Source organism: Hypanus sabinus, chromosome 9 (assembly GCF_030144855.1).
Source record: "Hypanus sabinus isolate sHypSab1 chromosome 9, sHypSab1.hap1, whole genome shotgun sequence".
Classification (NCBI taxonomy): domain Eukaryota; kingdom Metazoa; phylum Chordata; class Chondrichthyes; order Myliobatiformes; family Dasyatidae; genus Hypanus; species Hypanus sabinus.
The window spans coordinates 47,587,636-47,725,912 of record NC_082714.1 but is presented as its reverse complement, the minus strand read 5'-3'; the positions used below and the strand labels follow the sequence as shown (position 1 = coordinate 47,725,912).

General features: G+C 41.4%; 1 long non-coding RNA gene across 4 annotated transcripts; it reads right to left on the bottom strand.

Annotated features, from left to right (window-relative positions):
- Positions 1–21,016: 21,016 nt before the first annotated feature.
- LOC132399360 (uncharacterized) lies at positions 21,017–101,702 on the bottom strand. Of its 4 annotated transcripts, XR_009513975.1 has the most exons (4): positions 101,584–101,683; positions 44,999–45,180; positions 24,282–27,891; positions 21,017–23,362 (listed from the first exon to the last, which is right to left on the bottom strand). It is a non-coding gene; the product is annotated as an uncharacterized LOC132399360 (long non-coding RNA). The 4 variants fall into 4 exon arrangements; XR_009513973.1 differs by having other exon boundaries at positions 21,017–27,891; positions 101,621–101,702; XR_009513972.1 differs by having other exon boundaries at positions 21,017–27,891.
- Between the last annotated feature and the right edge of the window lie 36,575 nt (positions 101,703–138,277).

Genomic DNA, 138,277 nt, shown 5'->3' with positions numbered 1-138,277 from the left:
CCTTTATTCCCACTCTCTGCTCTCAGTCCCAATCCCAGTTAGCAATCCTTTCCATTAGGGACAATCAAAATGGAGAAAGGAGAGGTAGTAAACCAGAAGGGAGGGAATTAGAGCAACATGTCTTCCACAGGATGGGAATTGCAGCTAATGTTCAACTGAATGAATTTAAAAATATAAATCTTTGTTTGGACATCGGTTTTGTATGATATACTACAAACCAAGAGAGAAAGGTATTGAAAACATAAGAACATAAGAGAGTGAGTGGGCAATGCCAGCTTTGAGCCTCCTCCATCTTCGTTAAGATCACAACCTCAACTCCATACTCTTGCTCACTTTCCAAACCTTGATTGATCTGGTCTAAAAATCTTCCCCTCCAGTCCTAAGTATATTGCAATGTCTCAGCACTCTCCAGGAATTTAATTCTGGGACATGAATTTCAATTCTGATTAATAAAAAGTGTATTCTGATAGCTGCGTATTTTGATGGAATTTCAAAGATTCACAATCCTGTCAGAAGAAGAAATGTCTTCCTGATCTTAGAGCAGGAGTTCAACCCTTTTTCTCATGCCATTGACCAGTACCATTAAACGAGAGGTTTGTGGACCACAGGCGGGGAACCCCTGTCTTAGTCAGAAGGGTATGATTTGTTATTTTGAGTCTCAGTTCTAGATCCCTCTGTCATTGAGAGCTTTCTGATTACAGGCTCTGTTCTATCAAAACTCCTCAAAATCAGATATGTAATGTAAAATTATCTTTAGTAAAAACTCAGGAAAGGTCAGTCCTTGGTGAAAAAGCATTTGATTGGATGACAGAATAAAATATTTGTGACATTTACATTTTAAAGATTCTAAGATCTTCATCGGAAGGGTTTATAATATATTAAACATTCTCTTTTCAAGATATTAATTCAGGTTTCCTTGAAGCAAATGTCAGTCATGATCCCTGGAAAGAATTCAACTTTCATTTATGTCTACTGTCTCTTCAGAATGACTGGCGTCCATCCATCAACTTAAGGTACTCATTCCCTCTGTCTCTACGTGCTGTATGTGTTGTGTGTGCCACCTACACCTGCACAGTAGTCATGCAACTGCCTTATTTTCACCACACCTCCAAACCCAACATCTATTGTCACCAAGAAGGAAAAGAACAGCAGGTTCATGGGAATATGTAGCATATTTATGGACACCTAATCTACTACTTCTAGATGTGAATGGGGAATTCTGAAACTGAAGGCATTTCATTTAATGGGTCACCCTGATCATTACAGCTGTTAGACAGTTAGAATATACTTAAGGAGGCTAATGCTCTTAACACTGTTTTAGCATGGGACCAAGCATGACATTCTCATACTGAATCTCCAAGCCTCAAAACCCTTCAGAATATTGCCAGTCACCACAACTGTGGACCCAGTTCTAGGAGCACAATGAAATAATGGAATAAAAATAATGCCAATTTTCTAGTGTTGGGAGATACACACCACCAGATAATTAGCTATAGAACTCAGATGAAAGTCTTCTCCAATGTGTTTTAAATTTAAAATTTGTTGGTATATATTATCTATCCATATATAGCATCAATTTTTCTTCTTTAGCACACCTTTGGTGCTGGGTGGAATGTATACTTCCTGAAAAATATTCTTAGAGTAATATGTGAAACCATCAAAATTTGTCAGATTTTAGCCTCAATTTTGAAAATGGGGTTTTCACAACTTTACCCTTATTTCAGAAGTTTCTAAGTAGATTTACTCCAAATGTGAAAATAACTAATAATTAGGTGTAATGAAAACCTTTAATGCAAACAGAAGTGTTCATTCCAATTTACTTTGCATTGTGTTTTTTATTCAATCTAGAATCTAATTAATTCTCTAATGAAAATTCCAGAATAAATGTGTGTTCTGATGAATGGGTCAGCAATTAGAGAAATGATTATGTCGCTTTAACATATAACAGTCTGCTATTATTCTGAAAACTTGTGCAGGGTGAATGAACAGCTTTGTGCTGGCTATGTCTTATAGCATGTAATAAACAGAGTTTATGGTCAGTTTATTTGTCAGGGTTAAAGGTTGGGTTAATGGCTCAAGTCTAATCTGAGCATTGATTTTCTGTTTTCCAGTTATTGCCTTTTGCCAATGTCCGACCTTGGGGATTTTAAGATGCATATAGTAACAAGTCATCTAACTCATGAGTAGTCAGTGGGAAAGTAGTTACTGGAATAAAGTTAATTTTGTTTTTATTGTACAGGAATGTTCCATGGCACTGAAGGACTGGATATATTTATGTTCAGGAAAATGAAATGATAACCTGCAGTGAGGTTCTTGGACTCGGGCAGCAGTAAACACTGGAGCAGTCCTGTGCCCAGTGTACATCTTGGTACTCATAATGTTTCTTCAGATATCATTCAAAATGGAGGAGCGTTGAGAGATGGCAGTGATAGAGATTTCCTTGGCTATGTTTCATCGTATACAAAGAAAGGGGGCTTGGAGTCATTGTTGAGGATTCCTGGATTCATTCAATTCTGCCTGTGTAACACTAAACAAACCATTGATGTGCCTGAAGGACAAGGCATACCCAGTGATTTTCATTAAGGTGTCTGTTCTTAAGTTGATGCCATAAGAATGACAACGTAAGGATGCTGAGGCTTGTCTGTGGGAGAGTTCTGCAATATAGGCACTAGTCTCCATTTGTACCATTCTAACTATATCACCATCATCATCTGGTAAGGGGGGTGGTGGGGGGGGCACTGCTCAGGATCGAAATAAGTTGTTAATTCAGTCAGATCCATCATGAGCATTAGCCTCCTCGGCATCCTGGACATCTTCAAGGAGCAATGCCTCAAAAAGGTGGTGTTCATCATTAATGACCTGCATCACCCAGGACCTGCTCTCTTTTCATTGCAACCATCAGGGAGGAGGTATAGGAGCCTGAAGGCACACACTCAACAATTCTGCAATAGCTTTTCCTCTCTGCCAACAGATCTCTGGTGATATTAGACCTGATGCTGATTCAGGTTCTCATCTCCAGATGTTTGTGAGGACTTTGCAAGGTTATCTGGTCTAGGACCAATTTTACCACTTCCAGGATCAAAGGCTGAATCAATATTCACCAAGAAAACATGAGGAAATCTGCAGATGGTGGAAATTCAAGCAACACACACAAAATGCTGGTGGAACACAGCAGGCCAGGCAGCATTTATAGGAAGAAGCACTGCCGACGTTTCGGGCCGAGACCCTTCGTCAGGACAAACTGAAAGGAAAGATAGCAAGAGATTTGATACTAGTCCATTCAATTCTAATACATAATTCTATTTCGTATCATGGTTATGAAGCAACACTGTGGTTTGTGGGTGGGGGCATTTATGAATTAACTGCATTGATGTGGAATAAGATCACATACAAACTAGCTTTTATTCAATTCCAGATTACTTATTGCCATTTTCGGATTGTCCACCACAGTAATTTATCTATTCCATCAGCAATAAGGCCTAACTGAGAGAGTCCCATGCTGCTTTTGAAAGGTCCTGACTCATGTAACAGTCTCCTAATCACCAAATGAGTGCAGTGGTGGCTATCACTGAGTCCCTATGACTCTCCTCAGCCCCCTTTGCACGTCAGCTATTTTTCACCATGAAGTTCAGTGAGTCCCAATTAGTCTGGTTCTGTCAAACCTGTGAGCAGGATAAGCTTACTTGCTATTGTAATGTGAACTAAGACACCAGAGAGAGAGGCAGAGGCTAGTGGATACAGAAGCAGTTTATTCAACAGGAGGCATCATATTGAGATCTTTTCGGAGGAAGAGGCCTGTTACTTCCAAAATTTCATATTATTTTATATGCTAAAGTTCAAAGGACAATTCTATATTTACAATTTATCTACAATGCTTCCTTTGAATTGCATATAATTTTCATGCCTTCTTTTTCACAGCCACTCCCAGACAACCAAAATGAATGTTTATCAGTATCGTCTGATTTATATGTATATAGCTCTGGGAATCCACGATCCAGAGCTGCATTTAAAATTTAATCTACAATCTACATTCAGGTCTAAAGATTTGTTGCTGAAGTTAATATTTTGCTGTGTAATCTAAGTCCAGAATACGCTCAAGTACATGGGCATATCCCCATTTTTTTGTAATGGTGTTAGAGGACCTGCTTCAATTCTAGGATGCAATGTCATTAAACCTGTTCTTCCACTGCCAGCCTACTTGCTACGTTCCCATCCACCTCTCCTTCATTCTCTTTTCCTGTAAGTTATAGAATATATTCTAGCAAACTTTCCATCACTCAATGAAGAACCTCAGGAAGGATGTCCACCAGCTTTGTTTGCAGGTGTTTCCCCCTATTAAATCATGAATGCTGATTCTGATTTTTATCATGACCTCATTCAGCCTCTCTGTGCCACTTCCATTTTAGCCATTAAATATCTCACTACATGCTGTTAGCCAAACATCTGGTGCACCAGAGAGCTCAGACCTGCCTAATCTAAGGACTGGGGTGACAGACCTGAGTTGGTGATAATTTTTCCATCCATTGTGGATCACCTTTTTCATTAGACAGAGTGAATCATAATTCATAATTCATAATTGTTCTTTTCACAGCTGTTCTGTTACATCATATTTGTGGCATCAAGGCAGAATCACTTCAAAACGGTGTCAGGTTTGGCAGTAGCTCAAATTAAAGATCTGAACTAAAACTGCTTTAAAGCGGTTTTTTATTGGAAGGCTGTAAATTTTAAATATGATGCTGATTTTTTTCTAGTACATCTGAGAGATAATTTATTTTAGGACATGTTTTATGTCTAAAATTGTTTTTGAGGTGAGTTTCTTTCATCTGCTCAGGTGCTCATGGAACAATCAGTGTCTTGTTGAGCCACATTGCTGCTCTGGTTTCAGGTATGTGGTAACATTCTGTCTTTAGTAACTTCCTCCCTAAGAGTTATGCCTGTGAATCTAAAGGGTTGAAATAAAAGCAAAGCTTTGATTGCTCAGTTCAGCCTGGTTTGGGAACACCAATGCCTTCGAACAGAAAATCCTACAAAAGGTAGGATTACCACTGTATCACGGGTAAAAGCCCTCCCAACCATTGAGCACATCTACATGAAACATGTTCATAAGAAAGCAGCATCCATCATCAGAGATCCCCACCATCCAGGTCATGCTCTCTTCTTGCTGCTGCCATCTGCTAGAAGGTACAAGGGCCTCAGGACTTGCACCACCACGTTCAAGAACAGTTACCTCAACCATCCAGCTTTTGAATAAAAGGAAACAACTACATTCACTTGTCCCATCATTGAAATATTTCTACAACCAAAGATTTCAATTTAAGGACCCTTTATCTCATTATCTCATGTTCTCATTTTTATTGCCATTTATTTATATTTGCATTTGCACATTTTGATGTCTTCTGCACTCTGGGTTGATTTTTCATTGATCCTGTTATAGTTACTATTCTATAGATTTGCTGAGTATGCCCTCAAGAAAATGAATCTCAGGGTAATATACCGTATATGTATTTTGATAATAAAATATATGTTGAACTTTGAACTTTATGTTAAAAAATTTTGCTCCATTTACATTGTAAAGGTCAAAAGAAGATTCTTTTTAGAAATGTAATAAAATTTTCAAGCTATGTTATTGTCATTGTCATTATTGTCATTATACACTTGGTACTTTATTGTCACCAAACAACTGATACTAGAGCGTACAGTCATCACAGTGATATTTGTTTCTGCGCTTCACAGAGTGTGTTAGGACATATACTCAAGATGGATATTTCAATTCTTGTCAGGACACATTTGCATTATTCTAGTACTGTATATTTAGAAACACTGCTTTTGTGTATTCAATATATAAATAAAGCTGATTTGGTTTTAGCCTGCATTCATTTTGCTAATGATGTAGTGCATTCCCTATATCAAAGAGAGTAAGAAAATCAAGTCTAGCAGGACTCAGTGACTAGGCACAAACTGTAAGGCAGTTTTGACATGCAGGAGATATGAGCTATCAATGGAAACTGTTAGTTTCAAAAGCTCGGAGAAAGTTTGATCAAAACCATGACAATAAAGCAAGAAAGGCACACTGGATGCAGTCTTCTATTCAACAATAATTAAAGAACAAGTAAAAATCATTAATAAAAGGCCTGATCAGTCAGGTAGAAAACATACAAGTCAAAGTGAAACAATTAACTTAAGTGGTAGGTTAATGTATCTGAGGGGCTATTAAATTAACCATAGGGTTTGAGTAAGAAAAGGTCGCTGACACTGTGATTGAAGTAAGTGAGGAGCTGCTTTTATAGCCTTGTCACAACTGTTTTCCCATGCATTGTGGATAGACGATTTCAAGAACCGAGCAGATAATTGGCAATGCTCCCTCCTACCAACACATTTGGAAAATGACCTCCTTGGATTCCTCCTAAGAGCCAATAACAATACTGGGGGTGATGGCTAAAGACTTACAAAGTCAAATAATAAGAACCAGTTGAAAGTACCCAGAAGTTAGGTTACCCCTGCCCCCCCATATGAAAATTCTAAGATAAATTTGAATTACACAACATACATTGTTAACAAGTCAGCCAAGTTAACTTGTTCAACACAACATACTGATGTGAACTCTAACTAGTCAGTGTGCTGGTAATAGGGTGAGTTTGCTTTGAATATGAGAATGATACCATTGTCCAGAAAAATATTCCCACACAGTAGCTCTAAACTAGCTACAAAGTAGTGTCACCACTTTGTGAGCTGTCTCTGAAATTCATACTCATTTCATTAATTGCACTGGAGATGAGGTGAATTTTTGGCGAGTACTCTTTTAGGGATTGCATGGAAATTGCAGCATAGAAGCAGGCCGTTTGGCCCAAATTATCTTTGTCAGTGTTTATGATTCTCTTCCCACTTGAATTTATCTAATCCTGTCAGCAAAACCTTACATTCCTTCCCCCCCCCCCCCACCCCTGCACTTTCCCTCTTCTGCTTAACTGTGTTTATTCTACACAAAGATTGGGGACATTGCAGACAGTGTAAAAGATGGCCAAAGGATACAGCAGGATATAAATCTGTTGCAGATTTATTTGTTGAAGCTTAATCCGACAAAGTGTGAAGTGTTGCAGTTTGAGAGCTCAAACGTAATACAACAGTTCATGGTCGATGGCAAGACCCTTAATAGTAATGATGTGCAATGGGATTGTAGAAGCCAATATACACTGTATTGCGCATTTATTATGGTAACTAGTCACATTAGTGGGGGGGGGGGGCATGGCAGAAATGAAGGGAATAAGTTAAATATTCTTGCTTATTTCATGGCAGTTTGTGACTTGGGACTGGTGGAGATTATATCTTTACTGACTGTTTAATATCACTTCAAGATTGTGTGTTTACTAATGGCTACTAAAGGACCGAAATAAAGAATTCGACTCTTTGGAACAATGATTTCTTTGGATTTGAGGATGTATCATGCAAGTATAACAACCCCATGACAGTTGAGAGCTAGTGACACTTGTTTTGAATTTGGAAGAGTTTTTACCGCTACAGGGATCTTGGGATTCAAGTATATATTCCCTGAAAGTGGCTGCACAGTTTGATCATTTGGTGAAAAAGGCATAGAGCATGTTTGACTTTATTAGTCAAGGCACTAAGAATAAGAGTCAGAAAGTTATGTTGTATCATCTTAAAACTCAAGTACAGCCACATTTGGAGTCTTTCATTCAATTCCAGTCACCCCATTATTGGAAGTATGTGAAGGACTTGGAGAGGATGCATAAGAGGTTTACCAGGATACTGTCTGGATTACAAGGAGTGGTGGGACTGCTTTGGGTTGTTGCCACTGAAGTGGCAGAGACTGAGGAGGGAGAGCGGACAGAGGCTTATAAGACTATGAAAGCCCTAGGCAGAGTAGATGGCTGTTTTTTTTTCCCCCATGGCTGAAAAGTCTAATCCTACAGAGCACTGCATCTAAGGTGAGAAGGGTAACTTCAACGGCGACGTCCAAGGCAAGTGGTTTACACAGAGAGTGCTGTGTCTCTGGAATACGCTGCTGGAGTGGTAGTGAGGCAAATAAAATAAAGGTATTTGTGAGGTTCTAAGAGAGACACATGAATATGCAGAGGGGCAGGATCATTGTGCTTTCAGAAGGGATGTGTTTAGTGACATGTTTAATTACTAGTTTTATTAGGTGAGCACTTTTTCCTGTGCTGTACTGTTCCATGTTCTGTGCTCTGTCTCAGTTACTCCATCTGTCCATGTTCATTCAACATTTTAACTATTCTTTCATTTGAATTCATTTTTGGATTATAGTGATTAGCTTATGTCACTGGACAACAAAAATCTTGCTTCATGAATTCTTTTGGGTGTATCTTATGGATTTTGGGCTGATCATGAAATTCATCATGAAATTTACCAATTATGCACCATTTTTTGAAATTGCCTATATTTGTTATTTCAATTCATAATTCAAATTGGGATAACTGATGCCAAGATTAAGGAAGGAATTTTTGGTGGTCCTCAAATCAAACAGATCAACAATGACAGGCAATTCGAAGAACTTCCAGTGGGACTGGAGAAAATAACATGGAAGGCATTCAGGATGTTGTTGAAAATTTTCTTGGCAACTACAGAGCACCAAACTACATGCAACTGGTTGACAACATGCTTCAAACATATAAAACCATGAAGTGCAACATGTCAGTAAGATTCATTTTTGAATTCCCATTTAGACTTCTTCCCTGCAAATCTTGGCACTGTCAGTGACGAGCATGGTGAAAGGTTTCACCAGGACATTGCAGTCATGGAGAAACGGTATCAGGGCAACTGGAATTCATCAATGCTGGCTGATTATTGTTGGACACATAAGCGAGAAGCCTCAGACACTGAGTAAAAATGAAAATCATCAACAAAACATTTTTAGCTTAAATGAACTATTACAAAGTGTCAGCATTGTTATGCAATTAAATGCATGATATTCAGTAAAAGTTAATTTCTAGTTTCTTCAAATTCCTACATGATGCAACAGGTCTGAAATTATATTTGTGTTCAGCTTCAAGCTGTCTATCATAAACAAAAAAAGATTCTGAGGAAGCAATACTTATGAAAAAAAATTGCTGTCCAGTGTATTTATTTGTCCTAGTTTTGCATTCTCTCACACAGAATAATGTGGAAAAATTCCTTTTTAGCTTCAAAGAGCTCTGCTAGGCAATTGCACAGCCTTCACTTTGTTGGTCAAAAGAGATCTAGGTGGAAGAAGATCTAGGTGTAGCAGCATTCAAGGTAGTTCAAAAGAAATTTGCTACGCTAATTCCTGAGATGAAGCAATTTTCCTATCAAGAGAAGCTAAATAGGTTGCTTTGTATTCTTCAGAGCTTAGAAGAATGATCCTTATTGAAATTTATCAGATCTTAAGAAGGCATGAGAGAGTTGACGTCACGATGACTTCACTAGATGAGCAATGGAATATAATTTAAAGATAAGGGGCCAGCTATTTAAAACAAAGATTTGTAGACATTACGAGTGAATCTGCAGATGCTGGAAATAAATAAAAAAACAAAATGCTGGCAGAACTCAGCAGGCCAGACAGCATCTATGGGAGGAGGTAGTGATGACGTTTCGGGCCAAAACCCATCATTATTCACCCTCCTGATGAAGGGTTTAAGCCCGAAACGTTGTCACTACCTCCTCCCATAGATGCTGTCTGGCCTGCTGAGTTCTGCCAGCATTTTGTGTTTTTATATGTAGACATTACTTATTTCAGAAGCTGGTGCCTGCGTTTGCTTGGTCTCTCTCTTGCATTTGCTCGCTGGTCCCGGAGGAAGGTGCCTGCATTTGAATGGTCCCTCTTGTCCTCCCACTCGATGCTGCTGGTCAATGGTGCCAGAATCTTAGTTCTTGGGCAAGGTTTAATCGATATGGTTTGTGGTCGGACTCTATAGCTCATATTATGATGTGTTTCTGATCTCTGCTTACTCCTTTTTTTTATTGTTATTTTGTGTAATTTTGATCTGGGCAGACTGGCTGGAATTAACCTGGTGAACCTCCTCTGCCCCGCCTCCAAAGCCACTATACCCTTCCTCAAGTAAGGAGACCAGAACCGCTCGCAGTACTCCACATGTGACCTCACCAGTACCCTGTACAGTTACAACATAACCTGCCAGCTCTTAAATTCAATCCCTCTACAATGAAAGGGAATATTTCATTTGTCTTCTTTATAGCCTGTCACATCTACAAACCAACCTTTTGCGATTCATGCACAAGCACTCCCAAGTCCCTCTGCACAACAGTATGCTGGAATATTTTATCATTTAAATAATAATCTGATCTTCCATTCTTCCTTCCAAAGTGAATGACCTCGCATTTACCAACATTGTACTCCATCTGCCAGACCCTTGCCCACTCACTTAACCTACCTATATCTCCCTGCAGATTCTCCATAGCCTCTGCACAATTTGCTATTCCTCTCAATTTAGTATCATCAGCAAACTTAGATACACCACACTCGGTCCCCTCTTCCAGATTGTTAATGTACATCATGAACAGCACGATCTTGGTGACACACCACTCACCACCAATTGCCAACCACAGAAACACCCCTGTATCCCAACTCTCTGCTTTCTTTTGGTTAACCAATTCTCTATCCATTCTAATACATTACTCCAGCTCCATGCATCCTTCTCTTATGGGTAAGTCTTTTATGTGGCACCTCATCGACCACCTTCTGGAAATCCAAGTAAATAACTTCCATGTGTTCCCCTTTATCCACTGTGCTTATTATATCCCCAAAGAACACGTTTTTCAGGGCTCCAAGGGTCTGGGCTATCTGAGAGCACAGTTCGAAGTCCTGCTGGAGCCCAGGAGGTGTCGGACATGCAACATAGACTCCATCCAAGACTGGTGACAATTCCAGCAGCTAGCTTGGGCAAGGAAGCTTCAGTCTCGAAGGACCAGGACTGTTGTCTGACCAAGGTTATTTATAATTTCATTACAACCTCTCGCCTTCTAAGTTCTATTCCTTTACAAATGTCCCTATATAACAAGGCACTTCATGTGATAACTTCTCAATGTACGTGTATACTTTTACAACTACATCACACTTATTTTCCAGAACTACAGGGCCATGTTACCATCTGCGTCTGACTGCTGCACTGAACTGGATTTGAGGATTCAGCATACATTCTCCAAGGGTGAGAGGCCTCTCAAAATTATCTTGTGGAGCAGGTAAGTGACCAGAGAACCACAGGGGAGTGGACGTCATTGAGAGAGAGAATATATGTAGGCCTCCGTTAGTCTCGATAGACCATGGATTTGCACCTTGGAAAGTTTCCAGGGCGCAAGCCTGGGCAAGGTTTTTTTTTATGGAAGACTGGCAGTTGCCCAAGCTGCAAGTCTCCCCTCTCCACGCCACTAATGTTATCCAAGGGAAGGGCATTAGGACCCATACAACTTGGCACCGGTGTCGTCGCAGAGCAATGTGTGGTTAAGTGCCTTGCTCAAGGACACACATGTAGCCTCAGCCAAGGCTCGAACTAGCGACCTTCAGATAACTAGAAGAATGCCTTAACCACTTGGCCACATGCCAGAGAGAGAGAATAGATTGAAGGCTTACAATGATAAAAGAGGGGAAGTGACGCTGCTCAACCTCCTGTGCTGGAAGCCATTGTAGACCTGATGAGACAAAAGGCCGCCTTCAGTGTCATTATAAATGAATGAGTCAGTGTTAGCCACGGGCTTTGAACTTATTTTTTTTGACCCCTAACATTTTCATGTATCAAAATAAGAATGACAATGGTTGCAGCATCAATCTCATGATACAGCTTTCCCACTCTCCATCAGGCTGACTTCAGTTCCCACAATGCGGTTCTTTTCTGTAGCCAGCTAGCTATCCACTCTCCTACTTCTCCTATGTGTGTATTAATAGTCAAGTAAGGTGGTGAAGATCTTTTGAAATTTTGTTTAATTCCTAATATACTTATAACAGTTCAATAAATTTAGGATGTTTGTGCAAAGCATTTGCTTCCATCTTAATATTATTTTTTTTACTATGCTCTGGCTTCTAGTGATTATTATATCTTAGAGTAAAGATTTTATTATCATGTGTATATTCTACAGTAAACTGGTCTAAAATCATTTGTAATTATATGAATCCCATTTGCTGTCAGTCAGTCCTCAAACAACAGACTCTTTTCTGATAGGTTATAAACACACAATGCATTGTGGATAAGTTACCGTGCAGTCAGTGATATGGGTTTAAATTCCACCATGGCAACTGGGAGATTTACAGTAAGTTCAAAAATTACTTATAATTTAAGAGATAAATATGAAACATTTTTGAAAATTTGGAGCCCTTATTTACAAAAGACAGGATTAAATATATAGATGCTCTGAAGATGAAACAATTGGTTATTAGGGGAAAGAAATAAATATACATATTAAAGTTATTACGAATTCCATGGAGCATGTGGAGATCTTCCAACAACCAGGCATTCTTTCTTTCTTTCTTTTTTTTCTATAGGGTAGTTAGGGGGGAGGGGTTAAGGGGAGGGGGTATGGGTTATATACATTGTTTTTTCATACTTTGTAACCATTTAAAAATGCAATAAAAAAAAGTTTAAAAAAAAAAGTAATTTAATAAATGTGAAACTTAAAAATAAATATATTATTTATGATGCTGAATCATTGTTTGAATGCCCATGAACTTCCCTACCACTAATGCAGTGCAGAAAGTGAAGTCTGCATTATTAATTGTCCTACCTATATATATAACTCCAGATCCAACAAAATGATTGGTGTTTAACTACCTCATGAGTAAGTATAAATAATCAACAAATTTTGACTTTGACAGTGATCTGAATAGTCTTTAAATCATGAAACAAAAACATAGAATTATTGCAACAGAGATAATTGTAATTTGGTCCATGAAGTCTGTTTTGGTTCCTACTACTTATTGGTTTATTAGGATTAACATTGTTGTTATTATTTATTTTTCTCATCTCAAACTGGGATCCAGACAGGACACTACATGTGTACAGAAGTTGCTGTACCAAGCCATTGTGCACCCAGATAGGACATTTCCTACGTGTATTGATCAAAATTGGTGAGGGTCAAGTACATGCCATATTTCTATAGATGTCTGAGGAAATTAGAGCCACCAGTGAGCTTTCTTGGCCATGACATCAACATGGTTCGACCAGGAAAGGCTATTGATAATGTTAACTCCTCAGAGATTGAAACTTTCAAGCAACCTCAGCATCATTGATATAAACAGGGACATATGCCCTGTCCTCCTTCCTGAAGTCGATAGCCAGCTCATTTGTTTTTCTGACATTGAAGGAGGTAATGTTGTCATGCCATAATGCTCCCTGTCTTCTTCCAGTACACTGACACATCATTATTCAAGATACATCCCACTATGGAGGTGTCACCTGAAACTTTGTAGATGGAGTTCGAGCACAATCTGGCTATGCATTAGTGAGTATACAGTGATTAGAGGAGCGGGTTAAGAGCACAACATTGTGGGGCAGCAGTGTGGAGAATAGTCATGGTGGAGATGTCGCTGTCCATCTTTAATGATCATGGTTTATGGTTGGGAAGTCAAAGATTCAGTTGCAAAGCGTATTGTTGATCCCCAGGTTCTGCGAGTGTCTATCTAATTCCCTTTTGAAGACACTGATTTATCTTGATTCAGGATATGAATCCTAGCTCATAAAAACAGTTTAAAAAACTTACTGCTAAGATCCTACTTGGTAAATTTAACCCAGACTATTAACCATGCAGCCCCTGGTCCATGAACCATACACTAACGGCAACCTCTATACACTCGCTCTAAAGTAGTCATGACTTTGTATCTACGGTGATATCAAATCGGATCTCTGATTTTCGTTTGTTCGGAGAACACCTTCAGTTGCTCCAGTCTAAACTTGCAGCTGAAATCCCTCATTCCTAGAGCTATTGCAGTAAATTACATTATTAAATTAAATAAATTACAGTACTCCTCCTAGCTCTCCCCTAATTACATTTAATGTGCTTAGATGCAAACTATCTGGATGAAGGTTTTATTCTCCATGTTTCAGTGTACTGATTATCTGTCTCTTCTCTAGCTTAAATTTCAGAACAACAATCTTGTTTCCATATCCCAATATCATTTACATTACAGTATTTCCTTTTTAATGTTGCAATTTTGTTATTCAGAAGTGAATTTTACTCAAAACAATATTAAATAAATCCAGCGTTTCCTTTAGACTTAATGTCCAAACTGAGGTAAAGTTCTCTTGGACATTTCTTGTTGAAAAGTAACCAATATAGTTAAAATATTGTACATGCACAATAACATAAATTGCTGAATGAAGTAAATTTCAAAATAATATAATAAAGATGCTAGCAATATAAATTTAAGTAAGTGAACATTGACCTGAGATGGTTGTGGAACTTTTTAGTAGAGTTGGAGTGAAAGATCAAGCAGTGAAATTGATAGATCAAAGGGGAAGGTTTGTGCACTTTTGGATTCTCAAAGACCAACAATTCAAAGCACATTTATTAACCAAGTCTGTATGCAGTATACATCTCTGAAATTTATCTTTCTCTCAGACAGCCACAAAACAAAGAAAAGCTTGGAACCCATCCAACGAAAAACATCAATCCTCCCCACATGCCAAAAAAAACACAAATTGTGCAAACAGTGAAAAATGAGCGAAAGACACAGAAAGAAAATCACGAAATCAAAGAAAGAGCTCAGGTATATTCAGTCCAGCTCAGCGTGCGTTACCAGGCTGCTCCAGTTCAAAATCACCCAAAATAGCAAAAAAAAAGGAGCAACCGAAAACATATCTTAATATGAACCACAGAGCTCAAACCACAAGCTGCGTCGATTAAACCTTGCCCAAGACTCAGTTCCTCCAACAGCTTCGAGGGAGACATTGTTTGAATGCAGACTCCTTCCTTTGGAGCAGCAAGAGAGAGGGAAAGAGAGACCATCACACACAGACACTTTCCTCCGGCAGCAGCAAGCAAGGGCTGGTAGGCGAGACTGAATGCTCAATTACCTTCCGTACTCGCCTCAGTAAGTTCAATCTTCCTCGGCGCTTTAATCCGTGAGATTGGTGAGAATTGCAGTCGATCATGGGCTCACACCCCGTCTCCAGGCTCCTTGGCCCCCTGCTCTTGGCAAAGCACCAAATCACTCAATCAGCCCAAAAACACACCATCAAACTGTAGGTCACCGGCTCCAACAGCAGCTGAACCATATTGGAAAGAAAAAGATGTGAAGGAAGTAGCTCATGAACCACCTGGAGGATATCACCCTTGGTTGTTTTGTTTGCTGGCCCCATCTTCTTCCAGAATTAATCTGCCTGCCTCTCTCAAAACATTACTCAAGAACTTTTTGCTTTTTTTTAAACTTTTGTTCTTAAAATCCTTCTAACAGTGAACGTCATCAATGATTACTGTATTCGCTTTGGAAATGTGTTCCCTGTTTGGATCATCCTTCGTGCAATTTGAACAATCCCACCACAATAGCTTCCTATATCATTTCAACTTGCCTGGTTCCCTTGACAAGTTGACATTGAGTTTCATGGGCAACATAATAGACAATAGACAATAGGTGCAGAAGTAGACCATTCGGCCCTTCGAGCCTGCACTGCCATTCTGAGATCATGGCTGATCATCTACTATCAATACCCGGTTCCTGCCTTGTCCCCATATTCCTTGATTCCCCTATCCATAAGATACCTATCTAGCTCCTTCTTGAAAGATTCCAGAGAATTGGCCTCCACTGCCTTCTGAGGCAGTGCATTCCAGACCCCCACAACTCTCTGGGAGAAGAAGTTTTTCCTTAACTCTGTCCTAAATGACCTACCCCTTATTCTCAAACCATGCCCTCAGGTACTGGACTCTCCCAGCATCTGGAACATAATTCCTGCCTCTATCTTGTCCAATCCCTTAATAATCTTATATGTTGTAATCAGATCCCCTCTCAATCTCCTTAATTCCAGTCCAAGTACAAGTCCAGTCTCTCTAACCTCTCTGCATAAGACAGTCCAGACTTCCCAGGAATTAACCTCGTGAATCTACGCTGCACTTCCTCTACAGCCAGGATGTCCTTCCTTAACCCTGGAGAACAAAACTGTACACAATACTCCAGGTGTGGTCTCACCAGGGCTCTGTACAAATGCAAGAGGATTTCCTTGCTCTTGTACTCAATTCCCTTTGTAATAAAGGTCAACATTCCATTAGCCTTCTTCACTGCCTGCTGCACTTGCTCATTCACCTTCAGTGACTGATGAACAAGGACTCCTAGATCTCTTTGTATTTCTCCCTTACCTAACTCTACACCATTCAGATAATAATCTGCCTTCCTGTTCTTACTCCCAAAGTGGATAACCTCACACTTATTTACATTAAACGTCATCTGCCAAGAATCTGCCCACTCACCCAGCCTATCCAAGTCACCCTGAATTCTCCTAACATCCTCATCACATGTCACACTGCCACCCAGCTTAGTATCATCAGCAAACTTGCTGATGTTATTCTCAATGCCTTCATCTAAATCGTTGATGTAAATGTAAATCTAATGGTTTGAAACCATTCACACACTCAGTTCGTGAATTTTGCTGCATGTCTTTCATCCTTGCTATCTTTACTTTATTCAATGCATTGTGTACATTTTCATTGAGAATACTGTACCACACCTAAATTTCCCAATTTTTGTTTTATCTTCACCATCTGTCTACTTGATGAGCTGAGAGAGGTCCAATGTAAACAATAAGCATTGAGTCTTGCTACTAAATTTGATCTATGTGCTGTAGTCAGCGGCAAATATACAGCCTTCATTTTTTTAGGATAATTTATGAAAGTTGCTAAGGGGATTATAGCATTACCTAAAGTATGGATCTTGAAGTCAAGATTCTCTTTAGCATGATATTCTTTTCAAGCAGGGCCAGTACAAAAAAAAATCATTGTTGAGAAATTGTTCCAGTTATCCAAGCTTTCTTATTCAGTTACCAAGTAGTATTCTCCCAAACTTTTTGATGGCCGTTTAAGTCCTTGTTAACTCTGAACGTTCCAATGTTAAGGACTTGTATACTGTCCCCTCAATGTTTCTATCAAGCAGGAAAGCTAAGGTTCTTTTGGTGGGATCAGATTCTGGCGCCATCATTTCATCTTTGAAAATATTTTTTCCTAATAGAAATAAAACTTCCCTAAAAGTCCTGGAAAGACTTGCTTCAGGAAGTAGCTACCTTCCTTGATGATTTTCTTCAGACAGCTAGTTGAGAATCAATACTGCTGTCTTGTTGGTCACTTAGATGTGATACAATTTGCAAAGCTCTTACAATGTTGAATCTACTGTCTGTTAGCACTGAATCTTTCCATCTGCGAGGCTTCTTCAAGGTATTATACAAGCTTGTAGCTTTTGCACATATGAACATCACATTAAGAGACTGATAGGTCGGATTTTAGTGTTTGATCTCGATAGCCTGAAGACTTTCCATATTTTCCATAATTGTGCTTCAGATACGAATGATCTTGGTAGCACTTATGAGTGTCAAACTCCCAGCACTTACTTTGATTTTGTCAGTATTATCATGAATTATTCTTATCATTATGGGAAGTTGTCCAAGTACCTTCCAATAACAACACTCATTCTCTAGCATCAAGATACCTCAACAATATTCATAATTTCCTTACTGCTATATTCACTACCATTATTTACTGGGTATCTTGACCATATTTAGAAAGTTCTGAAGAACTAACTAGCAATAACATGTTTTTGATTATATGCTTTAAACTAGATCAAGATGATGGTGATACTAGGTGAGGAGGGTTGTTGGGGGTGGTATGTCACATCATAGCATCTACACCTTGCACCTCACATTTTTGAATTTTCTCCCCATTTCTTCTCACTTTTATTCCTTCTGTCAAAGCGCATAACCTTGCATTTCCCTACACTATATTCCATCTGCCACTTCTTTTCCCATTTCCCCAATCTTTCTGAGTCCTCCTGCAGACACCTTGCTTCCTCAGCAGTACCTGCCCCTCCACTTGTCTTCATATTGCCTGCAAATGTGGCTAAAAAGTCATTAATTCCTACATCCAAATCAAAAGTTTGGTTGTTTTTCCTTCAAATTTCAAATGAAAGGTACAAAATGTTGTGTATTTAATATTTCAGTAATATTTGAGTAATATTGTAAATACGTTAAGTATTTTTAAAAATAATTCATTAAGGGTTATATGTAAAAATATGTAAATTGCACACGTGGTGACACCTCCACTTGATACATGCACACCTCGATTAAAGTAAAACTAAGTTAGACTCACATTTCAAACTCCCATGACTTTCTTCTAATTAGTTTGTTTTGGAGTTACAAAACATAACAAGCGTGAAACTTAGTCCTTTACATATTTGCTAAGTTTTGCTAAGCTCCCTGAATAATGTCTCTTGAATTTGTGTCTCCTGGACAAGATTTGGCTCTTGCTGAGCAGTTCTGCTAGTTACCCTTCTGGAAAACATGCTTCCATGAACATAGTCTTGAAGCACGACTGATCCTCACTGTGATGCTTTTCAATGTTGAATAGCCTAAAAAAACACACTAATTAGAGACTTTTATGATGCAGAATCACAAGAAACAAGATATGGAAGGACGATCAGCATTGCTGGAGCTAGACTCCAACAAAACACAGACATGAGTAAAGAAGAACATAGAACTATACAGCACCGGAAAAGGCCCTTCATCCCACATGTCAGCACCAAACTCGATAGCAAGTGAAAACTAAGTAACTTCTGCTTGAACATAGATCATCACAGCACAGTACAGACTCTTCAGCCCACAATGTTGTGCCGACCTTTTAACCTACTCTAAAATCAATCCAAACCTTACTTCATACTTAACCACCTCTACAGACCAAACAATAATCACTGAACAGTAATATTGGCTTGAATTGAGACAGATTATACCACACCCCATTGCATTGTTCTCAGTCTGGCTGAAACCATGCTTATGGACGGAGGTACATTTGTTCGAACACCCGTTTGGTCTATTCTAAGACAATTCTAATGGATGATTAGATAATGTATTGCAGGACAGATTAAACATCCTGCCAAGTTTCTTGCCAGATCTGCTAAATAATTCAGGTAGTGTCCACGGTTGGTTGGTATCATCCTGCTCAGGGCAGTTGCTTGATTGTGTTTCATTACCATGAACACGGTTTTGCCTGTTATTCCCATTCACAGTATTGCCCTCTCCTTACACTGCAAAGCGAACTGTGTGAGGCAGTAGAGATCAGAAAAAGCACCCCAGACTGTTTCGGGGGCAAAGAGGCTGAGGGTGATCTTCACACGAACCTCCACGGGCAAAGCTGCAAACAACACATGAAGTTGAGGTGACACGCACCCAGAGACCTCGTGGATGACAAAGAATGTAGCTGTACCTTTAAATACCACCGTTATTAGGATTTTCTCTGTTTCCTGCTCCTATTTCCTTAATAGCAAATTCAGGCATTTCCTAAATGACAGATGTGAGATAGACTATCTTACTCTGACCTCGAATATAATGTTACATTCAGCACTTTCCAGTTTGTTAGACAAACGAATCTAGGGAATTTTGGAAGATCATATCTACTGTATGCACTATCTTTACGTTGATTTCCATTAAACTGTAGAATGTAAGTCATTGGGCTCTGGAAGCTCATCCACTTTTGGTTCCACTTATTTGCCTGGTACCTTATCTTTACTGATAACTATCTGCACATCCTGGCTTGTGCATCTTGGCGCCATTGCCTGTCTTCTCTGGGCTCCACGTCCTGTTTTACTAAATCCTGTCCCGCATCCACCCTGCCTAAGCATGCTCAGGCATGCCTGGACAACATAGAAAACTCTTTGGCCTACATTATTGGCAACATTTTAATTGATTTGAATTATGAATTGAAATAACAAATAAGTTTAAAACAATGGTGCGTGATGGGGATATTTCATTGTGATTTTCATGACCCGCAATCCATAAGATACACACAAAATTATTCAGGAAGTAAAATCTTTGTTGTCCAGTGTAATGATTACTTGAAGGTCCCTTTCCCTCTTATATGCTGATTTTCAACAATTATTGAAATTGTTTTAGTATATCCTAACAAAGACGTATGAAATATTTGCTGATTTCTCTCCTGTTCCCATATTTCTGATTATTAATTCCCCAGCACATTTTTCAAAGGGATCAGCATTAATTTAGTTGCTTTCTTTCTTGGTAATTGGTCATTTGTTTCTTACTTTTACATGTACAGTGAGAAGCTTTTGTTTGTCCACCAAGAGAGGAAAATATATAGTGTTAAAGTTACAGAGCAAGGCCATAGTGCAAGGCCCTTGGTGAGGAGGATGGAGAGATCAAAAGATTCTCTTTATCATACAAAAGATCTGTTATACAATCTTATAACAAGAGTATAGACCAGGGTTTCTCAACTGGGCTTCCATGAAAGATTGCTAGAGGTTCCACGGGAGATCATGATTTAAAAAAATTAAACATTGTTTTTTGAAATTTGCGCATGCTAGCACTCGCAGTGGTAGGTCTCAGCTTGTGGCAGTGTGCAGTAGGACTGTGTTTATTTGCTTGAGACCATTTTCAATTTTTGATGAAAGATAGGGGAGGCTGTTGATAATTGGTGAGCGCTGTGTTGCACAGAGGGGAGGATGGTAGGCTGTTGAGGAGAATGAGTTGCATTTCCTAAGCACTGAATAGACTCACCCAACTCAGGCAGCGACCTCATCCTCTTCCTCCAAATTACCTCCCAGTGTAGTAGAAAATTAGAGGAAAATTTTCATTCTAAAGAAGGAATTTTTACGTGCTGTGACTCAGCTGCTGGCTTGCCACTTTGCTGTTGTTGTAAACATTGCAAAAGGTGGATTGTGTAGGTTAGAAGTGATTTGTATCATGAAGTTTTCATATTTTTTGCAGTTTTCTCATTTAGTTATTTATTATGTCATTTGTATTATGCAAAAATGAACACAAAAAAGTCCATCTTTCCAATGAAATCAATGTGTTTTCCATGGACTGGTGATCTGGGTTGTCCAATTCCATTGTGTCTAGTCTGTGGCAAACAATTTACAATTGTAACAATGGCTCCAGCAAAACTGAAAAGACACTTAACTACAAATCACAACCATATGACCTATAAAAGTGCTGATTATTTTAAACGGCTATTGGAATCACAAAACAAACAGAGTAAGGCTTTCATTAATAAAGTCACTGTCAGTAAAAGGGTCCAGGAGCCATTTATTTAATAGCAGAACTTATTACTAAGAAAAGGAAAAGTCACACGGTTGGTGAGAACCTAATAATACCAGAATGCAAAATTATAGTGGGTAAAATACAACAAGATGCAGTACAAGAAATTGAAAAGGTTTCACTCTTGAACAGTACAATAAGTCAATGTATTGATGACCTGTCAGAAGATGCTGAAGACGTATTGTGTGATAAACTGAAAAACTACAGCTTCTCTAACCAGGTTGACGAGTCAATAGATTTCACCAATAAATGTCATGTTGTCACATTCCTAAGACTTGTAAATGATGGTGAAATTCAAGAAGATGTTTTCTATTGCAAAGGGCTTCCCAAAATATGCAAAGGCCAAGACATATTTAATATTTGGTCTTCATGTCTGGAAACAAATGTCTGTCTTAGAGGGACTGTGTTGGCATCTGTACTGATGGTGTCCCGTCAATAGTTGGCTCCATGACAGGTTTTGTTTCTCTTGTAATAAAAGAAAATCCTGACATTGTCGCAACACACAGTTTCAACAATGCAAATAAATTTTCATGTTGTGAATAGCATTAATTAACATCAATTTATAACCTTTATTTAAATTAAATCTGCCAAGCCTACCTTTAGAAAAATTAAATTCCATTTTAGCTTAAGACAGTTATTTAACAGTAGTTTATTATGTTTGCCTTATGAGTTTTTAAAATATATGAAACTTGAAGTATAGATGGAGTCAATGGAGAGGAGGCTGGTTTACCTGATGGACAGATCTGTGTTCACAACTCCTTACAATCTCATGAAGAACTTTCTCTCCATCACCAGCACCAGTCGGGATCTCATAATGACCAGCTGTTTTAATTCCATTTTCTGTTCCTGTACCAAAATATCTGTCATCTGCTGATTCAAGGCCTGAACATTGAATTCTCTAACTTCCTATAATCACTCTCCTCTATCCCTTCCTCTCCTTTTATTATTCTTCCTCCTGATCCTACTGGCCCCAATCCGTCAATATCTTTCCCCTCCCCACGCTCTCCATCTGCTCATCACCCATACATTCCTCCCACTGATTTCGCTCCCCGTCACCTTCACTTTCTTCCTTGGTTCGTTGTCCTCCTCCATCAGATTCCATCTCCTTCAGCCACAAGTCACTCATAATTATCATCTCCTATGTTCTTACATCATTCCTCCCTCTGCAGCTGCCTGTTCTCCATTACCTCGATCCACGTAACATCTGGCAGCTCTTGCTGCACCACTTCCCTTCATCTTTTGATCCATGCTCTCTGCCTCTCTTTCCAGTTGAGATGAAGGGTCTTAACCTGAAATGTAAACCATCTGTCTTCCTCCATAGATACCACTGAGTTCCTCCGGCTCCTTTTGGGTGTTGTTCCAGATTTCCGGCATCTGCAGCCTCTTCTGTCACCATGACTTCGGGTACTCTCATTCTCTTTAAGTACTTGTATAAAGCCTTTTGCCATCAGTCCGTGTTAGCCTGTGGGAAAAAAATAAGATTTGAAAATATCCCTGGGGTGAATTTTGTGTGTTGAATTTCTGTAGGTGATGCTGGGGCATGTTTTCCACCAACAAGTTTCATGAACACTTGGACAAAAATTCCACTCATAGGGCAGGAATTAACCTGCCAGACGGGTGTCAAGTTCACAGAAATGGATGTAATGTTGTTCAGCGCCAATTGGTTTTCTGTTGCACGGCAGTTCTTTTTCAATTTTTGGGCGGATATTACTCGGCCCAAGCCTTGTAATTATAGAAATTAGGAACATTCAAATATTCAAAGTATATTTATTAACAAAGTACATATGCAGTATACAACTGTGAGATTCTTCTTCCTGCAGACAGCCACAAAAGAAAGAAAATCATGGAACCCATTTAAAAAAACATCAAAAACACACAAAAAAAGAACAAATTGTGCAAATGGCAAAAAAGAGTGAAAAAAGACAGAGTATAAAACATCAAACCATCTAGTCAACATCCCAAGTATTATCCCCATTTTCAGTGAACAAATCTCCTTAGGCTGAAACAAGGATGGAGTCTAACATGTTGCTTGGTGAGAGAGGACCAGTGTTCTTTGATTGCATTCCAATTACTTCTGCTGCACGTGCATTCACATAAATCATCCCCGTAGTCAAATTGCTAAATATCTAAATCAAACATGAAGAATGGTCATGAGGCATAATGAACGCATAAAATAAAGTTTATATTTCAGCATTTCAGGTGGACCTGCTAAACGAAGTTGTAATCCTCCATTCAAATGTCCAAATATTTGCTCGTAGTGAACCCAGTTCAATCCCAGGAATATTTGAGTGTAAAGTAATGCTAGTGTATGACCCTTGGTTTTCCAGCATGGAAAACTGACATCTGCATACCTGCAATTGTCTAATCAGCACTCATTACCAAGCATGACTGGGGAATAGATAATTGGGTAGGTAAGCTACCAGTTTACTGCCCAAGAGGTAAAATTAAACCTCCCTCAATCATGCATTCCTAATTAACATGTTCTTATTCCAAATTCTTGCTTTATCCTAATTGCCTTTTCATTGCAGTAGCTTCTGCATGGAGAAATGTTACTCTCCATTACCCCCTCCCTGATCCTTGTCAATGGAGTTAATTGTAGATGTATCTCCATCAAAGTTGTGTACAACTGTTACGATTTATTTATTCTGTTGCATCCTTTCCTATTTTTAACATTATTCCCTATTGGTACGCTTGAGTGTGATGTATTAGCACCGCTGATATATGATTCCCCTGACTGTGTGTTCTTGTTGTGTATAAGTGCAGCTGAGATGTCAATAGATTGTCTAGGTGAAATGATGGGGTTGCCTCTGCACAGATGGCAGATTCTAAGGCTGAGGAAGATTAAAAAGTAACCCATTCATCTGCTGACAAGTTATATACCAAGATACATGTTTATAACTTCAAACTATCCCAGTGTCTTTTGCAATCAGTGGAGTAATTAGAAAAAATATTCACTGCTTTTATGCTAAGCAAAAGTGTTTTCTACTTGTTCCAATAAGGCACCACACGCAGCGTCTAAAATGACATTTGAAGGGCAACACTCACAAAATGCTGGTAGAACACAGCAGGCCAGGCAGCATCTATAGGGAGAAGCACTGTCAACTTTTCGGGCCAAGACCCTTCGTCAGGACTAACTGAAAGGAAAGATAGTAAGAGATTTGAAAGTAGGAGGTGGAGGAGAAAATGCAAAATGATAGGAGAAGACCGGGGGGGGGGGGGTGGTGAAGCTGAGGGGTGATTGGCAAAAGTGATACAGAGCTAGAGAAGGGAAAGGATCATTTGACAGGAGGCCTAGGGGGAAAGAAAGGGGGAGGGGAGCACCAGAGGGAGATGGAGAACAGGCAAAGTGATGGGCAGAGAGAGAACAAAAAAAACTAAATATATCAGGGATGGGGTAAGAAGGGGAGGGGCATTAACGGAAGTTAGAGAAGTCAATGTTCATGTCATCAGGTTGGAGGCCACCCAGCCGGTATATAAGGTGTTGTTCCTCCAACCTGAGTGTGGCTTCATCTCAACAGTAGAGGACGCCATGGATAAACATAGCAGAATGGGAATAGGACGCAGAATTAAAATGTGTGGCCACTGGGAGATCCTGCTTTCTCTGGTGGACCGAGCATAGGTGTTCAGCGAAACGGTTTCCCAGTCTGCGTCGGGTCTCACCAATATATAAAAGGCCACACTGGGAGCACTGGATGCAGTATACCACACCAGCCGATTCACAGGTGAAGTGTCGAGGAGCACCCATATTTTGTCTCCTGAACAAGAGTAAACGATGTCAAATGGAGAAATGTGGTTATGCTTTTTTCCAAATTAATCAGTAATGGGAAAGATCCCCCAAGAAAGATTATTTCATATGTAACTAGAATGGGGTTTCATTGCCACTATGGCCAAGAAAGACAATCTTCACATTTTAGAAGAGGCACCCACATCAGTAAAACACCATAATGTGAAATTCATACCAAGTGAGCTAGAAACAGGAAATGTAATTCAGGTAGCATGTTTGGAGATTTACCAGAGTTAACATTGTAGAGCAATGATCTTTCATCAAAACTCACAGATATTCACTGACGTTGTGATTTTCCAACTTTTTTTTACTAGAGTGTAGTACCTCAGAAGTAGTTTGGTTTTGGTTCTTCCGTACAGTCAGATGTCATCTATCTGGAATTCAAAGGGTGTCAACGTTTACAAAATTGTCAAGGACAAGGTAAAAGTCTGGAAACTTTGTTGCTTTCAAGATATATTGGATGAGAATGTAGGGGATAAGTTTGTTGATGACACAGAAATTGGCAAAGCTGTAGAAAGAAAAGAAAGTGGTCAAAAGGTACAGCAAGAAATTTGGGCAGAGTAGTGGCAGATGGAACTTAATCCTGACAAGCATGAGGTAATTAAAAGCAATTAAAAGTCTGGTAGATAATGCTGAAGAGATTCACCAAGATATTGTATGCTGTAGTTAGAAAGAAAGATTGGATAATTTGGGGTTATTAGCACTGGAACATAGGAGGCTGAAGGGGTGACCTTTGGAAATTCATAAAATTATACGGGACATAGGTAGGATAGATAGAGTCTTTCTCCCAGACCATAAGAGTTTGAAACTACAGGGTTCTATTTTACAGTAAGTGGGGAAAAATTTAAAGGAAATCCTGGGTATGTTTTTCAAACAGAGGATGGTCGTTATCTGGAACAAGCTGCTAAAGGCATTTGACATTTAAGGGACATTTGGACTGGTACTTGGCTATGAAAGGTACACAGGCCTATGAAGCCAAAGGGGATTAGTGTAGATAGACAACACTGGATGGGCCGGAAGGGCCTGTTCCTCGGCAGCACGATTCTTTAATTCATTTTTGCGACATAAACATATGTCCTGGATGTTGTGGCCTTTGTATGGTAGCTCATTGCAGTTTTAAGGTTTTACCAATTTAAGGATTATATCATGCAATAAACAGTTGTTGCGACATCATTTAATGTATGAAACATCTCAGAGTTTGTCTGCCACTCCAAAAATAAAAAAAGCAGATTAAGTGATGTTGTCTAGTGCTATAATTTACAAAAATATACTTGTTATCAATTTGAATTGCTATTTTCCAGTATCTTTGAGAAGTCGAATTTATTGTTATTTAACTATATACGTATATAATGTATATAACCATACAACGTATACAGAAACAGGACATCGTTTTTTCGAACCAGGGTGCAAAACACAGTAGTACACAGAAAGATACTGAATAATGATGTTGGTTGATGAAGCTCTGAAATTTTAAGCTAGCAGTTATTAGAATTCTAAATCCTGTTGTAATTCTTCAGTTAAAATGAGATGTGGACTTTTACAATCGGGGCGATTCAAGACAGAAGATGGTAGGTCAAACAATTAAGGATACACAACCACTAGTTTTCCAAGCAAGCACCTTGTTTAAAAGATAAAGCCATTGAAGGAAGAATATATTTTGTGTATTGAGTTGTTTTGGCACCTAAACCTAATCAGATGAAAGAAAAAAAACATGATTGTATCTCATTGGTCACAGGGGAAGAGGTTAGTGCTGCAGTATAAAGCCCTTAAATGAGACCCTAGAGAATGTATTACAAGCATTTTGCAACTTGGCTAGAAATGAGAAAAAAATGCTTCTGTGGTTCTTTACACGCAACCAGAAGCAGGGAGAAGTCTTTGATGGTTTCCTAATTGCTGCTAGATAATTTCACAGATTTAAAGGACTCACCCATCAGAGATCAAGCAAAGTGTAGAAATCAGGAATCCAGCCCAAAGTAAGAGGTCCTATATGAAAAGCGTGCAGAGACTTACAAAGCTACAAAGCTATCCAAACCAAAGCTGGAAATGTTGACTAGCCAACAACAGATGTACATGTGCTGAGCAAAAGACAAAACAGGGAAGTATAGTCAAGCTGGCTTAGATATTGCAAATATTGTAAATGACAACATGATCAATTGGAAAATGAAATGCATTTGGTATGAGGTAAAGTGCACATAAGAATATTTTTTAAACAATGCACCATGAAGAGGACATCAGCTATCCAAGAGAGGATAAGACAAGATATGCTGTGATACATGAGGACTGTATTAATATAACAAACCCCTTCTGTCATGTAATTCATCAGTGAATATATAGAAGATTTAATCGATATGAGCAATGTGAAAAAATGAAGGAGGATGACCAGAGTTGGCCTGAAGGCAGACATAATGCTACCCAGTCATTATCATCATTATGTGCCATGTCGATATGTTGTAGGTGATCATGGTCCTGTGACCATGGTTGTTCTTAGTAAATTTTTCTATAGATGTAGTGTGCTATTGCCTTCTACTAGACGGTGTCTTTACAAGACACGTGACCCCAGATATTGTCAATACTCTTCAGAGATTGTTTGCATACTGGTGGATGCATAACTAGGACTTGTGTTATGCACCGGCTGCTCATACGACCGTCCATCACCTGCTCCCATGGCTTCACATGAACCCAGGTCTACACCTTGCATAAGAGTGCTGACCTGCAGGCCAGCGGTGGGAAGGAGTGTTTTACACCTCCTTTGGCAGAGACATATCTCCACCCTGCCATCCAAATTGACCTAATACCCCTCAGTGTGCCAGGTCCAATTCCACCAACCAGTGAGCCATGGGGCTCCTCCAGCTTCTATCAGTCCCTCATCACCTGGAAAGATGAAGAAATAGCTGAATGAATTATGTACAACCATAACATTTAGTGCAAACAAAACATGATTTACGTTAAGCTAAAGATAATTCAATTCAAATAGAAAAGATACCAACTAAATGTGAGCTAATTCTCCGTAAACATAGTTCTGAAATGTTGCCCACAAATTCATTTATCAATAAAAGTAACTTTTCAGAATATTTGCTACTTCGAAGTATTTCATGTCCTTAATACTTCTAATATTGAGTTCAGTTTAACCTTAAGTTTTCTGTTTAAAAAGTTTTTTCTTCCATTGACTTCAATTTATTTAACAAGTCATACAATTTAGATGAGTATTTTTAGAATGAAACTTGACCCCTTGAGGATTATTTCCTCAACCTCTTCTCAAGGATTACTTTAACTTAAGTAAAAGTTATAGTATCTCATTTGTCATCCACTATGAATGTTGATTTAAATATGGGCATTTTGATTACTGGAATATGAAGTATAATATGGAAGTTCTGCAATTCTGTTCTAGAAAACACAAACATATTGGAATAAGGGTTCCTTAATCACAGAACCTGTTCTTACCAATTTTTATTGATGCATCACAGAAAGCATTAAATTAGATGCATAAAGTCTTGGTTTGGCAACTGCTCTGTACAGGACGACAAGAAACTGAAGAGAGTTGTGGACACAGCTTAGCACATCACAAAAACCAGGTTTCCCTCTGTACTGTCTATGCTTCTCACTGCATCGGTACAGCATCCAGCAAAATCAAAGACCCCATTCACACTGATCATTCTCTCTTCTCTTCCCTGCCATTGGAGAGTTAAAAAGTTAAAGTCTGTCCTGAGCCTTATAGGCTCATCAGGCCAGTGCCTCTGCCAGTTTCTATGGCATGAAGCGACTGAGAGTACAAGACTCCCCCCGCCCCCAGATAGGATGCCAGTCTATCGCGAGGTTAAACCCCAGCCTTTTGCCAGTGCCCATTTTCAGCTGGATGGACTGGAGCAATGTCTGGTTAAGTGCCTTGCTCAAGGACACCACACGCTGGCTCGAACTCATGACCTTCAGATCGCTAGTCCAACACGTAGACCACTTGGCCACGCGCCATTGGAGAGAAGACAAAAAATCTGAAAGCACCTACCACCAAGCTCAAAGACAGCCTCTATCCCACTGTTATCACACTCTTGCATCAATGTCTTGTACAATAAGATAGGCTCTTGAACTCACAATCAATGATCTTGAACTTTGTTGTTTACTTGGACTGTACTTTCCACTTTATTCTGCATTGTTATTGTACTACCTCAATGCACTGTGTCATGATCTGATTGCATGAAGAGTACACTAGACAAACTTTTCACTGCAGCTTGCTGAAGTTGTCAGTAATAAACCCATACCAATGCCATGCATTTTAAGAGTTTTAATCTCTTTCTGAAAATATGTAACTATTATTCTTATTTATCATCATTAAGACTTTAAATTTTGCTGATTAATCTTATATTTTGTTGTATTTCTATTGCTTCATCACCTCTAGAGAAAGTATTTAAATTTCTTTGGTAGAAGTTTGTTTAAAGAACAGCGGCTACTCATTTGTTTGAAAATGTGAAGAATGTGGGATTGGAGACAATATTTTGGTAAACCTGTGGATTGATTAGAAAATAAAAGGCGGAGAGTTAAAATGACAGGTGAGCTGTTGAAATTCAAAATTAAGTGCATCGTGACCAGTGGTACTGGGGATTTTACAGTGAGTGAAACTGATCTTGGCCAGGGGGCTTCAGAGATTTGGAGGCCAGACTGGTGATCATAGTTGTGGAAATGGGAAGAAAGAGACATGATTCAGATTTGCAGAAAACCAGAGAGACCAGATACAATACCTTATTCATTTATAGGTAAATCATTTCTATCAAGGTCAGGCATTTATTGCCCATTCCTATCTACACATATGAAGGTAATGATAAACTAAACCTCTGTAGTCCTTCTGATGAAGGTGCTCTTGAAATCTGTTTGGGGCGGGGTGGGGGGGGGGTTCCAGGTTTAAGTGACCAACAATAAAAAAACAGCAATGTATTTACAAATCAGTATAGCTTATGGTATAGAGACCAACCTGAAGTTAATTGTATGTGTCTACTGCCTTTGTCTTGCATAGTGGTAAAGGTGGGATACTAGGCTGTGGTCAGAGCAACCTTGACAAGTAAATCTGGTCTATATTTTTATATATGGTACAAACTATATGAACAATGCACCTGTGATGAAGAGTGTGATATAGAGGTTGGTAGACTGGGTACCAATCAAGAGGATTTCTTTGATGATGTGAGTTTCTTGAGTGTTGTTGCATCTACACTCAACCGCGTTGCAGCTATTTTGTTAACAATGCTGTTTCCATGGGAATATCTGGCTGATGAGCAAAACAATCTCTAACGCCATTAGCAGACTGTTCCGCCACACAGGACTTCGAGGAAGGTGGTCCTGGTTTTGAATCTGACCGCCTCTTTGCACACTTTCCATCCATGCTTTGTTGAGCCTTGAGCTAGCAACTCGACCTCGTAAAAACAGACAAAATAATGCTAAAGAAACAACCAGGAATACCGCCCGATGTACCACAAGGTGCGGAAAGGAACAACAACAATTATCACCAGAATGTTGTTCAATGCATTTTATCCCATATTCGTGCAGGGTTTTAGGGCTTCAAAGATAAATCAAACTCTGGGTGCCAGCAATCATATTTGCTCAATATTAATCCCAAGTAGGATTATGTTGGAATTTCTTTAGCCTGCCCACCTTAAGTACCACAACTAGTTTAGGGCCCTGTGCTTTGTTGAGGTATATCACACACCCATTAGAATGACACAAAGGATCACCATTTTCATTAACTTGTACTTTCTTTAAGCTTTAAACTAACCAATCCAGTAAAGATGAACAGAACCTACAGTTGGAGTTGGAGTCCTGAAGCAGATGTCACCTTTCATACATTATGCTTTTCAAACCAGTGCCCAGTCTTTCTCAGCTGAGAGGAAGTGGGAGCTGTGAGAGTGAGCATGGGGGGAGCAGTTTGAGTTTTGTCCCAGCCAAAGCTAGTTTTTCTACTCTCATATTGTGGTGAACTACATATACCTGTCTGGACACGCTCCCTGCTGACTGCTCCTGTGGCTACTCCCACAGACCCCTGTATAAAGGCGATCAAGGCCTGAGCACGGCCTCTCAGTCTCCAGGATGTAGTATGGTGGTCACTCACTGCTTGTTCCTTCTTCCAGTCAATAAAAGCCGATATCTCGCCTTTACATCTCAGAGTGAGTTATTGATGGTGCATCACATATCTAGTTCATAACTACAATGGACAAATGTGGAGTCTGGTGATGAGGCAGCCTGTGGAGGATGAGTCTGAACTTTTCACATCCTGTAACTGACAGCAGTTCCAATAAGCTAGGCATCTTACAGCAACACTTCACTTGTGTATCTGCTGGGGTCATCTATCCTGTCCCATGCTCCCAAAGCGACCTCCTCTACGTTGGAGAGACCCGTTGTCAGTTGGAGGATGTTTTGTCAAGCACCTCTGCTCCATCTGCCAAAAGTGAAACCTCCTGATGACAAATCAATTTAATTCCCATTCCCATTCTCATTATGACATGTTGGTCCATGGCCTCCTCTTGTGCCAAGAGGAGGCCATGCTCAGGGTGGGGGGGCTATACCTCATATTCCATCTGGTCAGCCTCCAACCTGATGGCATGAATATCGATTTCTCCTTCTGGTAAAAAAAAATCCCCTCCTTCCCCACCCTCCCTCAATCCCCACTCTGACCTTTTATCTCTTCCCACTTGCCTATCACTTCCCCAGGGATCCCTCCCCCTTCCCTTTCTCCTGTGGTCCACTCTCCTCTCCTATCAGATTCCTTTTCCTCCAGCCCTTGACTTTCCCCACCCACCTGACTTCACATATCACCTTCCAGCTAGACTCCTCCCCTCCCCTCCACCATTTTATTCTGTCATCTTCCCCCTTCATTCTCAGTCCTGAAAAAAGGGTCAAGGGCTGAAACGTCGACTATTTGTTCATTTCCATAGATGCTGCCTGACCTGCTGAGATCCTTCAGCATTTTCTGGTTTGCTTTGGATTTCCATTATCTGCAGATTTACTCATCTTTTTGGCTTACAGTACATATTAATAGTTGTTGGCCTAAAAATCAACAAAGGGAGAAGGTTGAACACACAAACCGTTTATTCCCTAGAGCGTAAAAGCACTATCAACCTATTTGTGCTTCAGGGAAATAACTTATAGTGTGCGGTGCAATTTGGTAACCTTTGGAAGCAAAAAGAAAACCTAATCAGATAGCTGAATTGCATCCTGTTGTGCAAGAAAGAGCCGTCTCAAAAAAGGTTATCAGCATAGACTGTATGGAACAATAAAGCAGATAACAGATGAAATACTGGATTTCAGAGATTGTTTAGCATTACAAAGAGCTTACAGAACCGAACCAACCACAGTGGCCTGTGTTTACACATCACAGGAGCCTTCTTCTGTCTGGTTATCTCTCTCTGTTTGTCTTCCTCCCTTAAATATGAACCGAGCTTCCCCTGAAATGTGGACTGTTCAACCTGTCTATCCCTTTAATTGTTCTGCCATCCCTTTTCCATAATTTGCCTCCTCCTTGAATAATGGAAACTAAATTGTACATACTAAGGTGCCAATATATCTGTAAAAATACTGCTTTTTATTCTTTAGCTCCAGAAAGGTGCATTTTATGTCCCTTTCAATTATGACATCACTTTTAGTGGGTTCTGTTCACTCCATTTCCGCCTCATTTAGTGACCTTCCTATTCCTGCCAGTTAAAAATCGTTTCACACACTGGGGATGGAAGATAATCATTCTCCCAGTTGAAATCTTTTGCTGATATAGCCAAACACAAATACTGATTTACTTAAACAGAGAGGAAATCTAACTTCTAACCAGATCTCCGCAAGTTCTCAATTCTATTAAGCAACACAGATTGCATGAAGGTTCAGTGAGCATCTGCAATTAGTTCATAGGGACTAATGGTCTCCCACCTTACCTTCCCACCACACTCCCACCTAGCCTTTATCTCCGTGGCCTCTTGCAGTGTAATGAGCCCAATGCAAGCTGAAGAAACATCAGTCATTTTCCATCTGAGCATGTTGCCTCTTTCAGGGTTCAATTCTAAATCCTCCAACTTAAGTAACAGGCCGAAGTCGCTTGGAGGTAATTCGATGCCCGGCTCTGCGGTGGAGCTGAGGTGAGGCAAAGTCGAGGAAAGATCCGAGGTTTGCTTGATTTAGGAGCTGAGCCAAATTAGAATGATCAAATACAGACCAAACTGAAGTGGTGGGACCTGAGCCCAAGCCTGAGGCTGTATCGACGCGGCAGAGAGCAAGGAACGACCCAGAGTCTGAATGACTTAAGCACTGGGCCAAATTGAAATGGTCAGGGTGTCAGAGTCAGAGAAAAGGGGCCGTCTGGTTCAGCTCACTGCTTTGCGGAGTTTGCTTTTCCCTGTGCTGGACTGAGGCTGCGGCCTGAGACTAGTGGACGTCTGGGTCGACTGCAGTGATGCCTGGCGATGTCAACTTCAGTTCTGAACACAGTTTGCTTGCTTCTATTGTTTGCACAATATACTTTGTTCTCTCTCTACACACTGGGTGCTTTAGATGGTCTGCTTTTGTTTTTAATGAGTAATATTGGGGTTCTTTGTTTTGTGGCTGCCTGTAAGGAGACAAATCTCAAGGTTGTATAAAGTGCGTGATAATAAAGGTAGTTTGAACTTTGAACTTTCTTTCTGTCTCTATCAGAATCAACCACTTCTACTTGTCATCAGTTGTGCTCAGTTGTTCTCTTTCTTGCATTTTGTTTGGACGGCTGGGCATGTACCATAGCCTTACCGTGACAAGAAGCAAAACTCGCTGCTGACTGTTGCCCTACTTGCCTCCATTAATCCAATGGGTCTGTCTCTGTCAGAGAAATTCCCTTTGTTCCAAGCAGCCTTTTCCTCACTTTCTCTGCGTCTGAAAACCAAATTGTTTTGTTCTGTTTCCTAGTTCTGGTGAAGAATCTCGGATCTGAAATGCCATTTGTTTCTCCTTCCACAATGCTGACCAGCTGAGTATTCCTTTCATTTTCTGTTGTTATTTCAGATATTTGACATCTACAGTTATTTTAAAACTTCTATTCAATTGTACGTTATGTATTCTAGATTAATTTAAGTTTAAGGTAACTTATGTTTGTCATGTTTGTAAAGTACCATGCAGCTGCAATACACTGTATATGTACTGCCTATAGCAATAAAGTTGAATTTATTGCTGGGTGCAGTGGCAGTGAGCTAGGCAGTTTACAGTTCTGGAAATGTATGCAGCAATCCATGAGTGTCCAGAACTGGAATGAAACTACAGTGGAAATATGGTTGTAGGTGAAAACTGAAACTGAATCAGACAATGCCTTTTAATGAGAAGGAAAAGTTCATAAAAACTTTAACGAACAGAAAAACAAAATGGAAAGAGCAGCAAAAAAGAAGTTTAATTGTACATTTTTAATCAGACTATGCTCAGCTTTTGGATGGTAATAAGTGTCCACTATGTTTAGTTAATGTTAAATGGTTATTCCCAAACTTAGTTGGTTGCATCTTTTATCACTGATTTTTTTTTATTTACTCAGAAATCACTGAATCAGATTCCAAACTAGATAGTCATATAACTCCAGACAGTTCACAAAATTACTTCTTTCACATCTTTTAAAACTTCCCTTTCTTGCAAACGTGGTTCTGCTACTGTTGGAGCCTCAGATCTACATTTTGGTGGTGCGTCTTCAGGCCAATTGAGTGACCTGGGGCTTTGCTGTCTCCGAGGATGTTTTATGAGGTTTCGAGCAGAGTGTGCAACCTCAAGAACAAGAAGCCTGGAGGCCGTGCGAAAGCTCATTATCGATTCCATTTCTTGCCGACCTTGCCGATTAAAGCATCAAGGAAGATTGAAAGCATTGAGGCGAAAGTGGAAGACGAGCCTCTCGCTCGTGCTGCCAGAGGAAACTGCTTGCCTGTGATGGTTTCTCTCTCACTCACTGCTCCGGGAGAAAGATCCCTGCGTTCGAATGGTTTCTTTCTCCCTTGATGCTGTCAGAGGATTGGGCCAGAATCCTGGGTCTTAGACAAGGTTTAATCAACATGGTTTGTCGATTGGACGCTGTGGTTCACGTTATGATGTGTTTCTTTTCCGGTCAGTCCTTTATTTTGTTGCGATTTTGATCGGGGTGGCCTACAGATCATGAACGACACTGTCCGAGATTGAACTGAACTGTATTCTACTGAGTATGCCTGGAGTCTTTTGATTTTAGTGCTTTATATTCTGAGTTTTTCACTCTTTTTTTGCCATTTGTGCAATATGTATTTTTGCACGTGGGGGGGCTTCATGTTTTTCTTTAAACAAATTCTGTGCTTTGCTTTGTTTCGTGGCTGTCTCTGAGAAGACAAATCTCAGGGTTGTACACTGCATAGATAGTTTGATAATACATGTACTTTGAATTATAATGGTTTGGGTCAATGAGTTTCCTGAATCCAGAATATCTATGTGTATCCTTATCTTCTGACAAGATGGTCTGACTGAATCCACAGCAGAATCGGCCATGCTTTTGATTTGTTCTTTGTTCCTGTAAAATGTTGATCTCAGCTGATGGAGACAGGCAGACAATTATTACCCAGTACATTCCTGTCCCTAAATGCATGATCCTAAGCATGCATCCACATTTGAACTTTAATTCCAGGAAATTTGATAGAATCTCTGCCAAATTGTCAATGGCCAATTAGGAATTTCCAGCAGAAATTCCCTAATAAACAATACAAATGACATGAGGACAAATGAAGTGCAGATCTACAGGACCATATCTACCAAATCACCACCTATCTAACTCGGACAACAAAATTTTCCAACAGCGGCTGCAGAGCAGATGAGGTTGCCTCAATTGACATGCTGAGGATGTTCTTTCTGGGCCTTTCGCCTGACCCCCTCATCCCAACCTGTGGTGTACCACAACACCCCTACACGGGTATCCTCCCACCTGTGTTCCAATAACAAGAAAATTTGTGAAGATTACACTGCAGACATGTTTCTCCAATCAATGCCAGGGTTAAAAATTCTCACCCCTTTCCTACAAATTTAAAGTTAGCTCAGAATCAAGAAATTAGCATCAAATGCAAATGAAATCAAATCTCCTGCTTTTGTTCTGCCACACATCAAAATGCAGTATATGTGGTGCATTGGTAATTACATAGAACAGACCCCAAGGACAGTAAATCCTGAGTGAAAGCATAAAACACCCTGACCTGGAGTAAATTCATTCCACAATGGTAATATAGTTTAAGGTTCAAAAGGATTCAAGCTAACACCTGACTAGATGTGACAAGCTGATATATTAATATTCATGTGAAGAGACCCTGGAAAGATATGATTAGATAAATAGAAGCAAGTGTGCGACTGGGTGAGTGACATGGGAGCTGTCCTTTCTGATTTGGAGGCAGCTTCATGGTAATTACAATGTAGATCTGTCAGGGTGATAAATGAGTTTTTTCCCCCCACTTTAATATCCCCAATTTACAGCTCATTTAGATTTAATGTCAACACTGAGCACCAGACAACACATTTGCAGGCAGCGAGTTTTCTCTATGTGGTCGATGAATACCGAATTATTGTTTTGCATTTATGCAGCTCCAGGATCAGTGTCAGCAAAATATGGATTGTTCGGTGTTGCAAAATACATATCTCAGGAATTCTCCCCAGTACTTTCGTCAGAGTTAAAAAGCTAGGAAAAGTAAGCTTCAGAGATGATTCTGTTTGATAATTAGTGAATAATTATAGAACATAGAACAGTATGAGCTGGAACATGTCCTTCAGCCCACAATATCTGCACTAAACACCATGCCAAATTAAACTAAATCTCTTTTGCGTGCAGGTAATCCATACTCCCTGCATATTTGTGTGTTCATCTAAAGATCCTCTTAAATGCCGTTACTGTTTCTGCTTCCACCACTAACTCGACAGCTCATTGCAGGCACCTACCAGTCGGTGTAAAATAGAGTCACCTAAGCAGGACTTTTGGCCCATCTAGTCCATGCCAAACCATTTAAACCACCTATTCCTATCGAGTGGCACTGGCTCCATACCCCTACCATCCATGTACCCACCTATCTTCTCTTCAACATTGAAATTGAGCTTGCATGCACCACTTTGACTAGCAGTGTGTTCCACACGCTCATGACCTTCAGAATGAAGAAGTTTCCCCTCATGTTCCCCTTAAGCTTTTCATCTTTCACTGTTAACCCATGAACTCTCGTTGTAGTCCCACCCAACTTCAGTGGAAAAAGTCTGCTTGCATTTACCCTATCCATACCCCTCATAATTTTGTATACCTCTATCAAATCTCCCCTCGGTCTTTATGTTCCAAGGAATAAAGTCCTAACCTATTCAATCTTTCCTTATAACTCAGGTCCTCCATTCCCGGCAAAATCGCGATAAATTTTCCTTGTACTCTTTCAATCTTATTTACATCTTGCTCTGCAACTTTCCCTTCTCTCCATAAAAGCAAGTCCTCTAATATTTGATGTTTCTACCCTGGGCAAAAGATTCTATCTACTCTACTCCCAGAGTTTTCTACGAGGTCTTTCCTCACTCATGACACTCCAGAGAAAACAGCCTAAATTTGTCTAACCTCTCTTCTCCTGCTCATACCCTTTAATCTGGGAAATATCATGGTGGAACCTCTTCTGTATCTTTTACAAAGCTTCCACATCCTTCCTGTAATAGGGCAAAAAGATCTGAACACCAAGTTGGAATGGAAAACTACTAGGTTTTAATGCACTGAGTTACCTTAAAGTATTTCCTTACAAAGTAAAGAAGAGCCATCTCCAGTCATCAAGGATATGGTAGTTTACAGAGCAATCCCATTTCCCAGCCATGCCCAGAGCAATCATACTTTTTCCCAAAATTCCTATCAATTCTCCCAGGTTCTACCACTGACCCACACTCTGGAGGCAATTAGTCTACACACCTGTACATCTTTGGGTTGTGGGAGGAAACCAGATCATCTGTCGGAAACAGATCCACAGGGTCCACACATGTAGCACTGGACGTCAGTCTTGAAACTACGTCGCTGGAGATATAAGGCACCACCTTTACTAGGTGTGTCAATGTGTTTCCCAGAATAGAATCATTGAAGAACCATTCTCCTCATCACAGTTATTCCAGGTCTTTAAAAGCACTATCCCATCATTCCCATTCCCTGTTCTTTATTCATTGCCTTATAAACTTTTCCTTATTAAGTATGCCAAGAAGGTCAGCGCCATGAAACATGTTCTGTTCTGTTCTCTCTCTCTCTCTCTCTCTCTCTCTCTCTCTCTCTCTCTCTCTCTCTCTCTCTCTCTCTCTCTCTCTCTCTCTCTCTCTCTCTCTCTCACCCTCTCACCCTCTCACCCTCTCACTCTCACCCTCTCACCTGGGCTGCAAGCAAAGTCCCCTTGGAAATCAATTTTCATTTCCAAGTGAGTCCTGAACAGTGAAAGCATGTTGGACAACCTTGGTTTGCCTTGTTATCTTGGAATTTCCAGATGTCAATTGTTTTTGAAGTATGAGGTCAAAATCTGTGTCCCACAATTTAGTTAATTAATAAGTTTTGCCCTAAACGTCAGAGTTGCACACGGGACAGCTACATCAGTTCCTTTCATTTGCTTGATTTGAAGCTGTGTTAAAGAATGTTTGCATTCATCTTGAGAGAACTGGAATATAAAAGCAAGAATGTAATGCTGAGGCTTTATAAGGATTTGCCCAACCACACTTGGAATATTGAGAGCATTTTTGGGCCCCTTATCAAAGAAAGAATGTGATGGAATTGGAGAGGATACTGAGGACTTTCATGAGAAAGATCCCAGGAATTGAAAGGGTTGACTAGTGTATGAGCAGTGTTTGATGGCTCTGGACCTGTACTCACTGGAGTTTAGAAAGACGATGGGCAATATAATGAAGGGATGTGTATAGTCATGCACTTTGGTAAAGGTGTGGCCTATTTTCTAAAAGTGAAGAAAATTCAAAAATCAGAGGTGCAAGAGGACTTGGGAGTCCTTGTACAGGATTCCCTAATAGTTAACTTGCAGGTTGAATCAGTGGTGAGGAAGGCAAATGTAATGTTAGTGTTCATTTCAAGAGGACTGGAATACAAAAGCAAAGATTTAATGATGAGGCTTTATGAGGCACTGGACAGACCGTACATGGAGTACTGTGACCAGTTTTGGGCCCTTTATCAAAGAAAAGAAGCGGTGGCATTGGACAGGGTCCAGGGGAGGTTCAGGAGAATGATCCCAGGAATGAAAGAGTTAACATATAAGAAGCATTTGATGGCTCTGGTCCTGTACCTGCTGGAGCTTAGAAAAATGAGGAGGGATCTCATTAAAACCTATCAAATTTTGAAAGGCCTAGACAGGGTGGATGTGGAGAGGATGTCAAACAGAGATGAGGAAAAAATTCTTTAGCCAAAGGATGGTGAATCTGTAGAATTTATTGCCACTGGTGGCTGTGGGGGCTAATTCATTAGGTCTATTTAAAACAGAGGGGACAGGTTCTTGATTAGTACAGGTGTAAAAGGTTACGGGGAAAAGGCAAAAGAGTGGGGTTAAAGAGGGATAATAAATGGCAGAAGGAAGGAGCAGACTTGATAGGCCAAATAACATTTGTCTTATAGTCTTAAGGAAAGTGTGACATAGAGCAACAAACTCATCTGAAATAAAAATAACTCATTCTTGATGGCCAAAAGCTCACATTTTGGCGGTAATGTAGAAAAAGGGAGAGGAAAATGGAAACCTCAGAAAAATAAATTAAAACACAGAATGCATTTTCATTATTTAAAATTACACAAAATAATGACTTTCTGATGGGGTGTCATGTTTCACAAAGGGGAACAGCTGAAAGATGGGACTTGAAATGGAAGCTATCCTGGAGACTGGGTTTTTATTGATATTTATCAATCAATCTGGGAGAGACAGATACAGTATGCTTGTGTCTAACTCCAGTGATAAGCTTTTATTCATGCTATTTGTTTTACTGATTTTTCTAATAAATCTAATAAGTCATCGATATAATTTATAAGTATAGCAATTTTACATCAGCTGACGTGACATTCTTAAATCCTTTGATTATTAATGACTTCAATAACTTCGACAGAGAAAGAAAAATAATTATTTTAGAAGCCATGGAAATAGACTTTGCTGTCAAATTGATATCCCTTCTTGAAATAGTATAGCATGGAATCTAGAACAAAGGTATTATCTTCTGGGATTTCTGAAGAATTGTAACCAAATAGCAGTTGATTTACCGGACGCCATTGTGAAGTACCCAGAGCAAAGTCTTGGTTAATCTTATATATGACATTTGGCCCACGGGGCAGTATTGTAATTGGAAAATGTGAACTTTATGCAAATTGTACAAGTCTGCAATCTGATATGTTAACACATAGGGAGTCTGGACATACATAGATGCACTCATTGACAGAGTTAGATGATTTTCACCCAGGTGGACTGTGATTTAATGGATTGCTGAGCTGCCTGTGCCTTAAAGGAGACGTACATGTGGTGAACTACGTGTGCCTGTCTGGACACGCCCCCTGCTGACTGCTCCTGTGGCTCCTCCCACAGGCCCCGGTATAAAGGCGATCGAGGCCTGATGCTCGGCCTCAGTCTCCAGGATGTAGTATGATGGTCACTCACTGCTGGTTCCTTCTTCCAGTCAATAAAAGCCAAAATCTCGCCTTTACGTCTCAGAGTGAGTTATTGATGGTGCATCAGTACATGAGCAGATCCCAGGCTGAGGCTGGCATTCCAAATCAGGTGAGTCTCTTTCAGGTAGGTTTTTTTGCAACTTCCTATAGGGTCCACATCATGCAACAGAATGAGATGTGCTCACGTTTCTTCTTCCAAAAGGTTCACAGGGGGAGCTTTGTTATCCGCAGCCCTAAGGAGGCGGGTGGCTCAGTAGCATCCTCACAGACAGACGTATTGAAGATCTGTTGATCCTTCCATGCCAACCTGTATGACAAAAAGGCCACAGACACCACGAGCCTCCCATCGTCTGTCACAGAGGTGGTAGATGACAGCAAGCGGGAAACCAGCCTCTGACCCTGGAGGAATTGACTGGCTCCATTGGTTCCTTTAACTTATTAAAAAAAGCTATTGGAAATGATGTCTTACCAGCTGAGATGTACTGAGACTTGATGGGCCCAGTCCTGCTAGAAGTGCACAATGCTATGCTTCTAGCTGTCAGCATGTCGGACTCCACAAGGAAGGGCATCATTACCAAAATAGCCTCCAACACCACCACCAACCTCATCAACTCTGGAGATCTCCATCTACAGCCACTGAACTCATAGTTCCTTACACCACACTGCTGATTTCTACTTCCTACCCAAGATCCTTATACACTTCTATTCCCCATCAAAAAGGCCTTAAAGCTCTCTGCTTCTTTCTTGACAAAAGGCCCCGTTAGTTCCCTTCCACCAACAACCTCTTCCATCTGGTGGAACTGGGCCTTGCCTTCAACAACTTCTTTTTCAGTTCCCACTTTCTCCAAATTCAAAGTGCAGCCATGGGCACCTGCATGGTCCCAGCTATGCTTGCCTTCTCAATGACTACGTGGAATAGTCAATAATCCATGCCTCCCCTGGTCATGCTCCACAACCCTTACTGCACTACATTGATGACTGCTTCAAGCACCCATGCTGAGCTCATCCATTTCATTAACTTTGCCACCAACTTCTACCCTGCCCTTAAATTCACTTGGTCCTTTTCTAAAATCTCTCCTCCCTTTCTCAATCTAACTGTCTTCATCACCGGAGACAAACTGTCCACTAATATAGAAACATAGAAAACCTACAGCACAATACAGGTCCTTCAGCCCACAATGCTGTGCCAAACATGTACTTACTTTAGAAATTACCTGGGGTTACTCATAGCCCTCTATTTTTCTAAGCTCCATGTACCTCTCCAGGAGTCCCTTAAAAGTCTCTTAAATATCTTTTATAAACCCACTGATTCCCATGGCTATCTTCACTATACCTCTTCCCACCCTGTCTCCTGTAAATCTGACACTCCCTTTTCTCATTTCCTTTATCTCTGTGCATCTGTTCCCTGGATGAGGCTTTCTTTTCAAGGACATCAGAGATGTCCTCCTTCTTCAAAGAACGGGGTTTCCCTTCCTCCACCATTGACGCTGCCCTCACCTGCATCTCCTCCATTTTCCAGTGTGACAGAGCGGGCCTGTCACAAGTAATTTCTTCCTACATCCGCCATCCTCCCCCCCCCCCCCCCAGTAGCCATGTGACTCTCATTACCCTGTCTGGCAGTGTTGACATTAGGCTTACTGGGTGCATGTGCTGGTCTCACGTGCAGCATCCACCCTTTTGTTTGTACTTGCCCACTCCAGAACAGCAGCATTCTTTGACTCATCCTGCTTGCTGTTGCTTCCATTTTCAGGCAGAGGACCTGACTGAAGTGTAGGGTGTTTTAAAAAGGGTGCCTGTTTGTGAGGGCACATGTCATGTTGCAGCTATACAAATCATAGGTTAGGCCACATTTGGTGCATTGTGCACGGTTCTGGTTGTCTCACTACAGGAAGGTTTATAAAGAATACTGAAGGGATTCTTCAGGATGTTGCCTGGATAGAGAGGTTTATTTGTAAGGAGAGATTCTATAGGTTGTATTCTAACTGGAATATAGGAGACCAAGGTTTGTCTTTATAGAGAATTATAAATTATAAAGGTATATATAGGGTAATTAGCCAGAACTTTTCCCCCTTGAGTGATAGAGATTAAAGCAGAGAGCATAAGTTTAGTTTGGGAGAGGACAAATTTAAAGGAGTTATGATAGATGGGTGTTGGGGTGGAGATATGTCTCTACCAAAGGAGGTGTAAGGTGCTCCTTCCATCTGCTTAGCCCCCGTCGATCAAGATCCTATGAATCCAAGGGAGCAGGAGGTGGATGGTCGTACGAGCAGCTGGTGCATATCACATGTCCTGGTTCTGCGACCACTGACACCAGGCAGAAAATCCTTGAGGAGTATTGATAATGGCTGGGGCCACCCACCTTGTAAGGACACTGTGCAGAAGAATTCTGTGGAAAAATTTGTGAAGAACAACCATGGTCATGGATGCTCACATCAGTACAACACAGCACATAATGATGATGATGAGATAGAATTGTTTTTATACAGAGAGAAGTGGAATGAGCTGCCAGAAGAGGCAGAGGCAGATCCAATCACAACATTTGGAAGCCATTTGGAAGGGTCCTTTCATTGGAAAGTAGAGGGACATGATCCTATTGCAAGCAAATGGAATTGTCATAAGATAGGCATCACAGTCAAAATGGATGGGTTAGGCAATGACTTTATTTGACTCTAATTTTCATTTGGTTGCTAACTAGTTACTTCTCTGATTGTCATTCTCATTGAAATCTGTATGATTTATACTCATGGCTGATAATGATTCAACAGTTTCATACAAATACAAAACTTCACTCAAAAAATTCACCAGGATAATTTCTGCTAAGAATGCGGGTATGTCATTTGTCAGTTTCTGAGATGAGGATCAGAACATAAAATGAGCTGAATTCCACCCTACTCTTCCCACTATCTCCAATACATCTTCATCAACATAAGTCATCTCCTGATGCACTTGAAGGAAAAGGCCATAGAGTAATGGTCCTTGAACTTCATAAAACAATTCATTGTGCAGTTGGCTCTCTATTAAATGAATTAAATGATAAATGATTTTCTTGTGGTTTCGAGAAGCTGCACTCACAGTTGGAGATCAAGAAAGACTGGGTTTATGGACTTTTAAAACATTCTTCCTGACAGCTGTGTGAGAACTTCTAGGGGAATTCCAGGGAGACAATGAGAATGTTATAGCCACTGTTGGAGTACGGAAAGAAAACAATTAATATACAATTATGTATTTAAACATCTGACATTTATCGAAGCTTACAGTGTTTACAGCACTGTAATGTAACCGAGAGTATACTGTCAATACGTTTACAACCTCTAATGGAAACAAGTGGTTTTGTGCATTGAAAATGAACTTGCTCCTTAAGAAGTTGGAGAAACATAACATCATAAAACACTTCCCAGAGACTTATAGAATCAGTGAACAGCATCATGCATTGACTCTACTTCAAATAATCTGTCCTGAAAAGAATCAATGAGGAATGATGATATGAGGATATGGACAATACTCTCAGAAATTTCTACAGATGCACAATGGAAATCATTTTGACTGGTTGCATTGCCATCTGGTATGGCGGGGCTACTGCACTGGATCAGAAAATGCTGTAGAAAATTGTAAACTCAGCCAGCTCCATCATGGGCACTAGCATCCCCATCATCAAAGACATCATTAAAAGGTCACCGAGTTCTGGTCACCGAATTATAGGAAAGATATCAATAAATTAGAGAGAGTGCAGAGACGATTTACTAGGATGTTACCTGAGTTTCAGCACTTAAGTTACAGAGAAAGGTTGAACAAGTTAGGTCTCTATTCATTGGAGCATAGAAGGTTGAGGGGGGATTTGATCGAGGTATTTAAAATTTTGAGAGGGATAGATAGAGTTGACATGAATAGGCTGTTTCCATTGAGAGTAGGAGAGATTCAAACGAGAGGACATGATTTGAGAGTTAGGGGACAGAAGTTTAAGGGAAACACGAGGGGGTATTTCTTTACTCAGAGAGTGATAGCTGTGTGGAATGAGCTTCCTGTAGAAGTAGTAGAGGCCAGTTCAGTTGTGTCATTTAAGGTAAAATTGGATAGGTATATGGACAGGAAAGGAGTGGAGGGTTATGGGCTGAGTGCGGGCAGGTGAGACTAGTGAGATTAAGAGTTCGGCACGGACTAGGAGGGCCAAGATGGCCTGTTTCCGTGCTGTGATTGTTATATGGTTATATGGTGATGCTTCAAAAGGCATCATCCATCATTAAGTACAACCATCAGCCAGGATATGCCCTTTTCTCCTTGCTGCTATCAAATAGGAGGTACAGGAGCCTAAAGTGTCTTTGGTGACATACCAAGTCCCCTTAAACTTCTAATAAAATAAAGCCACTGTCATACCTTCTTTGTAATTGCATCAATGTTAGGCCCAGGATAGATCCTCAGAACTTCAAACTTGAAACTGCTCACATTTTCCACTGTTGATCCCTCGACGAGCTTTGATGGGTGTTCCCTTGACTTCCCCTTCCTGAAGTCCACAATCAATTTCTTGGTCTTACTGATGTACTTCTAAAGCATTGTAACTGTTGAAATGTAGGAAACATACTTCTAGTATATGCAGAGCAAGCTCCCACAAGCAGCATTGTGATAATAACCAATAAACCTGGGATAGTTGAAGGGTAAATATAAATCTAGACCCCCCAAGATACCGCTCAGTCCTTCAACAAAATAATGGCTTGTGATTATGAACATATCCCCAAGGAGCTGATAGGTCCTTAATTTGATATCTATTGAAATATCAAACTAACTAACATTACAACTTTATATTTCAATCTTAGATAATGCAAAGGATAATATCAACAAAATAGAGAGAGTACAGAGGAGATTTACTAGAATGTTACCTGGGTTTCAGCACCTAAGTTACAGGGAAAGGTTGAACAAATTAGATCAACTCACAGACCTCCGTTGATACCACTGCCCCCCCCCCCTTACCCCATCCCTGTCTATAATTTTAGTCTGGTTCTCTTTCTCTCTCTCTTCTTCCCCCATCACTACAATCTCTTCCCAGCCCTACCTTTCTATCTCTTTTAATTCACATAATTCTCCACCTTTCACCTAGCCCATTTCCCTCTAGCCTATCACTTTTCAGCTCTCTACTTCATCCCTCCCCCCACTTCTTATCCCCCCTTGTGGTGAACTATGTGCCTGTCTGGACACGCCCCTGCTGACTGCTCCTGTGGCTCCTCCCACAGGCCCCTGTATAAAGGCGATCTGAGGCCTGACGCTCGGCCTCAGTCTCCAGGACATAGTATGATGGACACTCACTCCTGGTTCCTTCTTCCAGTCAATAAAAGCCAATATCTCGCCTTACGAATCAGTATGAGTTATTGATGGTGCATCACCCCTTGACCATCCCATGTTACTTCACTCCTGATGAAGGGTTTCGGCCCAAAACGTCATCACTACCTCCTCCCATTGATGCTCTCTGGCCTGCTGAGTTCTGCCAGCATTTTGTGTTTTTTAGGTCTTTATTCTTTGGAGAGTAGAAGGTTGAGGGGGGACTTGATAGAGGTATTTAAAATTATGAGGGGGATAGATAGAGTTGACGTGGATAGGCTTTTTCCATTGAGAGTAGGGGAGATTCAAACAAGAGGACATGAGTTGAGAGTTAGGGGGCAAAAGTTTAAGGGTAACACAAGGGGGGATTTCTTTACTCAGAGAGTGGTGGCTGTGTGGAACGAGTTTCCAGTAGAAGTGGTAGAGACAGGTTCAGTATTGTCATTTAAAGTAAGATTGGATAGGTATATGGACAGGAAAGGAATGGAGAGTTATGGGCTGAGTGCGGGCCAGTGGGACTAGGTGAGAGTAAGCGTTCAGCATGGACTAGAAGGGCCGAGATGGCCCATTTCAGTGCTGTAGTTGTTATATGGTTATAATGCAAAATGCATTAAAAGACTCATTAGCTGAGGTAAGCCAGTTTTAGTCCAACACACGTTTAACTGTGCTGTGCCAGAGAAAGCCTTGCCACATCTCTCCTGAAGTGCAAAGGTTTGGCCACTAAGCTTTTGTTCAAGTATTACTCCTGAAGGAGACGTATGTTAAAATATAGGCATCAGCAATTTAATAAGGGCTTTTGCTTATGGCCATAATCACTCTCTAAAGAACATCTGAAGAAATCCTATCTGAAAGAGTTGGCAGTGGCGTGGAATATACAACAGATGACTAGGAAAAGAGCAGGTGAAATTCTTCCCCTAGGTATTCCTGAAATTTAGAATTCTACATAACGTCCTTTTCTAATCCCAAATCTTTGTGAGTTATTATAAAAATCTTTCCTCTGACTATGTCAACCTAGATGAAATATCTCCTACAATATATTAGTACCCTTCCTTTTGTTTCTGAATTGTGAATGAATTGTTGTATAATATCACTATTTCCTCGTTTTTATTCAGTTATACTTTTTTTTTGAATCCAAGTTTTCTTCAGTGTGTAGTTGAAAAAGTACAGAAAATCAATGGTTTAATTCAAACTGTCTTTGAAGTGCATTGAGGATATAATAGTAACCAGTATTTGCTCAAAGATCCTTGTTTAAACAGGCCCAGCATATTAGTGTTTTAGTTATTGTTGAAATAAAGAACTTGTCCTGTTACGCACACATTATTGTTTTCATCTTGTGCGCTCCCTGAAGCAAGGCAAATAGGGCCTTGGTCAAATTTTTCAGTGTGAGTCTAATATTGGATCCCAGTTGGAGCTGCTTCAGCATTCTGCCAAAGAAATGAACTTTCCAACTCGGCCTATTAACAAATAAATGTAGCCCAGACCCCATGCAAAGCTATAAGAAAACAATTTACATGCTGAAAGTTTGGAAGCTGCAGGAACAATGGCTGGAAGCAACAATAAGAAAACTACAGAAATGCCAAGAGGAATGCAGCTCCATTTGAGAGTGTGTCTGAATGTATTTGGTGGCACAAGTCCCAACTTGTAGGGATGAGTGTTGTGGTTTAGAAAGGTTAGCCCCATTCTCTATTAACAGTCACCGGTCGATTGAAGGATCAGATGACCTCCACTCACTGTGCAGCATTCTTCAATTAAAATAATCTTGCTGATTAAATCTATTAATTCTTTGTATTATTGGATTGCATTGTCTGTAGCTCTGAGATCCTTGGAGAAATAATAACATCATACAAAAAGCTACAACCTTCTTTACAAAATCCATTCCAAAATGCACAATTGTAATTTATTTATTATTTAACATTAAAGAAACATTATACAGATATCAATCAATGCTCTTGTATAAACAAACATGGTTCCAGTACTCCGAATTTACAAAAGGTGATCATTACAAGACTATAATTGATTTCCCTGGCTCTACAGATATTAATATCTATGGGTTATAAGTCTGAGTAGTTTTCTGATACTGAATTATGCTCTGACACCCATTACTCTCTATATTATAGAGAATGGTGATGACCTAGTAATTCACTGTTTATTTAGTGTGAAATGGTTCAAAAATAGTTTTCACTCTATTAGCTGTGACTTTTTCAAGGTTTATTGTAATTCCGGAAACTTAACTGAGCGTTGCCCATAGAAAATAATTTATGCTACCCAACTCCATCCAGAAACCATTCTGTCCCACTGCCCAACCATACACAACACAGTTCCAGTGACCCAAGGTTAATTTTGACCTTCTGTTCTGTCGATGTACAGATAGTGTTTTCTCCCTGTGACAGTGTCAATTTCCCCAGGGTCCTCCAGTTTCTTAAAAATGTGTGGATTAGTAGGACAAATGGCAGCCTAGTGGATGGTAGTTAAATGATAGAATCTAAGGGGTGGAGTGAGGGGGTGGAAATTGATCCAAATGTGGGAGATTAAAATGGTTAGGATTAGTGCAAAATGGACAGCAGATGGTCAGCATAGACTTGATGGGCCAAAAGGTCTGTGTCCATTCTGCACACCTCAAGAATTCTATGACCTTCGCCCAACATGTTCTGACTACTGTGTTATGTTACTTCTGTTTAAACATTCCGTGGGTTAACAATGAAGAATCATATTCTGGAAGAATTAAAGAACTTTTATTTACAGAAATAAACAAACACATCTTAACCCTGCCACATGCTGAAACACTCTGGTAAACCCCACACATGCTCAGTGCTCTCCAATCAAGTACTGGCACATCATTGCACGTGATGTCAGCACATTGTGCCCCTCCCAAACTTGTCCAGCATTGGGCCTAACAAACCTTCCCTCCACACATGCCAACAGTCTCTGAACATCCATCTTCCCAGCTCTTTCTATGAGAACTGAAATGATATCCGGAGGGACAATAGCAGTTCTTCACTCTTGGCATGAGAGAGACCATGACCCATTGTAACCCCACTCTGCCAGATGTTGAAAAGTCTAGCTAGCATAGCAAGTCCGGAACTGAGTGCTGGGTTATCAAAAGCCCAGCTTCTGGGCTGCTCTTGTAGTACTACAATTATGCAACTAGTTCATTTAAGTTTCTACTCAATGGATAATCCCAAGTTGGGAAGAGGACGCTCAGTGATCATCATATTTTTGAGCATGAAATGTAAGTAAAAAGTCTCTCATTTGTTGGAGGCACTTCATATTTCTGTGCCTTGGTGCTTTCCAGCTCTATGCTACTTCATACATACACATGTTTCTTCATTCTTTAAGCAGCGCTGATTTAACTTGGCTTACTCCTCCCTGAAATCACGAGGGAACCTGTCTCCTCATGGCCGGACTGCCAGAAGGGCCTCTCTCATCATCACTTCTGCTGTGTTCATTATTGAGGGACAGTGCAGAGCACACCAAGCTGCCTGCATGCAGGATGTTCAACTGAACTTGCACAATTTGTGAACTCCTCCCATATGGGAGTGGCTAACTGAGTGGCACAGGAATAAAACACTGTTAACTCCCACCGCAATCTCCACTCTTCTTCTTCTTACTCCTTCCTTTGGCATTTTTTTCCCCTTATGTTTCTTGTTCCGTACACAGATGGCATTTAACATTTGCTGGATTTTCATGGACAAATTACTCTCCAGCATCAAATCCACATACGATGACTGATGTCATACACACCTACTACTATGCAAACTGCTCAAGTATACAAGCAACAGAACTATTTCTTCGCTCTCAATTTGCAGAATAGTGTAAGTTCACTCTCCAGGCAAAATTGGAAACACATTGAAGCAGAACTGAAAAACAAAATGAAATTATGGAACCCATTTTAGTAGCCACTCTTTTCCAACAGGGAAGACCGGGTGAACTAGAGTAGCGCCTTTGACTGATGCCCATAGTTATGAGCATTAGAGTCCTGGAGTGATAGAATTATACAGCGTAGAAACAAGCTCTTCGGTCTAACTTATCTATGCTGACCAGGTTTGGAGCACCTCAGGCACCATAAGTCTATCTTAATAATACCTCTTTTCAGGTTTTATATTTACTTTCTTAAATTTATTGAATACTGCCTGCTCTAACATCATTTCAAACTGATGTCCTAAATGAATCTAATCATAAACCACAGGCAAATTAGTAATAAGCTCATTTTGATTCCTCTTATTCATTGTATTGCGATTGTATGATAGCTTGTCAGAAGCCATTTTAAATCAAGTTTGATGGCTTGTACGAGGCTTATGTTGAATGAGGTGCTCAGAACTTGGTCAGCATGAACCAAAATTCTTGTTGGTATGCTGTCACTCCAGGACTCTGAAGTTCATAACTATGGGAATTCTATCACTCTAATGCTCGTAACTATGGGAATCAGTCAAAGGTGCTAATCTAGTCCAACCAGATTTCCCCGTTGAAAGAGAGTGGCCGCTAAAATGGGTTTCATTTTTTTTTTCCAATTCTATTTCACTTTGCTTCCAAATTTGCTTAGAAGGTCAACTATTCTGGTGACGTTAACCTCTTCCTATGGAAAAATGGTGGACTTTGATTAAATGTCCACTCTATGTTCCATTTGGTTTTGCACTTTTTTGAAACTATTGTAGGCTTCTTGCTGGGTCAGTCTACATAAAATGACCCCCATTGCTTGTTTCACATTTTGCTGTTGATCCAGAAAGTGGCGTTGAGTTTTAAACTTGTGATTGGCTGTTTGACAGTCAGCCATTGAATGCTTTGGCTCATGGACAAGCCCCTGTGGTCCAGACGAGAAAGGCAGCTGAAATAATTCTCCTTCAATAAGCACACTTCTGCTGTCCACAGTCCAAACCATGCTCGGGCTGAAAATAGTCTGACCTAGAGAGTAGGAATTTAATAAAATCACAGTTGAAAAACATTAAATAATGATACACCCTATGTAGTTAGATTTTGTTCCCATGAAAGCAATGAGCAGCTAATATTGATAAAAGCAACAATGATTTAAGTATATGTATGCACAAAAAATGAGGAAATTATATAAATGAACCACAGGTTAACATGTTGTGTCTTGTTCTCATTTATTACATTTATTGAAATATTTTGTTGGAAATTGTGCAAATGATGTCAATTAATATGTACATTATACACAATTGAAAGCTGGTGACAGCGTTGTGTGCAGATACTTGTAATATCACTGAATACGGGCAATTCGTCGTCGGGACTGTAGAAGTAAATTTGGAATGGACTATTCACCATTTCATCTGACAGTTTCTAATCTGACTGATTTAACTTCCATGTCATGTAGCCATGGTGACAGAGAACAGGAGATTTGCGTGGCTGCTGCATTTTTCATTTAAACTGTGTGGTACTTAAGAAACTGCTGGTATTTTTTGTATACCGAGTTGTCAGCATATTCATGCACAGGAGCACTCATTGCAAAAATTCAGAAGTCCGAAATCCACATAAAGTCCATTTTCTCCACAAGTGTGATATAAATGTCAGCAGAAGTCCAACACAAAGTTCATTTTCTAATCATGTGTGATGTAAAATCAGTAATTTATACCCTTAATATTTCAACTTTCTTGGGATAAGTTGGTTTGGAGTGAATTGTATTTATATCTAATTTTCATTTGCAAGCCCAGAAAATACTAATAGTGGCAGGGGCTTGATTTTAACTCAATTGTATGTCTGGGGTATTTGAGGTGCAGGTAGTTCATTATGAAGCAGAAGCCATCTTATCTCCTGGGCCTCAACTTTTTAACTTCCAGACCATTAGTTCTGTATTTTAATTCCATGAAGCACAAATATTTTAAGAAGAGACAGAATATTTTATGTTAATATGCTAAGCAAATGCAACCAACAGCAGTTTTTAAATTCAGGCCAAGAAAACAATGCTGTCTCGAAGGGGAAACAGTGAACGATTGTCAGTGGAATTTGTAGCAAGCGTTTATTACAGAATGCTAGCCTGACCTAGGGTTGTCACACAGAGATACCTCCTGATGATTAGTTTTTAAACTGAAGGAATAAAGATGAACTCGAATTAACCTCCTACTCTGCAAGAATGTCACGCTTCTCACATCCCTACGATTTACATGCAAATCTGTCAACCCCAAAGCACTGCTAATAACAATTCTGAAGCAATGTAGAAACCCTGCTGTCATTTTCCCCCGATACAGTGATTGACACAGAAGGTAGTAGTCTCTCAATAATTGTGAATACATTGTCAGCATTCCTTAAATGTCAAAATATCTAGGAGTAGTTTAGATTTCCTTGTTAGCTGCAAGAAACTCATAGAAAATGCCATGGCCCCCTTCGGAAAGCAATAATGCCCAAAAAGATCTCCAGGCCTGATGCTCCATCTCACCTATCAGAACTTCAACTGGAAGCTCACAGGTACAACCCAAACTTGAGCTGCGTTTGTTGACGACTTGAAAGAATGAAGGTGCCTAGTTAGCGTGGATAAATATTCTGATGATCTCGGTTCTTGAGAAGACAGCAATGTTTGTAGGGTGCCACATAAGTTAAGACCATTACTGTCACTGCCCAGTCATTTTTGTGTACACAGGATCTTATCCTGAGAGAGAACTTTCTAAAAGCTAGAGATAGTAGAGGTCTCAGATAAAATATCTCAGACACATCCTTCCTCATCATCGATAGTATTCACACGAGGCGTTGCCTCAAAAAGGCAGCATCCATCACCAAAGATTCCCCACAATCCAAGCCATGCGGTCTTCCTGCAGCTACCACTGGGCTGGCGGTACAGAAGCCTGAAATCCCACACCAACAGGTTCAAGAAAAACTACTTCCCTTCAACCATTTGGTTATTGATCCAATTGGCATGAGTGTAATCATTACATTTTAGCAGTTGGGATCATTTTGCACTAAAGTTAACTCCTTTGTTCTTATTATGTTCTTTTTTTTAAAGATGTGGATAATTTATAAGTAATTTATGCTTTTCTTGTGAGTGTCATGTAACTGATGCTGGCTGTCTGAGAAGCTGCTGCAAGAACATTTATCATTGCACCTGTGCATATGACAATAAACTCAACTTCGAATTTTTCCCTTTACTTCCAAGCAATGAAAATTATCGAAAATTTATTAAACCAGAGCAACTGTTGTGAAAAGTGTGGGCAGGTGTTATAGCAGTGAGGAAGAATTGTTCAAATGTTTCTGAATTCTGTCTTGCATATCCCAGTATAACCCTGCTCCAGTCAGCTGCCACCCATGGAGGAGGAGGTCATCTTTGTAAGCAAAGCGATGTCATCAACAGTGTGATGCAATTATTACTCATGAGATTGGGGAAGCAGAAATTCAGTATTGTTCTATATATTCAATACAATGGTGATCATCAATCATCAAATGCCTGTTACGCCGCTGGTTTTTAGGGCAGCAATACAATGGTGAATGTATGTTGATCCAGTGTAAAATGATGACTTTCATTAAAGATAACACAGCTAAATTTTGCATCAGAATAGAACGCTTATCCCCATTACCTTAAACAACCAGGAACAAACTTCTCTTCTTTGAGATCCTTTCAGAGCAAAACCCACCCAGGCCAAAGTGGGAAATTTTAGGTTTGTAATTATATTTAATACCTTTTTCAACTTGCAATTTTACAAAGTCAAAATTGACTTAATTGTGTAACTACTTATTTAACTGTTGGCGGTTCTTAATCCAATTAATGGGAATTGACCACTTTTTTTTTATCTAACTCCTCTTTATGATGTGTAAATATCCTGTGAATACAAAACATTATAGCTGCTTCCAATGGTATTTCTGAATTTACTTTACACTCCTCTTTTAGTAGTGTCATGACCTTGGCAACACTGGAGAAAAGAACGTGGCATAAACTCACAACATGAATGAAACAGGGAAGCACACCAACCACTCTGTTGTGTCCAGGTTATGAAGGACGGCACTGTAATGCAAATAGCTGAAGCGGATGTCAGATGCCTTTGTCTCTGAATGTCTCCTTCTCCTGTGATTGGGGATCTCTGCCTTCCAACCTGACTTTGTATGTGTCAAGATACTCGACACAGGTATAAGTATGCACAGGTGGAATGAAAAGTCCACTTGCAGTAGCATCAAGTGACAGGTGTTGTAACTTGCTGTATGCAGAAATAATGTTAGTTTACCTCCTAGGTATTTTTAACCCTGTCTTCGTGGGACATGAACTCAAATCTTCCCAATCACATTTCTATTCTCAGTTTGGGAACTTCGTCTGATTTCACATCTGCCAGTGACCTTGGCACTTACAGCTGAAGTATTTACCTTCATGATAATTGTCAATCAGCACACAAATCTTTGTCGTACTATTCACTTATGAAACTGTGCATTCTGATCAGCTCTGTGGTAAGCCAAAAATCTTATATATCCTTACGGCAACCAAGCATCCTTGAAAATAAAACACTGAAGTTCTCCAACTGTAAGCCAGTTAAATGCTCGTGGTCATTTACAACTAAAGAGCGATCAGTATGGTTTTCAATAAATATTTTAGTGCTGTAATCAAATTTGCCCTTTGAATGGAATACTCAGCGGGGAATGATGGAAATGCATTTTGCATAAAAGAACTCACTCATCTCTGCAGCATTTAGAAACACTCTGCCTTCAGAGATCAGAGTGATATTCCACTTACTGGCTAAATATTAAATCAGCCAAATCACAATAAATTGAAGAGGCATAATGGACTGCATGTTAACTCTCAACTGGGCACAAGAGCTTGATTCTGAATGCACAAAGAAAATACTAAAACTGAGAGCAATTCTTAATATCAGTGGCTTTTAAAACCTAGCTGCTATATTAACATGTTATTTTCATGTTCTTGATCCGGTTTTGGATGTGATGATATACTATGCTTGAGTACAGAAGTGGAGGAAAAGTCTTCCATTGCGATAGGAACCTAACTTTAGACGGATTCTGGAGTTTGGGGCAGGACCCGGAAATGAGGCTGTGAAGAGCGGACGTCAAAGAAAGCCCCTCACTTTAGTGACACTTTGCTGAATGTCATCCTGGAAGATGCAGGAACACACAGCTCCACGACTTTGGTGCTGAAGGCAGGAAATGCCCTGTTGGTGACATGAGCAGGGCATGGGTGAGGATAAGCAGAAAGAGCATGGCGACTTGCTTGTAGGTTCAAAGCAACACACATACAAAATTCTGGAGGAGCTCAGCAGGTCAGGCAGCGTCTATGGAAGTGAATAGATAGTCGGCAATTCTGGCCCAGACCCTTCTTCAGGACTGAGAAGGAAGTGGGAAGACACCAGAATAAAATGGTGGGGGAGGGGAAGGAGACAAGCTGAAAGGTGATAGGTGAAGCCAGGTGGGTAGGAAGGGTCAAGGGCTGGAGAAGAAGGAATCTGATAGGAGAGGAAAGTGGACTATAGGAGAAAGGGAAGGAGGAGTAGACCCAGGGAGAAGCAATGGGCTGGTGAGAAGAGTTAAAAGGTCAGAGTAGAGAACAGAGGATGGGGGAAGGGTAAATTTGTTTACCGGAAGGAGAAATCAATATTTATGCCATCAAGAGAATACAAGGGGTTGCTCCTCCACCCTGAGGGCGGCTTCATCTTGGCACAAGAGGATGGCATGGACAGACACATTGGCAAGGGAATGGGAATGGGAATTAAAATGCTTAGCCACTGGGAAGTCCCACTTTTGGCGTGGATGTGCTGGACAAAGTGGTCCCCCAATTTATGACAAGACTCACCAATGTATTGGGAGCATCGGACACAGCAGATTTGCAGGTGAAGTGTTGCCTCACCTGGAAGGACTGCCAGGTGCCCTGAATGAAGGTGAGGGAGGAGGTGTACGGGCAGGCGGAGCACCTGGGCTGCTAGCAGGGATAAGTGTCAGGAGGGACGAACGGACAAGGGAATCACTGAGGGAGTAATCCCTGTGGAAAGCAGAGTGTGCTGGAGATAAAGATACGTTTTGTGGTAGGATCCCTTTGGAGATAGCAAAAGTTGTGGAGGATAATCTGTTGGATGCGGAGGCTGATGGAGTGGTAGGCAAGGACAAGATCAGCTCTATCACTGTTAATGTGGCGGTTAAGAAGGGGAGAGCGTGGATGCACGGGAAATGAAGGAGATTCGGGTGAGGCAGGAAAATCCTGCTCTTTAAAGAATGATGTGCAGGAATGGAAAGCTGTGTCCTGACAGCAGAGGCCGAGGCAAACAAACTGAGAAAAGGGGAATAGATTCAAGTTTAACAGAGGTTTGCAGGGTTACTCTTTACAAAAAGAGTGATAGCTGCCTGGAAAATGTTGCCAGGGTTGTGGTGAAAGCAAATTTGATAGTGGCATTTAATAAACTTTTAATTTATGAATTAATGGATTAATTAATGAATATACATGGAGTGGAGGGATGTGGATCAGCTGCACGCAGATAGATTGCTAAATTTGGCATTGTGGTGGGCACAGACGTTGCAGGCTGAAGTTCCTCTGTTGTGCTCTGTTCTTTGTTCTATTCACCGCAAGGGTTTTATTTATTTATTACTTAGAGGTACATCACAGAACAGGCCCTTCCATTCCTTCTATACTCACTGGCCAGCAACGCCCAATTTAAGCCTAGGCTAGTGACGGGACAGTTTACAATGATCAATTAACCTACTAACCAAAGCACCTTGGACTGTGGGAGGAAACCAGAGTTCCCAGAGCACATGCATTCCAAGGGGATGATGCACGGATAATGTCAGAATTACACTCTGAACTCCAACGTCCCAAGCTGTAATAGTGTCCCACTAAGTTCAGAAAAGTTCAGTAGAGTGGGGCTCCCACCAATGCCCCACAGTGCGGCCCCTCCGCACAGCCCTCAGTATTGGGAGCAAAGTGCAAGGACATGGTTTAAGAGGCCTGAGTGAAGGGTTGTACTTTGGAACGTGGGTGAAAGTCAGTCCATTCTCGCACTGGAGATAGAAGAAACTGCAAATGCTGAAACATAGAGCAAACAGGAGAATGCTAGAGGAATTCAACAAGTCAGGCAGCGTCTGAGGATGAAAATACATAGATGATGATTCAGGAAGAGACTCTTTATTTGGATGTAAAGTTGAGGAGCAGCATTTCATATTCCACCTGGGTAGTGAACAACCTGGCAGTATGAACATTGAATTCTCTAGCTTCAGATAAACTGCTCTCCCTCTATCCATTCTTCCCCTCTCCTGATCTACTCAGCTCTTCCTACATTCTCCCCATACACTGCTTTTATCCCCTTCTCCACCTTCTCCACCTGCCCATCACCCATACATTTCTTCGACCAGCTGCCACTGTTCCCATCTGCCCTCCTCATTCCCTACCTTCCTCTTCTATCGGACTCCATTATCTTCAGCTCTTTGTCACCTCCAGTCATCACATCCCATCCTCCGTCACTATTTTCACTCTCCCTTCCTGTATCACCTCGATTCACCTATCGCTTCCTAGCTCCTGCTCCACCTTTTCATACTGGCCACCCTCCCTCTATTTCCAGATGAAGGGTCGCAATCTGAAGTGGTGAATTAGCATTTCCCTCCATAGACGCTGCCTGAGCTCCTCTGACATCTTGGTTTTTTTTTATCTTTTCTCACATACTCAGAATAGAGGGGCAACCATTGAGAACAGAGATGAGGAGGAATTTATTTAGCTAGAGTGGTGAATCTGTGGAATTCATTGTCATGGATGGCTGTGGAGGCCTGTCATTGAGTATACTTAAAGCAGAATTTGACAGGTTCTCAATTAGTCAGAGTATCAAAGATTACCAGGAGCTAGCAGGAGAATGGTGTTAAGAGAGGTATTAATTCAGCCATGATGATGTTGCAGACTTGATGGGCCAAATGGCTTAATTCTGTTCCTATGTCTTAAGGTCTTAGATGGTCTTATTTTCAAGCAAGGAAGGCAAGCAACTAGAAGAGGTAATGGCATTAAAGCAGTAAATAAGAAGAAAGAGGAGATGCAAAGCTGCCTCAAGCGTATAAGCACACATTTGCCAAAGGCACCAAATCAGCTCCCATTTCTATTAACATTTTGTTTCTCAACGTTAAATCACCAAATCTAGCTCCTGTGGGATCCAATAGGTGGTATGTCCCCGTGCATCTGGTATGGGCAATAACGGGAGGATATAGATTTAAGTTAATTAATGGGAGTTCAGCAGCATCTATGGAAATGAATAAACAGTCAACGTTTCGGACCAAGACCTTCCTTCAGAACTGAAAAGAAGGAAGGAAGATGCTGGAATAAAAAGACAGGGGAGGATAAAGAGGATAGCAAGAAGGTGATAGGTGAAGTCAGATGGGTTGGAAAGATAAATGGCTGCAGAAGAAGGAATCCGATAGGAGAGGAGAGTGGACCATGGGAGAAAGGTAAGGAGGTGACAGGCAGGTGAGAAGAGCTGGGAGGCAGAGTGGGGAATAGAAGGAGAGGGGAGGGGGAGGGAAACATTTTTACCAGAAGGGAAAATCGATATTCATGCCATCAGGTTGGAGGTTACCCGGATGGAATATAAGGCGTTGCTCCTCCACCCTGAGAGTCTCAACATGGCCCAAGAGGAGGCCGTGGACCAACATGCCAGAATGGGAAAGGGAATTGTAATTAAAATGTTGGGCCACCGGAAAGTTCTGCTTTTGGTGAATGGAGCAGAGGTGCTCGACGAAGTGGTCCCACGATTTACAACAGGTCTCACCAGTGTAGAGGAAAGCACTTGAGAGCAGCAGGCACAATTGACAACCCCAGCAGATTCACAGGTGAAGTGTTGCCTCAGCTGAAAGGTCCTTTTGGGGCCCTGAATGGAGGTGAGGCAAGAGGTGAGTGCAGCAAGGCCAGTGTCTGGTAACACTAACTCTATTTGATCTGATACAGCCTGAAAATTTCTGAATATTTCCATCATTTTCTGTTTTATTTTATATTACATGATCCCCTTTGTACCAAAATGGAGGGAAAAAAAAGGGAATGGCTCCTCTGTCGCCAAGACATTGAGGTTCTGATTTCGAAACAATTTAACAACTTAAATACTAGGACCAAAGATGAAGAGTTTAAACATCACTTCCAAACACAGACAGCTAAAACATATTTTTATTCAGTAGCTATATCTTCTGAGGCCATTGGGAAAGGCCTGGTGGTGTTGAATGCACAGCATTTGTAAAGAACCTTTAATCATTTGAACTCCATGGGATCGCACTTTTTTTATTTATGTCCCATTGCTTAGATTTTTAAATTTGGCATTCTCATTACACCAGGTTTTCAGATGCACAAAAAAGCTGAGTCTCAAGATACCTGGAGCTTCAGGCTATATACAGAACTGTCTCTTAAAACAGATCTGGAACATAAATATTCCATCAAAGGCTAATATTTAAAACACAGCAATCATTGTGAAAGATGTTAGGAGCAGAGAGATAGCTGTCCATAAAGTGAGATAGAGCATGAACTCACTTAAGTAAGCACGGCCGTGTTTATTCTTAAGATCAAAATGTATTTCAGTGATTGTAATTTTAAACTGAAGTATGGAACTCTTGCTCCAAGTAAATTAGGGTTGGGCTTTAAACAAGTCAGCTACTCAAAATCTGAAGATTAGACTGTGATGTCTATTACATGAATCAGTTGTCTGAATCAAGGCATATTGATTGTATTGTACCGGCTGACTTGAAATAGCGTGTCCAGCAGATAATTTTGCAATTGGAGTGCCATTGGATGCCAATGCTCTTATCTTGTGCTATCTTGCTGCAAATGGTCCTGCCGTGTTGTATTAGGTTGCCATTACCTTTGTTTCATGCTAATTGGCTGTCAAAGATCCTCACCCTGTGCTATTTGGTTGTTATTACCTCCACCATACACAAAATGAGTACATTGCCCCGGTTTCACATTAGTAAACTGCCATAAGCCCCATTTTGTTGTTACTGGTTGCAAATCCAGTTGTAATTGAATTGAAAAGAGAACTCTAAAGAGGTTTATATATTTATATCAGTCTTAGTGAACCTGCAGCCTAATAAAAAGTTGACCTTTAGAATAAACATTCTAAATAAAGAACATTTTTTAATACACAGGAAGGTAAGGTAAACATATGTTCGGCACAGCTTTGTGGGCCAAAGGGCCTGTATTGTGCTGTAGGTTTTCTATGTTCTATGAATCTACACAAATGTAGTAATTGTGAAGAGTTTTAGATCAAGCCCTCTAGTCAATTTTCTCCTACTATTTCACAGAATATTGTACCCTGCAACAAATCCTCAGCCATTTTTCATAAGCCCTGATGGTTGGTTACAACAAAATGGAGTTTCCTGACAAGAACTTTATTGTACACAGTTAAATTTTCCAGTGTTAATTATGTAAGTTCTGCTTCATTACAAGATGTGAGTATATTGTTTACTATGATTGAATATAAGTGAGTTATCCCTCTGTTGATACTATTTCTAAGGTCATTCAGCTCTGCAATTATTGCACTCTCTCCTTTAATTGCATGTTCAACTTCACACTATTAAAAAAATCTTCCTGTAAAATGAGGCAAAAATTGTGGGTTCTTTCTGTGAATGAGCTGAATTAGCACATCAAAACGAACTACAGTCTCTTTTTCTAGGGATAAGTCTCCCATTGTTAACACAAGATCTGGGTGCCATTAATCATCAAAACACTGGATGAATTGCTGATTCTGAAGTATTATTTTGCCCCGGTTCCATTGACCCTACTGATCACCATGTCTGAACTGTGAGCTGAGGATTCATTTCACACAGCAAAAACAAAACAGCAATCAGACTGAATCAACCATGAGCAAAGGGAGACTCCAGATACAATGCATTTATAGTAGAGACTTTGTGTGATATAAACAAAAACTTGATTATGAAGAAGGGGCTGTTAAAGAATTACCTATTGAACTTTAAATACTTCTTCAAGAAGGATGACAAGAATAAATTTTTTACAAAGGAACAATTTAGCAATAAGGTTTTGTTCAAATTGGGAAGTATGCATTGGGATGACACTAATATGCAAAAACAATGAGAATTTGCATGTTAGGCGTTAGACTTCTTCACCCCAGATGGGAGGACTGGAAGGCACTGAGGGGCCACAGGAACTGCATGTTTGGGAGGAAGTGTATTATGAGACTTAAGGACTTTTTGCAATACACGCAAAATGCTGGAGGAACTCAGCAGGTCAGGCAACAGAAGAATAAACAGCTGACATTTGAGGACAAGATGCTCCGTTCTATCTGTCAGAAACAGTGGGATTTCCTGGTGGCCAGCCGTTTCATTTCGACTTCCCATTCCCATTCTATTGTGTTGGTCCATGGCCTCCTCCACTGTCATGATGAGGCCACTCTCAGGTTTGAGTAGCAATACTTCATTTTCATTTTCCAACCTGACGGCATAAACAATAATTTCCATGATTCCAGTAATTCCTCATCCCTCCCCCTTCTCTCTTTTGCCATTCCCCACTCTGGTTCCCTTCTTACCCATTGCCTTCTCACCTATCCATCACCTTCTTTCAGTGCCCTTCTTCCTTCCCTTTCTCCATAGTCTTCTCTTCTATCAGTTTCCTTCTTCTTCAGCCTTTTACCTTTTCCATCTATCACCCAGCTTCTTACTTCATTCCCCTCCCCCACCCACCTTCCCCCTCCCCTGGTTTCACCTATCATCTGACAGCTTGTACTCCCTCCCTTCCTCCTACTTTCTTATTCAGGCTTCTTTCTCCTTCCTTTCCATTCCTGATGAAGAGTCTCAGCTCAAAACTATACCTGTTTTTTACCTCTCCTTAAATGCTACCTTGCCTCTTTGAGTTTGTGAGTGTTGCTCTGGATTTCCAGTATCTGCAGAATTCCTTGTTCTTATAAAATGAAGGGAACTTGAAGTCAAGGATATCTGCCTTGTGGGAAAGGAGATATCTATTTCTAGTTGTCTATTTACTAATCAGGATCACTTCTTCCTTATCAGATTTCATTCAGTTAAACCCCGCTCCATGGTTTGTAAAAGTGCAGTGGAGAATTGTAATAAATGGAATAGTACCCTAGTTAGGATATTTAATAAGGTGCTCAGTCAGGATATATTAATTATCACAGCTTCAGTTGTTAATTGTTAATAAAATTACAGTTTACTTTTCAGAGTGTCTCTTCTGATGAGAGCAAATATTTGAAAACATTTCCACAGATGTCCAACTCCCCCCAGTATTTCTTAATTAATTAATGGGATAAGGTGGAGCCAATAAATGTTGATTCTCTGGGTACAGCTCAGGTGGAAATCATTAAATATTACTGCTTAGGACTGCTACAGATGAAACCCACAGTCACAGTCATGGGTACTTCAGTAAGCAACATCACTTTAAATGTTTAAAAAATCTATCAATACTCAAATTTGACAGTTCCCGGACTGCAGACTTAGGTTGCAAATACAATTCCCCCATAAGAAAACAGAAGCAGGGAAGGTGTGCCGGTCGACAGGTACAATTGAGATACAAAGTTCTTAGACTCCCAAATCCCAACCATCCTGCTGTTGAATCTACAATCTCTGGAAAATAATATTGAGGACATCAGAGTAAGATTTCAGCACTAGAGGGAAATCAGGGACTGCTGTGTACTTTGATTCATGGAAACATGGCTCACCCCCGTCATCTCACACACGGCATTGCAGACTGATGGCTTCACTTTTTGCAGAGAGACAGGACAGCTCAGTCTTTCAAAGGTGGAATTTGTACTATAATTAACTCATTGTGGTGCAGAGATGTGGCAGTCTGGCTCAAACCTACTCATCCCACTTAAAATATCTAGCAGTCAAATGTTGTTCATTTTATTTGCTGGTGGGGTTTTCCACCACCATCCTGATAGTGGTACGCATTCCAACCTCAGGTCAATGTCAGCCAGGTACTGGAAGAATAAAGCACCATAATCAGCAATTAGACAACAGCGTACCCTGATGCCTTCCCTATCATTGCAGGGGATTTCAACCAGGACAGCTTGACTAACTACCACCAACATATCATTTGTGAAACCAGAGAAGCCAACGCCCTTCACAACCATCAAGAACACTTACCACACCATCCCACACCCACACTTTGGAAAGTCAGGCTGTATTTCTGGCTGTACTTCTACTCCTGGCAAACAGGCAGGGACTGAGGACCATTGTACAGTGGTGAAGACTGTGAAGGTATGGTTAAGGGAGGCAGAAGAGTGCCTACAGGACTGTTTTGAGTTGGTGGACTGGACCATATTCAGGGATTGATCTTCGAATCTGAAAGAAAACATCACAGCTGTCACTGACTTTTATCAAGAAGTTTATGGATGAGTGTGTGCCTTCGAAAACATACCAGACATATCTAAACCAAAAGCCTTGGATGAACCAGGTGATTTGTAGTCTGCTGAGGACATATGAGGAGTGTTTGGCAGATTTGGGCCTGGGCTCGCTGGAATTTCAAAGAATGCAGGAGGGATCTCAATGTGACCTACTGACTGTTGAAAGGACTAGACAGGGTGGATGTGGAGAGGATGTTCTCTCTGGTGGGGTATCCAGAGCTAGAGGGCACAGCTTCAAAATCAAGGGGCAACTTTTCAGAACAGAGGTAAGGAAGAATTTTTTTAGCCAGAGAATAGTGATTCTGTGGAATGCTCTGACACAGACTGCAGTGAAGGCCAAGCCTGTGGGTATATTTAAAGCAGAAGTTGGTAGTTTCCTGATCAGCCAGGGCATCAGAGGATATAGTGAGAAAGCAGGTATATGGGGTTGAGTGGAATCCAGGTTCAGCCATGATGGAATGGCAGAGCAGACTCAATGGGCCAAATAGCCTAATTCTGCTTCTGTGTCTCATGGTCTTATGAACAAGTTCTGTGGCATTCAAGAGGTGATCCAGAATTATACAAGAGTCCCGGTATGACCTATGGAGGGCTGTTTTAAACGTGAAGAAATCCAGATTCTCCTCTGATTCTGTCCACTCTGTGAGATTTTCACAGCCTCAAAACATCCCCATGGACTTCATACCCAGATAAGTGCTTTTGAAGTGCATCTCAAACCAGAGTGTAGGAAACATACAAACCACCTTGCGTGATCTCAGGAAGAGATAATGACAAGAAAATTTGATCTTTGATATGAGGTGAGGGATTTCTATTGGCCAGTGCACTTGAAAGTCCCTCTAATTCACAGTCATATCCTGTGTGCCCAGAAATTGAACCAAACTTGCTGGATTGTGCTAATAGTGTGATGCATGCTACCTGGTTTATTACCACACCAGACTCGAGGTGAGCACTCAGAGGATGCCATTCTCACAAAACAATCCTTCAGGCATTCTGATCGAGGAAATCATCTGAATCCAGGTCCAAGGCTGGACTTGGGACACAGGGTTAAAGGGGATTTGGTGTGGAGAGGGGTGCACAATAAGAGGAACCCATAGAAGAGTGGATGCACGTCCAGGGAAGTTGCACTTGACCTCTAGGGTATAGGTCATTAGGTGAGGGTATAATCTACTGCTGGGGGTCGAGTGAGAAAGGATCAGGTGATTGGGCTTTGGGAAGATTGAGAGGGAGATCTGGCAGCCACTCAACAGGAGGGGTCTAGGCCACAGAACAGCGAGGGTTTCAGGCATGATATTTAGGGAAGGAGAGAGCAAGATGGCAGTGGGAGGTTGTATGGCAGATGGTGAGGGAGATGGGGCACATTGCAGATGACTAGATGGGTTGATATGGGAGCGAGAAACTGAGCTGCAGATGGATTAGATCATGCACATGTAGAAGTAGTGTTCATGTCCTGTTAAAACAGCAGCAGGAGTGCATTTGTTTGGTGCCATTAACCAAAGGCAACCTAAAGTGTCCCATAGAATTGTGGGAAAACATGGAAGCAAGTGGGAAGCATGGGAATGGTCATATTTTATTTCTAGGATTGTATCTCCAATGGACCTCGGTGAATGTGATGCCAGCCACATGAAGTAAACCAGAAATAGCTTCTTGAAGGGCCAGTGCAAAGAGCTTGGAAACAATATGGAAACCTTTGAGAAAGAGTAAACTAGTTACAGCATGTACACTGAAAGGCTTCAAACCATTGGTGCCTAACTCATGGTTGGTGCAGAATGAACCAGCCAAGAGTTACAACTCCCATATATTCATTGTACCTCAGACTGGGATTCGTCCCTATTCCCCATGTCGCTGCATGTCCTCTAATGTATGCATGACACATGAAATCTATGGAGCTCTGTGTGTTTGAGCGGACAGTTCAGGATCACCAATGAGAGCTCATGCACAAGCCACACTACAACACCCATAATCTCCACAATGTCCATCTCTGCAGACGAGGGAAATAATGAGCAGGAAGATTATTGCTGGGAAAACTATAGTGAAGTAGAGGAAAATGTTAAATGAAGATCAAAGAGAAGAGTGAGGTTAGGGGAATAGATCAAGGACAGATAAAATATTCGAGTTGCTGGGCAGACTGGAAACTAGGGGGTGATGGTAGCAGTGGACAGAAGATCCTACAGGAGATAAAGGTCTTGGATGGAAGAAATTTATACTAAGGCTCTGTGACATCAGGACACATGTGGAAACAGGCACGTACAGAACACTGATGTTAAGTAAGACAGAGTCAAGGTGAGATTGGAACAATCAGTGTAAATCCAAATGGCTACATCTTAACCACAAAAGATTCTGCAGATACTGGAAATCCAGAGTAACTCACACAAAATACTGGAGGAACAGCAGGTCAGGCAGTGTCTATGGAGGACAATAAATGGTTGACATTTCAGGCCAAGACCCTTCATCAGGACTATTCCTTAATATTTGTTGCATCTATCAGGGTAACCCCAGGATCACAACACCAACGAACACTTCCATTGCTTTACTCACAAAAAATATTATAAAACCATAAAATATAGGAGCAGAATTAGGCTATTTGGTCCATTGAGTCTGCTCTGCCATTTCATCATGAGGCTGACCCAATTTTCCTCTCAGCCCCACTCTCCTGCCTTCTCCCATATCCCTTCATGCCCAGGCCAATCAGGAATCTATCAAACTCTGCCTTAAATATACATAAAACTTGGCCTCCATAGCTGGCTGTAGCAAAGAATTCCACAGAGTCACCACTCTCTGACTAAAGAAATTCCTCCTCACTTTCATTCTAAAAGGACACCCCTCTATTCTAAAGCTATGTCCTCTGGTCTTAGATTCTCCCACCATAGGAAACATCTTCTCCACATCTACTCTATCAAGGCCTTTCACCATTTGATAGGTTTCAATGAGGTCACCCCTCATTCTTCTGAATTATGGTGAATACAGGCTCAGGGTGATCAAAACCTCTTCATATGATGACCCATTCAATCCTGGAATCATTTTCATGAATCTCCTTTGAACTCACTCCAGTTTCAGTACATCTTTTCTAAGGGGCCCAAACCTGCTCACGATACTCCAAATGAGGTCTCACCAGTGCTTTATAAAGTTTCAACATTACGTCCTTGCTTTCATATTCTATTCTTCTTGAAATGAATGCTAACATCGCATTTGCTTTCCTTACCACAGACTCAACCTGCAAACTAATCTTTAGAGAATCCTGCACAAGGACTCCCAAGTCCCTTTTCACACCATGCAGCCAGATTTATAGTTTTTCTGCGTAGAATAATAACTGTTTCATTCATCTTAGTAACAATATATAATGCTAAAATTTTGTATGTATAACTTTGTTTCATTATTCAGTTAACTCTCTAAACTGCATGCCTCTGTTCCAGCTTAAATATTTAACCTATTGATTAATTATTTTCATATTCACCCCCTGACGATATGCAAACATTGGAACCATCTGAGCAATACCCATTCTCCATAGCCAATCAGTTGTAAGCTGTTAGTGTGATGAGTGCTGCAGATACTGTAGTTCCATCTTTGTTAAGTCACATGGAATTGAACACAACAGTGAGTCAAGATGCTGCTTGTTGTTCAGCCTTTTCTGACAAAGAGCAATTCACATTTTAAAGAGCAATCCAAGATTTCCTTGAATAGGAGAATAAGCTCTCAAGGGCTCTTAGGGAGCTGGCAGGATCATGAGCTATTGACAAGAGAAGCTAGGGTGAAGTCCTTAAAAATCTGACAAGTATAGTGAGGTCATGCCAGGTTAAGAACTAAAGAGGCAAATCTTACACAGCAGGGGAAATTCCACAATAGGTGCACCTGTTTTGTGCAAAGGCCTTCTGCAGCAGCTGTGGCCAGTGTGACAGAGGCTTTCCAAACCAAACCTTGCACATTTATCCAAGAGCCTTACAATAGTGGAAAGTGGAACTGCATTTTGGTAGGTGATGTGAGGGAGGGATGGGGAACAGAATCAGAGGGTTTTAGAACCATACAGTCATAGAGACAGCTCATCAAGTACACAAAGCCATCATTTCACCCATTAACACCAATCCCACGTAAATCTCTTCGCAGTCCCTTCAGTTCCCCCCAACAGCAACCACTCATCTACACACTACAGGCAATTTACAGTGGCCAAATTAATCTGCCAATCCACGCGTCTTTTTGACATGGGAGGAAATTGGATCATCCACACAAAACCGAAGTGGAGACAAGGGAAATGGTAAAACTCCACATGTATAGCACCGGTATTCAGGGTATGACAGGGTTGTTGGGGTGGTGAGGCAGTAGCTCGACTAGCTGGGAGAAAAGTCAGAGGGAAAATGATGGGTGAAGAATGCTGGAGGGGAAGGGTGTAGATTCCAACCATAGAAAGATGCCATGGTAGCATAGCCATTAGCATGATGCTCTTACAGTTCAGGGTGTTCCAGGGTTCAGAGTTCAGTTCCAGTGCGATTCTGTAAGGAGTCTCTATATAGTTTCCCTGTGGAATGCCTGGGATTTCTCCAGGTGTTCCAGCTTCCTCCCACAGTCCAAAGATGTACTGGGTAGGTTAATTGATTATTGTAAATTGTCTTGTGATAAGGTTAGAGTTAATTGGGTTTGTCACGGTTGCTGGGCTGTATCACTAAATTAATAAAATAAATAAAAAATATTTGGAGATGAGAAGTATTTGCAGTGAAAGTTAATTAGGAATGGGGCTCAGAGTGTAGGTTGATGAGAAGGTCAGGAAGGGAACTATAAGGGACACAAAGGAAGTAGAATGTGGACAAAGTGGATGTGAGTGTCCTTTGAGGAATGGACTAAGAGGGTTGGTCAGGGAGAGGTTAAGGGCATGTAATGACTGGGATGTGGTTGGAGAGAAAGTGTTTTGGTGAGATCTCAGCGATTTGGTGGTGGCTGGATTTGGTAAGTTCAGAGGAACTCAGAAGTAGAGACAACTGGAAAGAACCAATAATAAAAACCCACCTGAAAGAAAACAGATATCTCAGACTCTGTGGGAATGCCTGGTTATAGTTGTGTGTCCTTTAAACAACATGGATGAAGATCTCAACACACCTGATCAATGTATGTCTCTGATCAGCGAATGTGGACAAAAACATGCAATGGATCATTGAGTGAAGGTTCTGCACTGCATTTTTCACAACAGTGGGTGGGGATTTGTAAGGTACCAAAGAATATAGAAGGCTTTGATTTCATAAGCAGTGACACATTGATGAAAATTCAAGAACATAGATTTTGAAAAGGGGATTAGACTCATTGAAATGTATGGGATGTGACAGTGGGCTAATCAGAAACTTCTATTCGATAATAAAATTGCAGTGATATGTAATGATATAATCTGTTTCTGGAAATGGATTGAAGTAGAAATGGAACATGTTTCACTAGAGAATTTTTGAAAGGCTTCAAATTATTTGCAAACTCAAGCTGGGATGTTATCCCTTTTGAAGTGCAGTAGACATCCAGTATCCGATATACTATTCTGCAATGAGATTATTTCCCATGCTTTGGATTTAAAATATCCTTTTAAGTGAAAATAAAGTGCTCCCATCTGTATCTACCCTGTGCTGTTTCTGCCCGGCAAACTTACATTGCCGTTATCACAAGGTTGCTTCAGATGTGTTGGAAAAGTTCACATAAATGGCGGGCAAGTATTGGAACGTACTCATCACCTGAAAGAAATGTGATACTGTTGGATGCACATGAAAGGAGAATCTCAATAGTATTGTTAATCTTTATGTATGAGCCTGGGTGGTAAGTATTGGCATGGCTTTCAGCCATCAAACTAATCTCCAAATTTGTTCTTACACAAATTTCATAAGACCATTGAGCCTGGCAAAGAAGGGCAGCAAATGAAGGAAATCACAGAATGAGTAACATGCAGTTAGCAGTATTCTTTGTTTTCAGTCCAATATATAAATATTTTTTCATGGCTGCATAGTAGTGTAGTGGTTAGCACAATGCTTTACAGTACAGGCAACCAGAGTTCAATTCCCAATACTGCCTTTAAGGAGTTTGTACATTCCCCCTGTGACCGCATGAGGTATCCTCCCACAGTCCAAAAAGGCAGACTGGTTGGTAGGCTAATTGGTCATTGTAAATTATCCCCTGATTAGGCTGGAATTAAATCGAGAGATTGCTGCATGGCATGGCTCGAAGGGCCAGAATGGTCTATTCTGTCAATTCTGTCAATAAAAATAGATGAATAAATTACCTTTCCCTCCATATCCGTGGTCAATTAGGTCCACTGAATAGCCAGGATTTTCTTTTTTTTTAAAAAAAAGAATCTACAATGCAAGTAGGTTTCTGCATGCACGGCCTGTTACACATCCATTTCAACAATAGCTCACTGATAGGACATGTACAGTGACCTGGATGTGAGATCTCTACTGTCTAAGCTGACCTAGTGTTTAAAAGCTTACTTTCTGCTTTCTGGGATTTAGGGCAATTTGATTTCACCTGAATGTAATCAGCCAACTCGATGCGGGTGTGAAACCATACTTTCCTGGTCTTCTGCTTCAATATGATGACAGGTGATTGACTTACCACTAAAAGACAAGGGTGGAGAAATATTCAATTGATTCTGCTTAGTCAGCTGAGTTTCAGTTCCTGTTTTCGACTTTCAATCCCACTGAACAAAACTGTTGATTTAACTGGACGTGCATTAGGAATGGTCCTACACTGCATCTAGCTGATGGAAATTACGGCTAATTGTTGGGCGCACCATCACCTACACAGGTTCACATAATGGTGCTGACCTTCCTTCAAGTGTTTTCTAATCAGGAACAAGGAGGGCTAAAAGAAGGCAAGAGGTTGCCTTATCATTCAAGGTGAAGGAGAATCCTAAGGGATCCTACAGATATGTTAAGAGCAAAAGGATTGCGAGGGACAAAATTGGACCTCTGGAAGACCAGAATAGTAATCCATGTATGGAGCCAAAACAGATGGGGGAGATCTTAAATGAAGTCTTTGCATCTGTATTTACTCAGGAGATGAACACAGTCTATTGATGTGACACAAGGTGGCATCATCTTCATGGACCCTGTAGGAGGTGTTTGCTACCTTGAGACAAATCATGGTGGATAAATCCCCAGGGCCTGATAACGTGTTCACTCGGACCCTTTGGGAGACGTGCAGAACTTGTTGTGGCCCTGGCAGAGATAGCTAATGTTGTTTAACAAAGACTCTAATTATAAACCTGGAAGTTATAGGCCGGTGAGTCTGACCTCAGTTGTGGAAAAGTTATTGGAAAATATTCTAAGGGCTGGACATATAAGGATTTGGATTGACATGCACTGATCATGGATAGTCAGCACGGCTTTGTGTGTGGCAGGTCATGTCTAACCAATCTTATGGTGTTTTTCAAGGAAGTTACCAAGCAAGTGGATGAAGGCAAGGCGGTGCATGTATTCTACTTTAGCAAGGCATTTGACAAGGTCCCGCATGGGATGCTGGTCAGTTGCTGGGCATTCAGGATAAGGTAGTAAACTGGATTAGACAATGGCTTTGTGGGAGAAGCCAGAAAATGGTAGGATTGCCTCTCTGACTGGAGACCTGTGGATAGTGGAGTGCCACAGGGATCTGTGCTGGGTCCTTTGTTGTTTGTCGTCTATATCAATGATCTGGATGATAATGTGGTAAACTGGATCAGTAGATTTGCAGATGATACCAAAATTGGGAGTGTAGTGGACAGTGAGGAAGGCTATCATGACTTAGTGAAGGATTTGCATCAGCTAGAAAAATGGGCTGACAAATGGCGGATGGAATTTAATGCAGACAAGAGTGAGGTTTTGCACTTCAGTAGAACCAACCAGAGTAGGTCTTATGCAGTGAATGGCAGGACACTGAAGAGTGTGATAGAACGAGTGGATCTGGGAACACAGATCCATAATTCGTTGAAAGTGGCATCACAGCTAGATAGGGTCTTAGGAAAGCTTCTGGCACATCAGCCTTCATAGATCAATGTACTGAGCACAGGAGATGGGATGTTATGTTGAAAATGTATAATTGAATTGAATTGAATTGACTTTATTACTGACATCCTTCATATACATGAAGAGTAAAAATCTTTACATTACATCTTTGTCTAAATGTGCAATGTGCAAGACATTGGTGAGGCCTAATTTGGAGTACTGTGTACAGCTTTAGTCACCTACCTACAGAAAAAATGTAAGCAAGGTTGAAAGCATACAAAGAAAATTTACAAGGATGTTGTCCGGTCTTGTGGACCTGAGATATAAGGAAAGGTTTAATAGGTTAGGATTGCATTCTTTAGAATGTAGAACATTGAAAGGAGATTTGATATAGGTATAGGGATATAGGGTAAATGCAAGCAAGCTTTTCCTACAGAGATCACAGGTTAAGGGTGAAAGGTGAGAAGTTTAAGGGGAATATGAGGGGAATCTTCTTCACTCAGAGGGTCATGAGAGTGCGGAATGAGCTTCCAGCACAAGTTGTGCATGCGCGCTTGATTTCAATGTTTAAGAAAAGTTTAGATAGGTACATGGATAGAAGGGATATGGAGTGCTATGGTCCCGGTGCTGGTCGATGGGAGTAGCCAGTCTAAATGGTTTCGGCATGGACTAGATGAGCTAAAGGGTCTGTTCATGTGCTGTACTCTGCAATGACTCCTCTGATAAATGCAGAGTGGTGCAGCATTGGGTGATATAAGTAGAGGAATGGGTGTGAGGATTGAGCTCTGAAAACTAGCATAGGCTCGGTGGACCAAATGGCTCCTTCAGGAAATAAAATATAAAAATCTGCCTGAAGCTGTAATTCTGCTTCCTTTTTCCACAGCAGCCTGATGAGCTCAGTGGCTTTCTAATTACTTTTATTTCAGAATTCCAGTTGCTGCACTATTTGCTCCTTGTTGCCTGCCCAACAACCTATCACTAGTTTTGATTCTCACTCTTCCATGTGCGATAGCGCGATGATTAACAGCTGATAACATTGCACAAGTACTGGGATAGTATTTCTAAAATATCCAGGAACAACATATAAATAAGAAGCTAGCTACATATCCCAGGGATCATTTGGTAAATGCAACTACTCCTTACAGTCATAAATTGGCTTCCCTTCAAAATGCTTTAGATGTCTTCTTGGCTTCTGTCTGTGTAACCTTGTAGAGATGTTAACATTGCAACACACACAAAATGCTGGAGGAACTCAGCATGCCAGGCAGCATCTATGGAAAAAAGCACAGTGACGTTTCAGGCCGAATCCTGCCCAAAATGTCGACTGTACTCATTTCCACAGATGCTGCCTGGCCTGCTGGGTTCCTCCAGCATTTTGTGTGTGTGAGTTGCTTGGATTTCCAGCATCTGCAGATTTTCTCTTGTTAAAGATATAATGTTTTTGAGTTGAAGTATGTGATTTCACTTTCTGTTTCAGTGGCTGAAGACATGAATTGGTTACAACGCTTCAATCATATAACTAAGAACATAATGCCACACTTCTTCCATCCCGAGAAACTAATCTCAACAAATATTGTTTTCTTTAACAAAAAGGTATTTAACAGCTTTGGAAATCCTGGCAGGATTTTCATAATGATACCAGGAAACCAAAAATGCAATGTAAGGTGTCAGTATGGCAGTTCAGTGCCATCAAAACCTATGTATCCAAACCCTACGGATAATTCATCAACTCATTGATATTTATAATCCAAGGATCAACCTCATTCAACAAATTCATACATTTACAGTATATGCATTAAGAATTTGCTGTGGTGTGTTAGTCAGGGCAAAAAACAATAACGTTCAAAAATTATACACAAAATAGAATTATATAAACAATAAAGTTAAATGTTAAAGTGTGAATAAGGAATAAAAAGTGCATAGATAACTTAAATATCAGCATGTATATTCTCTTCTGGGTTCCAGTTTACTTCCTGAAACCCATCTTAAAAGGTTAATAATGATTAGGAATCTGTCTCTCAGCGGTTTTTAGTATATTTTTACTATGTTAATATACTTGTTCAATCATTAAAAGAAGAAACTAATTTACATCAATAATTTTAAAATCCATGTAGCATGAAGCAATTCAATTGGAATGTTTACTACATGTCAAAACAAGTACGTGCTGGAGGAGTGCGATCCTGACAAGCACCCTGTGTGCCGAAAGCCAGAAATTATGGAAAGTACGCTATAACGTGGAACTCTTTGAACTCTTGTGCCTCAAACTGTAGCTAGGATCTGCTGCAAAGCTGAAGTTTAATTGCAGCTTCTGTGCACATCTATCAGTACAGTATGGTCAGAGAATCTTATATGTACATCAGCATAGAATTGTTTTGACTTTTAAAAGGACACATTGAGTTTATTGATCATTGCAAGGAGGAGGCGATGACTCAGCTGTTTCTACATTTAGTTTCAGCGTTATGATACTGTCCAGTCAGGTGAAATGCCTTATTTGTTCTGATAAAAGCAGAGTACAAGTTTGCTCCTAATTGGAATTAAATTAACTACCTAATGGAACAAATATTCAAGACACTGAAACACCAATGTTTGTCTGGGCTGAGGTGGTCTCCCTGACTCTGTATTTAAGGTAGGTTGTTGAATCAAAATAAGAGTTCCATATTGAACCTGTTCTGGTGTACCTGACCTGAAAATTTTCTTTGTTGGCATCTCCAGGTCACCTCTGACACATTGCAAATTCTTTCACAAAATGTACTTGACTATTGCCCATTCTCCTTGGCTTCAAAGACCTCCCAAAATTTAACTTCATTCTTTTCCGTTTATTCATTCAAATTCAAATTCAAGTTTAAGTGTCATTCAACCATACATGAATACAGCTTAACGTAACAACATTCCTCTGGGGCCAAGGTGCAAAACACACACAGTCAAAACAGCGAGGAAAAGAAAGTCTTGTTAAAAAAATTAACTTCCTGTGTAGTATCCATCTTTCCTTTCTGCAAACTATTTCAAAATTATTCTTACAAAAGGAACTTAAGGTTTTCTAAAGAAAAGAAATCCTGTTCCATTCTTTAGTGGCACTAATCTTGTTGAGCACATTACAGATAAAATCATCCCAAGGGTTTCTTGGCCCAATATACAAAAAATCCTTGCAAGAGATATTAAAGCTACTGGAATCAATTTCCACTGTTAACATAGCAGAAGTTCCCAAGGTATAGCATGAAATCCCGCATTGATCTATATAAGGAGTACTGGTATTGGTTTACTATTGTCACGTGTACCAAGTTACAGGTGAAAGCTTTTGTTTGCACACTATTCAGGCGGCTCACACCATACATTAAGTATATCAAGTGCTGCAGTCTTACAATAAAGGAACCCTTTAAAATTTAAAATGAGGAGGAACTCCTTCAGTGTAGCAAATCTGTGGAATTTGTCGCAGTAGTGGACTGTGGAGACTTAGACATTTGGTGCATTTAAGGCAGAAATTAAGATGTCTATAAGATATAAGAGCAGAATTAGAACATTTGGCCATCAAGTCTGCTCCGCCATTTCATCATGGCTGATCCATTTTCCTGCTCAGCCCCAATCTCCTATCTTCTCCCCATAGACCTTCATGCCCTGACTAATCAGGAATATATCAACGTCTGCCTTAAATATACCCAATAACTTGGCCTCCACAGCTGCCTGTGGCCATAGATTCCACAGATTTACCACTCTCTGACTAAAGAAATTCCTCCTCATCTCTGTTTTAAAACTATGTCCTCTATTCTGAGGCTGTGTCCCCTGGTCTTAGACTCCCCAACTACAGGAAACATCTACTCTATCGAGGCCTTTCAACATAGGTCTTGATTAGTAAAGGGGTTAGGGGTCACAGGGAGAAGGTAGGAGAATAGGGTTGAAAACAAACCAGACATAATTGAATTATGAGCAAGCTGGTTGGGCTGAATATTCTAATTCTGCTCCTATAGTCTTATAGAAGTAGTGGGAGATTAGTCCAGATGAAGGTTAAAATAGAAACACAAAAAAACCTACAGCACAATACAGGCAAATACGAGGAAATCTGCAGATGCTGGAAATTCAAGCAACGCACACAAAAAGCTGGTGGAACGCAGCAGGCCAGGCAGCATCTATAGGAAGAAGTAGAGTCAATGTCTTGGGCCAAGACCCTTCGTCAGAACTAACTGAAAGAAAAGATAGTAAGAGATTTGAAAGTAGGAGGGAGAGGGGGAATACAGGCCCTTCAGCCCACAAAGTTGTACCGAACATGTCCCTACCTCAGAAATTACTAGGCTTACCCATAGCCCTCTATTTTACTAAGCTCCAGGTACCTATCTAAAAGCCTCTTAAAAGACCCTATTGTATTTGCCTCCACTACCGTTGCTGGCAGCCCATTCCCCGCACTCACCCCTCTCTGAGTGAATAACTTAACCCTGACATCTTCTCTGTACCTAGCCCCAGCACCTTAAACCTGTGTCTCTTTGTGGCAACCATTTCAGCCCTGGGAAAAAGCCTCTGACTATCCACACGATCAATGCCTCTCATCATCTTGTACACCTCTATCAGGTCACCTCTCATCCACCTTTGCTCCAAGGAGAAAAGGCTGAGTTCACTCAACCTATTCTCATAAGACATGCTCCACAATCCAGGCAACATCTTTGTAAATCTCCCCTGTACCCTTTCTATGGCTTCCACATCCTTCCTGTAGTGAGGCGACAAGAACTGAGCACAATACTCGAAGTGGGGTCTGACCAGGGTCCTATATAGCTGCAACATTACCTCTTGGCTCCTAAATTCAATTCCACAATTGATGAAGGCCAATACACCATACGCCTTCTTAACCATTGAGTCAACCTGCGCAGCTGCTTTGAGCATCCTATGGACTCGGACCCCAAGATCCCTCTGATCCTCCACATTGCCAAGAGACTTACCATTAATACTATATTCTGCCATCATATTTGACCTACCAAAATTAACCATTTCACACTTACCTGGGTTGAACTCCATCTGCCACTTCTCAGCCCAGTTTTGCATCCTATCAATGTGCTGCTGTAACCTCTGACAATCCTCCACACTTTCCACAACACCTCCAACCTATGTGTCATCAGCAAACTTACTAACCTATCTCTCCACTTCCTCATCCAGCTCATTTATAAAAATCACGAAGAGTAAGGGTCCCAGAACAGATCCCTAAGGCACTCCATGGTGACTGACCTCCATGCAGAATATGTCCCGTCTACAACCACTCTTTGCCTTCTGTGGTCTGGATCCACAAAGCAATGTCCCCTTGGATCCTATGCCTCCTTACTTTCTCAATAAGCCTTGCATGGGGTACCTTATCAAATGCCTTGCTGAAATCCATATACACTACATCTACTGCTCTTCCTTTATCAATGTGTTTAGTCACATCCTCAAAAAATTCTATCAGGCTCATAAGGCACGACTTGTCCTTGACAAAGCCATGCTGACTAATCCTAATCAAATTATGCCTCTCAAATGTTCATAAACCCTGCTTCTCAAGATCTTCTCCATCAGCTTACCAACCACTGAAGTAAGACTCACTAGTCTATAATTTTCTGGGCTATCTTTACTCCCTTTCTTGAATAAAGGATCAACATCCACAACCCTCCAATCCTCCGGAACCTCTCCCATCCCCATTGATGATGCAAAGATTATCGCCAGAGGCTCAGCTATCTCCTCCCTCGCCTCCCACAGTAGCCTGGGGTACATCTCGTCTGGTCCCATCGACTTATCCAACTTGATGCTTTCCAAAAGCTCCAGCACATCTTTTTTATTAATATCTACATGCTCAAACATTTCAGTCTGCTGCAAGTCATCACTACAATCACTAAGATCCTTTGCCATAGTAATACTGAAATAAAGTATTAATTAAGTATCTCTGCTGTTTCCTCCGGTTCCATACACACTTTCCCACTGCCACCATTAATAGGTCCTATTCTTTTATGTCTTATCCTTCAGATACTTGTAGAATGCCTTGAGGTTTTCCTTAATTCTGCCTGCCAAGGCCTTCTCATGGCCCCTTCTTAAGCTCCTTCCTAGTAGCCTTATAATCTTCTAGATCTCTAACATTACCTAACTCTCTGAAACTTATGTAAGCTTTTCTTTTCTTCTTGACTAGATTTATTACAGCTTTTGTACACCATAGTTCCTATACCCTACCGTAACTTCCCTGTCTCATTGGAATGTACCTATACAGAACACCACACAAATATCCCCTGAATATTTGCCACATTTCTTCCATATTTTTCCCTGAGAACATCTGTTCCCAATTTAACCCCCAATTTCCTGCCTGATAGCCTCATAATTCCCCGTACTCCAAATAAACACTTTTCTAACTTGACTGTTCCCATCTCTCTCCAATGCTATTGTAAAGGAGGCAGAATTATGATCACTATCCCCAAAATGCTCTCCCACTGAGAGATCTGACTCCTGACCAGGTTCATTTCCCAATACCAAATCAAGTACAATCTCTTTTCTTGTAGGCTTATCTACATACTGTGTCAAGAAACCTTCCTGAACACACCTAACAAACTCCACCTCATCTAAACCCCTTGCTCTATGGAGATGCCAATCAGTATGTGGGAAATTAAAATCTCCCATCATGACAACTCTGTTATTATTACACCTTTCCAGGATCTGTTTCCCTATCTGCTCCTCGATATCCCTGTTACTATTAGGTGGCCTATTAAAAACACCCACTAGAGTTATTGACTCCTTCCTGTTCTTAGCCTCCACCCACAAAGACTCCACAGACAATTCCTCCTTGGCATACACCTTTCCTGCAGCCGTGACACTATCTCATCTGGAATATAATCTGTCAACTTCCCTCCATAGATGCTGTCTGACCTATTAAGTTCCTTTTGTGCTTTGTGTGTTGTTTCATATTCCAGCATCTGCAGTCTCTTGTGTCTCTGTAGTTGCAAGAAGCAGTTTTACCACTGATAATTCAGCCATATTTTTGTTTCCTGCACGTTTTGGTTCTTTCTCCATATCATGACACGAATACAAAGGGCTTTGAAATATGATTTCTTGGTCCACGGGGTAATAACTAGAAATTGTCGAGTAGAAACAGGCAGAATACTCCCAGGGTAAAATGCTGACTTGAATGAGGAGGGAAATCAGGGTGTCCTCTCCTTTGAGCACCCGAAACCTTTGAAGAAAAGAAAAGAAAAATTGGGCACTGGAGGGAGATTGAAATTAGTTGGAGACTCAAGAGAGGGAAAATCACACTGTGAGATCAATGTGAGGAAAATTGTGAGGTTTAACACATGACGAGTGTTTGATGATTTCTTGGCCTGTACTTGATGGAGTTCAAAGGATGAGAGAGTTGGAGTCTCAATAGAACCTACTGAATACTGAAAGGCCTGAATAAAAGTGGTTGTGAAAAAGACAGTTCCATTAGTAGGAGAGCAGAGAAACCAAAACTCTTCTGTGGACAGTTCCAAGACCAGCCGCAAAAGGAAGAAGTTCTGGCACAGGGTTAGCAACCTATAAAAGCCCTGAGCTACAGAAATGCCAACAGAAGCTAAAGACCTCATCTCTTGGAGAGGAAGGATCTTAATACAATGATGCACTATACCTAGGGCAACTTTGAAGATTTACCCAGGGCAGAGGACTTTGGCGAGCTGCTGTTGGCTGACAATGCCCCATCTGGGGGATGGGCTTAAGAAGAAGAAGAAGAAGAAGAAGAAAAGGATCAAAGGGCTCGTTTTCAGAATAAAGGGACATACTTTTAAAAACTAAGATGAGAAGGTTTTTTTACAGCCAGAGGGTGATGAATCTATGGAATTCATTACCACAGAGATCTGTGGAAGGCAGGTGTATTTAATGCAGCAATTGATAATTTCCTGATTGGTAAAATAAGCAGCCATGATTGAATGACAGAACAGACATTGAGCCAAATAGCTTAATCCTGCTCTATATTAATCCTGCTCTATATTTTATGGTCTTACAGTTTTAATGGACTAGCAAAAATTGTGTCAATTAACACAACAAAATGTTGGGTCTGTTACCCAAATAATACTTGCAGAAATGAGGAATAAAATAAAGACAAAGCCTAAATTCAGATGGAACCTAAAAGTACAGTGTAACATAGTAGGTTCTTCTGAGTGCTAGCCACACTGTAAAAAGATTGAATGCCAAATAGCATGGCTTAAACACAAGAGATTCTGCAGATGCTGGAAATCCAGAGCAACACAAAATGCTGGAGGAACTCAGCAGGTTAAGTAGCATCTATAGAGGGGAATAAACAGTCAACGTTTTAGGCCAAGACTCCTCATTAGGACTATAGCATGTCTTCATGGTTTTTGGAAAGAACAATGTCATTCAGAAAAGGGGTTAGATATTATTGACAATAGAGTTATCCGAGGCATTAAAAAAAAAGCAATTTGTATAAAGATGACAAAGAAGACTTATGGGCTGGTCAATTGGAAATCACCAGCTTGTAGCTGAAAGAGAAGAAACCCAGTAGGTTGCCATCTCTATCCCCGTGGTTGGAGCTATTTAATAGTAATGGACTCAAGTCCCATAGAGAGGTGTTGAGACACTTTTTGATTTAAGCCTTGCTGTGTGTGATGGAATGTAAAGTGCAGTGCATATCTGAGATCTGCAAAACTATGTAGTTGTAACAGAAATTTTAAGTTTTCCTGAATATTAGAAGGCTGATCAACACATGTCATAAAAGCAATAAATTTGTGGAATGTATTCAAGATAATTCACTGGAACAGAATGTTATAGATTCAACATTAGAACAACCTATAGTAAATTGGGTGATAATAGTAAGCCAGAATTAGTTAACAATCTGATATTAAGGGAACATATTGTAATAGTACCCACAATAGGACAAAGAAATTTTAGAGCCAAGAAAGAATCTCAAACTAAGTTGTTAAATTTAGTTAAACCAGCCGTAAAGGGAAAAAAAATGAATTAACCACACCCAATACATCAAAACTTTTAAAAGTGAAGAAGTTATTCAAATAAAAATTATACATTACAAAAGAAGAAAACACTCCTAAAAAATCCTTTCAGGAGATTTATATTTCATTTTGACAGGAAGGTGGCAATTCAACCCATAGAATCTGTACTGTTAATCAGAGCAATCCTACCAGTTTCATTATCTTACTTATTTCCCACCAACTCATCTCTAATTCTTTGCCACTTATCTACACTGAGGACAACTCCTGAATGACAACTAACCTACCAGAACAGCTTTGCATTGTCAAACGTAACCAGAGTAGGCAAGGGAGACATATGTAGTAACAGGGATAATGCACAAACTCAACACAGATCCCAGTCAATGCCAAGATTGAACCCGCATCACCAGAGATGTGTGCTACTATGCTGTAAGTAACTATGGTAAGTGAATAGAAGCCAACACAAAGCTAAGGTGAGGGGGGAGATTTATAGCAATGTTAAAAAAGGAGTCAAAATCACATGATTAGCATAGAAGAATTATAAGAAGGTCCAAGGAGGTAAAAAAAAAGTAATAACACATGCAAAAAATTCCAACAATATAATTTCTGGTGAACGAGATGTCCTCAACATGTCCTTAACAGGAGATGTCCTCAAAAAGGTATGAGGACATCTCCCCTTATGAGGGAATCAAGAAAACTCCCTCAGATGGGACATGTAAGAGTAAGATGAAGGGAATATTTTTCCCTTTCAAAGGATCATGGACCTTTGGGATTCTCAATCCTGAACCATTACTGAACCATTAAAATCAAAGCTGAGATAGATTTCTATAGGATTCAGGAATCAAGAGCAATGGGATTAGGAAGAAAAATGAGGGTAAAGGTCATATTGAATGACAGAGTAAGCTCACATGAGCTCTTCCTGCCCTATTTCTCATGTTCTACTACAATTAATTTTCATCCATTAAGTATCTTGTGCCTTTTCAGTAGCACATAACTACTTGAGCATTTTAAATCACTCTAAGATTTCTGACTTTATTGCTTAAGCTGCAAATTCATTGCAAATGTTTGCTATACTCTGACTAAACAATTTTGTTCCAAAATCAGTACTGTATATCAATTTCCTTTTCTCTCAATTCTTGTTCTGATGAATCACTGGTCCTCTGTGAAACTTCTGCAGGAGATGTCACCATTTAGTACAAAAATAACTAATTAAACAGTTTGTTCTTCCAGTAAGTAAATTCAATTGAGAGTTTAGCTTATATCTACCCCTCATATTTCAATCTCAGGGCCACTTCAGCAGTGGGTGAACCATCAGCTCATATAGGAGACAGCATCAATTCCAAAGCATGGGTACTGAACTAACCGGACACCAAATGGAGTCAGCTGGGACTCATCTGATATTGCCATCTGGTTGCAATGCAGAAAACTGATAACATCACCAAGCTTGATTTACACAATAATGGTTTCAATAGGTACATTTAATGTCAGAGAAATATATACAATATATATTTTGAAATTCTTTTTCTTCACAGACATCCACAAAAACAGAGTGCCCAAAGAATGAATGACAGTTAAATGTTAGAACCCCAAACCACCCCTCCCACACACAAGCAATGGCAAGGTAACAATCTCCACCCCCACCAGCGAAAAAGCATCGGCACCCCCCACCGAGCACTCAAGCGTGCAGCAAGAATCAATAAAGACAGACTTGTAGTAGCCCAAAGACGACTCGTTCACCCGGTAATTCAACTTACCCCAGGCTCTCCCTCTCCCTAATAAGATAAAAAGAAGTCCCCACTTCACAGCGTGAGGAGAGACATAATGAACAACTCGCTGATTTACGATGTTACAAGTCTGTTGCATCCAAGCTTTGCGCCCAGAAAGTCGTCCCCAAGGTGCAGCTCTCCGGTCACACAACCCCCGGCAACTAACCCACTGCTCCCGATGTTCCGTGTCCTCCCGCAGCGCTTCAGTCAGAGTCACCAGCCTGGAATCAGCTCAAGAATATTATTTGGAAACGGAAGAGCAGACAGGAAGAAATTACAACATAGAAACACAGAAAACCTACAGCACAATACAGGTCCTTCAGCCCACACAGCTGTGCTGAACATGTCCTTACCTTAGAAATTAGCTAGGGTTACCCATAGCCCTCTATTTTTCTGAGCTCCATGTACCTGTCCAGGAGTCTCTTAAAAGACCCTATTGTGTCCGCCTCCACCACCATCACCAGCAGCCCACTCCACACCACTAGACATTTGTTTCTGATCCTACCTTTTCTTCTGCTGACTTATGTTCCCTGACTTCTCTTCAGTGAAGTTACTTGCACTTTATCATTGCTATGTTTCCATTGAAATTATTTCCTATATTTCTCAATATTTCTATTGAGATAGAAAGATCACTATTTGACTCATCGAGACTATGCCAGACTTTAGAGCATTTGTAGAACTTTCATTTGCCCACTTACTTCCTTGCAAATTATTCTCTCTCACATGATCATCAAATCCCCACCAGTTCTTCTAGGGTAATTTACAGTAGACAATTAATACAACAGCACATTGCTGGAATATGAGAGGAAACTGGATGACCTGCAGAAGTCCATGTGGTCCTAGAGCGAATGTGTGAACTCTATGTGGTCGCCAACTGAGGTCAAGATGGAACTAAGATCACTAGAGCTATTGGGCAGCAGTACAGTATGACAACACCATTAGTGCTAACTCAGAAAAGAGTTTTATTTGCAACATATCTTGAAATCTATTGACCTTGTAGTTAGATGCTGGAAGAGATCACAAACAAAAGACATCAAAGTTAGACAAAACTAAGGAAAGCTTAAGGTAAGTAAAATAAAGGTAGATAATGAAGGTGATCAGTATAACCTTTGGATTTCCTATTCAGCAGCTCACATCTTCCAATGAAATTTCTGTTAATTGTACGGTAGTATACACAATGTACCTTATTGTAACTATGTACTTTATTCAATGATCTATGATTTATTCAATGGTAGATTGTTTAGAGGATGTGCAGACCAGCTAGCAGATGTTCTCACTGACATCTTCAACATCTCCCTGAGCAGCGCCACCATTCCAACGTGCTTCAAAGGCTGCCACCATCGTCCCCGTGCTGAGGAAGTCTTCAGTATCCTGCCTCAATGATTACCGTCCCGTTGCACTCACATCCATCATCATGAACTGTTTCAAGAAGCTCATCATGAGGCACATCAAGACCCTGCTGCCCCCCTCACTGGACCCCCTGCAGTTTGCGTACCATCCCAACCGCTCAACAGACGACGCCATTTCCATTACCCTCCACCTGGCCCTATCCCACCTGGACAAAAAAGACACATACGTTCGGATGCTGTTCATAGACTTCAGTTCAGCATTCAACACAATCATCCCTCAGAAACTGATTGGAAAGCTGAGCCTACTGGGCCTGAACACCTCCCTCTGCAACTGGATCCTAGACTTCCTGACTGGGAGACCTCAGTCAGTCTGGATCGGAGGCAGCATCTCCAACACTATCACACTGAGCACGGGGGGCTCTCCAGGGCTGTGTGCTCAGTCCACTGCTGTTCACTCTGCTGACCCACGACTGTGCTGCAACACACAGCTTGAACCACATCATCAAGTTTATCAATGACATGACCGTGGTGGGTCTCATCAGCAAGAACGATGAGTCAGATTACAGAGAGGAGGTGTAGCAGCTAACAGACTGGTGCAGAGCCAACAACCTGTCAATGAATGTGAACAAAACAAAAGAGATGGTTGTTGACTTCAGGAGGACACGGAGCAACCACTCCCCGCTGAACATCGATGGCTGATCGGTAGAGATGGTTAAGAGCACCAAATTTTTTGGTGTTCACCTGGCAGTGAATCTCACCTGGTCCCTCAACACCAGCTCCATAGCAAAGAAAGCCCAGCAGCGTCTTTACTTTTTGTGAAGGCTGAGGAAAGTCCATCTCCCACCCTCCATCCTCACCACATTCTACAGGGGTTGTATTGAGAGCATCCTGAGCAGCTGCATCACTGCCTGGTTCAGAAATTGCACCATCTTGGATCGCAAAACACTGCAGCAGATAATGAGGTCAGCTGAGAAGATCATCGGGGTCTCACTTCCCGCCATTATGGACATTTACACTACACGCTGCATCCGCAAAGGAAACAGCATTATGAAGGACCCCACGGACCCCTCATACAATCTCTTCTCCCTCCTACCATCTGGGAAAAGGCACCAGAGCATTTGGGCTCTCACAACCAGACTATGTAACAATTTCTTCCCCCAAGCCATCAGACTCCTCAATATCCAGAGCCTGGACTGACACCATCTTACTGCCCTCTACTGTGCCTATTGTAATGCCTGCACAGTTTTGTGCACTTTATGCAATCCTGGGTAGGTCTGTAGTCTAGTGTAGTTTTTTCTGTGCTATTTTGATTTAGTTCAGTGTAGTTATTGTACTATTTCATGTAGCACCATGGCCCTGAAAAATATTGTCTCGTTTTTACTGTGTACTGTACCAACAGTTATGGTCAAAATGACAATAAAAAGCGATTTGACTTGACTTGACTAAGTAAATAGTTGGAAGCTACAAACAAAAATGTCAACAATGCCAAGAACTATTTCCAAGACTCTAAAATTCTTGATGGGCCGAATTATTTATAATAAAGCAAACTACATTAAGTGGCCACTTTATTAGGTACACCTGTGCACCTGCTGATTAATGCAAATATCTAATCAGCCAAATCATGTGGGAGCAACTTAATGCATAAAAGCATGCAGAAGTGGTCAAGGGGTCAATTGTTCAGACCAAACACGAGAAAGGGAAATAAATGTCATCTAGTTGATCTTGATTAGTTGGTGCCAGACGAGGTTGGTTCAGTATCTCAGAAACTGTTGATCTCTTGGGATTTTTACACACAGCAGCCTCCAAGGTTTATAGAGAATGATGTGAAAAGCAACAAAATTTCCAATAAGTGGCAGATCTGTAGGCAAAAATACCTCAATGAGAAAGGGCGAAGGAGAATGGCCAGACTGGTTCAAGTTGACTTGAAGGGGTCAGTAACTCAAATAACCATACATTAGAACAGCGGTATGCAGAACAACATCTCTGAAGGCACAACAAGTCAAACTTTGAAGTGGATGGGTGCAGCAATAGAAGGCCACAAACATACACTCAGTGGCCACTTTATGAACTACAGAGGGTACCTAATAAAGTGACTACTGAATGTATGTCTAGCAATTATACTTCCAACGTATCCTGAATAATGGACTACCAGACTGGCAGGCCACAGTTTTGTAGCTTCAGAGCTGTGTGTCAGACATGGCTATAAGCAGCACTGGGGCCTCACTGAGGACTGTATTGCTTACCATGTATACCTCGGACTTTAGATACAACACTGAGTCATGTCATTTGCTGAACTTCTCTGATGGCTCAGCAATAGTTGGGTGCTTAAGGAGGGGGATGGGGGGGGGATGAATACAGGACCCTGGTAGAGGTGCAAGCTGAATCATCCACAGATCTACATCAGAAAGATAAAGGAGATGGTGATGGACTTAAGAAGACTAAGCCTGCACTACTTCCTGTTACTATTGATAGTGAGGATATGGATGTGGTGAGGAGCTACCTGGGGGTACACCCAGATGACAGAGTTGAGTGGAGCACCAACACAGAGGCCGTGTACAAAAAGGGCCAGAGTTGCCCTTACTTCTTGAGGAGACTGATGTCCTTTGGGGTATGCAGGCCTCTCCTCCACACGTTCTACCAGTCAGCCATTGCCAGCTCAGTCTTCTATGCGGTGGGGTGCTGGGGCAATGGCATCAACATGGGCAATGCCAACAGGCTCAATAAGCCGATTTGAAAGGCTGGCTCTGTTATAGGAGTCAAACTGGACACACTGGAGTCCGTGGTAGAACAAAGGAGAATCCTGGCAATTCGGGTCAATGTTTCTCACCCTCTGCATGCCACTTTGGCTGAACAGAGAAGCACCTTTAGTGATAGACTAAGACAACTGCGCTGCTCCAAAGAGTGCAATATGAGGTCATTCTTACCCTCGGCCATTAGGCTCTGTAATGAGTCAATCTATATCCGGGGAACTGATGATCCTCTCCTGTTAGACTGTTTGTGGTGACTTATTTTTATTTTTTCTTACTTCTCTTCTAATATTTGTATATCTGTGCAATTGTAATGCTACTGTGACATCGTAATTTCCTTTGGGATCAATAAAGTATCTATCTGTAACTGGGCAAACACAGTATGCTGGATAATTATAACTAGGCAAACTGCTTGCACTGGAATAAAATTACAAAGGGATAACTGTCTAGTGTCTACTGGTATAAACAAAAAAACAAGATAAATTGAGTATACTGGTATACAGTAACATAAAGACTAGCTGAATACAATATACTGGCATATAATTACAATTAGGCAAATTGGTAGACCATATACATGGAGATAAACTGTATATTATTACATTAAGGCACATGAATAGGACAGCATTCAGTTACATTAAGGTAAGCTGGTGTGTAAGACTCATTAAGGAACTTGAGTATATACAGTTGGAAGTCAGAAGTTTACATACACCTTAGCCAAATACATTTAAACTCAGTTTTTCACAATTCCTGACATTTAATCCTAGAAAACATACCCTGTCTTATGTCAGTTAGGATCACTACTTTATTTTAAGAATGTGAAATGTCAGAATAATAGTAGAGAGAATGATTTATTTCAGCTTTTATTTCTTTCATCACATTCCCAGTGGGTTAGAAGTTTACATACACTTTGTTAGTATGTGGTAGCATTGCCTTTAAATTGTTTAACTTGGGTCAAATGTTTTGGGTAGCCTTCCACAAGATTTTCACAATAAGTTGCTGGAATTTTGTTCCATTCCCCCAGACAGAACTGGTGTAACTGAATCAGATTTGCAGGCCTCATTGCGCACACACGCTTTTACAGTTCTGCCCACAAATTTTCTATCGGATTGAGGTCAGGACTGTGTGATGGCCATTCCAATACCTTGACTTTGTTGTCCTTAAGCAATTTTGCCACAGCTTTGGAGGTATCCTTGGGGTCATTGTCCATTTGGAAGACCCATTTGTGACCAAGCTTTAACTTCCTGACTGATGTCTTGAGATGTTGCTTCAATATGTTCACATAATTTTCCTTCCTCATGATGCCATCTATTTTGTGAAGTGCACCAGTCCCTCCTGCAGCAAAGCACCCCCACAACATGATGCTGCTACCCCCATGCTTCATGATTGGGATAGTGTTCTTCGGCTTGCAAGCCTCACCCTTTTCCCTCCAAACATAACGATGGTCATTATGGCCAAAGAGTTCAACTTTTGTTTCATCAGACCAGAGGACAATTCTCCAAAAAGTAAGATCTTTGTCCCCATGTGCACTTGCAAACTGTAGTCTGGCTTTTTTATGGCGGTTTTGGAGCAGTGGCTTCTTCCTTGCTGAGCAGCCTTTCAGGTTATGTCGATATAGGACTCGTTTTACTGTGGATATAGATACTTGTGTACCTGTTTCCTCCAGCATCTTCACAAGGTCCTTTGCTGTTGTTCTGGGATTGATTTGCACTTTTCACACCAAAGTACGTTCATAACTAGGAGACAGAATGCGTCTCTTTCCTGAGCGGTATGACGGCTGCGTGGTGCCACGGTGTTTATTCTTGTATGCTATTGTTTGTACAGGTGAACGCGATACCTTCAGGCATTTAGAAATTGCTCCCAAGGATGAACTGGACTTGTGGAGGTCCACAATTTTTTTTTCTTGGCTGATTTCCTCTGATTTTGCTTGTAAACTTCTGACACACTGGAATTGTGATATAGTCAATTAAAAGTGAAATAATCTGTCTGTAAACAATTATTGGAAAAATTACTCATGTCATGCACAAAGTAGATCTCCTCAACATCTTGCCAAACTATAGTTTGCTAATAGGAAATCTGTGGAGTAGTTAAACAATGAGTTTTAATGACTTCAACCTAAGTGTATGTAAGCTTCTGAATTCAACTGTTTGTGTAGTGTATTAGATAAAATAAGACAGACTGATTATCTGATATACAGTCAAATGAGGCAAACATTAAAATATTAGAATAACATGCCAAATTGAACAATGTAAATTCAGTACACTGGCATATCAAATACAATGGAAATGTTTAACCTAAGCTATGTGAGTGACAACCTGACACTGTGGATCATCCACCTGACATTCTTATTATAACTTTAATGGGATGATTTTTTTTCAGAGAATAGAGTACAGGTAACAAACATAAAATTGTTTCTTGAAAGCATAATACAGTGAAAATTATTTCTGTTGGTGTCACAATCTAAGTGCTTAATATGCTCATTTCAAATTCTTCCGTTTACCTTTTTAACATATTTGTAAATTGATTTCAATCAAACAGACAATTCCTCATAAGATAGCCAAAGAAAGACATTGATAAAACCACAAGGTGCATCAATCCATTCTCAGTCAAATAATTTAGTAGGGGTGTACTTCCTCCAAATTTTACATCCATAGACTTTAATGGGATCTGAATTTCAAAGGGGGACATTGCAACCAATCTATGCCTCTACCTTTTACATAAAGCATGGTGATCGAAGCAGTTTCTATACTACATGCGTACATGATAACACACACTATAATTTGTTTTTATACTTTGCACAACACATGCCTCTGAGTAAATAAGTTATCACTTATTGTGGTGCATGCAAAATCTTGTATATTTACCGGTGCAAAAGTCACTCCACAAAGATCTTTTCCAGTGTGGAAAAGTACTAAATAATCTGAGAGTTTTTTTAACTGTATCCACCATTTTCTGTAGCCTTTTCTGTTTCTGAGTGCCAGTATTTCCATACCGGGTTGTGATGCAATCAGTTAGGATATACTCCGCTGTGCATCTATAGAAGCTTGTCAATGTTTTTTGTGGTTTCCCCAATCTACACAAACTTCTAAGAAGTTGAGACATTGCCATGCCTTCTTTGTGAATACTCTTATGCGCTGGTCCAAGAACAGATCCTCTAACATGTTAACACCAAGTAATTAAAGCTGCTGAGCCTTTCCATCTCCATCCCGTAATGAGGACTGACTCATGGACCTCCAACCTCCACCTCTAGTTGATAATCAGCTCTTAGGTTTTGCTGATGTTGAGTGAGAGGTTATTGTTGAGGCACCACTCACCCAAATTTTCAATCTCCCTCAAATATTCTGATTCATCATCACCATTGATTCGGCTATCAACAGAGATGTCATCAGCAAACTTACATATGACATTGGAGCTGTAATTAGCTACACAGTCATAAGTATAAAGTGAGTAGAGAATGGGGCTGAGCCCACAGCCCTGTGTTGCACTTGGACTGATTGTGGAGTTCAGTGCTTAGTTTGGTTCAAGGAACTAGGAGCAAGAGGCAGTGGCATTAGATAATATAACAACACTTAAAAAAAACAAGTTAGCGTTTCATTGGTGGAACACACACAATGATGTTAACAAACAATACTCTTCTTTGAGAAAAAGAGCATCAGAATATTTTTGCTTCAAATACTCAAAAGTGATCTCATTGCCCGGAGTGTTTCATTTAAAGATATAACCTAAATTAAACAAAATATTTAGGTAGGTTTCCTAAAACTTTGTCCAATTACTGTTACAGTAACTTTGATTGTTCATTTAGTAGTGTCATGTAAATATTTTTCCAATCAATTGGCCAAAAGAAACATCAAATAGTTGCATTTCTGCATTGTAATTAAGGGGAGAAATTGTCGGGGAAATTGCTAGCTTTCCAGCTGTTGTGGAAATCATTCTCCGAGCAACCAAGATGATGACCTGGTAAAAGGTTATTGGCTCAATCTCTGAACCATTGTGTAGTAGAATACTCTGCAACAGTGGGAAAGGGGAGACGCAAAGACTCAAGATCCAAATTACATTTATTATCAAAGTCTGTATACAATATACAAGCCTGAGATGCTTCTTCCTCACAGACAGCCACTAAACAAGGAAAAACCATGGAACCCATTTATAGAAAAAACATCAAACGCACAATGCACAAAAAAAGAACCAATTGCACAAACGACGAGGAAAAAATGAGCGAGAAACACAGAATACAGAACACCAAATCACAGAGACATCGAAAGAGTCCAAGCATGTTCAGCTCAGTTCATTTCAGTTCAATCCTGCGCTGCGTCTCTTGCTATCTACAGGTCACAGTGCTAATCTGCCCTGATCAAAATCCCACAAAGCAGCAACAAAAAATAGGAGCATCAGGGAGAAGAGCTAACATAGATCTTGAAAAAACGTTTACCAAAATAAGAGTTTGAAATTAATAATATATTTCTTGAGATAGAGTCATAGAGTATGACCAACATTAAGTATGGTATCTTCTTGAGCTAGCCGCATTTGCCTGCATTAGGCCTCTATCACTCTAAACCAGGCATGGGCAAACTACGGCCCACGGGCCATATACGGCCCGTTAAGCTTTTTAATCTGGCCCGCGGAACTTGATGAAATTATATTAATAAACCTTGTTAACGTTTTTTCCCTGCAATTCTGGCGTTTTCCCAATAGATGACGCACTCTATATACATTTGTGGCGACCCATTTCCTGGCACATCCGAACCGGCTCACAATTAGCCAGCATTCCGGCTAAGGGAGATAGCCTGCGGGGATTTGCGAGCGCAGAGCTTTGGCGCCTCTGCACCATGGGGGGCAGGTTGAGGGAGGCTTAAAAGTGAGGATGGGGATTCCGAACATAGTTTTTTTCTTCGACTGCAGTTACCAATTCTGTGTCGTAATTTTAGTGCTGCATGTAGCACACCGCTACACATTGACCTTTGTTGAGGTGCAGCATATTACTCCACATTTGCGCTTTACTCTTTGTTCGGCTCGGCCTATTTGTGTGAACAGGCGTTCAGCGTCATGAACATCAACAAAGCCAGCCACAGATCCAAGTTAACTGACCAACACCTCAGATCCATCCTGAGAATCGCCACAACAAAACTAAATCCAGACTTTGATGCGCTGGCTAAAAAGGGAGACCAACAACACTGTTCCCACTGAAATTAAAAATAAGTTTCTTCGTTGTGTTATGTAAAAAATGCATTTGAAAATATTTTTTTCAATAAGCCTTACATGTTACATGTCATTTCTGTTAAGTGATGGACATGAGTAGTGCGCAGGTGCACGTACGTTCTCAAAATAAAAAAGGCGCTCCGCATACTGGCGCACTGTCATTGTTCTGTCCTTGTGCTGGTCATTGCTGAGTTTTGGCACAGGGGACAATTGAATAAGAAGGAGCAGGACAAGTAGACCTGCATCTCCTACCATTTTTGAAATAAAGACAGTCAGGAGGAGAGTGATGATGATAATATCTTGAAGGATAACAGAATTTTCAGTGCTTTAAAATAATAACTGTTACTATTAAAAAAAGCTGTATTTTATTCATTTAATTTTCAGTGTTTTAAAAGTCATTTCAATAAATAGCTAAATACCATGGGACTTCAAAGACAGATATTTTGTTGTAATGCATTTGTTCATTTTCAATTGAAATTAAAGCACATGTTTTCTACATATCCCATGATATTTTATTTTCTCTTATGAGGTGCATTACCAAAACACTCCGTCCATCTGCTCCTGGTCCGGCCCCCCCTGTCAAATTTTAGAACCCTTTGTGGCCCACAAGTCAAAAAGTTTGCCCACCCCTGCTCTAAACCTTGCCTATCCACACAATTGAACCAATTTCTTTTAAACATTGTAGCAATGTCCATCTCTACTACTTCCACTGGCATCTCATTCTACACACACTGTCACTCTCTGTGTGAAAAATTTACCCCTCAGGTTCCTTTAAAGCTTCCCCTCTTACTTTAAACCTACAAGCATTAGACTCTCCAACACTGGGAAGAGGACTGTGCACATCCATTTTCTCTATGCCTCTCATTATTTTATAAATCTTTATACAGTCAGCTCCGATCTCCTGGACCCCAGGGAGTAAAGCCTCCACCTATCCAGTCTCTCCTTATAACTCCAGACCTGGCAATAGGACCTTTATACAGATTTGGCTGCCTTTTCATTATTTTGTTTTGGGTGTCAAATCAGAATGATCCATGTTGCCTTACATGACATGTTTTTCCATACAAATTAAACAGATTGAATCAATCGGAGCACTTTGGCAACATTTATAATCAAGGCACTGAAACAGCAGCTTTCACCAAAGCACAACTACAATGATGTCTTGAGCAAGTGAAGATCTACTGATATGAACATTTGAATCATAGTTGGACATGATCCACACAACAGCTCTGGCACTCACTAAAACCATGTAGCTTTTAACATTCATTTAAATAATCAAGGACCCCTATTGTCAAAATCCTCACACAGCATAACAAAATGTTATTCAAAGCTTTCTCAAGGAAAAGATCACTGGAAACAGTACAAATGAAATATCTACCTCTCCGAGTTCAGAAGACTTAAGGGGTGGCACGGTAGTGTAGTGGTTAGCATGATGCTTTACAGTACAGGAGACCTGGGTTCAATTCCTGCTGCAGCCTGTAAGGTGTTTGTACGTTCTCCCTTGCGGCCCTGTGGACCTACCAAAGACCTGCCACTTGGTAGTCTCGACCTGATTTAATCTGAGACTAAATCAGGGGTTTGCTGGGCAGTGTGCACCGAAGGGCCTGTTCTGTGTTATATCTCAATAAAAGAATCAGAATCAGCATTATTATCACGAACCTATTTGATGTGAAATTTGTTGTTTTGAAGCTGCAGTACAGTGCAAAGTCATAAGAATTATTATAAGTTACAAAATAAATATATAGTGCAAGAAAAAGGATAGCAAGGTAGTTCTGGTGGAGGATAGGAAGAAGCTGTTCCATTGTCTTTGCCATTGAGTCTTTGGCATCCTGTAACTTCTCCCCAATGGTAGTAATAAGAAATGGGCATGTCCCCAATTTTTATTTCAAATTTTTTTTTAAAATCATGATATCCATATAAATAATAGGATATAAAGATATATTTGTGTTATCTGGTGTGCAATTTGTTGGAACTTGGGTAGTTTGTTATTTAAAATAATACAAGGATCATTAAGAAGGTCAAGTTTGTTTGTGCCAAATATTCTGCATTCAATGTGCTCATTAAAATACAATTATTTCATTCTGTACTTTAACAGAAATGTTATATTTGGAATTTAACCATTTCAAATACCCTGAACATTTTAGAATGTGCGATATATAATAAACTGACAAATATTCCTCTTTTATATAAACTTCTGGTTTCAATATCAGTCTTTCATAGAAAGAACTGAAGATTTGTTTAATCCAATATTATCCAGCCGAAAACTTCCCCTGAGTAATTTTGACCTAAACCCTTGTTTTGTTAAGAGTAATGACAATTGGGAGATTATGTAACATCTGACATTGTGTAGTTCTGCCCTTTTGAGCTGCTTTCTTTCTTTTCCCCCATTAATGTAGACTGCATTTCTGACTTTGTGTAATTTGCATCCAACGACAATCTGCAACATCACCTAGGCAACGCTGAAGACATTCAGAGAGATCAGTGCTCAGAGACCTCAACCATCTTCTGTTTTTTGCAAGAATGCTCCAGTTCCAATAGGAAGCAGCACAGATCAACAACTTACAGACTAGTGCAAACCATTTTTATTCTATTAACTTTTTCTTCATCTCTACTGAAGGCCTGGTCATTACACTCCAGTAGTAAAATCTCACCCAAACAAATGTTCATAGACCTTTTAGACTTCTCATGTCTGTACCTTATAAAGATAATGTTATCCAAAAGCAGAATGTTTTTTTTTAAATAAGCACTTAGTTGAGATCCGCCTGCAGTTTTTTTCTGATTACCATGACTGCATGTGACTTTTGCTAATTAAAACTGCTCCAAATTCTATTAGAGAATTTTTACATCCAAGTACTAAAAGGCTTTTCAGTATTTATTTTAAAACAAATAGCAAATGGCAACTATTTTGTGAATCCTTTTAGTTTTAAGAACTTCTGAACTTTAAATTAAATATACTGATTCATCACTGTCACCATGGCAGTTTCAAAATTCCATGGTCACTGCTGCCTTCATCTACAAATTTACAAGAATATTTTGTTGTGTTCATATAGAGATGAGGGAGCTGATGTATGTTCAGGTGTCCTTATAGACGTACAATGCCACCTTGCTCCAAAATGTGCCATATCTATTGACCTTCAAATTCAGCCTCAAAACCTTGTGGGGAATCTTGTGGACTACCCCTGCCACGTTCTAAGATTCAAAACATTAATCGTTTCTCTCTCTCTATAGATGCTGCATGACCTGTTGAGTTTTTCTAGCATTTTCTGTTTTTATTTCAGATTTCCAGCAGCAATAATTTTTCTTTTGATCTTCAACCAAAGTCAATAGACAATGCAAATTAGGACTTACATAGCCAAGCTTTGATTGGCCTTGGGTGGGCCTGATTTTGCCAGAACATGAGGAGAATATTGAACTATTCAAGTATGGGGGTTAGTTTAGTCTGGATGAGGGTTACATCAGGAGACAGACAGACAGAATCAATTGATGCAATGAAGATGGAACCTTTCAGTGAAGGTACAAGTATACAGCTTTTGTGCTTCTAATGTTTTTCTGCCATTCATTCTTTTCAGTTTTCTTCTGTTTCATGGATGTCTGTGAAGAGTAAGAATTTCAGGTTGTATACTGTTTCCCTTCTCTGATATCAAATGGAACCACTGAACTAATGAAACATTGAACCATTGATATGGTTAATGGTAACTGGTCTATTAATATCACATGTAGCAAGGTATAGTGGCAAACTTTGTTTGCATGCCGGGCATACCGATCACTTCACCATATCAGTGCATCGAATTAATACAAGGGAGAAACAATAGCAGAATGCAGAGTAAAATGTAACAGTTATCATGAAAGAGCAGTGCAGGCAGACAATAGCATATAAGATTGTGAGATCAACAGTCCAGCTTATCATAAAGAGGTCCATTCAATAGTCTTATAACAGCAGGGAAAGCTGCAATCCAGTTTGGCTTCAGATAGTTTCCATGACAAAAGGTACTCTTGGTGGCTGGAAATTGGCTTGTGATGAATATAGCCCATACCCCTGATGTTCTCGTGCATAACATCTTTATACACTGCACAATTGGAAATAAAAACAACCACATTTTAAATGTCTATTTCATGGTCTGGCTTGATCTGAATTGTCTATGAGTCTGGTATGACACACATTGTGTATGACTCTGGCACAACTGGTGGAGCCACTGCCTCACACTGCTAATGCGATTTCCCTGGGTGATCCAGATCGCTCCCACGTCTGAAAGACATGCAGGTCGATCAATTGCCCCTGGTGTGTAGGTGCATGGTAGAGTCTTGGGGCAGTTGATGAAAATATGGGGTGGTATCAACAGGATTAATCTAGGATTAGTGTAAATGGGTGGTTGACATAGGTTCAGTGGGTTGAAAGAGCTGTTTCAATGCATGGGGAGCTGCCTCAATGACTATTACCCAGTTGCACTCACATCTACTGTGATGAAGTTCTTTAAGAGGTTGGTCAACTCCTGCTTAAGCAAGGACCCGGACCCGCTGCAATTTGCCTATTGCCACAATAGATCTACAGTGAATGTAGTGGCCCTCCATTTGAGGATGTTGAGATTGAACTCTGAAATCTGACAACTTGAGCTGTAATAGCATCGCTCTAACCACTGCACTACAGTGGCGCCCATCTATAAATATTTGCGAGAGTCTCTGGTCACATACCAAGTCTTCTTAAACTTCCAAGGAATTATAGCCGCTGTTGTGCCTTCCTTGTAATTGCATCAATATGTTGGGCCCAGGACAGATCTTTAGAGATGTTGAAACCCAGGAACTTGAAACAGCTGATCCTGCAATGAGGACTTGTGTGCATTCCCTAGACTTCTTGTTTCATGAAGTCCACAATCACTTCCTTGGCCTTACTGACGTTGAGTGCAAGATTGTTGTTGCGACACCACTACCTTGCTCCTGTATGCCTCCACGCCACTATCTGAAATTATGACAACAATAGTTGTGTCATTGGCAAATTTATTGATGCTGTTTGAGCTGCGCCTAGCCACACGGTCATGGGTGTAGAGATAGTAGAGCAGTGGGCTAAGCACGCAGTGTTAATTATGGCCTTGTCAGCGAAGAGGAGATGTTAGTTCTGATCCTTACTGACTGTGGTCTCCCGGTGAGGAAGTCAAGGATCCAGTTGCAGGAGGAAGTACAGAGGCCCAGGTTTTGTGGCTTGTTCATTCATCCAGAGGATATGATTGTGTTGAATGCAGAACTGTAATCAAGAGACAGCAGCCTGATGTAGATTTTGCTACTGTTCAGGTTGCACCCTCTCCAGAACAATCACGGCTTTCCTAACACATGGCAACCAATACATTACTCCAGATGTGGCCTAACATTTGCACCATAACCTCCCTGTTCTTACATTCAGTGCCCCATTTACGAAAGAATGTATCTTGTATGCCTTCTTTGGAAGTCGCCTCTTTTTTTAAAAATTAGTTTTGTCCTGCTTTTATAGTACAGGGTAACTCTTAAAAGTATAATGTTTCAATGGACATTTTGACAAGTAGGTTTTGACATGAATTATACTGGCAACCATGTCCCAAAAATGTTAAGAATTACCTCTGGCCATATCATGAGGCAGCTGTTGGTTAAATAAAACATCAGATTCAGGTTTAATATCACCAGCATATGCCGTTAACTTAGCAGCAGCAGTACAATACAATGCATGATGAATATAGAAATAAATAAATAAGTTACAGTAAGTATATATGTGTATTAAATAGTTAAATTAAAAATAGTGCAAAAACTGAAATAAGAACATCACTAATGTTTTTTTAATGCAAGACACCCATAGTGCTATGGCACAGTTTTACAGGTTTTGATCATCCTGTGCTACCATGATACCCGTGAATTTTCACCAACATGTAAAGGAGGTGATTGTTTCTTTGCTACTCCTCTCCTAGCAGACTGTAACCAATTCATCACATGCATAATAAGAGTCATACCGGAGACTTTGTGAGCTGTATGTTGCTGCACAAAGCAGCTGCTTTTCCCACTGAGCCATCATCTAAAACACAAATAACATAAGTGGGAGATCACTCTGCCACGTTCTGTAATGCTTATGACATTATCTGAATCTCTCAATTAGATTAAAGTATTGTAATCCACCACCAAACATCCATTATTCCCCATATAAATTAAATCTGTATTTATGAGTCATTTGAACCACACAACCATGTGTACTGCAAATGACAATGAGAATATCAGACAGATTATTTTTCAGACTCATTGACTCAATTATATTGTTTTCAAAGTGATTGTCTTTCCCCTAATTTTGTTTCAATTAGAAATGTCATTGGTCCAAAGAAATGCATTAAGTTATCGTTTGTCAAAACTAAATGGAAACAGCATTAATTCATGTGAAACATGAATAATAAGAACCTTTAATGACTGAATCAGAGGAATAATACTGGCTATAAGAACTTATACTCAAATGAGACTAGGTTTTCAAATGAAGCAATTTATCACATCCTCATTCACATTGTATTATGGAAGACTGCATGGAACAGGCAGTTGGTGACCCACTGAGATGCTAAACAGGCATATCTACAAGTCCATTGGAAGACTTCCACCTTTTTTCTACCTCAGTGAACACCTTCCCTTTTGCATTTCAGCTTCCCAGCCTCAATATCTCCTCTGTATTGGAGTTGGATTTCTACTGGGTTGATACTGCACATCCGTTGGTGATTTTGCAAATCTAGCCTGTACAGAATAAAATTGTCAATGGTCAGCAGCATAAATCACAGAGATTCAATCTAGATCCTTTAAAGAAAAGTTCAAAGCTCAACATTCAAAGTAAATTTTATTATCAAAGCACATATTTGTCACCACATACAACCCTGAGATTTATTTTCCTGTGGGCATACTCAACAAATCTATAGAATAGAAACTATAACAGGGTGAATGAAAGTGCAACCAAAGAGCAGAAAATGACAAACTGTACAAATATAAATAAATAGTGATTAAGTAATGAGATCATGAGATAATGAGTTAAAGAGTCTTTGACATGAGATCATTGGTTGTAGGAGCATTTCAGGGACGACCAAGTGAGTGTAGTTATCCCATTTTATTAAAGAGCCTGATAGTTGTGAGGAAGTAACGATTCTTCAACCAGGTAGTACAAGTCCTGAGGCTCTTGTATCTTCTACCTGATGGTGGAGATCTCTGATGATGGGTGCCAATTTCCTACAATAGTATTTCATGTAAAGGTGCTCAGTGGTGGGGAGGGCTTTACCTATGATGCACTGGGCCTAACCATTACCTTTTATAGGATTTTCCATTCATAGGCATTGGTGATATACATACAAAGCCATAATGCAGTAAAGAAAAGAGGCCATAAATAAATAAATAAATAAATAAATAAAGAGGGAAAATTATGAAGATGTTGAACTAAGAACCAAAAGCAGTGACGCTGCGTAAGATTGCAACAAATGGAAATATTTCGTCAGACTTGTAGAGATGTTTATTTATTATTTATCATTAACAGAAACACAATAGGTCACCACTTAGTCCATTATATGGCAAGTAAACTACACTTGCAATAAATTGTTTCATTTGCAAAAGCTGATCATATTTGACTCTGACCTCTTATAGTCATTGTTATTCCTTTGATTTACTCATTAAGGTTCTATTATTCATGCTTCCCTTGAATTAATGTTGTGCTTCTTTGGTTTTGACATATTATTCACAAGCTTATATCAGCATTGGATGCATAAGAAATTAAGTCAACTCACACTCACTTTCCTGCAGAGATTATTGGTTATCGATCATAAGGAGGCGCCACAAATACTTTTGGTTCTCTTTCCTAACCAGAGTTACTTACATCACTCCAGTGCTCTATAAAATATATAAGCACAGATCCAGAATCACGTGCAGTCCTGTGGTATATTGAATTACCAGGTGAACAAGTAGTCTTTGGGCTACTGCAAGTCTGTGTCTTTATTAATAATTGCTGCATGCTTGAGTGCTCAGTGGAGGGTGCAGATGCTTTTTTGCTGGTGTAGGAGGGGTTCATTGCTTTGCTGCTGTTTATTCATGGGAGGGGGAGATGCAGGGGCTTTGGGGTTTCTAACATTTAACTGTCATTTATTCTTTGGGGCACTTCTCTGTTTTTGTGGATGTTTGTGAAGAAAACGAATTTCAGGATGTATATTGTATACATTTCTCTGACATAACATTGAACCTATTGAACTTTTTTGCCTTGTGGACTTAGTACCAAAACAGCCAAAGTATTTGGATGCTAAATTTGGAGAACTATCCTGCCAATGATTTTCTAATGAATTAAGAAATGAGTGATACAGAATTTACAATAGTTCAGTTGTTCAGTGACTTAAATTACAGAAGTTCAATCTAAATCTTTTTAAGAAAGGAGACTATTAACCAATAACATCAAGAGGTATTATTTCTTTTGTTCAATGCATATCAATTCAAGCCAGTTGTGCATTTGACAACGATGGACAATGGAATTCTGTAAAAATTCAACACACATGCATACACTTGTAACCCTTACCCAACAGGCTGGTATATGCCTAGGGGAAAAAGGAGATCCAGCCACTCTCCAACCCACCTCCGGTACACGCAGGTGCTGTGAGAATCGAGTTAATGCCTCGCACCCGCCAACAGTATCAAACCCACAACAAATACCGTTATGAAATACACTTTAAAGAGTTTACTAAAATTAAAAAAATAGTAGGCAATACAATAAATATATATATATACAAGAAAAAAAACAAAAGGCGCCAACTTATCAAAGTTCAGTCTGTTTAGTGCACTCGTTGGAGCTCAATCAACCAACCAATCGACCCATCCGGCCGTCGCACCAGGGACCACCCCGGTGAGCAGTCCAGCACACGTCCACCTTCCTCAGCGTCTTCCTCGGCCTCCCCAAAAAAACCCGCGAAAACCCCTCCCCCAAGTTCCCAGCATCACAAGACACAATGACATTCCCCATTGATTAACAAATGAATACAATTACCATATCAGCCATTCTAAAGTGAAACAACGGCGAGAGAAACACTTATCCAACAAAGAAACATTCCTACTTGTAACAAACCAAAGAGGCCATTTTGAGTAATATACCCGAGAGAAACACTTATCCGACAAAGAAACATTCCTACTTGTAACAAACCAAAGAGGCCATTTTGAGTAACATACCCAGGACATTGTACACACTCAATCAATTAAAATAGGCCAAGTGAAAATCAAAGAGAGAACTAATAATTAAAGTGAAAATAAGATTGCGTGACTCTGTACTCTGTACTATACTCTGTATTGGTTCTATAGTTGGTTGGAATAAGCTTTACAGTGATAATGTAATTACAAAATTTTAGAAGATAGCAGAGTTGATGCACCTTTTAAAGTAATTACGTCAATCAGCTTTGAGCTAAATCCAACTGTAATGTGTTAGTATAAACTGATTAAAACACCAGTGAAACATATTATTGCTGTACAACTGATCAAACAAGTCTCTATGTTTGACATTTGTGAGCATCTGAGTCACAACAGGCATTCAAACTCTATAAGTCCCTGTGAGCAGAGGGCTGACGAATACTAGAGTGCTGCAGGTTGGCATGCTACAACTGGGAGGACACCCTCAACATTGAATCAAAGACCAGGTATCAAGCCTCAGATCACTATGGTCACTTGACCTTCCATGAAAGAGATCCTTTTTCAATCACATGGACCTGCTGTATGAATCCTTCTTCATTAATTATAGTAACATCAAATTTGCTCAAAGGAGGCAGCACTAATAGTTGATTATTTCAACTCTTAAGAGGGAATATTTACAGAAGGAAGATTTTCAGTGCATTTGCTGTTAAGATTAGTATTTTTAAAAAGTACAATGGTACATTTTACCTGTACGAATGCTGAATTTAGAAGATCTTCTCATTTAACTTTCTAAAATGGAAGATGTTAAGAACACTGTCTGAGGAAACGTAGGCCCCAGCTTGCCAGTGGGAATATGTTGTCCCTTTTACTGGAGCGAATGATATGGAGTCCTGCCGAGTGTATTTAAAGTGCTCCTTTCTTACAGTCCTAGTCCAACAATAAAGCCATGTTGTAGCTTTGCAGTGGTCTTGTTATTCAACTGTTGTGCAACAGCCAAACTCCCCTTCTATCTCGTACAGTTTTTCTACTGGTGTGTGCTGGTAATAAAGTAATAACCAATGACCTCCCTACTGCTCTATCTCCTGGGCTCACAGGGCCTGACCATTCCAGAAAATCCAGCTGGTAACGAGTCAGTGTGAAGCCAAGAAAGAGCATTTTTCTGATGTTATCTGGTATGCTGTCTAGTATGAGGTAATCTTTAATTAAACTCTGCACACATTAGCACACTGAGCTGAAAGGTTTGCTGAATCAAATGCTGCCTGCGGAGCAAATACACGCCACGGGAGATTAAAGAGAGTAACGAGTATGTTTTTCACAAGAAAAATCAATCAAAAAAGACTTAATAAACTGTGTCTTACGCTTGGTCCGATATTGATATTGGATGATTTATCGTACCATAGACTGAACTGAAGAGAATGTCACTTAACAGGATGAGTCTCACTTCTGCGTTGAAAAGCCGGATGGCAGCGGATAAAAGTTAAACCCAAACTATAGCCCTTTGACCCCCGGCAAAAGGATCTTAAACTGACTAAGCACTGATCCTCTCTGCAACAGGCCACTACCTCATAGAATACTTAAACTCGAATTCAATAGAACACCGTGGAACTTCAGTGGAATTGTTTCAGTTTCGAACTCTGCCCATTGACATCAACCTGGTCAGTAAAGGAAAGCAAAAGCAAAATCAGAATTAAACCTCAAAAAGCTGAAAATATGCAGCAGATCATAAGAAACCACAGAGGGTAGTAGACTTTGTGCAATACTACCTCAGTAATTAGCTACACTACCACCATTTTAACTACTTCAATGGATGTGTTTTGTTTGAATTGTGTTATTTCTTGTATAGCTTACGTCTTATTTATGCTTTTGTTGTGAATGTTGTATCTCTGATGTTAGATGCCCACAATGCTGCTGCAGGTAAGATTATCATTGCACCTGCATGTACAACAGTAACCCCAACCTCCAACTTTAGGGTCAAGCAGCATTTGTGGAGCTGGAATATAGAATTAATGTTTCAGAATGAAGACCTTTCATTGATTTTCACAGATCATAGAAGGTTATCAGTCTGAAGGATTGGCTCTGTTTTCTTCTCCACCAACACTAAGCTCATTTTCAGCCCTTCCAGAGGAACCACTGGAGAAAGCTCCTGGACACGCAGAACAAACCCGTCGTGCTGAATTTATTGGAGCCCGAGGTGAACATGAACAAATTTTCATTCTAGCCCAACAAAAATAATCACCCAACCGCTGCTGGCTGCTCCATGCCTCTCACAACCCTGCCTCAACATCTCTCACCCTCACTCCAGGGTTTGGCTTCCACTTCCTCAATTCTTTTCCCCTTCAGCCAAATAGGGATTAATTTCACTTCTTGTGCAATCCGACAGGCTTTTCTCCCAATCGACTATTTAAACAAGGCCTTGTCATGGAAATGGCTCAGGCCTCACACAGTCCAGAAACTGCAGGCCATTTTATTGCCCAGATCTGCAATTAACTTCAGACAGCTGAGCGGGAATAAAGGGGTAGTTAATGAGGGCTTCTTGCACTGCTTGCTGCCACCCACAGTGTTCACTGTTCACGTACTGCACTGAATTTGAAGTGGACTTTTGATTCACAGGAGGGAGTTTCCTAAGGCACTTTGCCAGGGCTTCAATCGCTCTGGCATATGCTTTGGAAATTCTCCATGACTTTCACCAGAGCAGTGCAGACATCATAGGACGGGAGGTTCAGGGTTTTACTGAACGTCACCTTTGGGCTGGAGAAGGAGGCGATGAGTCCAGGGAGAGGAGGGGCAGGTGTAAGGGCTGAGAGGTTATGGTGGCTTGCTGCAGGCTCCACATCTAAGACGAGCCAATACCAACAAAAATAATGGTAGAGAGTCAATCTTGGGAGCAGTGAGAAGAGAAGATAGAGCACAAGAGAAGAAGGAAGAAAAAGATGAGACAAAGACAACATGATTCTAACAAACAGACGGAGCTGGATGGATACCTACTATCATTTAATTGAAAGTGTTTTCTCATACACGTCCTCCACTATCAGTTGTCAAAGAATTGCTGTCATGTGGCTTGCTTGACACAAACAAGATATCATAATAGCCACCCTGCTCCTTACGTTTAGTGACCACCCTGGATGTACTCAGACCCAATTCCGTGCTTCTGCTACCACTTCCGTTTTCCAGTTACTTGTCCACTGCAGTGGGTCTATAACTATACTCTGAATAGTTCAAACTAAAGAGAAGACGTAGAAGATAAGCATCCTTTGGTAGAGTCTTCATGCTCAGGCACATTAACAAAATAGGGCTGGCACTTATATGTGGTAGTGCAAAACATCCAATGTATACCAGCAAGGTAATGGGCCAGAAGTTTTAATAAATATTGTAACTGGCTGGTAGGAAAGAATCAAGGAGTGATAATGGGCAAATATACAACCCCAATGTCTTTTCCCCAAACAAGAATCTGCTTTCAGAAGAACAAAATGGAAACTGGAGATTAAATGCTGAGGGTATAGGAAACAAAAAAGTTTCCTGACAGAAATGTATTTCTGTTGAATTCTTAAAATTCATTCGCTTTAATATCATATCCCCACACCTCACCTTACTCTGGCCAGTTAATGCTCCTGGAGTTTTACTCCGACCTCCAGTGAATTAAAGTGATGGTCTCTCTTTAAGGACTCCTTATCTTGTTACTTCACGCCCTTTCATTTCATTTTATTCATGCTCTCCTAATTTATTGCTACTTGTTTATATTTGCATTTGCACAGTTTGTTGCTCATTGATCCTGTTTACAGTTACTGTTCTATAAGATTTGCTAAATATGCCTGCAGGATAAAGAATCGCAGGGTTGTATGTGGTGACATGTATGTATTCTGATAATAAATTTTATTTTAAACTTTGAACCTTCCCCTTTCCATTCACTTAATCATCGGTGACACATGCTCCAGCCACATGACCTGACCAACTTGAATTCTTTCATCTCTCTACCTCACTCCACATTTTAAAACCTTCTCAAAATCTATATTTTCTTTAACACTATTTCTGATATCCCTCATGTCATTTTTATACAGCATCTGTTCCTACTTTTCTTTTGCATTTAATTTACTCCAGTCTCTAAAAAGCTGTTGGAATTTTCTTCTGAAATGTTACTTCATGAATTAAAGCAGGTTTTTTTTTTGCCTATCTATAAGTTTGGATGTCAATTATTTCTCCAGGATTTCCGTCGATCTTCAAGCCAGGTTCCTGGGGCAGATTGGGAGAACTTTGCGAATGTATTACTTTCCAGGAAGGCATGGAGACCAGTGAACTAAGCATATTGGTGTAAATTGGATGAATGCTGTGCACCTCTATTTTAATTAAAAATTAAATGGTTAACTGTCTTATGCAGTTAGTTTCCCACAGAAGTGATAAGCTTCTATCATAATGAAATTGCACACGTTGCAACATTGAACTTGCCCTTGGCCCCAGCTACAGCTGAAAATGATAGGTTAGCAATATAAGTAAATCGATTTTACACTTAGATTAAAACTAATTTATTTTTTAATACCCTGCTGAGATTTTACAGTGTTCAGACTGAACATGAGGCAGAATTCACTCTGACACACTTTAAAGACTAATGGAGACGGTCCCCGGCAACTGAGGGGAAAGACGCATTGATGTCGGGGTGTCTAAATGACATTCGGGAGAGATGGGGGAGATCAAACCAGAATGACCATAGAGAAGTACACCCACTCCTCTAGGCACATAGGTAATCTTTAAAAAGCAATTAGCTGCCGCCTCCTCCTTCCCTTTAGCTTTTGACTTTTCCCAGCCTAACATTACCCATAAGGCTAGCATTTAATATAAATATATTAGGAAAGAAGCCTTGTTAGCATTTTATAATTACGAAACTCATCTCTCTAGATTAGGTTACTCGGATGCTTGCAAACCTGCTGAGGATTTACTGGAAATGTTCAGAGAGACTTGTGGAGGTATCACAGAGAATAAACCCAAAGGCACAACAGATAATTAGGAAGTCAAATGGCCTTTATTGCAAATGGATATATTGGAAGATTAACGAAGTAATTGCAAAAGACTTCAATGAGATCATGCCTGGAGTATCATGAGGAGTATCCATCTTCTTTCTGAAGGAGGGATATTCTTGAATTTCAGACAGTATAACCAAGATTCACTAGTTTGAATTCAAATGAAACAATCGGTAGAATGGGACTGAATTCTCTGAGGTTACATGAATGAGACACGAAGTTTTTGAGAGGTATTTTGAGTGTTCTGCTTGGTAAATGCTGTCAGGGTTCTTCACCTAAGGGGAGAGTCCAGATTCAGATTCAGATTCAGATTCAGTTTATTGTCATTTAGAAACCACAAATGCAATGCAGTTAAAAACGTTCCTCCAGAATGATATCACAAAAGCATATGTCAAAACAGACTACACCAGAAAATCCACGTAACATTTGGCAATCCCCAATCCAGTGTCCGGAGAGGCTGCTGCATATTAATACCACGATACAATCCAGCGCGTTCCCTGGAAAGGAGCTCCAAATCCACCAGACAAACAAGACCAAAAACTAAAGCTACAAGACCTGCACAAGACCACATAATTACAACATATAGTTACAACAGTGCAAACAATAGCATAATTGATAAAAAAAAAACAGACTATGGGCACAGTAAAAATAGTCCAAGATGTTAAAGGACTGTAAGTTCAAAAGAAATCACCACAGTTTCCACAAGTCCCCAGGGTCCCAACAGGCTCGCCATCCCACACCGGTGGCAGAAGGGAATACCCGTGCTATGGACTTACAAGGCGCCGCCTAACTCAGCCTCGCAGACGCAGCACACAATGGAGTCCGTCATCATCTCAGGGTTAAAGTTCTGTCATGTGGTATTGAATCAGTAATATTTCTTCCAATAGTGAATTGTGAAGGTTTGGAATCTTAGCTCAAAAACTAAATGAGATGAATAGATTAGTCAGTGTGGATAGAAAGCAGAACAGGAATACGGGCCAGAGATTCAGCTCTTGTCCTATTGACATGTGGACCAGCCACTTCCGTTTTCAGTTCTCCATCTTTAAGCCTTTGTTTTCACAGCTTCTGACATCCCTGCTCCCATCCTGACCCATTATAGATACTAGATCTTCCCTGTTTGCTGTCCATTTCAAAGTCACATCTTGTTCTTCCTTCTGGAGGCTTCCAATGCTAAAAATCTGAACATGATTGTTTTTAGAGTGTCTAGTGCACTGTTTTGGCTTGACATCAGTACGTCCACACCTGCTGCACAGGCTCCTCAGAGTTTGTTGACTTCCTTTACAGAACAAGGTGGACCTTTCTTAAAGCACCCAATTCAATCTGTACTTGGCTCAAAACATTTTTTATCCTGAAAACAATGAGATCTTGTAGACTCTGATCTCAGTCTACATCAACTTATGCTCTTCCTTTCACTCTTGTTTACTTTTGATATATTGATATGGACTTTTGATATTGCTCATCTATTGTGCAAAGACTCTTGTGTATTGAATCTCTCCATCTAGAATCCTAGAATCACGAAAACAAACTGTTCAAAACAGAGCTGTCCTGGCCCACCTTGTCCATACCAAATGTAATATCTATCTACTCCAATCCCGTTTGCCTGCATTCGGCCTGTATTCCTTGACAGCTTTCTTCACCAAGTACACGTCTAAATGCCTTTTAATCATTGCAGTTGAATCTCCTCCACCACCTCTTCTGGCAGTTCAATCCAGATATTCATCACACTCTATGCAAAAAACTTACTCCCCACTACCACGACACCCCCACCCCCGATCTCCTTTAAGTTCTCCTCTCTCATCTTACATCTGTGCCCCACAGTTCTAGACACCCCTGCCCTAGAAAAATGTTTCTGACTCTCCCCCACCCCCAATCCTCACAATGTCATAAACTATAGGGTTATCCCTCAGTTTCCTACATTCCAGACAAAAGCAAAACCATAAACTCACTAAAATACAATTTCTTGGTAATGTCCATTTTAATCTCTATTATTAAAATTTTCATCAAAGAAAATTTTACAATGCAAATAAAACAGAAGTCATCTCAGTGCTGAGCAACACTGTTGAGGATCTTGCCCTTTACAGAGTACTGTCTCCTTGCATTTGCCCTACCAAGGTGCAAGACCTCACATTTCTCTGGGTTAAACTCCATCTGCCATTTCCCTGCCCATATCTGTAACTGATCTATATCACACTGTATTCTTTGCCAGTCTTCTACACTATCCCCACCTCCACCAATCTTGGTATCATCCATAACTTTACTAACTCACCAATCTACATTTTCATCCAGGTCACTTAGAAGTGGTATCTCCTTCCCTTTGTTCTACATTATCCAGTACTCTAACTTCAAGGAAAATTACACCAGTTCTTTCAGCTTGGATCTATTATTCATGTGAATGATGCATTCGGTCTCGCTAGTACTGTTATCCATTTCCTACATAGATGTCACACTAAAAAACTGAAACAATTTCAAAATCTATAAATCTATGTTCAAACAGGATCTGAGTAACTCGGTCCTGAGACAGAAGGGGTTAACATTGAGGCCCTATTGTTTCTGTAAGCAGTGCCAACTATAATAAACTGAAAAAGAGTACCAATAAGGTGAATTAAATGATTTCACAGTGCAGATTAAAGCTTTAATCACCCCAACCTCCCTTTGAACCAGCCGTCTCTCCTAAAAGCTTCATACAATAAGTTTAGATCATGAGTATCTTTGATCTGTTAATTCAGATAGGAGAAATGCGAAGCTGAAGACAAGCAAATATACCAGCTGACTTGGGCTAAGTGTGCAGCAAAACTCAGCTGAGAGCATTCTAGAAAAAGTTCCAGCATTTTTACTATATGGACTTAAACTCAGCATTCAATTATCTCAGAATTTGTCATGGGTGAGAGCTTGCCTCCCCTTCTTTCTGTTGGTTGAGTTATTTCTTGGCAGTGAGCTATGGGGAATTCAACAATTCAACAAAACAGCCTTCTGTAGTAAAGGAATATGAAAACTGCCCTTTTAAAGGCAGGTTGTCAAATTTCCTAGAGCATAATAAATGCCTTTCCTGGATTTAAATACCAAGCAAGACTTGCAAACAATAGGCATTCGCGACTGTAGGCCTAGTGGGGTCTGTAAGCAGCACAGTGTCTATTTTACAAAGAAAGGACTGTTTGAACAGTTGTATTTTTTGGCGCTGACGCGACTTGGCTGCTAAAATTAGTTTAGCTTTGTGTACTTTCAAACTGGGCATAGTAATGTTTGTAATTTATTTCTGCCTCATTGGTTACCCATGTTCTTCATCCTTTCTTTCAATGGCTGTTCATCGGTGTACAGGTGGGACACACACACACACACACACACACACACACACACTTCCCTTCAACCACTGGGACCTTAAACCAACCAACACAACCCTAGTCACTAGCAACACTGTAACCACTTTAATCACTTCACACTAAAATGCACCTGCATTTTTGTTCTAATTGTGTTCTTTCTTTTAAAAATTATGCATAATTGATGGGTTTTTTCATGTGAATGTTACTTAATGATGCTATGTGCCTATAGTGCTGCTACAAGCAAGTTTTACAATGCACTTATGCATACATGTACTTGTGCCCTTGAAAAATATTCAACTTTCTCACACCGGTACCAGTCCAGCTGTGCGGCTAGTTAACTGAATGCTCTCCTGCTGAAATAGATGCCATGAAAAGCCTATAAGAAATAATTTTGTGTGGAGATGATCTCTTGTGATTTTCTTAAAGTCCCACTATTACCTCTTTAATAACGGATTCTAGAAGTTTCACCAGCAGCTGTTAGACCAATTGGCGTAAGCTCTGCACTTTTCCTCTCAGTTCTTTCTTGAAGGTGCTCTAATCCTGGAATGTCTCCAAAATCCAGAGAGTTTGGGAGGGGTGCCACAGTGACATAGAGGCTAGAACGGTGCAATTACAGCTTGGGCCTTTGGAGTTTGGAGTTCAATCCCAGTGCTGTTTGTAAGGAGTTTGTACATCCTTCCCATGAGCGCTGTGCCTTCCTCCCACATTCCAAAGATGTACTGGTTAATGGGTTAATTGACGATGTAAGTTATCCTGTGAGTAGGCTAGGGTTGGAGAGGTGAGTCGCTGGGCAGTGCAGCTTGTTGTGCTGGAACGACCTGGATCTCTAAATAAAATTAAATTTAAAAATTAGAAGATTACAACCAAATTCAACTATCTCTCATAGTCACTTTTATAAAGATCTTAAGATGCAGGACATCAGACCAGGGGATTTGTTGCTCTTTCATTAGATTTGCCTGCAAAAGCTCTTACTGTTTTATACAGTACTTAATTCCATATTCCCTTATCATATCATATCATATCATATCATATCTTCTTTCTTTGTATATATATTTTAATCACTCTTTGCTAGTTTCTAAAAGCTTCCTGATCACAATTCCTACTCAACTTTACTTGCATTTTCTTTCAGTTTGATTCTGCCCTTAACTTCCTTAGTCAGCTAGAGATGGTGTATCCTTGTCAAACAGATTTTCTTCTGCACTGGAATATAACTCTGTTGAGATTCATGAAATACCACTTTAAGTGTTCACAATTACTGATCTACCTTCAGACTTTAATCTATTTCCTCAGTCCATTTTAGTCAATCCTGTCCTCATAGTGTTCTGTCTTTATTAGGACACAGTTCCAGATGTTTCTCACCCTGAAATTCTATCAAAGTACAATTACTTCTTTCAGAGTAAGGTGACCACTACAGAATAAGCGGATCCTTGCCCTGACATCATTAATTGATCCTATTCATTTAAAACAGCATACTCCCTGGCTGATTCTTCAGCAAATTATTCTGAGTACACTTCGTCCTCAGGTCTACCCTTGCCAATTTGATTTGTCCAATCTACATGATGATTAACACCAGTGATTATTATTGATGCTCCTCACACAAGTCTCCATTAGTTCCTGATTTATAATCTGTCTTTAGCATAGCTACCATCAAGGGGTCTATATCCTCATCCTCTCAGTGACTTCTTATCCTTACAATTCTTTACAGCTCATTCTACATCTTCAGTATCTTTATATAGTTTCTCATCATTGCAGTCATCTTATACTTTATTAACAAAGTCTCCCTTCTTTTCCCTTTCTGTCTATCCTTTCAAAGTATCAAATACCCTTGTGTATTTAGTTCCCAGCCTTGCTTCTCTTGTATCCACATGTTTGTATTGGGAATGGGATCATATCTATTCCAAGAGCAACATAAGATTAGGTCTTTTTATGCATTCAATGGTTCAGATCTGGAATATACTGGCTGGGATATGAGTAGAGGCTGATTTGATTGTAGAATTCAAATTGGAATTGGATAAGAGAGGAATTTGTGAGTCTATGGGGAGAGAATGGAAAAGTGAATTTTATTGCTTTGCTCTTACGTGAAGCTGATATGGAATCCACAGGCCGAATAGCCTCCATTATGCTTAAGCACTCGGTGATATCAAACCATCAGGGATGCTTTAGGTCAGGGGTTCCCTACCAGTGGTAGGGGTCCCTGTTATAAAAAAGGTTGTGAACCCCTGTCTTAAGTAGTAAAAGTAATATTAAAAATATAACGTTCCTTACACAGGAATGTATGTTAAAAATCTATGTGTATGTGCACGCAAGCAAACACACTCACACAAAAGCAAAAGGAAGAAAGTTTAAAAAATTTAATTATATCTTTCTCCTTACAGCCCACTATTTCCAATAATTTGAATGGGGGTGCTGCGACTTGTACTTTTTGCATGGGGGGTGCTGATGCTCTTGTTGCTATTTGTGTGATTTGATTTTTGCTCGAGGGAGGGGTGTTGATGCTCTTCTTGCCATTTGTATGATTTGTTTTTTAACTTGTGGGCGAGGTGCCTGATGTGCTTGCTGCCATTTCACGCTTTGTATTTTTTTGCCCATGGGAGGGGTGGGTTGATACTTTTCTTTGAACAGTTTCCATGGTTTCCTTTGTTTCATGGCTATCTGGAGAAGATGAGTCTCAGAGTTGTATACTGCGTACTTTCTTTGATAATAAATGTACCTTGAACCTTGTAACTGCACCAGGCTTATCCTAGCACATCGCACTGAGTCACTGGCTTCGGGATGTCAGCTAAGAAACATGCATAAATCTTGATCTCTATGTTGTGATTAGTGGGGAAGCAATCGCAATGTAATCAGTCTGTTTTAGAACTGAATCAGAATGTATGGAAAACATAGCATTGTATAGATCAATTTCTACTCACTATTTTTGTCCATGTTCCAAAAGTTACATGTTTGAATTCTTTAAGACTTTACTTCAAAAGAATTTTATCATAAAAATAGGTACAGAAAATATAAACCAATCACGAAGTCTTTCTTTACATTCATTTTGTCATCAAACCAATACATTTCATTTACAAAGCACCAGTGTCACTCACATGGTTTCTTTCAAAATACTCCAATCAAATGTTAAAGAGGATATTACATCAGATCCAACCTCTCAGTGTACTCTGGCAACAGGACCTTAGGTTACAGTCCTTCCTTCCAAAACCCTTGTGGTGGCTGCGTTGAGTTTCAGTGTGTCCCTCAGACTATACTGCAGTCCTGAACGTGCCAGACTTTTTCCCAGAGCAGAAAAGGCTAATGTGAGAGGCATAATTTTAAAGTGATTAAAGGAAAGTATGGTGGGGTGTAGGGATGTTAGAGGTAAGTTTTTCACACAAAGAGTGATGGGTGCGTGGAAAGCCTTACCAGGAGCAGTGGTGCAGGCAGATACATTAGATACTCTTAGACAGGCACATGGATGATAGAAAAATGGAGGGCTATGTATGAGGGAAGGGTTAAATTAACCTTAGAGTGGGTGAAAAGGTCATTATAACATTGTGGCCTGAAGAAACTGTACTGTGTTCTAGTGCTCTATGGTCCATGGTACCAAGTTGATGATCTTCCAGCGCAGTTATGTCCGTCTCAGTATGCCTAGTAAACCAGAGGCCAGGCTCCAAATCTTCTGAATGTGTAGAGTTGTGTAGAGGACATTAGAAATGGTCCACCAGGTTGTGATGTCATGTTCACACTAAAGCATTGGGGTCAATTCTTTCACTTCTCATAGGCTTTCTGGGCGTTTTCAATCAGTGGTTGCACAGGAGCACTTAGGGACCATACAGGAAAACATTAATAACCTTGGGACAAGGAGCTTTGACAGCAGTTAGTGTTTTCTGAAAATTTACACGCTGTCCAGGATTTGAAAAGTGATTTCCTCAGACATCAGCCAGCGTATGCGTCGTACAGATAACAGTGATGTTCTTTCAGCACAGTAATAGTTCAATCGAAGCAGCTGTCATGCATTCATTCTGTACTGTTCTATCAGGGCCCATTCACAAAGATTGCATCATAAAATGGAGTTCCCCTGCCTGAGATCCTGTACTTCTGTTTTAGGTTGACAGCAGCACTAAATGTCTTCAATCCAGGCCAAGTCACAAATTTTTGCAAATTTATCAATGACAGCAAGGTATGCAGTAAAACTTGCCCAGGGAAAACTTGTGGTCAAGACACAGAAGTGCTTGCCTTCAAGCGCAGGAGGAAAAGATACACTTGGCCTCTTGTCCCTACCAGGGCTGATGCTCCCTCACACAGCCCAATGTTGGCTAAAAGGCCTTAGGCTTGTTCATGCTCTTAATCCCGGTGACAGCCTTGCTTTTGCTGCTGGATCAGCTACTTCATGCAGATGATTGCAGCAGCTCACAGGCAGCAGAATGTTACATTCCTCAGGTCAGTCACATAGGAGTAAACTAACTTGTAGGAAGGTATTGGAGGGCAACTCATCATTGTGTGCCATGTCAGATGACATGGGTGATCATCGTCTATGACCATGATTGTCAATCTATGGAATTACATCAATTAAGGCGCAGTGAAATGTGAGCTTGCTGAAAGGGAGTAGTTTAAAAAATAGAAAAGATAAATAATGCCATTTTTAGTTCAAAAGAAAAGTTGTATTGGTGACAACCTATCCAGAACAGAAAACCGCTCAAATATCAAGCGTGTAATCCAAGTAAAATATTTGTTTTTACCATAGGGCTCTTTGTATGGTGTGATATGCAGTTACTATTGCAGAGAAGTATCTTAGAATAAATGCTTTTTTTAACAAACCTCTTTATTTTTTGATGCATTGCTTAGAAATTATATTTCACCTGATATGTCAAACATACTGAGCTAATGTCCCAAAAATATGTCAACTGGTACAAAATCTTATAAACACAGCCTTGTAACATTGTGCACTCAGAGTACCAGAATGAAAGAGGACCTGTAACGTTCCAACAGAGAACTTGAAGAGCTCCCCACTGACACTGGGAAGTGAGCGAGGATGAGGAACTCTCTTTAGCATCACAATGGAAGGAAAGGTTTCTGTGAGGGTGAGAGGTTTGGTAGACAGTGTTATTTCATTTGTAGTTCAGCACATCCCACACAGTGGTTTGCCCAGTTGAATGGCATCCAGGTACCATGAGCTGAATAGCGAGCAAGAAGCTAGTGATTGCGGTGGGCCGCACAGAACTAATTGGAGCAGAGGATATGGTGAGTGAGTGAATCACACAGGAATCAAAGGAGTTTCGTGAAAATTATTCCAGGATTGAAAGATTTATCACACGAGGAGTGTCTGATAGCTCTTGGCCTGTATTCGCTAGGAATTCATAAGAATAAGGGGGACTCTGGATGAGGAGAGGATATTTCCTGTGATGGGGGAACCTAAGACCAGAGGACACTGCCTCAGAATAGAGGGACGTCCACTTTGAACTGAGATAAGGAGGAATTTCTTCAGACAGTGAGTGGTGAATCTGTGGAATTTGTTGCTATAGGTGGCTGTGGAGGTCAAGTAATTTGGTATATTTAAGGCAGATGTTGACAGATTCTTGATTAGTCAGGGTATGAAGGGATATGGGGTAGAGAAGGAAAAAGGATCAACCATGATGAAAAGATGGACCAGACTCAATTAGGCCAAATGGTCTTATGAATCACTCTACAATGTGCTAACCAATGAACAAAGTGGGGTGGCGGCAAATCATTGATACCCTTTTTGCTAGTTATTTAGCACAGAATAGGAGGCCATTTCACCCATCGAGTCTATGCCAGCTCCCAGCAGAGCAATCCCATCAGAAGCAATCCCCTTTTATTTATTTACTTACTTTCATCTGCCTGTTAATTAAATAATTAATTGATTAATTAATTAATTCGGTTAGTCTTTAAGTGAGTTACTTATGGAAAGGTTATTCAGTTAGGTATGTATGAAAGCGGAGAATAGTTCCATTTCGGGAAATAAAATTGCAGTTCATCTTGTTCATTTGAACTAATTGTTTTCTGTAAGATCGTTGAATAATTCTCTCAGATGATGGCTATTTCTCCTGTTGGTAGCAATGAACAAGACTGCTGGTCTTTAACACCTGATTGCCACAGTTCCTGCTTATTCAGAAACTCCAAATCAGCTTCCTCCTGAATACATTTAACATTTAAATGTGTAAAGTGAAAGGGACTAAGAGGTTTTATGGCACGGTGTGATTCAGCCTTTTTGTTGGTACTTCTTTATATAAACATTCCCAGATCAGCAAACTTCCTACCACATTCATCTCCCAAACAGACCACCTGCACTTAAAAGTTGTTCCTGTCAACGAGAACTCCAGGGGTGTCTCAATAGGAATCAGCCATCAGCAAGTCCCCCTGTTATACTTCAAGAAAATGCGGTGATTTTAACAAAAACCTATACAATACAAGGATTTTACATGAGCACAGATAAAATGAAAAATACTATATGTGTGATGATCTTTAAAAAATAATGGAAAATTCTGAAGCCTTTAGTTTGTTATCTGCCCAGAGTTTGAGGGGAGGAATAGGGCATTCACCTGCATTCAATTACTCTGACCGCATCTACCAGCTCTGTGATTCCAACATCAAGATGGGCAATAGCAGTGGATGCATGGGAGCACCAGTATTCCCGGGTTATGTACTACCCTAACATAGAAATACTGTATATAATGGGCCTTCATTTCTTCTGAGTCCTGGAACTCCCTGAACTCAGAACTAAGGGAAGACCTTCAGAAGAAGCCCACTATCATGTTCTGTAGGGCAAATGGAGATTGTCCACCGTCACCTTCTGTAGGGCAGGTGGAGATTGTCCACCTTCACCTTCCGTAGGGCAGGTGGAGATTGTCCCCCATCACCTTCTGTAGGGAAGGTGGGGATTGTCCACCGTCACCTTCTATAGGGCAGGTGGAGATTGTCCCCCATCACCTTCTATAGGGCAGGTGGGGATTGTCCACCTTCACCTTCTATAGGGCAGGTGGAGATTGTCCCCCATCACCTTCTATAGGGCAGGTGGAGATTGTCCCCCATCACCTTCTGTAGGGCAGGTGGAGATTGTCCACCGTCACCTTCTGTAGGGCAGGTGGGGATTGTCCACCGTCACCTTCTGTAGGGCAGGTGGGGATTGTCCACCATCACCTTCTGTAGGGCAGGTGGAGATTGTCCACCATCACCTTCTGTAGGGCAGGTGGAGATTGTCCACCGTCACCTTCTGTAGGGCAGGTGGGGATTGTCCACCATCACCTTCTATAGGGCAGGTGGGGATTGTCCACCATCACCTTCTGTAGGGCAGGTGGAGATTGTCCACCGTCACCTTCTGTAGGGCAGGTGGAGATTGTCCACCGTCACCTTCTGTAGGGCAGGTGGAGATTGTCCACCGTCACCTTCTGTAGGGCAGGTGGAGATTGTCCACCGTCACCTTCTGTAGGGCAGGTGGAGATTGTCCACCGTCACCTTCTGTAGGGCAGGTGGAGATTGTCCACCGTCACGTTCTGTAGGGCAAATGGAGATTGTCCACCGTCACCTTCTGTAGGGCAGGTGGAGATTGTCCACCGTCACGTTCTGTAGGGCAAATGGAGATTGTCCACCGTCACCTTCTGTAGGGCAGGTGGGGATTGTCCACCGTCACCTTCTGTAGGGCAGGTGGAGATTGTCCACCATCACCTTCTGTAGGGCAGGTGGGGATTGTCCGCCGTCACCTTCTGTAGGGCAGGTGGAGATTGTCCACCATCACCTTCTGTAGGGCAGGTGGAGATTGTCCACCGTCACCTTCTGTAGGGCAGGTGGGGATTGTCCGCCGTCACCTTCTGTAGGGCAGGTGGAGATTGTCCGCCGTCACCTTCTGTAGGGCAGGTGGAGATTGTCCACCGTCACCTTCTGTAGGGCAGGTGGAGATTGTCCACCGTCACCTTCTGTAGGGCAGGTGGAGATTGTCCACCGTCACTTTCTGTAGGGCAGGTGGAGATTGTCCACCGTCACCTTCTGTAGGGCAGGTGGGGATTGTCCACCATCACCTTCTATAGGGCAGGTGGGGATTTTCCACCATCACCATCTGTAGGGCAAGTGGAGGTTGTCCACCATCACCTTCTATAGGGCAGGTGGGGATTTTCCACCATCACCATCTGTAGGGCAAGTGGAGGTTGTCCACCATCACCTTCTGTAGGGCAGGTGGGGATTGTCCACCATCACCTTCTATAGGGCAGGTGGGGATTGTCCACTGTCACCTTCTATAGGGCTGGTGGGGATTGTCCTCCATCACCATCTATAGGGCAGGTGGGGATTGTCCACCATCACCATCTATAGGGCAGGTGGGGATTGTCCACCATCACCTTCTGTAGGGCAGGTGGAGATTGTCCACCATCACCTTCTGTAGGGCAGGTGGGGATTGTCCACCATCACCTTCTGTAGGGCAGGTGGAGATTGTCCACCATCACCTTCTGTAGGGCAGTTGGAGATTGTCCCCCATCACCTTCTGTAGGGAAGGTGGGGATTGTCCACTGTCACCTTCTATAGGGCAGGTGGAGATTGTCCTCCATCACCTTCTATAGGGCTGGTGGGGATTGTCCTCCGTCACCTTCTGTAGGGCTGGTGGGGATTGTCCTCCATCACCTTCTATAGGGAAGGTGGAGATTGTCCACCGTCACCTTCTGTAGGGCAGGTGGGGATTGTCCACCTTCACCTTCTTTCTTTCTAAATCTTTTTATTAATATTAGTAATATGGACAGAATACAGATGATATACATTGATAAAGAAATTACCAACATACACATTCCATTACATATGAAAAAAAAACATACATAATAGTTACAATATAAATGAGTTTACCAAGCCATAAGATATATGTATGGACGTAGTAAATCTAAATATTTCATAATGTATAATATAAAAAAAACAGAAAAAAGAAAGAAAAAAAAATTTATATAATGCAGAACTAACTAATCTAATCTAATAACTAAAACTAATAAGTACTATAAAAGAAAAAAAAACAAAAGAGAAGGGAAAAAAAAGCGGGCTGTTTATAATATCTCACAAAAATAAGTATTCATCAATGCCGTCACTTCCGGTCCTCTCAAAATGCATAAGCTGAAAGCTGGGAAATCAAATGAACTTGGCACAGGGTCATATTTCATCATATGAAAATGTTGAATAAATGGTCTCCATAACTTTTCAAATTTAATAGAAGTCTCAAAAATACCACTTCTAATTTTTTCTAAATTTAAACATAACATAGTTTGAGAGAACCAATTAAATACAGTGGGAGGATCAATTTCTTTCCAATTCAACAATATAGATCTTCTAGCCATCAGAGTTAGAAATGCAATCATTCGACGGGCTGAAGAAGATAAATGCAGTGAATCTAACATTGGTAAACCAAAAATTGCGGTAATAGGATGAGGTAAATCAATATTCAAAACTGCAGAAATAATATCAAAAATATCTTTCCAATATTTCTCCAAAAATGAACACGACCAAAACATGTGAGTTAAAGACGCAATTTCAGAATGACATCTATCACAAATAGGACTTATATGAGAGTAAAAATGAGCTAATTTATCCTTGGACATATGGGCCCCCTTCACCTTCTGTAGGGCAGGTGGAGATTGTCCACCATCACCTTCTGTAGGGCAGGTGGAGATTGACCACTGTCACCTTCTGTAGGGCAGGTGGGGATTGTCCACCGTCACCTTCTATAGGGCAGGTGGAGATTGTCCACCATCACCTTCTGTAGGGCAGGTGGAGATTGTCCACCATCACCTTCTGTAGGGCAGGTGGAGATTGTCCACCGTCACCTTCTGTAGGGCAGGTGGGGATTGTCCACCGTCACCTTCTGTAGGGCAGGTGGGGATTGTCCGCCGTCACCTTCTGTAGGGCAGGTGGAGATTGTCCACTGTCACCTTCTGTACGGCAGGTGGTGGTTGTCCACTGTCACCTGCTGTAGGGCAGGTGGAGATTGTCCACTGTCATCTTCTGTAGGGCAGGTGGGGATTGTCCGCCATCACCTTCTGTAGGGCAGGTGGAGATTGTCCGCCATCACCTTCTATAGGGCAGGTGGAGATTGTCCACCGTCACCTTCTGTAGGGCAGGTGGAGATTGTCCACCGTCACCTTCTGTAGGGCAGGTGGAGATTGTCCACCATCACCTTCTGTAGGGCAGGTGGGGATTGTCCGCCGTCACCTTCTGTAGGGCAGGTGGAGATTGTCCACCATCACCTTCTGTAGGGCAGGTGGAGATTGTCCACCATCACCTTCTGTAGGGCAGGTGGGGATTGTCCGCCGTCACCTTCTGTAGGGCAGGTGGGGATTGTCCGCCGTCACCTTCTGTAGGGCAGGTGGAGATTGTCCGCCGTCACCTTCTGTAGGGCAGGTGGAGATTGTCCACCGTCACCTTCTGTAGGGCAGGTGGAGATTGTCCACCGTCACCTTCTGTAGGGCAGGTGGAGATTGTCCACCGTCACTTTCTGTAGGGCAGGTGGAGATTGTCCACCGTCACCTTCTGTAGGGCAGGTGGGGATTGTCCACCATCACCTTCTATAGGGCAGGTGGGGATTTTCCACCATCACCATCTGTAGGGCAAGTGGAGGTTGTCCACCATCACCTTCTATAGGGCAGGTGGGGATTTTCCACCATCACCATCTGTAGGGCAAGTGGAGGTTGTCCACCATCACCTTCTGTAGGGCAGGTGGGGATTGTCCACCATCACCTTCTATAGGGCAGGTGGGGATTGTCCACTGTCACCTTCTATAGGGCTGGTGGGGATTGTCCTCCATCACCATCTATAGGGCAGGTGGGGATTGTCCACCATCACCATCTATAGGGCAGGTGGGGATTGTCCACCATCACCTTCTGTAGGGCAGGTGGAGATTGTCCACCATCACCTTCTGTAGGGCAGGTGGGGATTGTCCACCATCACCTTCTGTAGGGCAGGTGGAGATTGTCCACCATCACCTTCTGTAGGGCAGTTGGAGATTGTCCCCCATCACCTTCTGTAGGGAAGGTGGGGATTGTCCACTGTCACCTTCTATAGGGCAGGTGGAGATTGTCCTCCATCACCTTCTATAGGGCTGGTGGGGATTGTCCTCCGTCACCTTCTGTAGGGCTGGTGGGGATTGTCCTCCATCACCTTCTATAGGGAAGGTGGAGATTGTCCACCGTCACCTTCTGTAGGGCAGGTGGGGATTGTCCACCTTCACCTTCTTTCTTTCTAAATCTTTTTATTAATATTAGTAATATGGACAGAATACAGATGATATACATTGATAAAGAAATTACCAACATACACATTCCATTACATATGAAAAAAAAACATACATAATAGTTACAATATAAATGAGTTTACCAAGCCATAAGATATATGTATGGACGTAGTAAATCTAAATATTTCATAATGTATAATATAAAAAAAACAGAAAAAAGAAAGAAAAAAAAAATTTATATAATGCAGAACTAACTAATCTAATCTAATAACTAAAACTAATAAGTACTATAAAAGAAAAAAAAACAAAAGAGAAGGGAAAAAAAAGCGGGCTGTTTATAATATCTCACAAAAATAAGTATTCATCAATGCCGTCACTTCCGGTCCTCTCAAAATGCATAAGCTGAAAGCTGGGAAATCAAATGAACTTGGCACAGGGTCATATTTCATCATATGAAAATGTTGAATAAATGGTCTCCATAACTTTTCAAATTTAATAGAAGTCTCAAAAATACCACTTCTAATTTTTTCTAAATTTAAACATAACATAGTTTGAGAGAACCAATTAAATACAGTGGGAGGATCAATTTCTTTCCAATTCAACAATATAGATCTTCTAGCCATCAGAGTTAGAAATGCAATCATTCGACGGGCTGAAGAAGATAAATGCAGTGAATCTAACATTGGTAAACCAAAAATTGCGGCAATAGGATGAGGTAAATCAATATTCAAAACTGCAGAAATAATATCAAAAATATCTTTCCAATATTTCTCCAAAAATGAACACGACCAAAACATGTGAGTTAAAGACGCAATTTCAGAATGACATCTATCACAAATAGGACTTATATGAGAGTAAAAATGAGCTAATTTATCCTTGGACATATGGGCCCCCTTCACCTTCTGTAGGGCAGGTGGAGATTGTCCACCATCACCTTCTGTAGGGCAGGTGGAGATTGACCACTGTCACCTTCTGTAGGGCAGGTGGGGATTGTCCACCGTCACCTTCTATAGGGCAGGTGGAGATTGTCCACCATCACCTTCTGTAGGGCAGGTGGAGATTGTCCACCATCACCTTCTGTAGGGCAGGTGGAGATTGTCCACCGTCACCTTCTGTAGGGCAGGTGGGGATTGTCCACCGTCACCTTCTGTAGGGCAGGTGGGGATTGTCCGCCGTCACCTTCTGTAGGGCAGGTGGAGATTGTCCACTGTCACCTTCTGTACGGCAGGTGGTGGTTGTCCACTGTCACCTGCTGTAGGGCAGGTGGAGATTGTCCACTGTCATCTTCTGTAGGGCAGGTGGGGATTGTCCGCCATCACCTTCTGTAGGGCAGGTGGAGATTGTCCGCCATCATCTTCTGTAGGGCAGGTGGAGATTGTCCACTGTCACCTTTTTTAGGGCAGGTGGAGATTGTCCACCATCACCCTCTGTAGGGCAAGTGGAGGTTGCCCACCATCACCTTCTGTAGGGCAGGTGGAGATTGTCCACTGTCACCTTTTTTAGGGCAGGTGGGGATTGTCCACCATCACCTTCTGTAGGGCAGGTGGAGATTGTCCACCATCACCTTCTGTAGGGCAGGTGGAGATTTTCCACCATCACCTTCTGTAGGGCAGGTGGAGATTGTCCACTGTCATCTTCTGTAGGGCAGGTGGAGATTGTCCACCGTCACCTTTTTTAGGGCAGGTGGGGATTGTCCACCATCACCTTCTATAGGGCAGGTGGAGATTGTCCACCGTCACCTTCTGTAGGGCAGGTGGAGATTGTCCACCATCACCTTCTGTAGGGCAGGTGGGGATTGTCCACCGTCACCTTCTGTAGGGCAGGTGGAGATTGTCCACCGTCACCTTCTGTAGGGCAGGTGGAGATTGTCCACCGTCACCTTCTGTAGGGCAGGTGGAGATTGTCCACCATCACCTTCTGTAGGGCAGGTGGAGATTCTCCACTGTCATCTTCTGTAGGGCAGGTGGAGATTGTCCACCATCACCTTCTGTAGGGCAGGTGGAGATTGTCCACCGTCACCTTCTGTAGGGCAGGTGGAGATTGTCCACCGTCACCTTCTGTAGAGCAGGTGGAGATTGTCCACCGTCACCTTCTGTAGGGCAGGTGGAGATTGTCCACTGTCATCTTCTGTAGGGCAGGTGGAGATTGTCCACCGTCACCTTCTGTAGGGCAGGTGGAGATTTTCCACCATCACCTTCTGTAGGACAGGTGGAGATTGTCATCTTCTGTAGGGCAGGTGGAGATTGTCCACCATCACCTTCTGTAGGGCAGGTGGAGATTGTCCACCATCACCTTCTGTAGGGCAGGTGGAGATTGTCCACTGTCATCTTCTGTAGGGCAGGTGGAGATTGACCACCGTCACCTTCTGTAGGGCAGGTGGAGATTGACCACCGTCACCTTCTGTAGGGCTGGTGGAGATTGTCCACCATCACCTTTTTTAGGGCAGGTGGAGATTGTCCACCATCACCTTCTATAGGGCAGGTGGGGATTGTCCTCCATCACCCTCTGTAGGGCAAGTGGAGGATGCCCACCATCACCTTCTGTAGGGCAGGTGGAGATTGTCCACCATCACCTTTTTTAGGGCAGGTGGGGATTGTCCACCGTCACCTTCTATAGGGCAGGTGGGGATTGTCCACCGTCACCTTCTATAGGGCAGGTGGGGATTGTCCACCATCACCTTCTGTAGGGCAGGTGGGGATTGTCCACCATCACCTTCTGTAGAGCAGGTGGAGTTTGTCCACCATCACCTTCTGTAGGGCAGGTGGAGATTGTCCACTGTCATCTTCTGTAGGGCAAGTGGAGATTGTCCACCATCACCTTCTGTAGGGCAGGTGGGGATTGTCCACCATCACCTTCTGTAGAGCAGGTGGAGATTGTCCACCATCACCTTCTGTAGGGCAGGTGGAGATTGTCCCCCATCACCTTCTATAGGGCAGGTGGAGATTGTCCACCATCACCTTCTATAGGGCAGGTGGGGATTGTCCACCATCACCTTCTGTAGGGCAGGTGGAGATTGTCCACCATCACCTTCTGTAGGGCAGGTGGAGATTGTCCACCATCACCTTCTATAGGGCAGGTGGAGATTGTCCACCATCACCTTCTATAGGGCAGGTGGGGATTGTCCTCCATCACCCTCTGTAGGGCAGGTGGAGATTGTCCACCATCACCTTCTGTAGGGCAGGTGGAGATTGTCCACCGTCACCTTCTGTAGGGCAGGTGGAGATTGTCCACCGTCACCTTCTGTAGAGCAGGTGGAGATTGTCCACCGTCACCTTCTGTAGGGCAGGTGGAGATTGTCCACTGTCATCTTCTGTAGGGCAGGTGGAGATTGTCCACCATCACCTTCTGTAGGGCAGGTGGAGATTTTCCACCATCACCTTCTGTAGGACAGGTGGAGATTGTCATCTTCTGTAGGGCAGGTGGAGATTGTCCACCATCACCTTCTGTAGGGCAGGTGGAGATTGTCCACCATCACCTTCTGTAGGGCAGGTGGAGATTGTCCACTGTCATCTTCTGTAGGGCAGGTGGAGATTGACCACCGTCACCTTCTGTAGGGCAGGTGGAGATTGACCACCGTCACCTTCTGTAGGGCTGGTGGAGATTGTCCACCATCACCTTTTTTAGGGCAGGTGGAGATTGTCCACCATCACCTTCTATAGGGCAGGTGGGGATTGTCCTCCATCACCCTCTGTAGGGCAAGTGGAGGATGCCCACCATCACCTTCTGTAGGGCAGGTGGAGATTGTCCACCATCACCTTTTTTAGGGCAGGTGGGGATTGTCCACCGTCACCTTCTATAGGGCAGGTGGGGATTGTCCACCGTCACCTTCTATAGGGCAGGTGGGGATTGTCCACCATCACCTTCTGTAGGGCAGGTGGGGATTGTCCACCATCACCTTCTGTAGAGCAGGTGGAGTTTGTCCACCATCACCTTCTGTAGGGCAGGTGGAGATTGTCCTCCATCACCCTCTGTAGGGCAAGTGGAGGATGCCCACCATCGCCTTCTGTAGGGCAGGTGGAGATTGTCCCCCATCACCTTCTATAGGGCAGGTGGGGATTGTCCACCGTCACCTTCTATAGGGCAGGTGGGGATTGTCCACCGTCACCTTCTATAGGGCAGGTGGGGATTGTCCACCATCACCTTCTGTAGGGCAGGTGGGGATTGTCCACCATCACCTTCTGTAGAGCAGGTGGAGTTTGTCCACCATCACCTTCTGTAGGGCAGGTGGAGATTGTCCACTGTCATCTTCTGTAGGGCAAGTGGAGATTGTCCACCATCACCTTCTGTAGGGCAGGTGGGGATTGTCCACCATCACCTTCTGTAGAGCAGGTGGAGATTGTCCACCATCACCTTCTGTAGGGCAGGTGGAGATTGTCCCCCATCACCTTCTATAGGGCAGGTGGAGATTGTCCACCATCACCTTCTATAGGGCAGGTGGGGATTGTCCACCATCACCTTCTGTAGGGCAGGTGGAGATTGTCCACCATCACCTTCTGTAGGGCAGGTGGAGATTGTCCACCATCACCTTCTATAGGGCAGGTGGAGATTGTCCACCATCACCTTCTGTAGAGCAGGTGGAGATTGTCCACCATCACCTTCTGTAGGGCAGGTGGAGATTGTCCACCATCACCTTCTGTAGGGCAGGTGGAGATTGTCCACCATCACCTTCTGTAGGGCAGGTGGAGATTGTCCACCATCACCTTCTGTAGGGCAGGTGGAGATTGTCCACCATCACCTTCTGTAGGGCAGGTGGAGATTGTCCACCATCACCTTCTGTAGGGCAGGTGGAGATTGTCCACCGTCACCTTCTGTAGGGCAGGTGGAGATTGTCCACTGTCATCTTCTGTAGGGCAAGTGGAGATTGTCCACCATCACCTTCTGTAGGTCAGGTGGGGATTGTCCACCATCACCTTCTGTAGAGCAGGTGGAGATTGTCCACCATCACCTTCTGTAGGGCAGGTGGAGATTGTCCCCCATCACCTTCTATAGGGCAGGTGGAGATTGTCCACCATCACCTTCTATAGGGCAGGTGGGGATTGTCCTCCATCACCCTCTGTAGGGCAGGTGGTGATTGTCCACCATCACCTTTTTTAGGGCAGGTGGGGATTGTCCACCATCACCTTCTATAGGGCTGGTGGGGATTGTCCGCCGTCACCTTCTGTAGGGCAGGTGGAGATTGTCCACCATCACCTTCTATGGGGCAGTTGGAGATTGCAAATTATTACTGAAATTGCTGATGATGACAGGTCTCAAAATTAATCGTAAGAAAGTCATTGTCATCAACAAATCACGTATATATTTACATTGTGCTGAGGAATGTTGCTTTAGTCTTATCTGATAGTTTTGAATTTATGTAAGCCTCTGTACTAACATGCAGAGATCTAAACAAAGACATGAATTTGATCCTATCAGAGGCACCAGGGAATTTCAGTTGAAGTAATTAAGGAGATTAATATCAGATATTTTAAAAATAAATCCTGTGTTCAGGAATGAAACTACTGGATTGCTGTTAAATCAAACAATTTTTCACTAAATTCCTTCAGGAAAAAGTTCCACCTTCCTGGCCTATCCCAGCTCTTATTGATTTCAGATTCACCAATTTAAGGATGTATGGAAAGTTGTGCAGGTCTTCAAGCCTTCTCCTCCATTCAATATGATCTTGGTTGTTCTCATCTCCTTGTCTTCTCTAGTTTTCCATGCCCCTCTGATTCCTGATCTTTGAATCATTTATCTGTTTCCTCCCTAAGTACTCCCGATGATTCAGGCTCCACAACTCTCTAGAGAAGAGAATTCCAGAGACTCACCACTATCTGCATGATTAAGTTCCTACACCATTCAGTTTTAAATGACTGGCATATAACCTTACAACTATGTCACTCTGGTCAAGATTCGCCCATTAATTGAAACATCTGGGTATCCACCCACCTCTGGTGTCTTCATCTTTCCTCCTCAGTTCTGAAGAAGAGTCTCAGCCCGAAGCATGGACTGTCTTATCACTACAATAGATGCTGACTGATCTGCTGAGCTCCTTCAGCATTTTGTGTGTGTTGCTTAGGTATCTACCTTGTCCTGCTCTCTTAAGGACATGCTTCAATAAGATCATCCTTCATCCCTGTAAACTGCAAAGTGTATCTAACGTATGTAATTTCTCTAGCTGCTTGCGATATGACAGCCCCTCCTCCCAGCAATCAGTTTGGTGAAACATTCAGGGGCTGCCTCCAATGACAGTGTATGTTTTCTTAAATAAGGGACTAATTCTGTGCACAGTACGTTAGATGTGGACTCACCAGTACCCTGTACCCTGTACCCTGCAGTAGCTCCCTACTTCAAAACCCCATGCCTCTTGCAATTAAGGCCAATATAGGTCTCCCCCGCTTTATGAATGTTCTTTTTATGCCATTTCGGCTTAAGAAGGGCTTTATAGAATGCTCTACCTTTGTAAAGGGTGGGACACCTGTATACCATTTACCTTCCTAACATGCCACATCTGCCTGCTTACCTTTAGTGATTCAAGTACAAGGACACCTGGATTCCACTGCAGAGTCTGTCTTTAGTTTCCTCCTGTTGAAGTGCATGACATCACACTTTCTCACATTAAGCTCCATTCGCCAAGATTTCATTCATCCACTCCGTCCAACTCTAATATCATTACTGCAACGTGCCCTACCACCTGTTTTCATATCACTAGAAAACCTGGATGCCTTACACTCCACTCTCCCTCCTCCGGGTCATTAAATGAGGCTGCCATTTACCTGCTTTCTGAAATGACCAAGAAGCTATTCTGTTCAAGAATGCATTTTGAGATGCTGTCCTGGCCACCAATGTCTCCACACTCTGAAAAGAACTCCTTGTTATCTGCGCGGATATGAAATACAAGGCATGAAATTGAAGAGCTCAGGTCATCAGAGCCCCCGATTAAATCACAATTCTCTTCAGAGCTATCTTTGTATAATGGAGACTGGAGGGGCCATTTGAGTTGACCAGCGAGACTAGGAAACATGGAAACAAGATCAGTTAAGTCTCCCTCAGTTGCTGTCTATTTACAGTGGACACTGTAATGAAAATGGGCCTCCAACAACCTCCATACTCAAAAATTAAGTATTATCAGAACCTGAAGATACATTAACTATTTTGTCCTCCACTGATGCAGGACAACCTATTGATTTTCTGGTCCACATTTATCCAGCTTGAGTAGTGTTTTGCTTTTGACCTGTCGTCACTGATAAGGCTTTTGTATGAAGGTCGGATAGTGGGCAACACAAATCTGTGCCAATAAAAACACCGATCTGCTGTTGACAGGAGGCACAGGAGACTGCAGATTCTGAAAGCTGGAGCAAATAAACAGCTGAAGGAACTCGGTGGATCAAGCAGAGTTCGTGGAGAGAGACGGACGGTTGACACTTCGTGTCAAAACCCTTCATCTGGGGTTAATAGTCCTGAAGAAGGGTCTCGGCGTGAAACGTCAACTGCTTATTCACTTCCATAGATGCTGCCTGATCTGCTGAGTTCCACCAGTATTTTGTGTGTGCTGCTTTGGATTTCCAGCACCTGCAGACTTTCTTAAGTTTTTAATATACCGTTGTCTGTTTTACATCCTGACAAAATGCTTAGCAAAGACTTTGATGTGTGAGTAGCAAAACAAATAACTTTATTTGTTATTTTAAATAAATAATCTGCAAGCTGCCATGGTTATACAACCACAGCAAGACAACATTACAAAAGCCTTTCCTTTAAGAAGAGTGAGTACATTTGCAGCTGGAATTTAGTCACCAGCTCTCGTATCTGCTTCACGCTAGATTTGATCTAATTCAGACTGCAATAGGATTTAGCTCCCTGGCGGATGCCCTGAAGAAAAGGGGAGGACAGCCCTGTTTCTGAAAGCACAACAGAAGATGAGAGAACATTGAAAGAAAGAGTACAGAAGTCAGGATTTTTTTTTAAAGCAGTGAACTGCTATGATCTAGAGAGGAATGTTTGAAAGGTTTGTGGAGGCGGATTCAATACTAACTCTCAAACAAACTTTGGAAAGCATTTCAGGGATGGCGGAGAAAGTGGAGCATTGGAAATAATTGAATAGCTCTTTCCAAGGGTTGCCACAGGAACGTTGCACCAAATAACCTCCTTCTGGGCTATAAATCTATGAAATGACAGCCTGCTTATGAATTCTTCACTTACAAAATTACCATAACTATAACAATGCTTAGATCCTGCTGATCAAGAGTCAAAACCTTTCAGCGAAACCCATCTATATTTTGGTCATACTTAACTGATATTTTACAGTGATCAGGGTTATAATCAAAATATCAATTATGTATGTCTTATTTTGCCAAATTTTGGTTCCTTAAGTTGTTAGAGCCAGGGATGGTAATGGGGATGAGTTCCCACTACCTATTAAATGCTCCCAATGGTGTGCAACTCAAATACAGTGGAACTCTGTCTACTGGCAGGAATAGGAGCAAAGGTGGGTTACTCGCACCTTAAAACTAGTCACTTTGGGCAGATGGGGCTCGTCAGCTGTGGTTGGCAGCTCATCTAGGAGAAGGAAAACTCTGATCTCAAACCTCCGCCTCCTTTCAGCTATTCCCACTCATTGGGAAAGCTTCAGGAGTAAACCCTGAGGGTAAAATCTGGAGCTGGAGTCCCTAAAGCAGTCTTACATTGCATTTAATGCTGACAGGCAACCCCTGTGACACTGCTGGTACCAAACTGTATCAGTCTCTGCCATTCCTTTGGGTTCATCAGATGTGTGGAGAGGGGAGCTTGCTACAAACGTACATGAGCAACAACTTGCTCTCCATTTTTTACTGTCCAGGCCTGCATACCTGTAATATCCATGGTCAACTCTGACCAACGGGGGCCTCTGACCCATATATTAACACCAAACGAGAGCAAAATATTTGCACTTTATTGTGTTTGCTGAATCGTGAAGTAAAAGTGGCTGCATATTATGAAATAAGGCACACGCTATTATCAATTGTTTATGGCCAAGTAGATTAGCAGTAGAAATGGAGAAAGACGATGTTATGATTTTGGACCTGCATCATTGTACAGATTAGATATGGAACTGCCCTGCCGCTGACAGTGATGAGTGGACGATGTTTGCAAGGTTCTGTGACAACACTAGTTTGATATTCAATAAGTTTACTTGCTCTTTCATGAGAGTTAATCATGAAAACATTATCCTCCAAATGAATCTAGAATCAGCTTGTATTTCCCCAATTTGTGAAGCAGCTCACTCATGCAGTATTCAACCTATTCTCTCAATAACGGAATCTACTGGAAAAGCACCGGGTAAGTCCAGACTGCTTAAAATATGTGCAATCAACTTTCTGCATTGAAGACTGCAGTGCACTATTTTAGGGCATATTTGGAAAGAAAGGATTGAATCCACAAGAACTGAATCCTAGGGATTTGAAGACATGGCCCTTGAAGAGACTTGGATGTTCACAGAATAAGTTTGCCTGAATATGAGACCATATTTTTTTCATCTCCAGTCCTTTGGCAAGATGCCCCATGCTGAGTAAGTGCATAACAGACAACTCATCCAGGCACAGTGAAGTAGGAGGTGTGTTACTGCATTTCATTCAAGTTCTTTGTCAGGGTGATGTGACCTTGCGTTGCTGCTGCTGATGTCATGCCTAGCCACAGTTGAATAAAATGGGCAGGATTCTGGAAAACTGCTCTTCAAAATTCAGAAAACCTACTTGAAACATTGGCAATAAAACAGAACTACCTAAATGTTACGTTTGGCTGATCTTCTTTTGTAATATTCAAATTCACATATCCAGTCTGGACCAGGGGTTCCAAACTTTTTTATGCCATGGACTCCTACCATTAACCATGGGGTCTGTGGACCCCAGGTTGGGAATCCCTGGTCTAGACTATAATGTCCTGAATGGTGCTGGATGAGATACTATCTTTCCTACCCTACATCAAAGAATAATAACTTCACTAATAATCAATGATAATCCAATTCCTATGCCCCAGCAACTAAATGCCCTAAAAACTCACATATGTAGACACTCACAAACGCAGATGAAAATAGATGTTAAAATAGTCTTGCAGATCTGGTATCGAGAACTGAATAAATAATGAGCATTTTAAGAACGTAGGGAGATCTATTGCTTTGTATTAGAAAGAAAGAAAAAGATTATCAAGAATGAAATGAAATTAGCTTCAACTTGGAACTGCTGAAATGCTGTCAGAACAGTCCCACATCTTTCATCGTGGATTCGCTCTGGTTGTCTAATCTCTATGCAGATAGTGCCAGTGGAGGTCTAATTTTACGAATAAGACATTAATTATTTACCACTAGGTGCTCAAACTGCTTTGTTCCACTTATATCTTTCAGCTTCTTGGGGGTGGGGAGGAGGCTGGTCAACTACAAATGCACAAGGCACGGAGGTGGTGACCGCCTCAAACTGGGCTTGCAGCCAAAATAATTACACTGGCTTTGTGTTCACTGATCCCAGTATTTTTCTCTCTTTTGCTGGTTTTATATTAGTCCTTCAAAAGAACACGAAGGCTTGATACTCCGAGCAAGTTTAGGCATGTCCAGTGCACCTGATCTACTCGGGAATCCAATCCAATTACATACCCTTCCTACCAACTAACTCGCCAAATCCACATAGCTATGAACACACATAAACACTCAACTGTCTCACACACACACACACACACACACACACACCTGTCGCGTTCTCTATAACATACAGACACTCAAACACACAGACCCAACCTTCTTGCTCTTAGAAATACACATTTTCACACATCCAGACACCTACCTATGTTGTTTTTTCATAAACACACACACTCACTCACATACACTTATATTCAACTGACCTGCATTTATTAAATACACATTCACTCACTCTTAACTACCCAGTGCTCTCTTATGCACAAACTCACATACACACTCCACTCACTCATACACACACACATATTCTTAACTGTTTTTCTCTCAAACATGTTCTCATATAAACCCACTATCTCTCATGCACTCACATATACAGCTGTTTCATTCTATCCCATAACACACTCTCATATACACTCACACACGGTGTAAAGAGTTTAGCAGAAACAATGAGGGGTTAGAGGAGTATTGAAGTTTTATGCAACAAACATGCAAGAATTTGACTTTGAAACAAGAGAAAATCTGCAGATGCTGGAAATCAAAGTATTACACACAAAGTGCTGGAGGAATTCAACAGGCCAGGCAGCGTCTATGGAAGAGTAAACAGTTGATGTTTCAGGCTGAGACCCTTCCTCAAGACTGGAAAAATGCAATCAGAAGTCAGATTAACAAGGTAGGGAGAAGAGGAGAGGAAGTACAAGGTGGTAGGTGATAGGAAAAACTGGGAGGGGGAGGGGTGAAGTAAAGAGCAAGGAAGTCGATAGGTAAAAGATAAAGGGCCGGAGAAGGGAGAATCTGACAGGAGAGGACCGAAGGCCTTGGAGGAAAGGGAAGGGGGAGGAGCACCAGAGGGAGGTGATGGGCAGGTAAGGAGATAAGGTGAGAGAGGGAAATGGAAATGAAGATGGTGAGGGAGAAGAGGGGCACAATTACCAGAAGTTTAAGAAATCACTGTTCGAGGCTACTCAGATGGAACATAAGGGGTTGCTCCTCCGACCTGAGTGGGTCCTCATCGCAACTTTGAGTAGGCCATGGACTGACATGTCGGAATAGAAGGTAGAATTGAAATGGGCGGACACTGGGAGACCTTGCCTTTTCTGGTGGGTGTAGAGTAAATGTCTAATGATATGCTCTCTTTCTTCCAAAAAGGGGTTTCCTTCCTCCACCACCTACACTGCCCTCACCCACATCTCTTCCATTTCACACATGTCTGCCATCAGTCCATCCACCTGCCACCCCACCAGGAATAGGATTCCCCTTGTCCTCCCCTTCCGTTAGTCTCCGCAACCAGCAAATAATTCTCCATAATTTCTGACGTCTCCAATGGGATCCCCCACTTTCCGCTTTCCACAGGGATCGCTCCCTACACAACTCCCTTGTCCATTCATCCCTCCCCACTGATTTCCCTCCTGGAACTTATCCTTGTAAGCAAAACAAATGCCGGTACACCTCCTCCCTCACTACCACTCAGGGTCCCAAACAATCCTTCCAGGTGAGGTGACACTTCACCTGTGAATCTGTTGGGTTCATCTACTATATCCGGTGCCCCCAACGTGGCCTCATGTACATTGGTGAGTCCTGACGCAGATCAGGAGACTGCTTTGCTGAGCACCTGTGCTCTGTCTGCCAGGAAAAGGTGGTGACCACTCATTTCAATTCTACTTCCCATTCCCATTCCAACACGTCAGTCCATGGCCTCCTCTACTGCCATGATAAGGCCACACTCAGCTTGGAGGGGCAACAACCTTCAACCTGATGGCACGACATCAATTTCTCAAACTTACTGTAATTCGCAACCCCCCCCCCCCTTCACCATCCCCATTCCCATTTCCCACACTCACCTTATCTCCTTACCTGCCCATCATCTCCCTCTGGTCTCCTCCCCCTTCCCTTTCTTCCATGGTCTTCTGTCCTCTCCTATCAGATTCCCCTCTCCTCCATTCCTTTATCTCTTTCACCAATCGACTTCCCAGCTCTTTACCACCCCCCCCCTTCTCCCAGTTTCATCTATCACCTAGTACCCCGTACTTCTTCCACCCCTTCCACACCTTCTTACTGTGACTCCTCATCTCTTTTTTCCAGTCCTGATGAAGAGTCTTGGCCTGAAATGTCGAATGGTAACTCTTTTCCACAGATGCTGCCTGGCCGGCTGACTTCCTCTAGCATTTTGTGTGTATAACAAGAATTTCATCTTGTACATTTTGTCATGTAGATGGTGATGACTAAGATCATGGAGACAGTAATAAAACAAACAAGAAAACATTCACATAAATCAAAGAATTTATCTTGTGTAATATAGCTTTCATATTCGAAATGCAGATAAACCAGACATAAACAAACTATAAAGTGAATACCAATGGATAATCAAACAATTTAATTATCAGAATCAAGAAGCTATTCCCTTTGAGTGATATCATAATCAGCTCTGCAGTTTCCTTTTAATTCTTAGCTCAAGGTATCAAGTTGTTCCCCGGTGGATACATTTTGAATGGTCATCCTTTGAGAGGCGATGACAGCAAGCTGCCCGGAATTTGATTTACTTTTGTTCCAGTTGAAATTGAATTAAAGCCCACAATAACACATGACATATGCAGACTAAACCGCAGTTCATAGCTGTGAATTGCTTTGTGTCATCTTGCTCCACATGTTTGATATTACATTCATTACATCAGCACCAGTAGAGTTATGCCTCTAATGCAACGGGACCACTATTCTCTCTTCATTTACTCCCCCGAGTTGGCTTCAATGCAGGTTTGAAAAAAATCTTAATCAATATATTTGGTTGATGTAAAAACTATGTAATTTTTAATAGTTCAGAATCAAGCTATGTGTTCATGCCATTGCGTTAATCGTGATTTGAAGCCAAATATATATAAAATTCAATTTTGTGCCTTTTGTGTGAATTGCGTGCAGAGCACTCTAACGGCCTGCGACATTGTGATACGGGCAAGGTTACATTTACTAAATGTCCTTGCATTTCAGCTGGATGCCAGTGAGGATATGAGAATAAAAAGGGATTACTGCAAGACTAATGTAAACAGATGCTGAAGGTTGGTGTGGACTTGGAGTTTGCTATCTCATTCTATGACCCTAAGTATCACACACATGGATTCACAACAGTTTGACTGTCAACTTGACTACCACCCTCTGCAACCTTCACTACACCCTTTCCCAATATTCTTTAGCCGCCCAATCCCTATCCCCCGGGCCAAGACCGAAAGTACCTGAAATCCCTTACACTCATGGCATTGTCAGGACAATGATTCTTGTGGTCTGTTCTGAACCCCCAAAGTGTTTGAGAGCAAAACCTAGTTAAAGTTGCTTTGCAGGCATCCGTCAAAATTTTGGATGGGAACAACTGCAGACCGACATTCTTCAACACACATTTCCACTCGAGAAGTCAGGAATCACCCACCTGTCTCACTTAAGAGTGGCTCCATCTGTGTTAAATGCACAAGCAAAACACATTGCAACCAGGCATCACAGCCTTCGAAAATACTAGATGGACATTAAACTGGCAGAAACCTAGCAATCTTGGACCTCTGGCCCTCTGCCCTGAAGATCTTGTCTGGGGAACATTCTGTTCCCCAACTGGAAGCCTTAGAACTTAGAGAGCAAGGCCCCCTGCAGCAAATAGATAAGCTATTTATGTTGCAGTTGTAAAATCCTGTGAATCAGCACAAATGCATTTTTTCTCCTTGAAGCATGTCACTGCTTGGCATGTCAAATAACTTTTATTTTATTGATACCCAAGCCCTCAAAGAATATATTAAAAACAAAAGAAAATCTACAGATACTGAAAATCCAAGTAACACACACAAAATGCTGGAGGAACTCAGCAGGCTAGGCAGTATCTATGGAAAAGAGTACAGTCAACATTTCGGGCTGAGATCCTTCATCAGCACTGGAGAAAAAAAAGATGAGGAGTCAGAGAAGGAAGGTGGAGGGAGGGTTTGAAGAAACACAAGGTGATAGGTTAAACTGCGGGGGTGGGGGTAGGGATGAAGTAAAGAACTGGGAAGTTGATTTGTGAGAGAGATACAGGGCTGGAGAAGGGGGAATCTGACAGGAGAGGACAGAAGGACATGGAAGAAGAAAAAGGGGGAGGAGCTCCAGAGGGAGGTCATGGGCAGGTAAGGAGGTAAGGTGAGAGAGGAAAAATAGAAATGGGGAATAGTAAGGGGATGAGGGGCATTACTGGAAGTTTGAGAACTCGATGTTCATGCCACCAGATTGGAGGCTATCCAGATGGAATATAAGGTGTTGCTCCTCCAACCTGAGAGTGGCCTCATTGCATCAGTAAAGGAGGCCATGGACTGACATGTCGGAATGGGAATGGGAAGTGGAATTAAAATGGGTGGCCCCAGGAGATCCTGACGTTTCCAAGACTGGGGGGCTTTAGTTATAAGGAGAGGCTAGATGGTCTGGGATTATTTTCACTGGAACATAGGATGCATTAAAGGGTTTAGCTTTGGCAGATATCTTAGTCTTAGTCTTAGCAGATAAGTTAGCCCTAAGAGCCTGTTGCTGTGCTCCATAGCTGGGACTCTATACTTTAGTTGTTTCAGATAATGGGATATCTGCTGTGTCTTCCCAGTATTGTTTCTTCTTCTAAAAACCATCAGTTGGAGGGAGAACTTGCATTGTTAATGCATTTTCCACATCCCCAAAACTTCCACAGCTCAACCAATAAAATGCCTTAAAATTGTTGGCAAACACAGAAGCTAAACAGCTCAGTGACTTTCTACAAAGGAAAGTGAGAGATATAATGGGATAATTTGTTTGAATTAATGCAGGCCAGGAATTTCTCTGCCCTGAACTGTGCAACATTAACCTTAGGAGCATGACAAGACTTCTCACATCAAGATGAAGCACAAGAGGCTTGAGTTAATAGTGTGTGTTTGTGTTTTATAAGACGCTTACAATTCCAAAATAGTGTTTCTGGCAATTGCAGACTCTTGTGGGATGAATTTCACTAGTGTGTCTCAGTGAGGGCATTACCCCCAGAGAAATGAAAGGTTGTTAATTGTACTCAAAGTAGGCAGACCCAAAAAATCAAATTGGTGCTGATCTGATAACACTGTGGTACTCAATACTCTCTTAAACACACAAGAGAAAAGATGTAATCAGCAACAAAAAGATTTTGCACCCATCATATCTGAATGATCATTCATTATCTTCACTGCTTAAATGCAAGTCAATCTTTTCATTCTGGGCATTGTTTTACAATTCTGTGCATATTTAGTGATTTCAGAACAATTTGGCTGACATCAAAGGTCTTTTTGCAGTCTTCAAAGTCTCTGTCTCAAGAAAGGGTTTCCAGATAAGGAAGCATTAGTGGCACTTCCTTGAACTACTGCAGGATGAACGAGGGTGGCCCTGAGCTCTAACAAACAAGCTGGAGGAACTCAGCAGGTCGGGCAGCATCCGTTGAAATGAGCAGTCAACGTTTCAGGCTGAGACCCTTCGTCAGGACTGAAGAAGGAGGGGGCAGGGCCCCCATAAAGAAGGTGGGGGGAGGGTGGAAGGTGCCAGGTGGAAAACCAATCAGAGGAAAGATCAAGGGGTGGGGGAGGGGAAGCAGGGAGGGGATAGGCAGGAGAGGTGAAGAAGGAATCTAAGGGGAAAGCACTATGGGTAGTAGAAGAAGGCAGAATCATGAGAGAGGTGATAGCTAGTGTGAAAGTGGGATGAGGGGAAGGGAGAGGGAGGGAATTACCGGAAGTTAGAGAATTCGATGTTCATACCAAGGGGCTGGAAACTACCCAGATGGTATATGAGGCCCTTACCCGCATCTCCTCCATTTCCCTCACCGGCCCTCACCCCATCCTACCGTCACCATAACAGGGACCGTGTACCCCTTGTCCTCACCTACCACCCCACTAGCCTCCGGATCCAGCATGTTATCCTCCTCAACTTCCGCCACCTTTAACAGGACCCCGCCTCTAAGGACATCTTTCCCTCTCTACCCCTCTCCACTTTCCGCAGGGATCGTTCCCTCCGCGACTGCCTGGTCCACACGTCCCTCCCCACAGATTTCCCACCTGGTACTTATCCTTGTAAGTGCAAGTGCTACACCTGTCCCTACACCTCCTCTCTTACCACCATTCAGGGCCCCAAACAGCCTTCCAGGTGAGGTAACACTTCACTTGTGAGTCCGTTGGGGTAATCTATTGCATCCAATGCTCCTGGTGCATCCTCCTCTACATCGGCGAGACCCGACGCAGATTGGGGGACCGCTTCGTCAAGCACCTTCGCTCCGTCCGCCACAACAGACAGGATCTCCTGGCTTCACATTCCCATTCGGATATGTCCATACGTGGCCTCCTCTACTGCCATGATGAGGCCAAACTCAGGTTGGAGAAGCAACATCTCATATACCGTCAGGCTAGTCTCCAGCCCCTTGGTATGAACATCGAACTCTCCAACTTCTGGTAATTCCCTCCCTCTCCCTTCCCCCCATCCCAGTTTCACTCTGTCTCCTCTTCTAGCTACCTATCACCTCTCTCATGATTCTGCCTTCTTCTACTACCCATAGAGCTTTCCCCTTAGATTCCTTCTTCACCTCTCCTGCCTATCCCCTCCCTGCTTCCCCTCCCCCACCCCTTGATCTTTCCTCTGATTGGTTTTCCACCTGGCACCTTCCACCCTCCCCCCACCTTCTTTATGGGGGCCCTGCCCCCTCCTTCTTCAGTCCTGACGAAGGGTCTCGGCCCGAAACGTTGACTGCTCATTTCCACGGATGCTGCCCGACCTGCTGAGTTCCTCCAGCTTGTTTATACATGTTGATATGACCACAGCATCTGCAGTGTACTTTGTGCCTAGGTATGTGTGTTGCTCATTAGAGTCTGAGAAGGGGAAGGGTTGGCTGTCCCTACTCCCAGCCTGCCTCTCCGACTCGAAATCTGAGATACTTCTCTCTGTGTTAACAGTGTTTCAGGGCAAATCCTCCAGAGGTGACTTCATCCCCTGAAGACTGCAGATCCTATGGTTCAGGTAACGAACCTGGAAGAAGTAAGAAAAGGGAAGGATATGTGATGAAAATGTAGAGCAATAAAGTGGATGAAACACTGGGTGAAGCTGGATGAATTACAGCAGTCGGTTGGAGGTGCCGTTGCATGCTGATGGCAAAGGGCAAGATGGCACAGCTCCAGCAGTTCAGGCGTTCTCGGTGAAGTCTTCATGTACTACTTATGACTGCATGGATTTCCTCTGGGTGTTCTGGTTTCCCCTCATCTCAAGATCTGCAGTGTTCAGCTAAGTAGCCACTATAAGTTGCCTCTATGGTGTCAGTGAGTGGTAGAATTTGCAAGTCTCCAGCTTTTTGCATTTCTGCACACCAAACTGTGGTGCTGTGGAGCTGATCAGGACATTCAGGATATCAGTCGAAGTTCGATGACAAATGAATCAAATTTTGGTACAACTAATGCCACACCAGTGGTATCAGTTTTTTTTTTCAGTTGGGACAACCATAAGGAAGATTGAATATGTTTGGCCTGTTTGGATAATACTCTGGTGTTGATTTTGAGTGAGGAACGGGAATGCAAGATGTAATAATTGAAATACTTCTAGCTTCCAATCAAACGTCAATATCTGACACACAACAATTTCCCGTGCTACAGTAAAATCTAACTAGTGATGCAAGATGTTCTAATGCCTGTTAAGGAAAGCAATGAAATCCGTTTCCTGAAACCTTTTCTGGAAATAAAGGCATCTGCTGTGAGAAACCAGCAGAGATGTTTAATTCTTGACAGGATGAAAAGAAAACCTGAAGTGGCTGTGGATGTGAGTGCTGGATTCTGGTGCCAAGGAATCAGAGCCAAAAAAAATCCAATAGCCTCAGGAGGTCAGGAAAGTGCAGCACACTTCCTTCTTTATGCATCTCTTGCAATGCACCTGTTTCTC